Here is a 144179-nt window from a genome sequence, read left to right on the forward strand (position 1 = left end):
AATCGCTGTGTTTGTGAGCCCCCTGTTGCCGTGTGGGGCTGTGGGCAGGGAAGGAGAGAGGCTGTTCAGACTGGTCATAGTCAATACAGTTTGTAAACAGCTGAGTTCTGTTCCCTCACAGCTCAGACACATGCAGGACATGAGGATGCTTAGCTAATGACCAACAGTGTGTAGCAAAGGCCAAGAGTGGGGTGGGGAAGATAGATGGGGCCACCTTCTGGAAGAACCTCTGCCCCAGGGGACCAGGAAGGTAGTGAATGATTGGGGAGGCCCAAAGGGTTTCTATGGCCTCATCATGTAGTTCCTACTTTAAACTGATAGTCTGGACTCTATGGTCAAATACGGTGGAATGACTGCTCTTATTGTAGGTTCTACAAACACTTAAACGGATAGATTTCTATCTCCATTATACAAGCACTCCTGGGTAACCTTTAGAGTCATGTGAGAATCAAAAGAGTGAATTCTTATTAATGCTATTACCATGCTTCTACTAAATTAACACTTCAGCATCAGTATAACTGCCACGCTTCTTAAAAACTTCCCCTGTAATGGTCTTGTTAGTCACAAATAATAATTATAAAGAAAATTTATTAAAATAATAATTACAGTTACAACAAATATGTTCTTCATAACGATGATAGTGTTAGCATCTCCCTCTCATATTAAAAAATACGCAACGCTGGATTCCTAAGGAAGCAACGCCAATGCATTTTTGGACTTTTCTAGGTCTTCACCGCATGAAGCCTTTTTACACACATGTGTCCACCACAGCCAGAATTGCTGTTCCTTGCATGGTGGGCTGCCGCACTGTGATGTCCTGGGCTTTTTCTGGCACCATGCGTCTGTGCTTGGTAGTCAAGTTTCCACGTACCCACTCTGATTTCCAATATACTGTTCTCCAGAGCCAACAGAGGGGCCACTGGAAAGAGGCCACAGATAAGGTGGTGAACCTAAACTGAATACCTGTTGAAGAAATGGACACACAACGTGGAGTGGTGGATGGATGGAAGGACAACATCAATTCCTTTACTCCTGTAAAGAGAGAGGGGCAAATTGTGAACTAAGTCCCAAACAGAAAATACTTTCATGGTAATAATAATGTTCAACAGTGAAAGAATCCAAACAAAAGGCAAATATAAAATCTCTGGGAAGAAGAATAATTACAACCTGTTTCTTTCATGTATATACCCTTAGTAGGAATAACATACTTAAAAATCTTTAACCAACCATAGTTATTTGCTGGTAATAAACTTGGGAATCTTGAAGCATATTATTCACTCTCAGTGTTGAAATAATACAATCTTGGAAGATGATTTGCAATTGGGATTTAAAAAAGAATATTGTGGATGTATCTAACAAGTTAAATAGAAATAAGAAATGTACCTTTGGGAAAGCTATGCATAGAGAATGTTGGAGGCAATACACAGAAAATAGGCAAAAGAGCAAGCTCCTTTGAGTCTGGGAGTGTGAATGCAGCCCATTCAGAGGGTCTATGAAGTTACTACAAGTCACAGAAAGGTATGCAATTAAAGTGTCTTCAGAAGCAAAATATCCATCTTCAGGAATTTTTATCTTGATATTTCTATGGTCTGTGTGGTCGCAGGAAGTCAAAAATATGGTGGTGGCTTAGAAGTTCTTTTCTCTCTGTCTGTAATTTACAGGGCATTGCTACAGATGGGGCAGCAGAGGTCTGTGGTAAGCTGTTCCATGGGGTGAGGGAGTGGTTACAAATGATAAGGCCAGAGATCTAAAAGACTTTTAGACCCACCCCTCCTAACTGGCAGGCTTTTAATGTAAACTAGCACAGGTATGTAACTAAGACAGTGGATAATAGGCAAATTTATAGTCCCTATAGGGTTACTGCTCAGTCAAGGGGTAGGGACCACTCTGGCCAGGAACGGCAAGACCGTGGATGGGGTGGATGGGTAGGAGGAGCTGAAATTTGCTTCTGACTTGAGAGGCAGGGGTGTGTTGCAGAAAAGCTGACAGTGCTGGAAAGATGCAGCATGTCCACAGCCCGGAAGGAGCTGTCATATTCAGGGAGGTCAGAGAGCAAGAACCAGAGTTAGTGACGCCAAAGTGTCAGCAGTGCGGCAGCAGTGATGTCAGTAACTTTGTCCATAACCCACCTAACCCTACATGAACCCACCTGCCTACAAGGGGCAGGGAAGAAGCAGAAATGTGTGGAGTGGGTGCAGCCACTGGCAAATTGGCAAGTGGACATCCTAATGAAACGCAATGCTCACAGTCACCATATTGGAAATAGGGCCTCACACTGTCAGATCTCCTTCTTATTCAAGAGAAGCCAGAAATTAAGACTTTATTAGCTATCAACCCAGTTCAAAACCCAGAAAAGATATCATTTAAAATGACAACAAAGGCCCAGACTATTCGGAAATAAATTAATGAAAAATGTTAAAATGATTCTGATAAATGACTTAAAATAAGAAAGAAAAATGATGATTGAATGAACAGTAGAATGCACCATACTCTTCACTGGGCAGACTCAAGTTTGGGGGACATAGAACATTTTTTCTCCAAAATAAATTTAGAATCTGAGTGCAAATTAAGTTAATAATCCCAAATGGATTTAAGAAAAATATCTGAAAGGTGATCCTAAAGTTCTTCCAGAAATATACACAAGTATACAAATAAAATAATGAGGAGGGATGTTTGAATTTGTAGTATTAGGGACATTCTGGAAAAGGATAATTTAGGACCAACTCTAGGAGGTATTAATCTATGGTCATGGAAACAGTATAGAAATAGTGCACTGAGAGTATGAATGAAATAGTATACATTTCAAGAATAGACGTGGATATTTATGAGATTTTAGTAATATTGTAAAACTGACACTTCAAATCAATGGATTCAAGTACTGCAGTAATTAGCTAAATCATTGGAAGACCTGGTACAGTGTCCTCACTTTTGACATTAAAATAAATTCCAGATACTTTTTTAATTAAAAAATAAAACACCAGAAATAACCCAACATGATTTAATCTGTTCAGATATTCAAGCAAGTAGAACTTTCTAAAAAGCTTTTGGAACAAAGACCGACAACAGCAAAGGCATAGCAACTCAGCAAGGCCAGAAACGCCCACTGTAAAATAAAACTAAACCTCACCCAACCCTCTCTCACAGCCCTGTTTTGTTCTCTGATACTTTCTACACTTTCTTCTTCCCTTTAAAGTCCAGTTTCTTGGAGAAGAACCTGCGCTGAACACTCCTCCAGGGCTCAGAGCCCTGCATCCCCCACGGCCCTCATCACGGCACTGAGACAGGAGTTGCACTGCCGGTGGCTGCGTGTTTCAATCCAGTGGGCATTTTCAGCTCCTGTTTATTTGATTACCAGGTAGCTTTTGCCGTGGACAAATATGTTCCCCTCAGTGGAATGTTTTCCCCACTTAATTTTTGTTTTCCTTAAATAAATTTAAAAAGCCCAGGCAGAAAATCTGTGTGCACATATACACACACACAGATACACACAGATCTGTTTTTTAAAGGTTACCTAAGTATACTCCTCCTCCTCCTTTCTCCCAGGCTTGGCAATTAAAGGTGGGCTTTAGCTCTCGCTTTTTTGCCCCACACAACCCCCTTTCTCACTATGCTGCTTTTAGTCAGTGTTCAAATCCCACTTAAGCCAGGTTACAGCCTTCTCTGTGTTGCCTCAACTAGTTTCTCCCAACTGCTCTGCTGTTCTTCTTTCTCTTGGTGGATTTCTCTTCTCCCATGTGCCATGTACATGGCCCTTTTCCCCAGGGCCTCGTCCTCAATCCTCCACCTGGCAGGACTGAATCGCCCCCACGGCCTCACCCACAGCTCCTCTGAGCTCCTGACTGGTGAATCCAGCTTAACAACGGACATCACCCCTCAGATGTCCCATAGACACTTCGCACTCAAAATGCCACACACAGAACCATCTGGTCCAAACCAGCTCCTCCCCTTACACTCCCCCTGCAGATCCGATCTCCGGATGGGTCACTGGAAAGTCACCTCAGCAGCTCTGTGGCCCGCCACACCGGCCCTGCAGTCCCCTCTGCAGCAGTCACCACTTCTGCCGCCCGTGTCTCTCTCCCTCTGCCCAGGGCCTCTCTGCAGGCGTGTGTCACTTGTTGTCTGGGCTACCTGCAGTGGTCCCCGAAATATCCTTTCCCCCCAAAATATGGGCCTCCCCCCAAAAATAGTATGTTCCATTCTCCTGCCAGAATAACCAGATCTTCTTCAACATAAACATTATGCAATTCTCTTGCTTACAAATATTCCAATATATCCCTGTTTCTTTAAGGATACTTTCAAGACTAAGCACACAAGGCCCATCGTGAAAGAGGCCTTGTGCACCTGATATTCCCACCTATGGATCCTTTGTTCCAGCCCTACTTGTCGTTCTTCAGTCTGGCCAAGCCGCTTCATGCCGTGTACTCTTATATGTCTCTACCTCTCTGCATGAAGTGTCCACTCCCCCTACCACACATTAGAGAGCTAACTTCCTTTCTCCTTTCAAGATTCAGTTCAAATATTTCCAGCTCTAGGAAGTCCAATGTGTGTTCACCTGCTGAGCAATCCATCAACGACTCGCCAAGCCTCGCCTGGCCTGGGGAGTGCAGACACCAAGTCTTACCTGTCTTGGTCTCCCCAGCAGTTGATACAGTGTTTGGCATAGCAGGTGCTCAGTGTTTGTTGGATGGATAAACGAATGAATCAGTAAAGAGATGAGAGGTCTACCATCCCCCCCAGTTACTCAGCTGCCATTTTGGAAAGTTCATCCTGCGGAGATAAGGAAATTCGTGCAGGTGGTGGGCAGACAGAACAGAGGTGAGGGCGTGGGGGAGACAGGCCTGGTCCTGGAGAGCGCAGGAGAGGCGTGGTTGGGAGAGCACTGGAGAGAGAGGGAATGGAGGGGGCGGGTGCAAGGAGATGTTGAATAGTAACTGATATTACATGCAGTAAATTAAATGGAGAACATAATATATGAAGGGAAGATCAAGTTAAAACAGCAAGGGTGGAAAAGGCAGTACCAGAGACAAAAAGCTCTCACTTCATCACTCACTGCATTTCACTTATGGCACCCACCCTCTGGGAAGGCAGCGCCAAATTCTTCAGAGACTGGTGTTCGTGCTGTGGGTGCTCTAAGTACAAAATGGTATCTTATGGCTTCCAGATTTTAAGACTGATAGATTATTTCTCTTATGTCCCATGTCTGAGTTCTCAGACAGCAGGATCATTCGCTGGTGGGAGGAGAGCTATTGTGGTTAACAACTCAGGGTTACTCTAATAATCTCAAAGGACAGTGGGGAATTCACTAAAACAAATAAAAGAGAAATTTCACTCAGAATAAAACATATGCCATATATAGAACCTTGTGGGGGTCTTGGGGGCAATGTTACCGCCAACTCATCTAACAGTTGTATGTGAGTGTGTTGAAAGTCCAAGCTCAAGTCACTTAAACACGTTTGAGAACCAGGGTCCAGGCTGTGGTGCTCCGGACATGGACAGGAAGGTGAAAAGCCTGACTAATGCCTCCGGCAGGATCAGTCCAGCCGGGGAGCACAATGGACACGGACACGATCACGCACCATCAAGACAAGAGTCAACTGCAATTCATGCCTAGAGAGGAGAGCAGAAAATCTCTAAAACTTGGCGGGGTTCCTGCCAAGGCTTGGCAAGAGTCCTTCCAGGCAGGAAAGCAGAGAAAGGTACTTCAGGCGAAGGATACTAGGGTTGGTGGCTGGGTGCGAGGCCTAATGAAGCACGGGTGGAGGGCTCCAGGGTCATCTGTCAGAAGCTGTTCCCCTTCAGCAGCTAAGAGGCATAACTAAAAGGGCAGTTGGGGTGTCATTAATGATCATGGGGAAAACTGGGAGGAGGAAACTGAGGTCAGGAGATCACCACAAAAGGCACTTTATTTTACAGGAACAAAAATAATTCAAAAAGCACTTGGAAATTCTATCTCCCATGAATGAAAAGAACACAAAATAAGTTTCAGTCCAGCATCGAATACAGAATAACAGACTGCCTACTGTCAGAAATGAATTGAATTTTCTAATTCGTTAGGGATTATTCAGATAATAGGAAAACGAATATATCTGAAAAATCTTTCTAGGATAGCTGTTATTCCATCCTGTTTTGCAGGGTAGGGGGAGGCTGAATTATTTAATTGGTATTTTAATGAGACTATAAAGTTCTAAAAGTCCTATCAATTTCTCCCAAAATTGTACAACTTATCCTTTCAATGACCTTTATTTGACTTAACTAGAACAATAACTTTTTTCCAAGGCTTTTTTCATGTGTGATAAAATGCCAAATGATATGCTGCCCCCAGCATGTTGTTGTTATAATTAATGTTGATAATAGACCCAATAAGACATATTTGCAATTATGACTGATTTTGGAATAATAGGTCATTAGCTTATATTCCTTTTGAAAATAAGCAGAATAAATGAACATAACTCCTACACCAGGGACAGCAGCTGCACCCTTAATGGAACCTGCTCACGAAACACAACAAAAGTAAAGGTGAAACTCAAATCAGACATCACGCCACAAAGCACAGCTGACTGAAGATGCCACAAGATGACCTTTCAATCACCGAAGGAACCAGACGCGTTTCCATGTATAATGTATATTCTTAAAAGCAATTATTTTATATATAGAATGTAATTTAGGGAAAAAAAACTCCCTCTATCTGAAGACTTATAAACAGGAAGCACAAAGGGGTGCCTTTGCAGACATGAACCCCCATGCATAAATGCAAAGCCTATTGGCCAAAATCCTTTCCTGTCTCCTTAGCTTAAAAAAAGAAAATGAACTCAATGCAGTGGTGAGCTTAAAGGGCTCAGATACCAAACGTGCACATCATCAGCCTTCTAGTAGATAAAAGTGCGCCGTGCATAATAGAAAAGATGATGTTTCCCATGGAAATCTATTTTGAGATGCAACCATTTAAAGGCAACCGAGAGCTCAAATCCAAGTTCAACCAAAGAGAAACAAAGGCCAAGCAAATATACAGAAATGGACAAAGACATCGGAGAAGGAGGGGATCTGTGTTCTACCAATACTCCAGATCAGCAAATTCATCCTGAATTCAAGCCAGTAATGTGCCAAGAGGTCACTCAAACAACCAGGCAGAAACCATCGGCCAGAAGAAATAGGAACAATGTCAAATGCAGGTGTGAGGTGTGGAAGGGCTGACCCTGTGACCCTTGCTGCCATGAGGCAGGAGGCTCTTGCGGGCTTTCTGCACAGGCTGGCGGGCTCAAATGACTCTGTTTAGAAGGATATCAGCCAACAGCTGTGCCACACGTGCTGCAGCCCGAGCTGAGTCACATCTAGTAACGGTCCTGAGTTCATCCTTAGACGACATGAACAGAAGGATCTGAGAATCAATGGTGGAGATGTACCTGAATGAATATTCCATTTCATTCCTTGGCAGTAAATCTTCAGCTTTGTACATCATAAATATTGACAAAGATACACACAGGCACACTCTTTGAAAGACTGACTGCATAATTGCATCTAATGGAGAAAAGCGGGCTCCGTTTCGGTATGCTGGGTCATTGTTTGGCTCGGTAACCGATGCTTCTGAGACCCAAAACATACTCTAGTATAACTGACAGCACAGAAATCTCCACTGATGACTTGCTCATTTCAAGGTATTCATAAAATGACCCCAGTTTGCCCATGGGATGCAGATGGTTGTCCCGTTCCCATCGTGGCGTGGTCTGTTCTGCTCCTGAAACTGTGGCTCCATTAGATTTATGACCCAGCTGCCAAACAGATCAAATTATAAGGCAGGATATTATCAGACCAAGGTCATAAAAGAATTACTGACATTTCAAGCTGGACACAACATCTTCCCAAGAATTTAATTTCTTGTTTTCAGGATACATTTCTTTTTATTGCTGCCTCCCTACTCCCAAATATTTTGAAAACTAGTCCTGACTACATACCTTGGGTTTACTAACATTGTAACGACTACTACTTTATCCCCTACCTCCTTTTCAGGTGGGCATTTTAGCTTTTAGAAGATACCTTCCCTCATTTGTCTTTTCCCCCCCATTTCTCTGCTATTATCCACCATGGCCTTTCCAGTCTGAAAATCATTAGAGAAAATAAGTAAAAGAAAGAAATACAGGCTCTGTGAGCTGGCGATAAGTGCTGCGGGGAAAATAAAGGAGGGCGAGGAATGTGTGGGAGGGAGGAGTGGGGATGGGGCAGTGACCTTTCAACAAGGCAAAGATGGAGGCAAAGAGGTGGGCAGAGGAGGGGCAGAGGGAACGGTGATCACAGGCCTGGAGGTCCCTCACGCTGGACAGGCAGCATGGAGGCTGGTGTGGGCCAGAGTGAATAGGAAATAAGTGGTGGTTTTGGGGGTGGAGCCTTAGAGGCTGCCGTGAGGATGTGGGCATTTTTCCCTCTGAAGGAATTGCGGAGCCATGGAGGGTCACCGAGCAAAAAAGTGATACTCTAACGTTGGATCGAACAGGTCCAAGACCCTAATTTAAGCTGAACAAATCAAGGGACAAAGAAGTGACATGCCACCTCAAAGTCAGTGCAGAGCTTGAAAGAAACACAGCCTCGACTCGCAGCCCAGTGCTCTGCCCACTCCTGGATGCTGGCCCACAGAGCTGTCTCTAGGTTATCGTTTTTCCTCACTCAGAGGCTTGTGGGCCAACTGAATGCTTCCCCCTTTTTCAAATGGCAATTTGTCCTGAAATGAAATCGGAGTCGGCAGTGAAACATGGCATGGACCTGAAGCCTACAGAGCTGTTGTCCCTGAAAGCAACAGCTGGCGTGTGGTTTACTCGTGGAGCTCAGCAGAAGAGACAGAGCAACAACAGACAACTTAGCATCTGGCTGAGCTTCGGCTGACTGCACTGCACGTGTGGATGGATTTCAAATTTGGACAGTGAGGCGGCTTCACACAAAGGCTGGTGTACACATCATACATGCCCACACGTCTGTATGCACACACACGTGGACACACACAGAGTACATGATGTGACTTGTAAAGAGCTGCCCCTGCGAGGTTTCACACTGCCTCTGATCTCAGCGTTAACGTTTCCCTGGCCATGCTCCCAGGTTTGCTACGAAATTTCTTTGCAATGGAACATGCCTTTCGCTTCACAAACTTTCCCCATTTCTTTCAATAACTTTAGGGGAAGAGCAGGGAGCTCTGGGAAGTGGTGGGGATATGGACTCGAGATACCCCTGAATCTGAATCCATACTTCATGCCTTACTTGTTATTTAAGTTTATGTACATTCAAAATGCAATTTTTGAGGATCTCAGAAGATGATTTACACTCACTGCTGTGGCAGAATGTTGCGGTTAGTAGACCCACCACTGGGTCCTCTTATTCAACACGTTCTTCCAATAATTCAGATATTACTGTATCACAAATGCCCATTTCTATATTTTGATATCTGCTTTTCAGTATAATTATCTTCCTTCTTTATTCTCTAAATCTTATGATTTTTAAACATTTGTCTGAAAAGTGGTCCACAGTCTCTTTACTTATGATAAGTTGATAAAGAGATCCTGGAAATCAAAACCACATTTAAATTCTGAGATAAACTCAACTTTGTCATATACATGGCTAGGTTTAGTCTGCAAATACTTTGTTTAGTAATTTTTGCATCAAACAACAAGGTCCTACTGTATAGCACAGGGAACTACATTCAGTAACTTTTAATAGCCTATAGTGAAAAAGAATATGACAAGGAATATATATATATGTATGTATAACTGAATCACTATGCTGTACACCAAGAATTAGCACAATATTGTAAACCAACTATACTTTCAACAAAAAAAGTTGAAGTAAAATTGGGAGATGAAACTTCCACTGCCCAGGCTGCTGTCAGGATGAAACGATTCAAAGCAGGACAGGTATCAGTAACCCCCTAACACATCAAAACCCCATGTGGGATCTTCCTTTTGAACAGCACAGGCTAACCAGCTGTGGTCACCTGGAAATAGGGTTGAAGTCACTAAGACCCTTGGCTTGGGAATGCCGTGGCCACAGGGGTGGGGGTCACTGCAGCACCTACGAGAATGACGGGGACAGCCTGCTGCTCAAGCCGCTCCCAAGGCCGCAGCCAGGAGCGCTGCAGTCAGGTCTGAGGTCCGGCCGGGAGCGCGCAGCTCCACAGCCACTCGGAGCCCTGGTGTGAGGGTGGCGCTGGGACCGCGCTCGTCCATCACCCTCCCTGGTACCCAGACTCGGGAGTCTCCTGGGGGACTTTTTCTCTGCCTCATACTTCGTGTCTCAGCCTCCTGTGGAATCCGGTCCATGCCCCAGGGAAGCAGGGCTTTTACCCTCCGGGACCCAAATCCAACACAGTTTGGATACAGGATGAAACTTCCATGTTAACTCAACTGGCGCTCCCTTCTTGTGCTGAACTGCCCTCCCCCGTCGATGGCATTAGGTCGTATAAGAAGTCCCGACTTGCTTGTCCTTAGCTAAGACTCTGAGCCTCTTGCTAACTCTTCCTGACTGGAACCACTCTTCTGTGGCAGAAAACCTTGTGCTGTCGTCTACCCATCATTGTCCTCGGTCTTTTGGGTTTTCTGTTGGGATATGGTTCTTGTGCAGGGATATCAATTTGTACATGAGAAGCACCTGTAGACATTTAAAAAAATACAGACACTGGATACGCCCCCCTCTCCAGTCAAGGCTGGAAGCTTTCTCCCTCTAGCAGGGGTTAGACAAACATGTGCTTGGGAATTGACCACACATATTGGCATAATCACAGTAAATTGCCCTTTACTCACTGCTTCCCACGTGGCATTTTCTGCTTCATGTTGTCTTTGTACCCTCATTATCACATTTAATCCCTGCATTATAGATTATCACCGTTTCTGATGAGGACACTCCAAATTGCTTATCTTGAATACAAGTATCTTTGATTCTCTTAATCTATTTCATTCCTGAGTCCTGTTCCTGAAATTAAAGAGTGAATTATGGACACATGTATTTAAGATTCTCTTATTATATGTATCTGACACATCCTCTAACCAAATCATATCTGGAGAAGAGAGAATTTCTCTTTTAAACATTTGCTTTTTCTTACTATATAGTAGTGCATACACATGGTGGAAAATGTAGAAAACATATAAAGTAAGAAAATTATACCCATACATTTTCTAAACACCAAAGGGCAATGCTATGTCCTTTTGGGCATTTAACAATTTTTCTTAATATTTTATCATAAAATTTCCCTAAGGCAAGTTGCTTAACCCTGGAATTGTACTAGCCTTTTGTCAAGTACAGAATAACCTTCCCAGAAATGACCCCAATATCAAAATAGTATGTGAGGCACGGAAGGCCACACGGCTCTCAGCTTATACTCAGTCCTGCAAAGAATGCTGTTAATTCACTGATGTCACGCATTTGATGCCTGTGAGTCACTCACCCACTCAGGTGGCTCGGGCTGAGGCCTACTTTATACCAGCTGCCAATCCAAGTGCTGGGGAGAACCCAGAGGGAGCCTGGATCACGGCATCACTGTCCTTCTTCATTTGCTCCGAGAAACCTACTCGAGAAATCCACATGGAACTTGGGGTGTGGAGGCAGGTGAATTATGGTGAAATTCATTTCATTATGTTCCTTTAGACATATTTACATAGCATGAAAATAGTCGCTACCTTTATAAGTTTTCTTTTCCCTTCCTATGTATTTTTGAGGATGGGTATATTATTGGTGCAGCAAGAGTAATTGATAGATCTCTGGTATGTTAGGAATTTATATGAAAAATTAAGAAGGAAACAGGCACATTATACAAAGTGAAGAGGCAGTGAGGAAAACGCAAGCCACCCTCGAACTTGGCTACCACTTAGCATTCCTGGTTTTCAAACAAGGGAAACATAATTCAAAATATATTCCCTAAATATTTCAGCCCAGAGTAGAAATACATGGAGGCAAAGTTCAGCTCACTGGAACCTACAACAATGTGCTTACTTAAGCAAAGGTATAAACAGACCACAGATACAATAATGCATCCTTTACTTTAAACTAGTTCATGTGAGCAAGGTTCATTTCACATGAATTGCTCAGTACCAATTTAGGAAATATATCCTTCTCCTTGATTGGTAAAAATAGCTCACTGATAACCAGATTCAACAAAATTTACTGTTAAATAATTAACCTATTTCCTTCAGGAAGTGTTTTGAGTACTCTGAGTTAAGTATTTCCTCTATCTGATCTATTTTATTTCACAGAGAAAAATAGTGTTATTTGCACATGAGCTACTTTTACTCCTCTGGAAAAAATCTGACTGTGAGCTCAGGGTAAGAGTTGTCTACTGCACAGTAGGGAAAAAAAAGATTCATTTCATAGCAAAGATCAGAATCTTGTTTTTTTTTTGAGGGGCGTGGTGAGCTGGGGGACAAGGGAAATGCCTTTGTTTAGAGACAGACCCCAGTAATCCATACTGAAGCTTAAAGATGAAGCCCTTGTGAAGAAATGTGGAAGGGCACACTGACACCCAAAAGTGTTCACTCGGCAAAAACAGAAAGAAAGAAAGAAATAATAATTTAATTGCCCTATAAAAAGAATGGACAGAAACTTGGTAATAAGGGAGGGAGAAGGAAGGTTAGGGAAGAGAGCAGAAACAATGAAAGGGAACTTGGATGCAGTGGGCAGAATAGCAGGTTTCTGGAGCCTACAATGTAGGATGATAAGAAAAAAGGTAAAGTTTAAAAAGTAACAAAGTTTAAAATAGTTTAAAAATTTAAAAATGAAGTTAAAAATATAAATTTTTATAGTGGCATGGAAGATTTTAAAATTACAGAGATTTTAAAATTTCAAAATTCAAGTTGTTTGAGTTTCTCCTCCATACTCCAAACAACAGTAAGGCCTGCTTGTGTAAGTGGCTTTGGGGGACACTGCAGAGAGGGGTGAGCTCTGCAGTTAGGTTGGCCAGGAGCAGAATGCTGGTATGGAAGGCAAGACAGAAGAGAGATCAACAGTTTCATGAGAACAGAAACTCAAACCCAGAAATTATCTTAAAAAGGTTAGTGTGGTAGGCAGAAAAATGATTCCCCTCCCAAGATGTCTATGTCCTAATCGCCGGAACATATGAGAGGTCAGTTTTCCTGGCAAAGGGGGCCAATGGTTGCAGATGCGGTTAAGGTTGCTAACCAGCCGACTCTAAGTGAGACGAGCTGAATTATAGAGGTGGGCCCAGTGTAATCACCAGGGTCGTTAAAGGAGGAAGAGGGAGACAGAAGAAGGGAGAGAGGAGAGGAGATGTGACCACAGGATCAGAGTCAGAAACACAAAACCATGCTGACCTTGAGAGAGAGAAAAAAAGTCACAGGCCAAGAAACTTAGGTGCCTCTGGGAGCCAGAAAAGTCAAAGATACAGGTTCCTCTGAGGCCTTCAGAAACAGCCCTGCCAATAATTTGACTTCAGCAGGCTTCTGTGTTCAAGAACGCTACAAGGTTAAATTTGTGTTGTTTAGTGGATACTTTTTCTTTTTTTTTCCTACAACCATGAGGTTTGGGGATACTTGTTACAACAGCAACATAAAGCAAATACTGTAAGCCCCTTGAAATGTTCCGGAATTACAGATAACACTGTACTGTCCACTTTGATATGGGATTGGGCTTATTTGAAAATCAAAAGGACAGTGTGACCTTTGCTAACATCTGCTTTTCTCATTTTTAAGAAGAGAACAGTAAGTCAAAACCTCTGTAGTTATTCTTTTAGACAAGTGTCTCTTAAAACATTATGTAACCCTGTGCCTTAGGACCGCAAAAGAGCCTCTTTTCTTAGAAAAACATGGATTCAGAGAGATAGGGTCTTACATGTGACTCCCACAGTGGTCTCTTATTGGCAATGAGAGCTTTGGCAAATCATTTATCCTCTTTAAGCCACAGGATCTTCATTTGCAAAAGGAAGATAAGAATAAGGATTGTTTGGGTGATTAAATTGTACACACACACACACACACACACACGCACACACACTTATATGTACAACATTTAATACAGTGACTAGCATATACTAGGCACTCAAAAAATTCCTGTTATGGATTTTTAAATGCGTGTGTAAAAGGAGGAGAAAGTCGCGGGAAGTTGTGGGAAAACTTAGTTCACGGCCCTAAAAAGGGCCATCTCTCAAAGGGCTCTGATCAGTCAGTCCCTAATGATGGGCTCATAAGCAGAAACTATAGCACTTGGGGATTTAAGTTAAACATAAAAAGGAAGGTATCTAAGCATAATTATTAAACAGCAGGTACGTTTACACTGTTGGCTGGATCATCTTATCTGGACAGCTTTAATAAGCAGAGAGTCTCCCCTGTTCTAGAGATGGGCACGCAGGAATATGACGTGGATGGGTGGGCCGTTCTCACCCCAAGATCACATGACTTAGTACTCACGGAAGTAACACCTCTTATATGTTATTCCAGATGGACAGTCCTCCCATGATTATTGTCAGCTGCGTCATGAGTTCAAGGAGACAGCCACCTGGGTCACACTGGAATATTAGAAAGAAAATCTCATTTCAATTTTAGGTAGCTCTAAAATGAAATAAAGTCATTATTATATGCCTAAAAAATTCTAAGGAACAGAGAGTAAAGACACTCTTCATTGGGCAACTAAGAGAAAACCTGAAACAGGTTAGACTGTCAGAACACAAAGCTGTATTCAGACGTCTTCATTTCTGTATTTTCACAGCCAATACACCAGATCTCCAGGATAAGTCACAAATCTGCCCTTAAAGAATGTGATGTAGAAACACGAGGAGTAGTAGTTGACAAAATGGAACAAGAACAACTTCATGGCTTGATTGTTCTCGTAGTCAGTCTGGTCCTTGGGAGCTCTGCAGCTAGAATAAAGAAAAGTTAATTCTGTAAAACTGTGAACGGCTTTCAGACGCTCATCAAAGCCACGGACACATGAGTTAACACAGTAAATATGTATATATATATATACACAATTCACACTGTTTTCATTTAAGCTGTTTTGAATTCCTTAACATAGCTACTATGTTAATTCCAAGTCTACACACTGTTGTAAGAGTTTCTCCCACTATGAACGCAATATCCCACAAGGCAAAAAAAAAAAAAAAAAAAGAATCAGCCGTTCCTTAAAATTTATAATCACAACACTATCCACTGGGCAAGAACTTTCCTCTGTCAGGTGTAAGTTGACAGAAAGCTACTTTTAAACATCCTGCTAAATGATATTCTCTTGTCTCCCTGAACAGCAGTAAGTTAGGACTATTTAAGAAAACAAACAAAACACGGGGCATCTTGCTACAAGCATTTGGGGAACATAAAACTGGTCATCCTCCTAGTTCAGAATTTGAATTGGTCTTAGTGTTTTCAGAAGATGACCACTGAGCAGACCACTGGGAGAACAACCCAGCCACATGCAGCGGGTCGGAAGCACTTAACTTGGGCCGCTAAGCCGCTGGCTGGTATACAAGCCAGAGAGAAGAAACATTTATTAAAGAAGCCACAGCTGATGAGAATGGAGCTACACTAACAGGAACAGCATGGGGGGAGGACACATAAAACTGTGATTACTTGTCCTCTCCGTAGCGCACAAGCAAATCTGCCACTGGAACCATGTCCCTCTTCCATTTATTTGCAATACAGAGACTATTTACTTTCAACAATAAGGTTCATGATCTAATGTAATTGAAATTATTATTAAGCACTGACCTGTTTACACAGAGCTTGGACATTCTAATGCTTCCTTTTTCCCTTTTAGTAATGCAAAGCTGGAGCTAATTCACTTCTCACATAGGCGAGAGAAAATACGTTTACACTTGAAGTTTTCTAAAGACTCTAATGTACTGGAATTGAAGTGCCTACAAGATACAGTCTCTGTTTGGACCTGGTTCTAAAACTGGTGTAGAAATTACCTCAGCTGCAGGAGGAGCTTACCAGAGTCAGTCATCATGATTGCCACTTTCTCTTATATGGCGTTCAGGGTCACGATGATGATAAAACTGATGAGGGAAACACTGATGGGCGTGGCCCACCTGCACAGTCAGGTACTTCTGGATTGGGTCTCTTCCATTCAGGTTTTTGGGAAGTTCTGCTGAAAATACAATGAACACTGAAACTCCATAGACAATGATCCCTATAACTGAAGCAATGGTCAACAGGACCTGACAACCCAAAAACCCAGCAGCATAAGGCTCACTAATGATCATATTTTTAAACAGAAAACTTGCCCCCAACCCACGCTTAAACAGACAACATGCATGGCCTGTAAAACTCACATAAACGTGAGAAGTGATGTAAATCGCACATAAATGCCACAAGAGTCGTGAATATCATGCATGTTAAACTTTAGTGGAGGAGGAAAGAAGGATGTCAAAAAGAATGAGTGCATCCACTAATGTAACATGCTGACAGCAGGAGAAGCTGTGTGCAGGGCATAGGGAATATATGGGAACTCCACTTTCTGTGAAGTTTTCTGTAAACCTAAAACTGCACTAAAGAAGGAAGCCTCTAAGTATATCTTTAAATGGCTGAAAATGGAGTAACTGGTGGCATGTTCTTTTGGAGACAAGTCTGTGATAGTAGAAGCAATGAAAATACCCCTTCTACATCTATAGAATTACTTAGGTTATGATCTAGTTGTAACCCATGAAAGGGATATGCTTCATTTCAAGGGAGAACCTATCACTGATTGAGGGGTCAGCAGCTGCTAGCTGTCGTCTTCATTCTGAATAGGACCAGTGAAGCTGTGGATGTGCCATGAGGGAAAAGTGGAAGTGACAGCAGGTCTCTTCTGATGGAAGCTTCACATGATTTTCGTACTCCTTGAGATCTTAAAATCGCAGGTATTCATACTCCCTGCATTTGCACAAGATTCATGTCCCTGATCCATTGTATTTCTGACTGTGTGGACCCAAGGGCAACGGGGGTGTCTGAAGCATAATTTTCACGTGTCTGATAGGGTTTCAGCTCCTCACTAGGCATGTATTTTTCTGGCCACTGAAGAATGCACATTAAAGATCCCATTTTTAAACTGTTTTCCTTTCATCTACCTTCTTGGTCATAGTCCAGAAGCATGTACTCAGTGTCCCTGGCCGCTCCTGATGGCTGCCCCAGAGAGAAAGCTACAAAGAATGTGAATTTCAAGACTAAGTGAACCACATCATGTTATTTACAGTAACAGCGGGAGGCTGGCTTGCACCTGCAGGGGAGAGCAGAGGGAGTGATTACAAGCCCCTCCAGGAGCCACACTCCTGCATCTGGATCCCAGCTCCAATGCTAGCTGTCGGGCCTTGTGCAAATTTCTTAACCTCTAGGGGCTTCCATCTCCTCACCCATATAATGGGAGGATAATAATAGCAATTTATAGGACTATTGTGATGAGTCAATGATTTACTAATTGTGAAAACAATTAGAACATTAACCACAGGCATGTGAAAAACTCTACCTAAGTTTTAGCTATGAATATGGTGACCAAGTTCTTAAAAAGTTGTTTTTCTTACTTTCTAAGCCATCAGTTTGTAGAGAATGCATTTTATTTCCTCCTCTATTCTCTTTCATCATCCTTTTCTTCACAGTTAAGGCTTCATGCTTGTGAAAGGAATAACTTTTTGGTGTGTGTGTGATTAAATGTGAAAATTAGTTAAGGCTGAGAAAAATGTATTCTAGAAGGTATATTAAGCCTTCCTTTCTTGTACAGCACATATAGGCCATTTAAATATTATGCATTTTAAATAAGTCTGCATAATATTTTTTTAATTATGTATTAAGAAAACATTATAGTTAAGATTCTTTAAATGCTTACTATTGCTTCAGTACACATTTATTTTTCTAAATCCTCACAATAACACTGTGGGGAACGTAATATTATGTCTCTTTTACAGATTAGGAAGTAGAGCCACGTGGAGATGATGCAATTTGCCCCAAATGAAGCAACTATTAAGTGAAAGAACTGAAATACTCAAAGAGCCCAAAGACACACTAACTGTATAGCACTGCCTCCTACATGGTCTGTGAAATCAATTCTAATTCATTTCAGAACTTTTACAAACTTGACACATTTCTATTTTTCTTCCAAACACTTATTGCGTTCAATATTTCTTAAGAAACAGGAAAGCTTTCCATTCTCCTTCCTCAAGTTTCTTCTTATTTATCATGTTTTCTGATCATAACTTTAATATTTGCTCATTAAAGAAAATTTGAAAGTAGTCAGTAGTGGACAGAACTGCTGTCCTGGATCTGTCACCAGTCTTAGAAGAGGACCCAGAATTTGCTTTACGGTAAATAACCTCCCTTCTGATTTTAGTCCTGTAATTTAATCTCGATTGACCCAATCTTTCTGAAGCATCAGAGGTAGATCTCAGTTGGTTTAAGACAAATAATACCCCTCATTCTATTGGCTTCGCACATGATTTGAGAATTGGCAACTAACCCAGGAAGAGCCACTATTATGTGAGAAGATACGTGCTGGTGCCCATGTGAATGATAAGCTTCCTCTATCAAGAGAGGAAGCTGCCAAAAGAGACCTCTCTTTGTTTGGATGGATGTGTGATCTGAGATGCTGAGTGCCTAGAAGCAGAAGGCTGAGACATCCTTGGGCACAGAATGAAGACAGGACAAAAGCAGCCCTTGACAACATCTAGGATACAGTATCTCTCCTTGACTGAAGCCAGACCTCAGACCTGAGGATTTCATTTACAGGAACCAATAAATCCCATGCATCCCCATTTTTTGGTTGTTGTTTAAACACATTGGAGACTGATTTTGTCACCTACAATCAAAAGACTCCAACTCTGAGAATGAATAAAAAATAAAATAAGAAAAATGCTTTTACCTATAGACATAATTCCATCAGAACGGTGCATTGTTTGTATATTACAAATCATTTTATATATTAATTTTTTCTCAAGCCTATCATAAGCATAACACTTTGACATGTCATAAAATATTTTCATGGACACACATTTTCATGGCTGCATAATATTCTACTATGTGAAGGTTTGGAAGAATATTTTGGCTGAGATTTTATATATATATACATACAAATGTATGTGTGTGAGTTGCATCCATACTGACTTTTCCCTGCCATTTTGAAATACTTCCTGATTAAAAGTGTTTCAAAACTGAATTATTGGGTTAAAGCATATGAATATTTTTGATTCTTGATATGAACTGCCAGACTGCTTTCTAAGAAGCCTTGAGGAGTACACCAGAAATTAACACAGCATTGTTAATCAACCATACTTCTCAAAAAGTATCCAGTTACCTAGGCATGGGATTGGTGATCACTGGCACTTCATCCTCATAAACAGAGCTGTGTCACTTGAGAGGTGGAAAACTATTTCATTCTGATGTGCACTGAATGAATTACCATTGGAGTGTGACATCTATTTTTTCCTTTGTGAATGTGTGTTCATCTTCTCTGTCTCCTACGCTCCTGAGATTTTTTGATGTTACCTTTGAATTGATCTGAACTCTCTATGTATTGAAGGACTTAGCCCCTTGTCAGATTTGTAAACAAATAACATCCTCTGGTGTTTTGTTTAAAATTAGGATGCTTCTGATGCATGGAAGTCTTTATATATTTTCCTCAGAAACTTACTGTTCATCTAGAGGTTGTATATTCATCCATAATTATTTGTAGATTTTTTCTAATTGTGTTACTTTTTTAAATGTTTCTGGAATGTAACACAATATATGGTTCACTGTATGATTTCAATCTTTTCTTTTCCCCCCAATTAGCTAACAAGTGTTCCATTTACTGAATATCCTTTATCTCCCTGATTTGTAATGTCTTCCATCTCTTATATTAAATTATTATTGATATCAGAGCCCATATCTGGACTTCCTGTCCTATTTTCTAATCTGGCTATTCTTGAGCTAGTAAAACTCTCATTATCTTTATAATTATTATACTACTAATATGATTTTATAAACAATAAAACCCAAATCAATTTTATAACTTCTGATATTTTGGAGATATGATCTTTTAATCTAGAATCATGTGATTAAAGCATCTTTTATATCTTTCCATAGGTTTTTTTTGTTTTTTGATAGTTCCTACTATCCTTTAGTTAGGCTATTCTTAGACATTTTACCTTGGTTGTTATTCTTGGAAAATTTTAGAATTTTTAATGCCTCCATCTGGTCTCTTAATCAGACCCTGGAGAATCCTAAACCAATGATCTGACTTTAACAAATGAGGCGAAAAGAATTGGGGGAAGCACTGTGAGCAGAAGAGATTGTGGAACCTCCAGAGGGGAGCCCTGCGTTGGCTCAGATGTTCTCTGGAAAAAGTATTCTGTATGAGACTACATAGTTCCTAGCTTGACTTTCAGTTTCCTCAGCACTTCACATTAGATTTTAAAAAGTCTGTGGCAGGTTCTTACCCAGAAAAAAGCACTTGCACAAAGAGTTATATGTATACACTTTCCCCAGGTGGTAAATGGAACACGCTCTTCTTCATAATTAAAAAAACAAGTTTAGTCAATCAAGGGATTACACCAATGAAATGATTTTTCTCCTAACTGGTCACTAAATCGTAAATATAATTTAAAAAAATAATAATAATTTTCAGACGTAGCCTCCTTATTTGTAACTGCATGGGTTTTTATTTTCTTTTTTTTTTTCTTCTGTGTTATCGATGTAAAACACACAACAAAATACATACACTGTTCATTTTAATACTATATTTTCAAAATGCACATGTCAAAAGTAAACTGTTTCCCTGCCATGGTCTGAATTTAGGGGTCTGGGTACCTGTTGAGGCCAAGCTTTAAAGCTCTATTCCTTAGCTTGCCTTTGATTTCAGAAGTGACAGTAGTGACAGCTTAGACTCCATGCAAGATAGGAAGTTTCAGAGGTGTCTGCAGATAACTGGTCTCCACTGTGTGTTTCTTGATTGAGCTTTATGTGTTAATTAGCTACAATTATGAAGTTTTAGAGTTTCCATCTTAGAGTTTATATTTAGATTTCATTTTTAGAGATGAAATCAGTAAGACTCAAGATTTACCTGGATTATAAAAGCAGATACAGTATAATAATAGCTGTCCCTAAGTACATGGCCCTTCCTCTGTGCCAGGAAGTTTTCCAAGTAGATTTTGTACATTAATTAGACCTGTCCTTACCGCAGTCATGAGGAAGCAAATGTCTTATTCTTATTTTATAGGAAACTATGGCACAGAGAAGTTAAGTTGTCCAAGATCACTCAGGAAGCAAGGTGTTGTGTTCAAATATGTATTTAGGCCACTTAATTCCCAAAGTCTCACTACCACAACGCTGGCCTCTCTAAACAATGGAGCATGCATTCGCAATTAAAGTAAACAATTAAAATAAATAACTAAAAAAATTAAACAATTTTTTAAATAACGAAGAATGATAAAATGAAATAAGTCTTCATCTTCAATTTTTCAACAAGCATGTTCCAGTGAAAATTTAAACTTATTAGTTGGCAATTTTAAATTTACAATTGGCAGTTTAAATGTCCAAAAATCTTTTCTTCAGTATTTTTTTGTATGCTGCGAATATGATACGTTTTTGTTTTTCAGGACTCAAAAACATTACGCACATCTAATTTTGTCTAAGTTTCAGCTTTCATCTCTGGATGTACAGTCTTTCACCAACATATTCTTTGACACCATCTTCAGTTGTAAACAATGGGAACTATTCATAATGGGGATTATTAGAAGCTTATTACATTGTAAAAGACAGATGTCCCTTTCTATTTTTAGCTGAACCTCATTTTTTCCATTTATAAAAAGAGGAGTTTGACCTGCTCCCTCCAGACATTTTCAGTGCCAACATTCTGTAGATCTGTGATTCAGTTTATTAAATCTATAGTTGGAGACATTTTCAGATATTCCTAGTAAAAGCATTTTCATTCCAAGGGTTATTCATGCTCACAACCTACTGTCCTGCTGCTGCTGAGTACAAGTACCATCAGCTCTAAATTATCTCAGCTGATGGAAAGAAGCAATAATACAGATGTCTCAAAAAATCATCTTTACATAGCTCTGGAATGTTCATACAAAGATATATAGTTTTATATTTTTACTTTTGCAGCATGAGTGGCAGCAATAAATTTTCATTTCCAATTATATACAATGCCTAGCTCAAACACTGCTCAAACAATGATGGCACCTCAACAAAAGTTTCCCTACTTCTTCTGCCCTTTCTCTGACTTTAGGGTGAGAGACACGTTGCTTTGTGCACATCCCAAACGGAAGGGAGAGCAGTGACCTGGACTTAGTTCAAGACAAAGGCGCACCTAGTCTACGATGGAAAGGAGGCCGCAATAATTACGGCACATGTGAAAAAATGGGAGTCAACTATAAAAACCAATGTGTCTTACTTTCTACATCTATGTAATTGCAGCTAATTTATATTTTGCATTTATTTATTGGCGTTATGAAAGGATACAAATCAATGCCCCTTTTCTTATACACTTATAGCAGTCTTTTTCTTTTCCCCCTTTTTACTGTTAGTATGAAGGAAGGACCACACTTCTCTTCTGTGTCCACCATTCCGGGCAGTGCTCCTTCACCTTCGCTGCACATTAGAATAACCAGAGGAGCTTTAAAAACTTCCCTATGCCAGAATGCACCCCAGGCCAAGTACCATCAGAGCTTGCAGTGATGGAATCCAGGCACCAACATTTTTTAAGGCCCCCTGGTGATTCCAACATGCAGCCAAGGCTGACAAGCCCAGAAGTAAACAGACTAAAGTGCATCTAAACAGCGCCCGCTTTTCCTGGGTAATCTCATCTGTCTCCACGTGGGGACACTGCGCCTCCTATTCTCCCGGGCTTGTCCTTCCTGCTCAACCGTGTCCCGTTTGTACTCAAGTTCTGCCTGGCACCGCTTCCAGAGCTCCAGAAGTAAGGTGACCAACAGAGAGAGAGAACAGCAGAACGTGGATCTTCAATGATGACTGATGCTTCTGAAATCTGTACTTAATTTTTATTACACTTAACACTTTGGTAAACGGTTAATAAAATCACATTTTATTTATAGGCGATACTAAAGAGAAACATGAGTTAATGCCTTTTTTTAAAGAAAAAAGAAAATATAGATAATTTATTGAACTTGGGAAAACAGACTAAGTAGCTCTGTAGCTCAGGGGAAAGGTATTAACGTGATGGTCAGGGGCAGGTGACTGTGTCTGATGCTAAAGTACCTGCTACCAGCACATTATGCCCACTAAAAACACAAATATCAGGGGGATGGGTGGGTATATCTCAGTGGTAGAGCACGTGCTTTACATGTACAAGGTCCTGGGTTCAAGCCCCAATACCTCCATTAAAAAGAAAGTTAAAAAAAGCACAAGTAACTGTCATAATTTAAAATCACTGCACGGTCAACCCTCCAAGCCTTCTCCTCACATCCCTCTGTCTCTTCTGTCAGAAGGACCTCATGGCGGGGAAGGGGATGAGAATGCTTTAGTAGCCCCTGCACTTCTATTTTCCACCACCCCAGTCACACAAAATTAAAATAATATTCTTAAATATGGAAAACTGCCATTTTCCTCAATCTTTGGTAAAGTACTTTTTAGAAATCGTCATTCTGTTTTAAGACTCGTAACTTCAGGTTGTAGACAAACACAACATGAAATGTTAATTGAAAATGTGGCTTCAGGGTAAATCCCCTAAGCCCTTCTTCCAACCAGACTGTTAGCCCAAGGCCCCAACTCTAGAGAAATTCCAGAATAACCACTGTTCCCTCCACCATTATACCTGAGTCTCTACCATGCTCTGAGAATAAAGAGAAAAAAGACACAGTCCCTGCTTCCGGGAGCTCCTAGGTGCACAGGACTCATCATGAAATGATGGCTTTGGAGGCGTGTTAAGAGGGCTTGGATAACAGTCAGCAGAGGGTGCTCGGGGCAGAGAGCCGGAACTGTAGCCTAGGCTCTCCCAGAGGAGGGAACCACTGTGGTGAGCTCTCAGGCGCCCTAGAAGTGATCAGGTGAAGGTATAATGTTAAGGCCATTTCTCCCTGGGGAGCTGCACATGCAAAGGAGGGAGGCCAAAGAGAGCCAGGTCACTTCCAGGAACTGCAAATAGTCTAGGAGTGAGCACAGGATGTGGGAGGCAGGTGAGGCAGCCAGGTGGAGAGATCACACAGGACTCTGTGTGCCTCCAAGATAGAGGAGACATGCAAAGAGATCTAGAAAGAGATAAGATAGAGGCAGGGAGACCTATTGGCAGGTTCATGTGAAGGCCTGCTGAGGCCCCGCCAGGAGGAGAGAGAAGAAAACATTTCAGCCGGTGGAAGGATTGGCCACAGGTGTGATGGAAGGGCAGGAAGAGGTCAAAGATGCCGGCCAGCTTTCTGGCTTTGGCAGTGTCTTAAATTATAGTGCCGTTCCCTGAAATAAGAAGGGCAGGAAGAGGGGCAAGTCGTGAGAGGAGACAACTGATTCAGTTCTGGCTGGGTGCCTGTGGGCTTCAGGAGAGATGTCCTGTAGGCAAATAAAAGTCTAGAAATCTGGAGAAATTTCTAGGCTGAGCCAAGTAGTTTTCTTGTTTCAAGAGGCTAATGGGTGTGAGTGGACAAGCTCACGAGAAGAGGTGTAGAGGGGTAGACCTCACCGTCCTGCACATGGGAAGCATTTGGGAGCCTTGAAAAAATAGTGTGCCCCAGCCTGGAGTGGGGACTTTTACTGTTTATTGTTTTTTAATTACTTCTTCCTTTTTTTGCGGGGGCGTTAGTTAGATTTATTTATTTTAATGGAGGTGCTGGGAGTTGAACCCAGGACCTCTTGCATGCTAAGCATGTGCTCTACCACTGAGCCGTACCTTCCCCACTTTTTTTTGTTTTTAGACATTAGCTCTACTGAGCAGTCAGTGTTGAGTATCAACCTGTAGAGAGCAGAGACCCTTGGTTAAAGATCAAGGAGAAGCTGCCCGGAGCCCTGCAGACCCCACCAGGGGCAGCCGGAGACGCAGGGAGCCTCGGACGGGCTGTGAGGAACGTGAATTCAACACTCCCCAATGGCGAAGATGACGAACATGTTTCAAGCACCCACTTCCCAGCAGTGTTTGTTCTGACTTTACTAGATTTTCAGTAATACTGAGTGAGAATAGAAATAATCTGGACACAGGGATCAAATTCAAATGCTGGTTCTGACCATTCTTAGTTGCCTGATTACTGATAAAAAGGTTACCCGTGTGCCACGTGAAAAATGGGGGACCTAGAACCGTGCTCGTGGGCTGCTCTGAGCGTAATGAAATGACACCTATAAAGGCCCTCCTGACTCCCAGAGGTAATTCCTTTATTGTCCCCATTTGGGACACCAAGAAACAGAGGCACAGAAAGCGTCAAACATTTGTCCAAGATGACGGTTGGGGTCAGGATTCAAGCCAATGCCTTCTTGGATCCAGAGCCCAGGATCTTCTTACGAATAACACGGCAACGCCCAGGCTCCCTGCTCCAAATCCCGCCTCCCTTTGCTCATTTCCATGGGGCCTGCGCTGCACAGATGTCATCACTGCCTGCCTGCCCGCCCGGTGTCTGACCCCGGAACTCCTCCCTCCGTCCCACACACCGCTTCCTTGGGCACACCAACCCTCACGAGGCCATTGCTGTGGGTACTCGGATGTTTACACGGAAACGCAGGTGGCAGAACAGCCTTTTGCTATAAATGCTGCTGTGAGTGGAGGCAAATAGCTCACAATTGGTGGCGGAGGCCACTTCTGGTCTCCTTCCTGGCGGAGAGCTGGATGGAATCCAGTTTCCCTCTGCAACTTAGACATCCAGCATGAGGTATATGTAAGGCCATCTGGCCTGTTAACATAGAAATGATGCCCCCGCAGTCTTACTTAACATTGCAACTTCCTGGCTCCACCAGGGAGCAGAGGCCATGGCCTGTTGTCCACCAAGTTTTGTTTCCTTGCACAACAGCTACAATGGGGTGAGTTAACACCGGACCAGAAAATCTACAAAGCCCTCGTGTACTATTTCCTGACACTTGCAGGTCACCCAAATACCCCAGATCCTCCAAGTAAACAACTAGTAAGAGGAACGGAGCTGGCTCGTCTGTCAGATCCCTGATGGCAGGACGGATTTGGCCTCTCCTGCTCTCGGGATGATCCGTTCTCCTTCTGTGTGCCCTTCCCCGATTGAAGGAGACTGTTCTTTGTTTATGGGATATGGAGTATTTGTGGCTGTCTGACGAGAACCTTCAAAACTAGAGCTCTTGGTGAGAATGGAAGCATGGCACCCACGTCTCATGAGCTCAGGTACCGAACAGCCTCATCTAGCCAAGACTGTGGCCAACACCAGGGGTCCACGCTGTTGAGTGTTGGGTCTGGAGAGCAATGCCTCCACCACTGAGAAGCTGCCCCACCACTTCTGCCCTTGTCCCCATCCGGGGGAGGTGACGCATCCATGGGGTGAAAGCCTTGAGGGCACTAGGTGACTGTGGACCAAGCTGTGACTGGCTGGTCCTTGTCCCAATGTGACCCATGTTAGCCTCACATGCAGAAAATCCCCAAAGAGACCCCTGCTTTAGTGAATGGGTCACCTATAAGCCAACTGTCCTCAGGCCGCCTAAGAAGCAACACAGTATACACAGTGAGCCACCCACTCACTACAGTCTCCAAGGCTCACAATTCCCTCATGTGACACCATGTACCCCCAGCAAAAAGAAGACCCTTACTTTGTAATTGACTTGAGAATTCTACTGCCAACACTGCCTTCCACCTTCCACTTATGAAGTTCTTTCCACTGTGTCCCCTGCTCTGCAATTGTGCAATCAGTCCAGAGATCCTTCATGAGACAGGAAGGAAGGGGCCGGGCAAAGCCAATAAAGGAATGGCACAGCCTTTAGCACCAAGACGGTGGAAAAGTCAACTCCCAGTAGACCTTGAGCTTCAATACACACTCACCGAAATACAGCAGGTTGCTAAATGGCACTCCCACAGGTCCCAGGACATGTTCAAGGCTGACCATAAAATGTCAAAGGGTGAGTGGTGGCCCAAATTCTGGGAATCCCAACACCTTTCCCAAAGCAGTTGGAATATTCCTCCCACGTACTAGCATATGAAGCTACTGAGTGCATAAAAACTAACAATCCCACACCTCGTGGTTGCTCTCTCTGCTGAGAGAGACAGCCCACACACTGTCTGTGGAGTGTGTATCTACTTTTACTTTAAACTGGAGCACCCAACCCCCATGCCTCATGGCCTTTCTGTTGCCTTCTGAAACAGCCCACTCTGTCTAAGGTGTATATATCTCTCTGAATAAATCTACCTTTACTGAACTGTGGCTCTCGAATTCGTTCCTGGGCAAACCAAGGACCCACACTTGGTGAGGTGCATCCCAGCGACCCAAACACGACCTGGGATAAGGCCATCCTCTCCCCCACATTTTCCTGTATCATACATTCCTTCCCAAAGGATCTCACCTTGTGCACTCCAAAATAGACAGCACTCATGTGTCCTGACCATGATCTGCTCCTGCGTGTATCATTTCTTATTTCCACTAGAACATCAACTTCAGGAGGACAGGGATTTGGTTCTGTTCACAAAGGAAGCACCAGCACATCACAGGTGCTGGAGAAGTATTAGCTGAATGAATGAGCTGTGGGAAGTCCTGGGATTTCCACCTGGAACTCCTAGCCTCTTGGGTCCCAGCTGACTCCAGGTGCTCCCTGCTACTCATGGCTGACCTCTTGCCACCACTCTCTGCTCTGCCATCACCTGAGCTGGGATGAGCTGAGATGGGCACACACCCTGGAGAGCATGGCGCATGGTTCATGAGGTTGCAACACACTCGCCCCTTGACTGTTAGAGGTTACTTAGGATGGACAAACTGAAGGCAGCACCATGTGCACCGCCCTACCCCACAACTCACTTGAAGCACCAGGAATGCACACAGGGGAAACGCTGGCCCTTTGCAACCTAAGGAGAGGGACTATGGGTGAGAAGAGGGTCTCTGTCAACTAACAGTCTCTTTACAAGCCCAGTCTTAGGAAAGCTCTTTAAAGACACTTTTGGTATATTCCTTGTGTTTCTGTAATCCCTCTAGATTTTGTCATTTTAATTTACACATCAGAAATACAGATATTCTTGAAATTTCTATTGATTTTCAATGAAGAAAATCCTCAATTTCCTATACTGCTAAGAAAATTACTGCACTTTATTTAAAAAAAGCAGCTTCCTTTCATGACTTCCTATCTTCAAAACACCTAATTTCACAAGAATCAGTGAAGCAGGACATGAAAATAATGCTGTGCTTTATCACCTACAGGTGGGCAGGGATGAAATGAATGAGTACTGATCTCATGAGACAGGAAGGCTGGGCCTGTATTATTCCAGCTACAGATGGAAGGGTCCATATCTGTGAGGGTGAGGAAGGACCAAGGATGAGAAACCAACATTTTCAAACCCATTTCTCTTTTTCAGAGTCCCAGACAAAACAGTGTGATTGTATAAATTAAAACAAGAACATCAGCACCCTTCTAAATGCACGCTAAAACTTTACTACTACACACGGCACTCTGTCACTGACCTAAAGGCTGATGACAGCCAAGAAATTTGCAGGGATCTTATTCTGTGCTCATCCCTTTTTGTCTTTGGAACCTCAGGAAAATTGCCTCCTCTCCCTGAGTGTCATTTTCCTCATCCTTCAAATGGGAGTGACACAGTCATTCATTTGCTCAGTGTCTATTCGACAACAGGAGACAGCTTACGAAAACAACAACAAAAAAAAGCAAAACAGCAATTCTGATCTGTGCTGTCTTCCTCCTCCTCCCTGAACATGAACTTACAGGGTAAAATGGCATCTTTCACTAAATCCCGAACTTAAGGAGCAGTTCTGATAAGGAAGTCACAGGACTGCCGTGTAACTGAGAAATGACCTGGTGAAAAAGAATGAGTTATCAGCAAATCCTCAAAACCCGTAAGGGTGAAAACCCTGGGAGCTACAGGCATGGGTGGGAGTTCTTTAGTTCCCCATTTGACAAAGCCGAGAACATTGCAGGGTCCATGAAAAACACAGATAGCCCAGTACAACCACACCATGTTTTGGAGTACACCGGGGCCACATCGCTGCTGACCTGCACCGCTGTGTGTCCCAGAGCAAGAGACCTGGGCGGGGGTGACTGTGATTGATGCTGGACAAGAACTTCATTTTCTGTCTCTTTTGCTCTCTCTCTTCCTGCAATGAAACAACTGGTAGGACTCTGGTGGGGAGCACTGCACCCACATTTTCTGGCAAACCACACACCAGGCAGCTCTAGCTGATCTGAGAGAGGACTCTTCAATGAACATATATACACCAAAGTCAGGCAGAAGGCTGCCTGTGACCTTGGGAATCCAAACCAGTTTGTCCTGTTAATCAGGATATTAGACATCTAAAGAAAGTGTGCACCAGATGAAGATGATGCCTTAGACAGCCTTGGTGGTTATGTCCAGCAGTGTCTAAGGACAAGTCATGCTCTGGCAGATGGGAGCATTTTGGTTGCTTTCAGAGTTTGCTACTGAAGGGCTGGGACATTTTATTGGGCCTTGAATCTCCAGACCTCTTTACTCACAAAGGCAGACAAGGTAGGTGAGCCAGCTCAGCCTTTATTCCAACTTCATAACCAAAAGGCTATGAGGTTGAAAATATATTTCTCAGACTCTTCCGCAGCAAGGGTTCCAGATGTGGCTTTAAAAATGCCCATCAGAGACTGAGATTTGCAAATATTAGCTACTATATATAAAAATAGCTAAAAACACTAAATTTCTTCTGTATAGCACAGGGAACTATAATATCTTGTAAAAGCCTTTAATGAAAAAGAATATGAAAAGGAATTCATACATATATACGTGTACATGAATGACAGGAACATTGTCCTGTACATCAGAAATTGACACATTGTAACTGACTATACTTCAATTAAAATATATATATATAATGCCCATCAGCAGCATCTGAGTGTCACTGAAAGCAGAAACCCAGATGAATGGAGGCAGAGGTGGTTGGAGGAGCTACGTTATTTTGCTGGGGTGGATGCAGCCGGCACAGGAGAGATCTAGAAGGAATGCTCACAACAGCCACTCACTGATCTGCAAGTGAGTTAGGGTAACAGCTTTCTGAAATCCTCCCCGGCCCTCCTGATGAGCCAGATGTCTGGCGTTTCTCTGGAAATCACTAGGCGCAGCCTGGAACTCAAAGGTAAAAATTAAAAACTGCACTCAGGCAGCGAAGAGATTGGCAGGACGCGTTGGACAAAAGTAGGTCAGAAACAACATGGAATGGGGGAGGGGAGAGAACGTGTGCTGAGGACCCTGACTTCAGTGGTGGATTGTCTGTGTTGAGGACTCTGAGTCAGTATGAGTAGATGGATTGGTGTGGACTAAAATGGTAGACAGTGTTCAGATAAGTGTGTGATTTGGACTATATTTATTAGAGGAGGGGTTTTTTTTTCCCTTCAACATTGATCATTTCTAGGGAGCAGAAAAATACTCTGCCACACAACATCTAAGTGCAAAAGAGATGCTACGGGATGATGGTGGTATGAAAAATTTCAGTTCTGCAGTTCCAAGGTTTCCTTAATGAGGTTCACAGCAGTTGGTACTTAAAATAAAATAAGGTACTTAAAATAAAGACATCATCATATGTACATATCCTTAAAGATACACATATAGAGCTATAAGTGGGCCTGAAATGTGTTCTGCATTCTAAAATCCGATGAAATAAAATCAGTAGCTCAATATGCCTGTTGGCTCTATCAACATGATTTAGCTAATGATCACAGAAAGCAAAATCAGCTAGGAAATTTGAGATTTGTCTTTTCCAGTGTCAAAGTTAATATTTTTTTGCTTTACTTAAAAGGATTTTTTTTAATTAGGGCTGCCAGCATCCATTGGTATACGGGGTTCAGTAGATGCGTTCAGATGTTCTAGACAGTGAATCAGAGCAAAGACTGAGGTTTAGAAATTAGTTAAATATCTCACTCGTGTGATCAGCATCCACATATTGCTATACTGAAAATCCTTAAAAGTGAGAACTTCATTAAAGCAACAAAAAGAGAGGGGAAAAAATAGCCACAGGCTTGTGGAAGTTTTGTAATGTGTAAAAATGACAAAGGGTATTCATGAGCATATTTTTAAAAACTCCTACACTTTAATAAGAAAAACAACAAACTGACATCAGGTTGCACACTGCTCCCTGTAGAAGAAGCCATGCAGATGGAATTTTATGTGAATTGGGCTGGAGCTGTAGAATTAGTTAGTCTTGCAAGTAACTCAGTTAAAAACAAATGCAAATAGGGATACACTTCTAGAATATCTGAGTAAAAATCTTGGAAAACTTACTCCTCTATGAAGCAATGACAATGGCAAAATTTGTCAAAATTAACCTCTGCAGAACTCTGGAAATTAAACAAAGGCTTCCAGCAATCCGGGGAGGGTTTATTTGGGAAAAAAAAAATAAACAGCTAAATCTCCATACAGATAGTGAGTTTTGTGGCATTGTAACTTGATCTCCCCTCATCCCCGTATCCTCACCTAAATTGTGGCCTTTAAAAGCAACAGTCTCACAATCAAGGTAGGGGCAGAAGTGATTTGAAGTTACCCAAAAAATCCGCCCCCAGAGAGCTGTCACTATTTGACCTATCTAAAACTCGTGCTGGGCAAACAGCCTGTCCCCAGAGTGTTTGTGGAAAACAATCAGCACTGAGTATTTAACATTACACCTGCCTGAGGCAGTGGTACCAGTAGAGGCTAACTAGATGCTGACTAGGAAACTTAGAAGGCAAAATTGAGTAATGAGACTTTCTGGGGGTGGAGGTAGGGTTAAATAGCTCCAAAAAATTCTGAGAATTGTAGAAGGCCGTACACATGTGTGGCACATGGCAAGGAAAGATCTGAGAAAATCTTAAGCCTTCAATTCTGGCTGAACTTGAGGTTCTGCATAAGCAAGAACTAAAGGCTACGGAAGAGCTGCAGACTGCCTGCCGGTGCTGAGGGCATCCGTCAGCACGCAGACACAGCCACCTGGCAACAGCTCAAACGATTGGCTCCAGGCATTGAAAGAAATCACTGTCGAATCATTATTACAGTGATGACAACTAGGCTTTCTGCACACACACTGATCACATGGCCATGCATGATAAAGAATACGGACTTTACAGAATTTGTTCAGGAAAGTAACTAAATAAATAGCTGCAGCAGCAATGACAATGAAAGCAATGATAAACCCTGGAGATGAGGAAAATATGGCTTTCAGATCTGCCACATTGTAATATTTTAAATGTCCAGTTTTCAACAGAAAATTACAAGATGTACAAAGAAACAGAAATGTTTGGCCATAACACAAGGGAAAAAGTAGTCAATAGAAACTCCCTGAGGAAGCCCAGACACTGGACTTACTAGACAAAGACATAAATAAGCAATTACACATATATTCAAAAAGCTAACAGAAACCATGCCTAAAGAATTAAATTATGTGAACATCTCATTGTACAGAGAATATCAATAGATAAAATTTATATTAAAAACCAACTAGAAATTCTAGAGATACAAATATAATGACTAAAATGAAAAATTCAATAAGAGGTTTCTCTGTAGATATGAACTTGTTGAAGAAATAGTCAGTTAACTTAAAACTATTGAGATTATCCAGTCTGTGGAACAGAAAGAAAAAGGAATGAAAAAAAATGAACACTGTGTCAGAGATAGGTGGGACACCATCAACAATAGCAATACACACATAATGTGAGCGCCAGAAGGAAGGAGAGAAAAAAAGGGGTAGAAAGAATATATAAAGAAATAATGGCTGAAAACTTCCAAAATTTGATGAAAACATTACTTTGTACATCCCAGCAGCTCAACAAACTCCACGTGGTATAAACATAGAGACATCTAAAATAGGCACATCAGACTCAGTGTGTGAAAAGACAAGAACAAATAATCTTGACAGCAGAAAGAGAAAAGTGGCTCAACATATTCAAAGGCTCCTCAGTAAGACAGTTGATTTCACATCAAAAACCATGGAGACCAGAAGGCAGTGGGATGGTATCGTCAAAGTGATAAAAGAAAAAGACTGCCACCAAGTATTATATAGCCAGCAAAATGATTCTTCAAAAAAATTGAAGGAGAAATTAAGACACTCCTACAAAAACAAAATCTGAAAGAATCCATTGCTAGCAGGCCTGCCTACAAGAAATACTAAGGATAGTCCAGCAGCTGTAAATGAAAGGACACTCGCCTGAAAAATAAAGAGCACTACTACATGAGTGAAAAAATAAAACAGTATAAATAGAGTATTACATGTAAATGATTTGTTCTATTTGAGGTAAAGGACAACTGCATAAAACAATACTTATGAAACTGTGTAGATGCACTTATAAATGCATAAAGGTGTAATTTGTATGACAGTGACAGCATGAGGAGGGGGAGGGAAAAGATTGATACCAAAGCAAAGTTTTTGTGTACTATAGAAATTAAGTTGGCATTCATGTGAACTAGATTGCTTTAAAACAAGATGTTAATTATAATCTCCAGGGCAATGGAGGAGAAGGACGAGGAGGAAGAGGAGGAGGAGGAGAAGAGGAAAAAGATAAAATAAACAACAAATTAAAATGGCACACTTGAAAATGCCTACCTTGTACAAAATGTGTAGTAATAGAGGAATGGGGAAAAAAAGACATATAGAAAGCAGATAGCAGATGTAACTTCAACCTGATAAGAAATTACATTAATGTAAATGAATTAAACATTCTAATCAAAATACTAAAGGCAGAAATAACTGGAATAGAGAATAGATGAACAACAGAGAAAACTCAACAAAAAGAAAAGTTGGTTCTTTGAAAAGATCAACAAAATTGACAAATTTTTAGCTAGTACTGAAGAAAAAAGGAGAGAAGATTCAAATTACTAAAATGAGAAATGAAAGGAGGGATGGCACTACTGCCTTTACAAAAATAACAAGGAATATAAGGGAATACCATGAGTACTTATATAGCCAATAAATGAGATAATCTAGATGAAATGGATAAATCCCTACAAGGACATAAATGACTGAAGCTAATTCAAGGAGAAATAGAAAACTCAAATAATCCTACAATAAGTAGTGACGGAAATAGTAATCCGAAACATTCCCAGAAGGAAATGCTAGGCCCGTATGGCTTTGCTGGTGAATTCCATCAACTACTTAAAGAAAAAACAAAAACAAAAACAAACAAAAATAAACAATGCTTCACAAACTCGTCTAAAAGAAAGAGGTGGGCACACTTCCCAATTCATTCAATGAGACTAGTATCACACTGATACCAAAACCAGACAAAGGCATCACAAGAAATCTACAGACTATCTCTTATGAATATAAATGCAAAAGTCCCCAACAGAATACAAGCAAATCCAATCCAGTAACATATAAAATAGACCACAATTAAGTGGGATGTATCCAGGTATGCAAAGGCACTTCAACATACAAAAGTCAATTCATGTAATACACCATATTAATAGAATAATGGATAAAAACTAGGAATAGAAGAGAACTTCCTCAGCTTGACAGACAACATCTATGAAAAACCTGGAGCAAAGATCATACATAATGGTGAAAGACTGAATTATTTCCTCCCAAAATCAACATTGTACTAGAGGTTCTACTCAAAGCAACCAGACAAAGAAAATAAAGCCTCTAGATTAGAAAGAAAGAAAGAAAACTATTTCAATTCCAGATGACATGATATTATATATTGAAATAACAAGGAATCAACAAAAAAAAAAGAGAGAAAAGAAAAAAAAAACTATTAGAATTAATAACCCAGTCTGACCAAAATTGTAAGACACAAATCAATATATAAAAAAGTAATTATATTTCTATACAACAGTAGTGAATAATCTAAAAATAATATGAAGGAACCATTTTCATTTACAATAGCATCAAAAAGAATAAAATACTTAGGAATACTAAGAAAAATATGTGGAATAGTGAGAAAAATGTCTGAAACTTGTATATTGAAAACTAAAATACTACTAGAAGTTAAAAATGACCTAAAATAAATAGAAAACTCTTCTGTGTTCATGGATCAGAAGCCTTATTATTGTTAGGATGGCAACTGTCCTCAAAATGACCTATAGATTCAATGCAACTCTGGCTTTTTGGCAGAAATGAACAAGCTGATCCTAAAACTAATCTGGAAATGCAAGATACCCAGAATAGTCAAAACGATCTTGAAAAAGAACAAAGTTTTGAAGTTTCCAAATTCAAAACTCACTAACAAAACTGTAATCCATACAGTGCGGTACTTGCATAAAGGACAGACAGATTGAGAGAAAAGAACTGAGAGTCCATAAACAAACTCTTACACGTAGCCAGTTAATTTTTGACAAAGATGCCATGACAATCCAATGGGGAAAAATAATCTTTACAAAAATGATGCTGGGACACCTGAACATATACCTGGAAAGAAAGAAAACTGAACTTTTATCTTAAAACCATTTATGAAAATTAACTCATAATAAATCACAGACCTGAAACTATAAAACTTTTAGAAAATGAACAATGAGAAAATCTTCAGGACTTTGGATTACAAATAGTTCTAAGATATGACACCAAAAGCACAAACAACAAAAGAAAAAAAAATCAAGTAAACTGGACTTCAGTAAAATTAAAAACTTCTGTGCTTCAAAGGACTTCATCAAGAAAGTAAGCAGACAATCCACAGGATGGGTGAAAATATTTCCAATATTTTCCCTGATAAGGGACTTTTATCCAGAATAGACAAAGAAGACTTAAAACGTGACAATACAAAGACAAATACAATTAAAATGGTCAAAGAATTTGAATAGATGTTTCTCCAAAGAAGACATACAAATGGGAAATAAGCACATAAAAAGATGTTCAACATCAGTAGGCATTAGGGAAACAGAAATCAAAAGCACAATGACATGCCACTTCATACCAACTAGGATGACAAGTATATATGATATATGATATATAAATATGTATGATATATGATATATAAATATGTATCTATAAACCCAGTAATAAAAAGTGTTGATGAGGATATGGAGAAACTGGACTCCTCATACATTACTACTGGAAATATAAATGGTGCAGTCACTTTAAAAACTACTTTAGTAATTCCTCAAAATGTTAAAAGTAGAATACATCCCAGAAATTCCATTTTTGATATATCCTCAAGAGAACTGAAAATATGTGTTCACACAAAAACTTGTCCATGAGCATTTATAGCAGAATTATTCATCATAAACTGATGGATGGAAAAGCAATGTGGTGTATTTATAACAATGGCATATTATTTGAACACAAAAAGGAATTTGGGTACTGATGTATGCTACACCATGGATGAGCCTTGACAACGTCACACTAAATGAAAGACGACAATCAACAAAGGCAGCATTCTGTATGGTTCTATTTGTATGAAATGCCCAGAACAGGCAAATCTGTAGAGACAGAAAGTAGAGTGGTGGTTGCTGGGGGCTAAGGGAAAGGAAGGTTAAGGAATGACTTACTAAAGGGTACTGGTTCCTTTTGGGGGTGATGGCTACACAACCCTGAAATGTACTTAAAACCCTAATGCACACTTTCAAAGGCTGCATTTTATGATATGTGAATTATATCTCCATAAAGCTGTTATTCTTGAAGCTGAGCCCACTTATGGAGCAACTGGCACAGCACTGACTGCGGCATCTGGAGGGGGAGAGACCCACCTGCCCACCATGAAGGAGAGCAGCACCTGACCCAGTGTTGGAGGGGTGCGTTCTTCCTGCCGACAGACACTGTGAGCAGCACAGACGAGGGGGCCAACAGACCAAGCTGAGTTCGTGAAACAGGGTGAAGACACAAAGACCTCTCAATAAAACCATTAAGAGCACACAGTCTCTAGGAGAACACATCTTTGTTTTTTAAATATTTATATCTGTTTTGTTTTCTATTACCTTTTTAAACAGTTCTATACGTTTACAGTTCTCATTTCATTTTTAATTCTCTTGGTTTTGATCTGTTATTGATTATTCACAGGTTTCAAATATTGTATTTTGATATTTTTCTTCTTTTTATTAAGGTTTTTAAAAGACATCTCAACTCGATTCCTAATCTGCTTCAACTTGCTCTTCTATGATTGATTATACACTGTTTTCAAACATTCTTTTCCTCCTTTCTTTTAAAATTCTTTCTCTCTCTCTTGTTTTTAAACTTTATTCCTGCATAGGCTTTAGATAGTTAAATAAATAAACTCCTTTAAGGACCACAATAGACAACTAATACTCCTTAAGCCACAGTGCCAGAGAGATATGAGCAGAATGAAGAAGCAGAGGATGTATTCCCAATTAAAGGAGCAAGAGAAATCCCCTGAAAGCACAATCAATGAAATAGACATTGATGGCCTACTAGATCAAGATTTCAAAAAAGAAGTGATCAAATTACTGAAGGAACTAAAACAGATAGTGTTTGCAGACATAAAATATGTCAAAAACAAAATAGAAGCTCTAAAGAAGAGCCAAGTAGAATTCGTAAATTCATTGGTTGAAATGAGACCTGACCTAAAGGCTGTACAAAGCAGGCTAGATAATGCAGAGGAATGAATAAGTGACCTAGAAGGCAGGACAACAGAAAGCACCCAATCAGAACAGCTTAGAGAAAAACAAATAAAAAAAATAATGAAAACAATATAAGGAACCTATGGGATAATATAAAGCATGCCAATCTATGCATAATAGGGGTTCCAGAAGGGGAAGAAAGAATAAAGGGGATGGCAAAGGTATTTAAAGAAATCATGACTGAAAACTTCCCAAACCTAAAGAAGGAATCAGACACAAAAGTACAGGAGGCTCAGAGGTTCCCAAACAGGAAGAGCCCAAAGAGACACACACCAAGACATATCATAATCAAGATGGCCAGACTGAAGGATAAAGAAATGATCCTAAAGGCAGCAAGAGAAAAACAAAGAGTGAGTTACAAGAGAAGGCTCTCAGCTGATTTCTGTACAGAAACACTACAGGCCAGAAGGGAGTGGCAAGATAAATTCAAAGTCCTGAATGAAAAAAAAGATGCAGCCTAGGATACTTTCTCCAGCAAGGCTATCCTTCAGCATAGAAGGAGAGATAAAGAATTTCACAGAGAAGCAAAAACTAAAAGACTTTAGCAACATTAAACCCATGCTAAAAGAAATATTGAAAGGTCAACTCTAAATAGAAAAGAAGCAGGATGCTACAGAAATGAGAACTCATAAATGGAAAGGTGATAACTACCATGAATTACAAATAGAATAAACATGAAATTGTAAAAGAAGACATCTAAATCATTGAGTGGGAGAGGGAAGCAAGAAAATATAGAGTAATTTTTTCTTCTTCAATTTTTTAAATGTTTTCATGTCGGTAGGATGGGTTTGAGATTACATTACTATCTGTTTAGTACACACAGTTGCAGTAATTGGTTAACAGACTTACAAAACAGTGTAATCACAAGCCAAAAACTTACAAGTGAGTCACAAATACTAAATACAATCCAAGATAATATAAAGGAAAATAACCATACCACAAAAGGAAGAAGAAAGGAACAAAGAAGAAATACCAAATCAACTGCAAAAATAAGTTCAAAATAGCAATAAACACTCATCTATCATTAATTACTGTAAATGTTAATGGACTAAATGCTCCAGTCACAAGACAGAGTGGCAGACTGGATAATAAAGCAAGAACCTTCAATACACTGCATACAAGAGACACACTTTAGGGAGAAGGACGCATATAGATTGAGAGTGAATGGACAGAAAAGGATAATCCATGCAAATGGAAACACCAAAAAAGCAGGTGTAGCAATACTGATTTCAGACAAAATAGACTTTAAAACAAGGGCCATAAAGAAAGATAAATAAAGACATTTTAAAATGATTAAAGGAGCAATACACGATGAGGATATTACAATCATTAATGTATATGCACCCAACATGAGCACCTAAGTACATAAAACTACTACTAACAGAGATAAAGGGGGAAATTGATGGGAATACAATCATTGTCAGAAATTTTAACACCACATTAACATCACTAGACAGATCTTCCAGACAGAAAATAAATAAGGCATCAGAGAAATTAAATGATACAATAGAAAAATTAGATTTAGTGGATATTTTCAGAGCATTACAAACCCCCAAAATAGGATATACATTCTTTTCAAGTCCGCATGGAACATTTTCTAGGATTGATCAAGTACTTGGTCACAAAAGAAGCCTCAACAATTTTAAGAAGATAGAAATTATCTCAAGCATCTTTACTGACCACAATGCCATTGAAACTAGAAATCAACTACAGAGAAACAAAGGAGAAAATAAAAGGAAAGCATAGAGATTAAACAACATGCTATTAAAAAACCAATGGGTCAGTGATGAAATTAAAGTTGAAATTAAAGAATACCTTGAGACAAATGAAAATGAAAACACAACCACACAAAACTTATGGGACGCAGCAAAAGCAGTGCTAAGAGGAAAGTTTAGGGCGATACAGGCCTTCCTCAAAACAGAAGAACAATATCAAATAAACAATCTAACCCACCAGTTAAAAGAACTAGAAACAGAAGAGCAGAAACACCCAAAATTCAGAAGAAGGAAGGAAATAATAAAGATCAGGGAGGAAATAAATAAAATAGAGATTAAAAAAAATAAAGAAAATAATCAATCAAATCAAAAGCTAGATTTTTGAAAGAGTGAATAAAATCGACAAACTTCTGGCAAAACTCAAAAAGAAGAAAAATGAGGGAGCACAAATTTGCAAAATAAGAAAGGAAAATGGAGAAATTACAACAAATAACATAGAAATACACAATATCATATGAGAATATCATGAAAAACTACATGGAAAAAAATGGATAAGCTAGAGGAGACGGACAAGTTTCTGGAAACATACAGTCCACCAAGACTGAATTAAGAAGAAACTGACCACTTGAACAAACAGATCACTAGAAATGAAATCGAATTAACAATAAAAAAAAACCTCCCTGCAAATAAAAGTCCAGGACTGGACAGCTTCACCAGGGAATTCTACCACACATACAAAGAAGAAATCATACCAGTCCTTCTCAAACTCTTCCAGAAGATTGAAAAGAAGGAATATTCCCACTCATTGTATGAAGCCACCATCGCCCTGATACCAAAACCAGACAAAGACACCACCAAAAAGGAGAATTACAGACCAATATCACTGATGAACACAGATGCAAAAAGTCCTTACCAAAATACTAACAAACAGAATCCAACAGCACATAAAAAAGATTATACATCATGCTCAAATGGGGTTCATCTCAGGGCAAAAGGGTGGTTCAACATATGCAAATCAATCAATATCATACTTCACATCAACAAGAGAAAGGACAATAACCACATGATCATTTCAATAGATGTAGAAAAGCTTTTGATAAAATTCAACACCCATTTAAGATAAAAATTCTCACCCAAGTGGGTATTGCGGGAACATATCTCAACATCATAAAAGCTATATATGACAAACCTACAGCCAGCATAGCACTCAATGGTGAAAAACTCAAAAGCTTCCCACTAAAATCTGGGACAAGACAAGGATGCCCACTATCACCACTCCTATTCAACATAGTCTTGGAAGTCCTGGCCAAAGCAATCAGGCAAGTAAGAGAAGTAAAAGGGGTCTAAATAGGAAAAGAAGAGGTAAAAGTGTCACTATATGCAGATGACACGATACTATATATAGAAAACTCTAAAAGGTCCTCACAAAAACTACTAAAGCTGATGGAAGAATTTAGCAAGGTAGCAGGTTACAAGATTAATGTTCAAAAATCAGTTGCATTTCTTTACACTAATGATGAATCAACAGAAAAAGAAAGTAAAGAAACAATCCCCTTTAAAATAGTACCCAAAATAATAAAATATCTTGGAATAAATCTAACCACAGAGGTGAGAGAATTATACACAGAAAATTATAAACCATTGATGAAGGAAATTAAAGAAGACTTTAAAAAATGGAAAGGTATCCCATGCTCTTGGATTGCGAGAATCAATATTGTTAAAATGTTCACACTGCCCAAGGTAATCTACAGATTTAATGCAATCCCTATCAAATTACCCTGGACATATTTCATAGAACTACAACAAATCACAATAAAATTTATATGGAACCATCAAAGACATAGAATTTCCAGGGCATTACTGAAGAAAAAAAGAAAGAGGCTGGAGGAATAACTCTCCCAGACTTGAGACAATACTATAGAGTTACATTCATCATGACAGCATGGTATTGGTACAAAAACAGACATATAGACCAATGGAACAGAGTAGAGAGCCCAGAAATGAACCCACAAACTTTTGGTCAACTAATCATCGACAAAGGAGGCAAGAATATACAATGGAATAAAGACAGCCTCTTCAGCAATATAAAGATAAGATAAGATACAATAAACCTCTTAGAAGAAAATACAGGCAAAATATCTGACATACATCTCAGAAATGTTCCCCTAGGGCAGTCTACACAAGCAATAGAAATAAAAGCAATAAACAAACGGGACCTAATGAAACTTACAAGCTTCTGCACAGAAAAGGACACCATAAGTAAAACAAAAAGACAACCTACAGAATGGGAGAACATTTTTGCAAATGAAACTGACAAAGGCTTGGTCTCCAGAATATATAAGCAATTCATATGACTTAATAAGAAACAACCAAATAACCCAATCCAAAAATGGGCAGAAGACCTAAACAAGCAATTCCCCAAGGAAGACATACAAATGATCAATGAGCACATGAAAAAGTGCTCAATATCACTAATTATCAGAGAAATGCAAATCAAAACTACAACGAGGTATCACCTCAAACCAGTCAGAATGGCCATCATTCAAAAATCCACAAATAACAAATGCTAGAGAGGCTGTGGAGAAAGGGGAACCTCCTACACTTCTGGTGGGAATGCAGTTTGGTGCAGCCACTGTGGAAAACAGTATTGAGTTTCCTCATAAGACTAGGAATAGACTTGCCATATGACTCAGGAATCCCACTCCTGGGCATATATCCTGAAGGAACCCTACTTCAGGATGACAGCTGCACCCCAATGTTCATAGCAGCACTATTTACAATAGCCAAGATATGGAGACAGCCTAAATGCCCATCAATGGATGACTGGCTAAAGAAGTGGTATACTTATACAATGGACTACTACTCGGCCATAAAAACTGACAATACAGGGACATTTGCAGCAACACGGATGCTCCTGGAGAAAGTCATTCTAAGTTAAGTAAGCACCATAACAAGGAATAAAGAGAAGTTACCTCCATGTACAGTTATTTTGATTAAAATATCCATACAGAAAGCAAGTCACCCCCACGACTCCTGCCAGGAGGAGCATCTGAGTGTAATAGCCCAGCCAAGCAAAGTAGATTCCGACATTCTCTCCATAGAATTTCCTGCAGAAAGACAGAAGGTAGTTTCAGAAGACACACATAATCACTCTGTAGCTTCATCCTCATTTTAATTCCTTTTTTATTTGTTTTTTGGGGGGGCATATTTATTTATTTGTTTTTAAATGGAGGCATTGGGGATTGAACCCAGGACCTCATGCATGCTAGGCATGCAATCTAACACTGAGCTATACCCTCCCTCCATCATATTAATTTCTGATTCTAAATCAAGGGGGCTTTAAGTTTAAACCTCTGACTCAATTCACACTTAAAACATATTTGTTTTCATAGCAGCCCTCAAATTCTACCGTGAAACAAGAAGTATTTTACGTATCATGGAAGTACAGATCACTGGTTCACTTGCTGAAGAGAGATAAATGAGAACAGAGCAAAGGAGGGGACGAGGCTGACTCCGGAGCAGATGCAGGGGATCATCACCACTCACTGGACAGTCTGGCACATTCAAAAAATCCCCCCAAAGATCATTCTTAACAGGCTTGGCACAAGTGGACATCAACAACTGGCTCAGTCATCTGCTCCTGCCTTATCTCAGGAACGTCCCTGGAGCAAATGCATCGTAAACCACAGGTAATAAGGAAATGGCTGATAATGATAACAACTGGGAGTGCAATGTCTCTCTGACAAAATATGTATAAAATTCATTGTGGGAATGGGAGAAGGCAGGAGGGATGTGACTGAGGAAGGTACTGCCCTGTATTCTTTGTACCTAGCACGTCGGCTGTTCCTAGGTTTTAAAAACCCTTCAATGTTACTCAGTTAATCTGGAGTAGATGGAACAGGCCAGGGAGACAAGATTAGAAGGAAGGAGGAAGGGCATGAAGCGGTGCCAGGCTGGTCCTGAAAGGGAGACAGACACAGACAGGCAGACACAGAGGGTTTAGGGATGAGGCGGAACAATGAGGCGGCGGCTCAGGTGTGTCTTGCTGTCGCTGATACTTCCCTCAGCTGACGCACTGCGGACTCGGCAGTGCTGGGTAAAACCAGTGGATTTCCTCAGCTCTGAGTTCTCTCTGAGGCTTCCGGCTCAGTCTGGAGCTGAGATGAGCTCCGTGGGCTTAGCCTAGGGGGGACTCAGCTCTGAGAACAGCCTGCAGTCCTGGGAAACTTCACGCAGGAAACCCCTTGGGCTGGACCAGTGCTCACAGGGCTGCTGTGAGACCAGCTCCATCGTCAGAGACCTGGGCGTGGACCATTCCATGGGGAAAAGGGCTGAGTCCGATGCCAAGTCAGACAGGAGGGACAAAGTGTGTTCATTCTCATGTGACTGGGCTTTGTGGCCTGGTTCAAGGATGGCAGGCTCAGGATGGTGTCTGGCAGAGAAAACCCTGGCAATGGGTTTGAGATGCCTTGGACTCTTTCTTGTTAAGCTTTTTGTAATACATTCTTATCAACTATCCATCCTGAAAATGCCACATTCAAAACTGGATGAATGTTAGAAGTTGCCTGCTCCAACTGGCCAGTGGTAAACACACCCTGTTACAGTTAGAGAGCTGGTCAGGCAGCCTCTGCCTGCATATTTACAGTGACGGGGTGTTCATTACTTCCAAAGTTTACATGTCGGCAAGAAGGTCAGAAAGAATTTTTGAACCTTAAAAAGATGTCTGCCTCCTAGTCCTTGCTGAAAGTCTAGAAATAATGAGGATCCCTTCAAATGTAGTTTAGTCTGATTGTTATCTACCTCTGTCAGAAACACCCCAATTCTTAAAATCAATTTTTCAAAATTCAGCTTTGATTTCTTTTTATCAAAGTTATATCATACATTCATTAAAGAGTCAAACAGTTCTCGAACACCGATTGTAAAAAGGAGCAGTTCCCAAAAACCGCCCAACTTCCTGGCCAGAAGCAACCACGTTCACCTCCTACTGCTGACTCTAATTACTCCCTGTCTCTGATTAATATCCTTGTAACACAGCCTACTGACTTTTTCAGCTTTATGTATCACCTATTTAACTTTCTATTTTGGAAAATGACGATTAAGCCCTCCTTCAAACCCCATCTCATCTACACACCCAAACCTTCATTCTTCCAAACTTTTGATACAATTACATTATAATTTTGATCAGCTCAGTATCCTTGCTTTACATTATTAGGACTCGGTTCAGACTGTTCTCAGCTGTAGCAAGTTGTCTGCTTGGCTTACATTTTTCTTCCCTACTTTGTTTTTCCTGGAGTTAATAATTGTCTTGGTGGTTCATAGCTCAGATTTTTGTGCACTTAACAATTCAACCCCAGGCCTTCTAATGAAAACTTTTCTCAGTACTTTCCAATACATTGTCTACAAATTTCATCTCCTTGAATAAATCTCTCCAGATCTCCTTCAACCAGGATTAACGACATGAGAGTCTTGTCACAGAGCTCAAGGGGCCACTAGTGGGAAGCAACAAAGGGAACACATGGACCAGGAGCAGGGAACAGATCAACATAATTTCCTTAGCAAAACATACTTAAAATAGTGGGAAAATTGTTTTCTTTACAAACACAAACACACACACAAATCCCAAAAGCCCATAAAGAATGATTAAAAAGCCATCAAACCCATTGCCCTGCCATCAAATACTGTATGACATAAAACAAAAATAACAGAAGGAAAACATCATATAAATATGAACCTCAAGGGGGATGGGGTACACTCAGTGGCAGAGTGTGGGCTCAGCATGCATAAGGTCCTAGATTCAATCTTCAGTACCTCCATTAGAAAAAAAATTAAAAAGAAAAGAAAAATGTACCAACTTTAAATATTTACATATGTACAAACATCCTCTTTTAAAACTGTGTTCTACAGGATAACGTGGGTTAATGAGAAAGTGCCTCTTCATGACTGTGATCCTGCTGATAACTGAGGGAGGAAATTAGAGGATGACCACATGAAATAAAATCCTTTATGAAATAATGATCCCAGGTGACAATCATTATTGGCTGCTGTCATCACAAAAAAGAGAGTCAACTGGACATTATATACCTTCTGACAGGAGTACAAAACTTCACATAACAAGTATTCTTGCACAAAGTTGAACCTCAGTCTGATCAAGCTTTTAGGGGAGGATCAAATCACTTAGCTAAAGCCAATACATAGGATGGAGAAATAAGACTAACCACAGGGGAGAATGAAATCAACCAAACAGGAAATAGAGAAACCCCTCAGCAATTTCAAGGAAAATGAGAAACAGGAAAATTATAGATTAGAACCCACTTGAGAGATATGCGAGCTGCAATGTGTGAACTTAGTCTGGATCCTGATTTCAACCCCAAAACTGCTTCAAAGTGTATTTTTGTGACAATCAGGGAATTATTTTGTAACCCTAAAGAAAAAAAGGAATATTCCAATTGTATTTGAAAGAGACCTTGTCATTTCACTATTGAAAGGTTAAGCTATGTAGGATTGTCTTCAAAATGACCCCGTGGTGGGGGAGGGGAGGAGGTGGCGATGAAAGATGCAACAACAGTGACTCTGAGTTGATAATTCTGGAGCTGGGTGACTGATACAGGCAGGCTGGCTGTGCTGTTCTCTCTACTTCTGTACATGTTGAATCTTTCCATAAAATATGAAACAAACAAAAAGACTTCCGTGTTTTAAAACCCTCACTTGGAAGGTTAAGAGTTTTGCCCAAGTAGGTGGGCATCTGAATGGGGCACTGAGATTAGAAACAACAGGCACCTGGCTCCAGGCAGACCTGGGGCTACCTTGACCCTCCTCTTCTCACCATTCACAGCCAGCCCATAACTGCATCCTGTCAGCCCCACTCCCCAAACGCATTCCTCCCTGGCTCCCACCATCTCTCATCTGGCCCATTCCAAGAGCCTCCTACGCGGCCTCCCTGCTTCCTGGGTCCCTGCAATTCATTCTCCACATTATCTTTACAAAATGTGAGTGAGAGAAAATTACTTTAGTGCTTAAACTATCATGAATGCTTCTCACTGCACTTAGAGTCTACACTCCTTTCCGTGCTCCTGATGCCCTTCTAAACCTCGCGTCTCATCACTCACCAGCGCTGGCTCCAGTATCTCCTCAAACCTGCTGAGCACATTTGTGCCTCGGGGCCAATGGACAAGCTGCCTCTATTCCTGGGGTGACTTTTCCCAGATCCTCAAAGTCCAGCCTCCTTATTACCATCTCAGCTCACATGTCACCTACTCAAAGATAGCTTTCTTGACTCACTTCCCCCCAAGTCTCCCATCTCAACACTGTTATTTCCTTCATTTCAATCTGGCATTGTTTCCTTATTTGCCCGATTATTTTTGTTTCCTCGGTTGTCCTTGGCCTCCCTCCCCCCAGCAGCCTTGCCCAAACAGCATAAGCTCCCGGGGAGCAGCCGGCACTGGTGCTCTGAGAAGAAACATGCCGAGAACTACATTACAGTCACGTGGTGTAGTGAAACGGTGTCGAACATCAGATACAGCTAAGCAGTGAGAATTTCTCTCTTATTTTATAATTTAAGTGAAATCTAACATTTACTCCTGTTTGATGAAGAATTTGGTAGGTCTTTGGTCCCAGTTCCTGGACGGCAACCCATAAAGCCTTGAAATTTCCCAAGATGGGAGTGTCTTTGCTATTCATAGTGGACCCTTGGATGGCTTGTGCTCATGAGATGACTCAGGATGGGGACTGGCCAGCCAGAGGCACCAACCATGTGATTGGAGGAGTGGGGCTTTGAGCTTTGTGACAAGTGAGTGACCACCAGGAGAGGAAGGGGCTCAACGGTTAGGGCTAAGGAAAGGTTTGAGTTACAGTTAGGGTTTGGGTTAGCCATGTCGGTAGTGACCCAATAAATCATGTCTTTGTAATAAAGCCTCCAGTAAAAACTTGGGGCAACAAAGCTCAGAGCTCCTGTGAGCTTCCTGGTTGGTAACACTCTTGGAGGACTGTCACACTCAGAAGCCATGAGGGCAACCCTGAGCCATTCCCACTGCAGTGCTCTCCCCAGCAGCTCACCTGAGGAGATCTAAGGGCTGTTTCTTGTCTACGCTTCGAGGAGGAGCCCATTCCCTGTACAGAAGGCCCTGTTCGCTGGGGCAGCTGAGGTCCCCTGATGGAGGCTGAAGTTGCACTGGGAAGCAGAAGCAAACAGGTGAGCGTCACTGTCACAACGTGTTCACATGTTCTATTGATAAATTGTGGTGCTAACACTTCGTGGTCATTTGTAAATAAGGGGCCCTCCCTTGCCAGGAGGAATGGAGGTACCATATAATTTTTCATAATTCTCACCCAGGATTAATACTAACCCCTTGAGGGTCATTTGCAAACGTGGGTGGAAAGGAACGCTTGGATGTTACAGTCCTGGGGCCACCGTGGGTACCTGGTGAGAGCCTTGCAGATGCTTAATGTCCTAGAGCAGGGCCAGTCTTCCACAGCAAAAAAACTAGGCCACCCAAGTGCCCAAACTTCTGCAGTGGAGGGACACCTGACAGTCCAGCACCCTCCTTGGACACCCAGAGGAACCTGGACTCTGGCTGGTTAGGAGCAGGGTCAATTCTAAAACCCACGCTTTTTTTTCCCCACAATTCAGTGATTATTCGGTGACAGCACATGGAATATAAACAACAAAGAAACTTGACATGATGTTATATATTTAGCTTACTCAAGAAACAAAATTTAAATCCAGTCATTCTCCTTCCCACCTGACCTACTTTCCTTTCTCCTGTACTAGAACCAGATTATTACCCACCCAGCCTTAACATGGGTCCTGACTCCACTTACCTCCCTCCCAAACACCACATGAGATGATTGCTCAGCCTGGATGTGGAACCAGCAATTACAACTAGCTTTAATGGAAAAGAACTGGTTGTGCACAGATGCCAAATAACACTGTAGAATCTTGGTGTCCCACATTAGTAATCATGACAGCTGTTTGCCAGTGTCCCCAAAGTTCATTTCAGACTCTCACTGCTAATTTTGCTGGGGCATAAATATAAAACATGTGGACTCCTGGGATGGACTGCTATGCTGGGTCTCTGATCCAGGAAGCTCAGTGTCTGCTCCCTGCACCCAGCTCCCTGTTCTGTTCATGCATGTGCATCAAGCAGCTGTTTAGTGTCCATTTTAATATCTTAAACAGTGCATTTCAGTATTGTCTTCACCCACAAATAGATGTACCACACAGTAGTAACGATCAATCTCAGTCTTTGCTTTCTTTGGTCTTAGAGAGTCAGATAAATGGATAGCGAAGATAACAAAGTCATAGAGCACTATAATATAGTATTTCCTTTATTTCAATGACAGGATTTATTTAAAGAGCTTAGATATAACATCCTTGCACTTATGGCATCATTAAGCATCTGAAGCTGTTACATTTAAAAACTTCACTTCATGCAAGATGTTATCAGTTAGAGAAGTGCTCCTGAATTTGAGGGGTTGCTGTCATCTCAGACGGAGTCCCTAAAAAATCTCAGCACTCTGCAGTATTGCCATCATGACAAGGACCCAGACAGATGAAATCTGGAAAGCCCAGTGGCTTTCTAGTGCACAGACAGAAAATGGTATTTCAGAGGGAAAAAGCCTGAATTACAGAAAATGATAAATGAAATGGTCTAACATGCATTTCCCTTACAAAGAACTAATGCTTCTTTGGTTGATAATAACATCTGTCAGTAATAATGAAGAGAGCTGACAGACGCATAGTACTTACTATTAGCCAGGGCTGTTCTAACATTGACACATATTCATTAATCCCCATAGCAACTCTACGAGGTGGGTATTATTATTTTACCCATTTTATTGATGAGGAACTTGATAAACACAGAGGCTAAATGACTTTTACAAGGTCAACAGTGAGAAACCAGCACAGGTGTTCCAGCCTGAGTCTACACTCTTGGCTTTTTTTTTTTTTTTTTTTTTTTTTTGGTGGCGGGGAGATAATAAGGTAATTCTGGTGGGGTATGGGGAGGTAATTAGGGTTATTTCTCTATTTTAGAGGAGGGGTTGGGGGCTGAACCCAGGACCTTATGCGTGCTAAGCATGCACCACATCACTTGAGCTGTACCCTCCCCTCTAGAGTCTATGCTCTTAGCTGCTAATCCGCACCGCCCCACATGGTAACTCTGGGGGAACTACAGTTCATTCATTCACTCATTAAACTCAGCCTTCCCGGTGCCTGGGATTTAGCAGTGAACAAGACAACATGGATCCTGCCCTAAGTGAGCTTCTCGCCTCCTGATATATTATCTTCATTTTACCCAGGAAGAAACAAGGTCAAGAAGTTTACCCTTTTCCTGTTAACACCGGAGGAGACATGAGGTGCTTTATTTCATTTCTGCCATTTGACTTACACCATGGGGAGGGAAAGCTGCCTTGCAGATCCCGGAGCTCACAAGCATGTTAATCCCGAAATTTTTTTAACACTATCCCTTACTTGATACTGGATCTGAGAAAGGATGAAGTAAACCTAAAACGATTCTAAGAGAGTGTGTGGTTTATACAGGGTAACTAACCAGCCACTGTTTACTATCCTAACAGGAATCTGTAGGCATATTTCTTTTCTTTCTCTTTTTTTCCTTTTTATGGGCAGCTTTTAAAAACCAAACCAAACCAACAAAACCGAATCACTGATAATTGAACAGCAGGTTCTAAATCACCCCCAAGACAGCAGCTAAACTCGGTTTAGACTTACAATGCGGCTTCTGGAGGCTGGATTGAAGAATGTATCTCTATCCTGAATATAAAAGTCATTCACGCAGCTCTTCTCAAATAGGGAAATGAAAAACTCTTGCTCCGGCTTGATGATACTTTCATCCACTTGGAGGACTTTCATAAAACAGCTGAAATTATCAAAGGCTGAGGACCGGGTTTTCAGATCATTAGGCTTCAGAGGCAATTTTATGTGCAGTATCTCAGCGTATGTACAGAGCACCTCCCACAGGGTGTGTACTTTTGCATACAAGCTTGTCATCCAAAACCTATACTGGGAGAATGAAAACACAAATGACGAAACTATTTTCACATTTTTAGTACACAGATTTTTCTTATGTTGCTGGTAGTTAAAGCACTTGTGCAAACACACACACATATGACACTGGTAAAAGTGAAGATATAATAAAAATAGATTTGCAAACCATCATACATTTTTGCCTTAAAGATAATTTTTTTTGAAATTACTGAAAAGTTATTTAAAATCCTTACAGTCCATTCATAAAATAACCAATGTTTTTGGTGAAGAAAAGCAAACTTTTTAATTTTTAGTCCAAATTAGTAACTAAAAATAGAAACACCAAAATATTCCTTGCAGTGGTATTGTAATGACAAATTTTTAAATTTCTGAAACCTAGGACTATTTACATAGCTGTTCAATATAGTGTTAAACAGCCATTAAAAGGGATTTAAAAGAACTATATTTATTGATATGGAATATATAATAAAAGGAAAAAGCAAAAAAAAGTGAAATAATAATTTTCCTTTTTGGAAGGGAAAAATATCTGCATTTGAACAAAAAAAAGTTTAGAAGGATTTTAAGATTCTTTATGTATAATTAAGGTACAGATGATTTTTAATGTCACTGTTCTTTCATTTTCAATATTGGGAGTAGATTTTTATAATAAAAAAATCTTTAAAAAGTTCTTGCATAAATACATTAATAGATATATTTATGAGTACATTCTCTAGCTATTAAAAAAGATCTCCTAGCTTTGGATCTGAAACATACATTCCATAATGCAGATTCTGACTGACTCACCTCCCAGCCCACAGCGAAGACACGGCTAGGGTGACATATTTCAAATATCATTCCAGGGAACATGCAGGCTCCCAACCAATGGCTGCAAAGGGACTGACACTGATCTGGCTGCTCCCAGCTGCAGACCATCACAGATGAGGTTAGATTCCTAGCCTCATGTTTTCTCTATCAAAAGAAATCAGAAAATGTTAGGCTTTTACTTTCACCAAGGGAACAAGAAGTTGTTTGATTTTTTTATGCAAAAAAAGTAACAACAAACCAATTTGAATCTGATGAAAAGAAATTTGCTCAAAACAGCACAGTAGCAATGAAGGTGCTCTGGCTGGCAGGGACTTGTTGGATTCCTGTGAGTGCTGGACTCCTCACATGGAATTACCTTGGCACTCCAGAAGGCCTGTGGTTGTCCCCATGTGTTTGTGGCCATATGTGGTGCCCAAAAGTCTCTGGCTTTGCCACAATTTCAAAGCCTTTTATGGCTTATGAAAAGTTTTGCACTCAAATGGAGTTTTCTTGAGTCCACTTACTGATGTCATTCACCAGAGTTATAGTCCAGATCTGACATTCTAGACTCTTAAAATCTTGCAGACATTCAAATGGTTCAGGTTTGGATGCGTATTCACCTCTGCAGGCCTGGACAAAATTCGATTAAGGCACCCGGACAAGTTCAGCAAAATGCAAAGAAATTTTTCTCTCTGCAAGACTGAAATGTCTGTGAAGCATAAAAACTTCTGCATCTACAAAAAAAGAGAACCAACTCATCAATAACATATCTATCCATAATGCATGGCCATTTAAAAAAAAATAATGTATTAACTGCTATTAAATTCTATCTGGCTTTTGCCAAATTGTGTCCTAAACTGTAAGGAAAGTAAATAAATGTAGAGAATTTTTGACCTTTTAAGAGAAAAAGGAACCCTCCTACTCGGTTGGTGGGAATGTAAATTGGTGCAGCCACTATGGAGGACAGTAGAGAGGCTCCTTAAAAAACTAAAAATAGACTTCCGTGTGATCCAGCCATCCCATTCATGGGTATATGTCTGGAGAAAAATATAATTCAGAAAGACACATGCACAACAATGTTCACAGCAGCACTATTTACAATAGCCAAGACACTGAAACAACCCAAATGTTCACTGACAGATGACTGGATAATGAAGGTGTGGTATATTATAAATATATATGTATATATACATATATATATACACACACATATATACACACGCACACACACACAAAATGGAATACTGCTCATCCATAAAAGATAAAATAATGCCATTTGCAATAACATGGATGGACCTACAGGGTATTATGCTAAGTGAAATAAGTCAGAGAAAGAAAAACAAATATTCTATGTATTATATGTATATCTAAAGAATAAAACAAATAAATGACTATAATAAAACAGAAATATACTCACAGGTACACAGAACACACTGGTGGTTACCAATGGGGAGAAGGAAGAGAGGGGAGGCAGGAAGGGGGTAGGGGATTGAGAGGTAAAAAGTACTACATATAAAATGGATAGATTACAGGGCTGTATCATACAGCACAGAGAAATATACCCATTATTTTCTGGTGACTTTAAATGGAATATAATCTATAAAAATGTTGAGCCTCTGTGTTGTACACCTGAAACTACTATGATGTAAATCAACTACTCAATTACAAAATTTTTAATCAAAGTTTTCTTTTCATATTATTTGCAATAATTTAGAAGCCAGCACTGTCAACAGAAACATAGTGCAAGTCACAATTTTCCAGTAATCCCATTTAGAAAATAAAAAGGAACAAGTGAAATTAATTCCAGTAATAATTATTTTATCCCAAAATATCCAATATACTATCATTTCAAAAGTGTGATTAACACTTTTAAAACTTATTAATAAATATTTTACATTACTTTTGTTGTACAAAGTCTTGAAAATCTATTACATATTTTCCACTTATAAAACATCTCAATTCACAATAACCACATGTGGCTGGTGGCTACCATACTAGACAGAGCAGATTACACCATTCACACTTCTGATAAATTACCTGCTCTTACTTATTTAAAAATCTTGCAGAAAAGGCTTTAGATATTCCCTATATCAAGCAAAGCAACCTTGACCGGTGGGGAGTGTCTTCATTATAAAGTGAAAAATAAAGGTAAGAGAGCCATGGTTACGTGTATGTTAATGTAACAATTTCTTCTTAATTCATTCAGGACTTTACAATATTTCTTCATATGCCAAGGATTCACTGTCACTGTGCAATGCTTTTCACTATTATCTTCTTTGGAATTAGGCTTCTGATGACCCTGCTTTGTGCATCTGTACATAAAAGAAAGTAACAAAACAGAGAAAAAGACATTATTAAAGATAATTTATGGGGGAGGGTATAGCTCAAGTGAAAGATCATATTCTTAGCATGCACAAGGGCCTGGGTTCAATCCCCAGTACTTCTTCTAAAAATAAAATAAATAAATAAAAATTAATTACCACCCCCTGCAAAAAATTAATTACTTTAATTAAAAGTTAAAAAAAGATAATTTAGTGCAGGCTTATCAGGCTACAAGAGCTACAGTGAATGCCCCTCCCCCATTAATTTAGAAGATGTCTCACAGTATTTCCCAACATAAAGGCTAAAATATAATTCAGAACACTTTCTGATGGTCAGCATGATTTTAACAAAAAGTAGATAATTACCTCCCTGGTGTCAAAGATCTCTCAGGAATGGGCACCGAAAATTTAGTAAAAATGATTTTGCAACTACCTTTGAAAGAAATGCTGAGAAAAGATCTTTTCTGCTGGAAATTAGCCTGCTTTTACATTCTGCAGTAGGCATACATGTTTGCAAACCAGGCAGGAACTACATCATATTTTACACATACTTTAGAAACTGATTTGAATTTTGCTCTCTACCTGCAAGACTATTTTTTAGGTAATAACATAAGCTGGCCACTATACTAAATTTTGTTTCCCTTTTTGCTTAATCCTCACAACAACTCTGTAAGCTGCTATTATTACCCCAATATAACAGATAAAGAGCTTGAGGCAGAAAATAATTTTGGTAACTTGGTAAATGGTGGAGCTGGGTAACACCGCAGCCAGTCTGACACTCAAGTCCATTCTTCTCACCAATGTCTAATACTGCTACCTACATTCAGCAATGACCGCTGATTTCATATTTAAGTGTGTTATTTCTAAATGTGCAAAGCTATATTAGTACTGCTGTGTAAATTATCATTTTTGAGATGTGATTGTCAAAAAAACAAAAACAAATAAAATCAAGGTGCCACTGAGGGGAGGGGGAACTGCATATGGATGGACACAAGGGGACTTTTTGAGGACACTGTTGCACAACTCTAGAAATAGCTAAAATGGCTGACTTATACAATTATAATGTGTGAATCTTATGGCCTTTAAATTACACCTTAATACAGCTATTAAATTAAGAACCTGGGATACCAAATTAAGACTAAAACACATATATAATCACAAAAAGTACAACAGGCAAATACCATTATTTACTGCATCATTTTCCTTCATGCAGCTTCCTTTCCTCACCCGTTCCTGAAAGGATGATTCATTTTTAAAATAGCCTTTTAATTTATTCAGCAAATAATTTTTGACTGCCTACTGTGTACCCAGGACTAGTCTAGGCACTTGGAATAGATCAAAAAACAAAACAAAAGTCCTGCCCTCACGGAGCCTGGTTGGAGTCTAGCTGGGGTGGGGGGTGGAGATGACAATTCACACAACAGAGCAGCAGAGGAGGTGGCATGTTAGGAAAGAGGAACCATGGAAAAAAGAAAAAAAGGGCAAGGTAAATAGAGTTGAGGGCATGGGATGAGGGTGATGTTGTATTAAATACCAGAGCAGGCCACACTGAGGACTGAGGTTAGGACTAGGACTAGGAGGTGAGAAGTCCCAGGCGGATGGAATAACCATCACCAAAACCAGCGCGCACCTTGCATGTTCCAGAATGGGGGCACGGCTGGAGCTGCGGAGAAGGGTCACTGCAGATCCTGTACGGCCTTGGAGGACGTTGTAAGGACTGTGGCTTTTACCCGGAGTGAAATGGGGAGGCACTGCAGAAGGACGACACAATCTAACAGGTTTTCAAGGCTCACTTGACTGCCGGGTGAGAATAGTCCAAATGGATCAGAGATGAAAGGAGGGAAGCCACTGAGAAGGGCTGTGCAGGAGGAGAGGACAGTGGCTCAGGGCAGGGAAGAAGCAGTGGAGGCAGGAGCCATGGTGAGAAGTGGCTGGGTTCTGGATATGTTTTAAAGGCAGTGTTAAACCAGATCTATTGACAGAATTCATGGGGTATGTCAGTGAAAGTCAGAATAACTCCAAGATTTTTGACCCAAGCAGCTGGAAGGATTAAGTTGCCACTAACTGAATGGGGGAGGCTGCAGGAAGAACCAGTTTGGGGGGTAGGAGGACCAAGGGCTCAGTTTTTACACATGTTGGTTTTAAGATATCAGAGTTCCAAGTGAAGATGCCAAATCAGCAGAAGATTGTTAAGAGTCCAGAGTTGGAGTGAAAAAGTCTAACGGGAGACAGAAAAGTGGGAACCATAGGCCACACAGGCGGTACAAGAAGCCATGAAACCCAGGTACTCAAACATTAAGATAACCTGGCATTAACCATAGAAGTTGTCCTTGAGGGCCTGCCTATTAGGTGTGGATATCAGTCCTATTTCCCGACCACTCGAGTTTTAAAAAGGAACTTACAAATGAATTCGTGAAAGACACTGTCTCCAGTGGATGGGTCCAGAGCTGGAGTGGGAGAATGGGATGGTGCACGCTACTCTCTACGGCAGAATGTGTGTGTGTGTGTGTGTGTGTGTGTGTGTGTACACATGTGTGTGTGTGCAGGGGGATGAGATAAACCTGGCTTAAGAAAAAGAACTAAAGTCTAGAAGCTGAAAGATGAAAGAACATCCAGATCTGGTAGAGGGAACAGGGGAAACACTGTGTACTGTAAGACATATCCCCATAATGCCATTTCCCACCATCCTTTCATCAGGAACACAGTTGGAAAGGGGGGAATTATGTAGATACGTGTGATGTACACAAACTTTCTGACAATGTAACACTGAATTTCTACATATGTAGCAAGTTAATGATATTTATATCTGCTTCAAGTTTAATAACAAGTTCACAACAGAGGGAAAATAAAATATTGAGGACTGGTAGAAGTATCATTGAAGGCCTTTCAATGCTCAGAATGGAAGCAAAAGCAGCTTCACCCCACAAAGAATGTCATTAAGGGTCAAGAATGTTTAAATTTGCTTAAGAAATTGAGAGTTACAACTTCCTGCTTTAAAGAGTTAACTTTAAGACAGATACCATACTATAAGCAACGTCTATACTGGTGCTTTCTTAAAGCTATTTTTAGTTCCTGCTTGTTCTGATGTACTCCAGAAACTCTGCAAAGAAAAGCTTCTATTCAAAGGCTTAAAGGAATAAAAAAAGAAATAACACTGCATTCTTTTAAGTGTTCTCTGTACCGAAAGTCACTTGCAAACGCAGCACCCGGCCACAGGTCCACATTTTTAACAATAAATTCCTTAGCGCAATTTTTCAATCGCTATGTGAATTTGTGTCAGTCTCTCACTCAGAAGCAGAATGGAGAACCAGAAAATGACACGTCATGTCTAAAACTACAGATGTGGGAGATGAACGGACACCAGGACACAGCGAAGTGGGAGGGTGAGGTTTACCTTCTAAGTTACCGTAAGTGCAGTTACACCTGCTCCCTGCTTCCCTTGTGAAGTGAAGAGCTAGTCTTTTCCAGAAAAGCTCTCATTCTGAGAACTGTCTTCTTTAAAATATTTGGAGATTCTTTTTTAAGTTTCTTTCACATTTAAGTCTTTCCCCAACTCTACATCCCATAACAAGTGTTAAAATTATCCAATAGCCTATTGTTACAGAACATACGCTACAAAAGCTGAGGTTTCCCAGGGTTTGGATCCCAGAAATCTGCTACCAGATAATCCTAAAGCCTTCCTTCCATAACTGACTCTTCTGCCAATTCCCAGCTGCGGGCAAATTCGGCTTCTCAGCCCAGGTAACTTTCTACCTCTGCCTACGAACACTCTACTGCCAGTAAAGGAACTCTCAGGAAGCAAACAAAGCCCCTAGTGAGGGTTTCCTCCTTCAAACAATCAAGATGCCATCACCAAGCAAATATTTAAACCTACTTCAAAACTTCTGAAGACATCTTACAAAAAATATAGTTTCTATAGATGCATACTATTTGCTCTGGAATAGTGATTTCCAATGGAGGGAACAAGGGACCACATGACCCAGGCAATTTTTTAAAACTGCACAAAACCGTCCCTCTTCACGTGAGGATTCAGGCAAGCCAGTATTACAGGTCTAGGTGTAACAGAATGACAGCACCTCTAGGAGTAGGGTGAAAAGCAGCGAGGTAGACTTTTAGTGAAAGGGGTGATGTAATGGGCCCCATTGCCCACGTACCTCCCACCACAGGACAATCATCTCAGATCGAGAACAAGCACTTTGGGAAACAGAGGTTGTAAATGTTTTTATGGATTTCTGGTGGAAATAATGCCCTGAGTCATGTGAAGTTGTGGCTGCAAAATTGAACAGGGGACTAGACATTTTCACATTCAGGACACAAGTAGCCCCCGGGTGGCCACCATATCTGCTCTCCCTTTTTCCTGTTCACCCCAAAAGCTGAAGGACTCTCCTGCTTGCAATGACACCCACCACTTCTAACAACATCCTGCCAAGTCCACGTCAGCAGCTCGTGGTGTCAAAGTCACCATTTGTACTGCTCTGAAGTCCCTCCATTACTTTATATCCCTTCTATTTTCTCTGTTGTCTTCCTAGCTACACTTGCATTCAGAAGCTGGTTACCGCACTGACATTGCCTCTGTAATCAGTCCAGGATATAGGAAGCAGAGAATCAACTGTAACCAGTCCCAGAATACTTGTCATGCCACTCTAGTTTCCCAACAAAATACTCTGGTATCCCTCATCTCACCCAAAGAACCACCGCATTACATAGAGGTTGTAAAAGTGGAGGGATTTCTCTACTGGGAAACACTGTGGCTTGTGGTAGACTTGTGATTTCAGTTTTTACAACTAGTTACAGGCAAAAAGACATGTTCCGCAAATTTTCTTCAAGCGTTTGGAATTTAAAATTTTATTAGATACAGAACCGGCGGACTAACTGTCATCTATGAACATATGGTCATGTTAACAAATAATGTTCATGTCTGCCTAACAGACATGTAAGGACTTGAATTACACCTGCAGCCTGTAGGCCTTTAGACTAGGATGTGAGGCATACTGTGAGATAAAAAAAACCTCCTATCCAGTCACAGAACTCCTTACAGACAACATCACTTTAATGCCACTGAATAAATTAGTATAGTCCATGTATGGTTAAGTTACATCTCCAATTTCTCAGAGCTGGAAAGGAGATGTCTAGAAAAGCTGGAAAAGCACAATTACCAAAATAGCTCAAAAGTTAAAGCAGACTCCTGCACCTCCAAGGGCGGAGGGTGGAGGGGTTATTGCCCACAACCCTGTCCTCCCCCAGGACGTGGCATGTGGGGAAGCAGGCAGGAGGGGGTGGCTGGGACTCGGAGGTGGAGAGGTGATGAAAGCAGGAGTGGAACTGCTCTGGTCCTAGAACAACAGAGCTGTAAAAAGCTCGGCTTCAGTTCAACCTGCTCCCTCTCCCACTTTCCCTCACACCTACGTTACAAACAGAGCACAGTCAGGCACTTTCTGCCCATGACGGTGACTACTAGCAGGAAAGGGAACAGGATAAAAGCATGTCCTATAAAAATCAGTCTGATTTTAAAGACTGTGTTATAATCAATGAACAGCAGTGTCAGAGTGGGACACTTGTGAGGCGCTCAAATAGGGAGGAAGAGGCTTAGGATCCATTTCCAGCACTTCCATGTCTTTTATCACTCCTATTTCTGACCTTTCCTTTGCCACGTTTTGTAGCACTGCCATCACTGGCAGGTAAAGGGGCAGCAATGTGACTTGGCCGTTTGGCTGATGGGGCTACATTCCCCAGCACTGGAATGAAAAGGCACTGGAAGAGGAGAAGCTGGAAGATGTGAACCGTGGTCCTGGTCTGTGCCAAACACTAACCAGGTGACCCTGGGTTAGGCTGTTAGTCTCTCTGGGCTTCCGGCTGTTTACTTATAAAAGAAGGTTTTGTCATTCCACAAATATATCCAATATGAAATATAACGTGAAAGTCAAACATAATGACATCTCACCTGCTTGCCTCAGGGAACGGTACAAGCACTGAACACTATGTGAATGTAAACACAGAGTTAAGAAAACTGTTGAGGTAAAGCGCTACACCGAACATGGAGATAAAGTTTTATGGATTTTCTTGGCTTTCTTTTTTAATTGCAACACTGAATTAATAGTTATTAGCTATACTCCACACCACCACCCCTGCGAATAAATGAAGTAGATAAGCACCGCCTGGATGCCTGCTATTGCCCGATGCTAAGCAGGGTGAGGGGTATAAAGGAGGCTGAACAAGGGAGTCTTCTCCAGTTACGAGCTAAGTGAGGAGACACATTGGAAACCACCCGGGAATGGTACCAAGTCAGCACTCAAAGCCTAGATTACAGGCTACTGATCATGAACAGTGCAGGAATACAAAGAGGAGCTAGAAGTATTTGGAGTTAGTAGGGAAGACTCTATGAAGGGGATGGGGCTCCAACTAGTTCTCAGGGCAATTCTAAGCTGTTTTAACTGAGGACTGGATAGGAAAAGGCTGGTGACTCCTGGTTTTTAATTAGGCACAGGTTACCTTAGGAGGCTAAGTCACATAATGATTGGAACACATAAGGTAAGGCCAAAGTGATGGAGGGTCGAGACTACCTGGCTGAGATCTGGTTGTGGTAAGTCTTTGACTTGACTGCAGATGTTGGAGCGTCAAAACTGTAGGTTGACTGAAAGGGGGGGGAGAGAATATCCAAGAATTCAGCAGAAGGAAAAATTCATGTATCCGGGATGAAAGCTCTTCATCAGAGCATCAGCAATCAGAATAGACATTTGAAACCGAAAACATACAGTTCCAGAAGCTGACAAAATGTGGAGGGTGGTGAGAGAAAGATGAATCAAAGACCATTCCAAGCCTTTGGGTATTCAAGACCGGAAGAATGATTATCCCACTGAATGAGTGGAGACGCTGCAAGAAAAAAGATTATGAAACCAGCTTTAGACATGTTGAATCTGACATATGAGCTAAGAGTAGGTGTTCTCTAAGAAGCTCAGAATTCAAAACTGAAGCACAGATCTAGAGTACAGGCTTAAGATGCAGATGGACAAGACATGATAAATCTCCTAAAAGAAAACATAGGCAAAACATTATCTGACATAAATCTTAGCAACGTTCTCCTAGTGCAATCTACCCAGGCAATGGAAATAGGAGAAAAAAATAAACAAATGGGACGTAATTAAACTCATAAGTTTCTTCACAGCAAAGGCAACCATAAGTAAAACAAAACAACAACCTACGAATGGGAGAAAATATTTGCAAATGATACGACTAACAAAGGCTTAATTTTCAGAATATATAAACAGCTCATACAACTTAATAACAAAAAAACAAACAACTCAATCCAAAAATAGGCAGAAGACCTAAACAAGCATTTCTCCAATGAAGACACAGATGGCCAATAGACACATGAAAAAATGCTCAATATCACTAATAAACAGAGAAATGCAAATCAAAACTACAATGAGGTATCAGCTCACACTAGTCAGAATGGCCATCGCTCAGAAGTTCATGAATGATAAATGCTAGAAAGGCTGTAGAGGGAAGGGAACCCTCTTACACTGCAGGTGGGAATCCAGTTTGGTGTAGTCATTATGGAAAGCATGGAAATCCCTCAAAAAACTAAAAGTAGACTTACCCTATGACCCAACAATCCCACATCTGGGTATATAACTGGAAAGAACTCCAATGTGAAAAGATACCTGCACCCCAGTATTCATAGCACCACTGTATACAATAGCCGAGACATGGAGGCAAGCTAAATGTAGCAACAGGTGACTGGATACAGAAGTTGTGGCATATTTTTACACTGGAATACTACTCTACCATGAAAAGGACAAAATAAAACCATTTGCAGCAACATGGATGGAGCTAGAGATCGTCATTCTAAGTGAAAGCAGCCAGAAACAGAAAAACACACTCATATGTGCAATCTAAAAAAACAGAAAGACACTGTGAACTCATCTACAAAACAGAAACAGACTTGCAGACTTAGTAAACAACCTTAAGGTTATCAGGGAAAGGGGATGGGAAGGGATAAATTTGGCAATTTGAGATTTACAAATGTTAGCCACTATATATAAAAATAGATTTTAAATAAAGTTTCTTCTGTATAGCACAGAAACCTATGTTCATTATCCAGCAATAACCTATAATGAAAAAGCCGATAGAGCCACCAACTGAGGAAGCAAGAGAAGAAAGGAGAGTTAGTTATGCTGGGCATGAGCCCACTTCTAAAATCCTTGTCAGCCACTGAGGCTGCCCCGAGTACACTGAGCCCTCCTCCCAGGGACAGGCTGACATGACATGCGTCCTGCAAACCTGGGGCAGCGGATGCCGTCCCCAGGTCTGGCCCTGGGGCAGATGGGAGCAAGTCCACCTGCTCCCCTTGGGGCAGCACCCCTCCCCGAAGCCCCCTCCTCCTGACTGCACCGCGCCTGCCTCTCAGGAACCCACTGACTTGAAAACAAGTGATCCACGAACCTTGGGCAGCGGCTTGGAGATGGGCAGCGACCTGGCAAGCTGGTCGATTTGCCCCCATCTCCCCCACGGCCTGTCCAGGGCTCGGCCTCTTCTGCCCCAGGCATGGTCCCCAGGTCAGCCTGCTCCCGGGAGGAGGGCGCGGTGTGGTCGAAGGCAGTGGCGGGTTATGGGGTCTGCCCATGGGTGCCTGTGGATTTGCTTCAAACTCCCCAGCGCATGGCCTGAGCTTGGCCTCTGCTGCCCCAGGTTCGTGGAACTCAGGTTACAGCTCAGCCTGCTCCTGGAAGGCGGGTGCTGTGCTGTCAGGGAAAGGCGGCGGCTGCGATGGCGGGATTGGGGCTGCCCTGTGAGAGCGCGGAGGTTGCGGCCATTTCCCGCTGCTGCTGCAGCCATCCCAGCACACTGATCGCACCGCGCCCACCTCCCAGGAGCAGCCTGACCTGTAACCTGAGTCCCGCGAACTGGGGGCTTTAGAGGCCGCCCCCAAGGTCAGGCCACGGGGAAGATGCTGGCAAATCCAGGGGCTCTCATGGGGCAGCCCCCATTACATCCGAGGCCCCGCGCCAGCACCACACCCGCCTCCCGGGAGCAGGCCACGGTCTGAGGGTCAGTCGGAGATGCTCCGGAGCCGTCAGGCGCCCTCCCGCCTCCCGGGGCTGTACCTGCTCTCCTAAACCCGGGTATAAGCGGCGGCAAAAACGCAGGGTTCAGGAACTATTAATAGCGGGGTTACCACGAACCACAGCGGCGGCTGGGACCCGCCTCAGGGTCCTAACAGGACGCGCGGCTGTGACCTCACCTCCGCTCCCCTCCCTGGGCGCCTCCTCAGCCGCACAGCCCAGGCGTCACCCGCCGGCTCCCCGAGCAGCGCGCCCCCACCAGCGCCCCCTTAACTGCCCGGCAGCAGCAGCCGAACCGAGGGGAAGCCGCGGCCCAGACCCCAGGCCGTGTTCCTCTTCCAGGAGCTGGTCCAGGAACAACCGGCTCCCGCCAGCTTCCACGCGTTCTGGGCGGGTTCCGGCGTCCGCGCGTCTGTGCGTCTGCGCGTGCGCGCCCCTCCTCCTCCCGCCCGCAGTGCAAACAGCCCGGGTGGGGCTCCTGCTGTACCGGACCAGGCCACTGGGGCACCTCCTGCTCGTCCCGCCAGGTCTCCATCCCCAGAGCCTTCACCCAGCCACCGACTGGGTCCTGGCACTGAACTAGAACCACAACCGCCCTGGGTCAGGCCACACCCCGCCGCCCCACTTCCCCTGCTCATCTTCCCCTCCCTGTTACTATCCTCCCACCCATGGTCAGGCCCAGTATCCCACCAGACCTTGAAGACAGGGCTTCTTCTCCTCACACTGAGGTCCGTGCCCTGACACTCTGTCCTGCTAAGTCCTAACCTATGGCCCCTACACCCTCATGCCTCACCACAGGACCACCAACATCCAGAAACTGTCCCCCTCACCTCACAGCCAGGTCAGTTCCACTCTGAGCGGGCCCCACACCCCTCAACCTGTACCCCCTCGCCATGGGATCCCCTTCACTCTGAGTGCACCCCTACCCTGAGCTGAATCCCTCACCCCTCACCCTGTGGTTGGGGTGGGGAAATCCGGGCTCCAGTAATGATGACTACTGACACCAGTGGGGGATCCAGCCTAGTGTGCACCTTCATAGTTAATGTCTGAGGCTACAGGGTGAGGCAGGCTTGGCTGAAGACGGTTCCAATTCCCGCCCTGGCACCCTGAACCCCGCACCCTCTGCCTCAACTGACCCGATGGGTCAGGGTGATCCCAGGCTACCTGCCACTGGCCTGTGGGCCTTGGGTGGTTGATGGTCCTGATGGTGATCTGGACCCATAGGGCGGAGGCACTGGGCACGCCGACCTTTGGGGTGGGGGAGTTCAGAGGGTGCACTTGAGTGCAGGGATAGACAGCAGATGGTGGGCTGTGTGCATGGGGCTGTGTGCTTGGCCTGGCCTCAGCTCAGGTGGGTGCAGGGACCTTGTTCATTCACACCAGGCCAGAGGGAAGAGGGATGGGAGCTTTTAAAGCGTCAAAGTTAGGAAGCCAAGGCTAGAGAGCAAAGTAGGCAGGTGCACTGGCCAGGCCACTATGCAGCCCACCGCGACGCTGGTACCTTGCATCAGGGGAGACTGGCAGGTGACTGGCCACTGAGACATCCCCTGCTGTGGTATAGTTTACAGGCAATTGAAGAGATTTTGACAGGTAATTTTAATCCAATAATTGTCACTTTCTCTGCGGGAGATCAGGTCCAAAGTCATGGTGAATCTGGCTATGATCCTGCCTGAACTCCAGCCTGGGATAGTGGAGGACCCACCCAGGAATCATCCTCTTAGCCCTCACCAAAAGTCACTGTAACAGAGAAGAACAAATCTGACTCCATATTGGATCTGCTCCTTTTCCTTTAACCCTCTGCCCTGATTTCTAGGCTTAGTCCTGCTAGCTCTGCACCTTTTGTACAACAATGTTGCCTTTAGCCTGAAATAAAAAGGAGAGCCTATTCTCAAAGCTCTGACCTTTAAGGATATTAACACTTTTGCACTCCTATAAAGAAAACAAGTTGCAGAATAGAAAAAGTTTGTTTTGTTGCAGGTTTTACAGGAACACCATGATCTGACCCACGTGGAGAGCTGCAAAGGATTCCAAGAACAAAGAAATCCTACACCAAGAAGTTTGCAACAACCAACCACAGCCCCTCCTCTTTTTAGTAGAAAAGGAGCCTGAAGTCTGACTTGGGGAAGAATGGTTCTCCAAGATATTAGTCTGCCATTATCTTGGTCTGCAGCTGTCTACGTAGACCAGATCATAGTGCCTCTGTAAAACCTCTAACAAAACAAAAGTTATTCTCTGTTCTGCAACTTGTTGTCTTTATATAAGTGCAAAAGTGTTAATATCATTAAAGATCAGAGCCTTGAAAATAGGCTCTCCTGTATATTTCAGGCTAAAGGCAACATTGTTTTATAAAAGGTGCAGAGCTAATAAGACTAAGCCTAGAAAAGAGGGCACAGGTTTAAAGCCAAAAGAACAGATCTTCTATGGAGTCAGATTTTTTCTTTTCTATTATAGTATATTCTATTCTTGTTTTAAGTTTATAAGAATAAAGTTTAGCCTTTTCTCATTTTAAATTGTGCGATTTTAAGGAGCATTAAGTCCTTTCACAGTGCTGTGAGACCAAAACCACTGGTTTCAGACTATTTCCTTCCTCAAAGTAAAAGTTTGTATACAAAGCGCACCCCACATCCTACCTCCCCCAGCCCATGACAAGCCCTAATGCCCTTTCTCTCTCTATGTCTTTACCTATCCTGGAGATTCCCTATCAATGAAATCATATAAAAGGTGGCTTTTTTTTTTTTTTTTTTTTGTCTGCCCACATATCTTAAGTAGGGACAGGTGAATTTTTTGTTTGTTTGTTTTCACGTGAATTAGCATTTTTGTATTTTGAGAGGGAAAGCCAGATGGATTAAAGATGAGATGTACCAACTGAAGCCTTTTTAGTAACTCTGTGCATAATCTCAGGGTAGGCACTGCTGTTCTAAGTGTGAAACCAGAGCCAGAAGGGAGATGCTTTGCTCTTCTTGTGGCAAAATAAAACCAAACAAAAGCAGAAAACAAAGGCCAAGAAAGACAGCTGGAAAGACAAACCACAGCCTGGAAAAAGCTTTCCTCATGACCCAAGGTCGGAGAAAAGCTACACATCCCCATGTTCCAAAAACCTCTTGAAGCCCAGTGTTCTGAAAAGAAACAAAACACACACAGGCAGTTCCAATGAGAGGCAGTGCAGGTGGCCAGTGTCTGCTAGAGATGCTCGACCTCTCAGGTGAGGACACAGGCAGACGGACAGACTGCAGAGACAGCATTGGCCACCATCACACTGGCAGGTCTTTAGCCCGGTGACAACCAGCCCTGGTGACAACGTGAGCAGGCAGAGGCCCCAGGGGGCAGAAGAGCAAATGGACGCTCCTCTCCGGCAGAACAAGGGGCAGGACACATCAAAGTGCCACAGGAACATCCCTTCCCTAGCAGTGCTGATCCTTAGAGAAGATCCCACCAAAGTGCTTGCACAATTTTCAAAGATAATTTTTCTTCAGTAACATGAATTCAAAATAATCAATATGTCATCAAGGGATTTTCAGAAGTGACCTGCCCTGGGCCCGAACAATACACACACATAAGTACACACATATACACATAAATATATATACACATACATACAGGAAAAGAGACAGACAGACTGAAACACAGAGAAGCAGGGGGAGACATAGAGACAGAGAGAGAGACAAGACAGAGAGAAGGAATACTGGAGCTGGGAATGAGTGGAACTCACGCACATTTTCACAAGTCAGTCTACATGTCAGAACCTGGTCCCAAAGTCCATCCACCTTCCAGGGGAGGGTGTGGGAATCACACAAGGGCGTGGGAACAGAAGGCAAAAACTAGGAAGCCATTGTGGGACAGCCCACCACAGAGGCCGAGGTGGGACACTGGGTCTGTATGTCAACATGACAGAATGACCTAGGAGGTTGTATGCCAGAGCGGACGATGTCAGAGTTGTATTTAATTTCAGTCTCACGACTGGGAGCTGGGAAGCAAGCAGCAAGGAAAGTGACCATCTCCAGACCTCAGGGAAGACCCCGGCCGGTGTGGCATGTGCTCTGCGCTCCGCCAGCCCACTGTGGGGTCCTTCCTTTGCTGAGTCTGTGCACGAGCTCCCTGTGATGCCAGCCCATGGGGGTGACAGATGCAGTAGGTGTTTCTAGGTCTAGAGACAGGATGGTTTCTCTAGGAATCAGGGGCCAGGATGAACCCCACTGTGCTGATGGGGGATTGGGGAGACCCTGAGAGGCACGTGGCTTGTCCAGGGTGACAGCACTGCTAAGTGGGGACATCCAGGTCTGAACCCAGCTGTGTCTTCAGAGCTGCGGCCCTGGCTGCATCCAGGCCTCCCCAGGGCTTTGGGCGGGGGGCTGAGTTGGTGTCACTGTGTGTGGACATGGCATGGAGTGAGAAATGAGAGATCAGCAGCCCAGAAAGGCCCTTGGGGAGCTTTGTGTCAGGAGGAAGCTTGGGTAAGTGGACCCCAGGAAGTGACCTCACTTCCCTGGCAATAGAGCCCAACAGAACTTGGAACCGAAGTCACCAGGCACCCACTCTGTAGAGAAGTCCCTACTCAGCTCACTTGATTGGAGACAGAGGCATGTTCTGCTGCATCCCAATATCCCGAGGCCGCAGCCCCCGGAAAGCCCGCAGCGAGGGGCTGTACCAACGCTGCCGGCGCTGGGTCAGGTCTCACCCAAGGCGCCTCTGGCCTTTTGGCCCGAGAGACCCAAAGGTAACACAGGGAGGCCCAGGGCAGGCCCGCCCAGGCCGGGCCACCACACAGATCCCACCCAGGTAGAACCACGGCCCTTTCCTGGCTGGTGAAGTAGAGCAGTCACGTTGGGGATGGGTTTCTGCCTCAAGCAAGAGCAGGTCAGAGGCCTGGGGGCCCGGTCACACCCACAGCCCAGGTCAAAGCTGGCTGGCCGGGATGTGGAGAGCCGGGGAAGTGTCCTGCTGCCCGAGGTGGGGCCCAAGCACTCTGGGTATGTCTTTTCCCTCCCGGGTGTCTGAGCTGAACAAGGTCCCAGTCTGATGTGGCAGCAGAGGGTCGAGTGGACAGAATCAGGAGTGGTCCTGGCCGGGCAGGGCTCTGAGACTTCCAGGCCGGGTCAGCTGCTGGTCACTGTCTTTGCAGAGCCAGATACCACATACTGAACAGAAGCTGATGAATAAGAACACCCACGCCCCCTCCCCAAGTGAAGGGCTGGTGTGCCACTCTTCTGAGGGCCAGCGCAGGCCCCAGGTGAGTCTGGATATGGAGGGGTCCCCACCACCATGGCCCACAAATCAGCGGGGCACGCTTCCTACCCAGACCTCACCCAGGGCTCCCCCCAGGGACCTGCGCGGGGCTGACGGGTAGCTCAGCACACCCGGCTCTGACCTGGAGCACCGTGCCCACCTCGCTGCAAGTCAGGTGGAGGACCAGGAGCCCCCGAAGCAGAGCCCGAAGGTCAGAAAGGCAGGGCTGGTGCATGTGTGTAGTTGAGGGAGGGGCAAGGGCTCGGCCACACAGGGAGGTGTCCCCAGAGGCTACTGTTGGGATCAGAGCAAAGAATGACCTCAGACCACCTGTCTGGAAGAATTCAGTCACAGAACACATCCTGTGGGCACTTTCTGGGTGGGAGCTGTCTGGAAAGCTCTGGGAAGGTTTCTGTCCTTGAAGAGTCACATGGAAAGGGAGGCAGGTGTGTAAATTTTTCCTCTCTCACAGCATGAGCTCTTCCACAAGACTTAAAACTCTCTCCACATCCAGTAGTTACAGAGGAGGCAGGGGCAGGGGAAGATGTCAGAGAACAAAAAAAGGACGATCTGGATCCAGCAGGAGACCCCAAGATCCCTCCTGCCACTTCTGCAGCTCCTCCTGAACCTGCATCTGCACCTGGACTGCTGGGCAACGGAGAACCAGTTCAGGCATCACCGCCCCCTGGGGAAGAGCCCCCTCTGTGCCCACCCACACCTTCTTCTCCAAAATCTTCTCCAAAATCCCACCGTCAGTCCCCTCCCCCTCCTCCTCCCAAACGACGTCCCTTCCGCTGGAGATATTTTTGTTTGGTTTTCTTTAGTTTCCTTTGTTTCACGTCATTTATGGCATCCTTTATTTTTCTTTTTAGAGTTTCATTAATAAAATATAGACTTTTCCCCTTTTAAATTGTGCAATTCAGGAGCATTAGGGGCATTCACAATGTTGTGCGACCATCACTACCATTTAGTTTCACACTATTTCTTTCCTCAAAGTGAAACCCTGGATCCAGAGCGCGAACTCCCCTCCCTCCTCACCCAGCTCCTGACAACCACAAGTCCTCTTTCTCTCTGGGTGTCTTCACCTCTCCTGGGTGTTCCCTGTCAATGAAACTTTAAAAAAGGTAGGTTTTTTTGTGTGTGTGTCCCTTCCCACATGTTTTAAGCTGGGGCTGGTGATTTTTTTGTTTTGTTTTCACTTGAAACAGCATTTTTATTATTTTAAGGGGATATCCAGGGGGATTAAAGATGTGATGTACAAAATGAAGCCCTTTTAGTAACTCTGTGCATAATCTCAGGATAGACACTGCTGTTCCCCCTGTGACACCACGGCCAGAAGACACACGGGAGATGCTTAGCTCTTCCTCTGGCAAACACAAAACCAAACAAATCCAAAAAATTAGCAAAAGCCCAGAAAAACTGCTTGAAATACACACCACAACCTGGAAAAATTATTCCTCATAACCCAAGGTTGGAGAAAGGTTTCCCATTCCTGTAGTCCAAAATCCTTTTGAAACGCAGCGTTCTAAACAGAAACAGAACAGACATGGGCAGTTCCAATGAGAGGCAATGCAGGTGGCCAGTGTGTGTTAGAGATGCTTGACCTCTCAGGTGAGAACACATACAGAAGGAAAAACTGCAGAGACAGCACCGGTCACCATCACACTGGCGGGTCTTTAGTCAGGTGACAACCAGCCCTGGTGACAATGTAAGCAGGCAGAGGCTCCAGCAGATCCCCTGGAGGGAAGAGTGAAGGGACGCTCCTCTTCAGGAGAACAGGGTGCAGGACGCATCAAAGGGCCACAGATGCATCTCTTCCCCAGTAGTTCTGATCCTTAGAGTTCATCCCACTAAAATCCTTACACACATATTCAAAGATGCCTTTTCAAGGGTGATCGTCACAGCACTGGTTGCAACAGTCGGAATTAAAGCAACACTAACGTTGATGGAGAGGGAATGGGGTCCACTCGTTCTGGTTCATGTGGATGAATGAATTCTGTGCAGTTGGAAAAGTGGGTGCCTGGTCTCAACCCAATGTCAAGGGAGGCCTCAGGGTGGAAGTATGCAGACCCACTGTCTGCATCCAGGGTCCCATCTGCACGACCACATATGTGTGAAATCAATATAGATGTAAATTGATCTGATTGTGAGTGTGTGAGAGACAGAGATGGAGAGAGACAGACTGAGAGACACAGAGACTGAGACATAAGCACCAAATCATTCATGACAGTCACCTCTGTGGGTGGGAATTACAAATCTCTTCTCTTTTAGGCAATATTTCAATTTTTTTATACTGTGTCTGTATTACTCTACTAATTCTAAAAGGATTAAAATCTTATGTTAATGTGACCCATTCTTTACTCATCTATGGAGTAATTAAAGTACATTAATCTTATTTTTAAAAGAATTTAAAGCCTTCTCAGGACTCAGTTCCACGTCAGCTCAGTGGAAGTAGAGGTTCTCCAGGAGGTCGTGTCTCTTCTGAATCAGCATCCAATAGAGGTGAGGAAGAAGTCCCAGACTTGGACACTGAAGACTACAATAGATGAGAGATTCTGTTGAGAGAAATTAAGACCTACATTCACAGAGAATAATCCCATATTCATGGAGCAGAAGGCTTCATTCTACTAAGATGACAATAGTCCACGAATAGATCTAAGGGTTCAAAGTATGCCTACCCAAATCCCAGGTGGTGTTTTGCAGGAATTGACAATCAATCTAAAATTCACGTGGAATATCCAGGGGCTCAGAATACATGAGTGAATCTTGAAAAAGAAGAACAAAGTTCGAGGAATGGAAAGTCAGGTGGAACCCACGGTTAATACCAAAGCACTTTAACCTGAAGATACCTGAGATTCAATAGATGTAGAAGAAAACCTGTCATGGAAGCCAATTCTCTCCTATCCCTTTGCCCTATTAAGTTAGTTTGATAAAAAAGCCTTCAACTTTCACCATTTAACATGGTAGTTACATTTCTGGTTGGCTCTTGCGTGTGTATAAATAAACCGTTTCTCTCGTTCATCTTCTCTTTATTACTGTGGGCTCTTTGGGAGGGACTCTGGATGATGGAGACCTGCTCTTTTCTCATCTTCTTTATTGACATCTTTTGTCCATGGTGAAGTGATTAAAAAAAGAATAAGAAAAGGCTCATTGGTTTTGGGTCAGATTTGGAACATGTATACTTTTGGAGACCCCCTGGAGGAAAAAGGGGGTTCAATACTGCTGGGAGAATTTACTGGTTGTCTTGTCCAAATGCCTAACAAGACACTATTTACAAGGTGTTTTTTTTTTTTTTTTTTGATTCTTACCCTAAAATAAATACCCTATCTAAACCTCTTGGATGATCAAATAGAAAGGAAAAAGGAGAATCATGTCTGGCCTAAGAACACTTCCTTAACAAAACGGAAGGACAGAATCAGATTCAGAGCAAAAATTAAAATCCATTTCTACCATCAACCCTCCCACTCTTTTGTGCACTGTCCTCATGTAATCTGCCAGATGGCGCCCTGGAGAAGGCCCTTTGCCCGGAACTCGTGCTCATTTTGAGAGCTCGGCCAAGCAGGAGGTTGGTCCCCAGGGCCTAAGAGGGGCTATTTGTGAAATCTTCTCCACTGGGACCCACCGGACTGAAGGGAACTGTGTGCTCTGAGGGAGGGAGAGCACACCGAGCCTCTGTGGAGGCATCTCTGAGATCATCCCAAAGGCACACAGCTCTAACTCTGGACACGGGAATTTTTGATTCACATCTTAGTTGGAAATCTCCTCCTGGATAGAAAGAAGCAGATTCAAGATGTTGCAATTGGATGGGCAGGTCGGCCTCTCGAATTTGTCGATGAAGAGGACATGCAATTCTCTGCAGAAGTAGGAACACCCATCCCTGCTCCGCTGACTTCATCTACAGAGAAACAGAGACGCAGCTCTAGGGGGAATTCAACACCCACCAACCCTTCTTACCGACGTCAACGTCCCCACTTTTTTCTCCTGTCAGGTCTCTGCACAAAAACTGTGGCTTAGCCCCAAATATCACATACCCATCACCTTGAACCACTCTGTGTCTGTGTCCAACTCGAGCATTAAGGCCTGTGACCGTTACTGTCAAATCGTGTCCCCCTTTCAGGCCGTGTCCCTCCATCATCCCAGCCCAAACTCGGTGTCTCTCTCCAGGTCAGCAGCACTCTTCCCAGTGCCTTCCCATCAGCTTACCTTGCCCTGCTTCTATTGCTTATTCCCCATATGTTACCCACAGCCGTCTTATTAAAGTATGAATCGGATCAAGTTGTTCCGCTTTGCAAAATACTCTCGTGATTTTCCATTGTATTCAGAAGGATATCCGGAGTCCCTACCAAGGCCCTGTGTGATCCGGTCCCTCACCCGTCTCTGCAGCCTCAGGTCTCACCGTTCTGCTCCAGCCCATCTTCCCCGCCCAGATGGTCCCCACCGGGACAGCGGTGTTTGTAACTCCAAGTCTCGTACCTACACTTCTCCCGGCCTGGGAGGTTTTTCTTGTCTGTTATCTACGTGGCTTACACTTCTGCTTCATTCAGGACTTTGTTCAAATTATTTTACCCTCAGAGAGGACTTATCTGACCACATTATTTAAAATAGCATGCACATATTTCCTGTTCAATCATTTTCTCTCCTAATATGCTTTATGTTTCCTTGTGGCAATTATTAGTACCTGGCAGTACGTCATATATTTATTTGCTTACTGGTTTATTGTCTGTCTTTCTAACTAGACCTATATTCATGGAACCACAAATAACTGTTTTAACCAGTAACTTTCAAACCGCCTTTAAATGAATTCTTTTATAAGATGAGAATTTCAGATGATTCCACGGGTTGCTTAGGGGGAAAAAGAGAAAGGATTCAGGTTGAACTAGGTTATTAAGGACCTGGCAGTTGGTTATTTATTTTATACATAGTAGTGTGTATCTGTTAATCCCAAACTCCTAATCTAGCAAAAGACCGAGCTGACTACTATTTTTAAAAGACATTTTTTCTTTTTAAACTTGGGTTGTTTGAGATCTGTTTTCTTATTTGATATTTTTCTTTTATTTTAAAGACTTTTTCTTATTATATTTTTACATTGAGGTACTGCGAATTGAACCCAGCACGTACTCTACCCCTTGAACTATACCCTCCCCTCCAAAGACAATTATTTTTATACTTTGACAATGCCATATTGAATTAAGATTTTTTGTTCCATTTTCCCTTCGTTGAGTTTATAACTGAGGGAGAGAGTCAGAGGAAGCCCTCGCCATCTCTTCCTTCTCAGCGGTTTACTACACAGCAGAGGAGCTTGGCTGTCACCAGGCCCAGCTCACCTTTCTGCTCTGAGGGCCGACTCAGGCCACTTCTCTAAACAGCAGCGTGTTAGAAGCAGCAGAAAGCCAACTAGAGGGCAGCAATGACAAAACTGACCCACCTGCAGTTGGACATCATCTGCTCTGAAACGAACCTCTTACATCTCTTCCTATTAGTGGGTGAGTTTCAAAAATATTCCCAAGGAGAGGAATCTCACTCTATTTTTCTGAATTTCTTGGGCCTTCTATGACTTTAACTGCAGGGTTGATTTTCTGCAGAACGTCTGCAGGGAAGCCAGGCAGAACACGTGAACAGACCCTGCAGGCCACGGCTGAGGCCTCCGGTCAAAGCATCCTTGTTGTGCAGAGCCTACGTTCATGGGACCATTTTCATGACTGCTGTAATTAGTTCTCGTCCAAGTGTCCCACCGACAATGTTTCTAGGAAGAATGTGGCCTGACGCAGATGAGCAGTGGGGATGTGGGGTGCAGATGCAAGACAGACTGGAAGGAGAGACGGGAAACGTTTCTTCAGGCTTCAGTTTGGAAGATTTCTGATTTTTATATGAACATTAAACTGGGTCAGGCTGAAGCCCCATTTGCTCTAAGACAGGGTGCTGTACACGTATCCCTACAACTTCTACAAAATATGTTGAAGCCGGACGTGACAGCCTAGGGGACAGACAGCTCAGAGTGACACCTCCGTTCCAGAATGCCTATGATCTCGGGCTCACAAAGAGGAAAAGAATACACATATTTTGCCTGTGTAGTTTTATGTGAAATTATTTTGACCCTTGCCGGATGGTGTAAGATCAGAGATCATGTATTCTTTCTTACGTCGCAAAGACGACAATTCTTCTTGATGAGTCAGCAGACTGTTTCCGATGGCCCGGGGTCTGTGCCAGACATTAGATGTCTAGACAAATACCACACAGCCCTCATCCCTCAAGGAGATCACAGTGTGTCGTGGAAGAGACAAATTTAAATAGGTTTTCAAAACAATGTGGTAAGAGTCACTTGGCATCATGTATACTGTATGTTCACAGGGGCCCTTGCACCGCCTGGGGCAGGGTTCTAGAAGGTAGGGAAGGTGTCAGAGAGGAAATGCTTTCTGCACTGACATTTGAAGGATTCCAGCAAATCTCTAGACCAGGAGAGTCCGTGGTGGGGACGGGATTCTCAGCAGCTTGCGTGTCTCGTGCAGACGCCTGGTCGTGTCTAAGAGCACTTGGCACTTAGGGAAGGGAGGTCAGTGAGGCGAGAGGCTGTGGGGAACTAACGGAAACTGAGTCTGAAAAAAAGCAGCAACCAGGTGATTAGAAGGTGTGACGTTAAATCAGGGAGCATGGACTTCCTCACATACGCCGTGGGGAATTCTTTGGGGTTTTAAGGAGGAGAGTGACACAGATTAGCCATTAAAAGTGAGCAAAGTGGATTGTTCACTCTAAAGAACAGCACTGGGGAGACTAGCAAGGGGTAGGAATTAATGCAGTGGGGAGCGAGGGGCGGGGACTTTGTTGGGGGACATTAAGGAATAGAATTGCAGTACTGACGGGGGTGAGGGAGTGGAAAAGTAAAGGAAAACCCCCAGATGTATGGCACGGAATACAGATGGGATAGTGATGCCATTGTTTGAAAAAGTAAACCTAGTTCTGAGCGAGTGTAAATCCAAACACACAGAGCTTGAGATTTTTATGGGCTAATCAAATGGGAATGTCTACTTGTCAGTTAGAAGTATATTTCTGGGACTGAAAGGAGATGTCCATGCTGGAAAAGATTTGACAGTTAATCAGTGGACAGAGAGCAGTTGAAGCCACGGGAATAAATGCCACCCACTGACAGTTTACCAAAGAAAAGGGAAGGAGGGCAATTCTGGTTCAGAAAATATTGCAGACCGGAAACATGAAGACCCACTCACTGAAGACACATAAAAACGTAGGACACAATACCTCCAATGTTCTTTTTTTTTTATATAGACACCTTTATTGTTGTATGATTCCTGTACAGTAAAATACACATATTTCACATGTACTATTTGATGAATTTGATAAATGTCTACACCCAGAAAACCATCACCACGATCAAGATAGCTAACATTTCCATCACTCCCCAACAGGGGCACTTTTCGAATTCCCATATTTATCCCTTCCCATCCCCTTCTCTCCCTGGTAACTGTAAGTTTGTTTCTCTATGTCTGTGGGTCTGTTCCTCTTTTATAGTTTAGTTCATTTGTGTCTTTTTTTAGATTCCACAGATAAGTGATATCATATGGCATTTTTCTCTTTTTCTGGCTTACTTCACTTAGAATGACTATCTCTACGTCCATCCATGTTGCTGCAAATGGCATTATTTTGTTCTTTTTAATGGCTGAGTAGTATTCCTTTGTCTAAATATACTACTACTTCTTTATCCAGTCAGCTGTCGATGGACACTTGGGTTGTTGCCATGTCCTGGCTATTATAAATAGTGCTGCTGTGAGCATTGAGGTGCATGTGACTTTTTGAATTAGAGTTTTCTCCTGACATATGCCTGGGAGTGGAAAGGCTGGATCATGAGTTAAGTCCATTTTCAGTTTTAAAGGAGCCTCCACCCTGTCTTCTCTAGTGACAATGCAGCCCGTTTTACTAAAGCAGAGCCATGCTTAGAAAGTAACGGGTATTTCTAGGGGCCAGACATGAAGTGCAGTGAGTGTGGCCTGTTCAAGAATCAGAGGCCAGTCTGGCAGGGCTGGAGGAGAGTGACTGTGAGAGTGTGGTACAGGCAGCATTCAGACCACGTGGGGACCTGACAGGCTGGGATAAGGAGCCTGCACTTCCAGTCATCCCTTGGTAACCATGGGACACTGGTTCCAGGACTCAACCCTGACGTCAACATCCATGGATGCTGACGCCTCTTGTATAAAATGACATAGGACTTGCATGGAACTCATGTACATCCCCCCATCTACTTTTTTTTTTATATATACAAACATTTTTTATTGAGTTATAGTCATTTTACAAAGTTGTATCAAATTCCAGCATACAGCATAAGTTTTCAGTTATACATGAATATACACATATGTTTGTTGTCACTTTCTCTTTCGCTGTGTCCTCCTGTGTAAAGTATCTCCAGATTAATCATGGTATCTAGTAAAACATGAATGCTATGTAAGCAGTTGCCAGTGTGTGGCAAATTCAAGTGTTGCTTTTTCAAACTTTCTGTTTTCCCGAATATTTTCAATCCACAGTTAGTTGAATCTGCTGGATAGGGAGCCCCTAAATACGGAGAACCCCCAAGCTCCTCCTTCCCACAGCCTAAATTTCCACTGCAAGCACTGAAGGGGTCCAAACATAGAAGAGCACCATCTACCTGCTGGAAACCCTGAGGAATTCCGTCAGCATATTTAGAGCAAGAGAGAAGGCTTAGAGCCAACTAGTGGGAAAGGGGGGCCTGCCTGGAGAGGAAGGAGGAAAGACCGCTGTGGAAGGCATCTCGTACTATTACTGGAGCTAGCTGATAGCGGTGAGGGACGCCGAGGAACTGGGGACGCGTCATGTGGGGGGCGATCCTGGCCGCCAGGTGCAGGGTTCGCATAGCTGGGACCCAGTTTGGAAGATCAAAATAACAAGGAGGGAGAGGGGCTGCCTCAGCCCCGGGATCCTGACAACGGCCACAGCGCCGTGACCCCAGCTAATGCGGCTCCCCTAGTAAGCCAGAAAAAGGAAACTCTGAGCCAAGATATTGCACATTCCACCGCAGCCACAGGGATAACTAGATCTCTAACCTGACAAAATGTAACCACCAGAAACAGGAATCTTTCCTTTTCCCTTCCTTTGGACCTTTGGACAGGGAGCCACACATCTCTGATGGGAACCAACTTTAATCTGATAGAGAGCTCACTTTTTCAGGAGTAAGCATGGAGAAAAAGAGTGGGGTGATGGTTTAAAGTGGAAGTCAAAGTGGAAGCCCATCTGAGAAATGGTAAAAACATGCATCTCAATGAATCCGAGTTATGGCGAAAAGAAGGAGGAAGGTTAAGGAAATCTCTATCCAGCAGACAAGACTAGCCAGTCATAAAAAGACAGCACTTTAAATCAAGAAAACTTTTTTTGTTTTTTGGTGATGAAAAACAATGCCTTATTTTATAACAAGGCTTTGGCCATCAACAACACACTGAGAGCTGTTGATGAGGAGAACATAAATATGCAAATAGATATGTAAGGGTTCCAAGTACACCGCTCGAAAAACATTAGTCAATCATGTGTCCAGTTGATTGGGAAATCCCGATAAGTAAATAACTCAAAAGTGGGAAAGACATGGGATTAAATAGTGGTAGTGAGCAATGAAAACCAAGATGTTTATACCTATGTTTTCTCTGTTAATGTAACAAACTTAAAGCAACTGTCTAAAAAGTAGTAACTGGAGCACACAAACACACAAACACACACATAATTTGGAACAGCAGAGAGGTAAAATATGCTAAATTTATCATTATTGAGGAACAGGAGTTAATAGATTATTTCATTTTTGAGACTCTTATAGGAATACTGGTCCAATTGCATACAAAGTTATGAACTTAGAGATGATTTATAAAAATTTAGAGAGAATTTTCATTAAGAGGCAATATAGCTTCCAAATCACTGAAGAGAAAATTAACAATAAAAAAATTAATCAATCCAGGTAATATGGAGTAACAGAGACCATATTTACCACCCTAAAATAAACCACAAAATGGATAAAATATATGAAGCAATGATTTTTAAGACACGTGAAAACGATCATCCACTAGGACCCTGTCCTGCCACCTCTATACCAAGGCTGCTAGGCCTCCTACAGTCATCACCAAGGATGTCCACCAGGAGGCGACATTTCCTTCCTCTGCTCCTACTGCAGAGCCAGTCCTGAGCAGTCCTTTTCCAGGTTTTGGCAGGCAGCTCCCAGAAGTGCTCTCGTGGGCCTTTGTCCCTTTTAGCCACCAGCAGAGGGATCAAGGATGAGCAGTGAGCCTCCTTCCTCATCCAAGACCTAGGAACCTATCTGACTTCTGAGCAGCCCTTCACTCTTGTCTGCTGTCTGGTACTCTCCGCCCGGCTTCCCGAGTCCCCGGCTTGGGCAGCCTGCATGCTGGCCACAGCCCATCAGAATCTGTTCCCCCTCCAAGAGGCCACGCTTGACCGTGAGCAGGGCTCCAGGCCTCTGGAGCAGCGCGGCTTGGACTGCGTCCTGGTCCTGGGCTCGTGAGCTCCATGCCCTTGGTTGAGTCAGTTAACATCTCTAAGCTACAGTTTCCTCATCAGTAAAATGAAGACATAATCAATATGGAAAAAAACCAGAATCTGAGGGGGACTAAATTTGGTGATTGAACATTATTTTAATTTTGAATTATACAGCAAAGGATATCATAAAAATTTTACTACTTCAGAATTCTAAAGGACAGCTTCTACTGTTAAAACTAATGCATGCACGTACACACAAGCACACGTGCAGACACACTGGCTCTGCTCCACATACATCCCTACACTCACACATACATGGACTCATGTACCACACACACACGTACCATACACACAACCACACACAACCCCAGGCACGGGCGTGCACAGCCACACACACACTCTCAGTCATGTACCACAAACGTCCCCAGGTGCGCGCGTGTGCACACACACGTCATAGACACCTTTGGCGTTATTCTAAATCAATTTACAATTGAGGGTCTCAGTGTCCATTGTTTTATCCACTCAGAAGATCCTGACTTTGGAGCGTGAAGCAGGAGCCCCTCCTCTCTGGAGACGGTCTTTACCACTTACAGTCTCAGTAGAGCCAACATAACTGCTCTGGACCTTTGGAAGTGTGGGGCCAGAGCATACCTGGGAGCTCACATCCTATACATGTAAACATGTGAAATGTAGTAGGTTCTAAACTCCTGCCTTTACAAATATACATTCATTATAATGGGGAAGGCCAGGTTCAAATTTAGAATTCCCAGACTCAGGGGAGTCCTGCAAAGAAAGTGAGTGTGTGGGGAGAGCTGATTCCCAGTCTCTGACCACTAGCCTGACCATTTTCTTCCCAATGCTGGGTCCATCCCTTGCCACAAGGGGCCTTGGATGTGCACAGGGGGACACTCAGAACTCACATCCGGGCTCTGCTCATACCCTCTATGCAAACAGCTGCCCTTTGGCCTCTCTGTGAGTCCTGGGAATCTGAATTCCGGGGAGAGCCGGTGCAGGCACTAGAAATGGGTCAGGGGCTGCTGAGGCAGGGCATTTGGGGTCCTGGGTTTCTAGAGCACGGGATGGAGCCAATGACCGTGTCCCCTTGGCCCTGCTGACTCCACCCCATGGAGGGCGTGGCCACAATAAGTGTCAGGGCCAGAGGGACCCTCTGTAGTGCAGGACCCAGGGCAGTGGGCCCCCTTGCCGGGATCTAAGGGCAGAAGCCCTAAGGAAAGTTCTGAGGAGGCTGTAATGTATCTTCATTCCCACTCATTAAAAAAAAACAAAAGCTTACCACAGGCGTGGGTGGAAAGGGTTATGTTAGAACAAGGGAAGGCACTTGCCAAGGTCTGGCCATAGAGGGCTGGTGGGTTTGCCAGGTTGATGAGGAACCAAGAGGCCGTTAGTCTCCACTGGGTCTAAACACCTCCTGAATTCCTCCGGGTGACACTGAAATGCAGTGAGACACGGAACCCTCTTAAGTTGTTAAAATCTTCATGGTGAGCCATTCAACTCTCTCCTCATTCTTGGCTACGAAAGCACGATAAAAACAGGCCAGAAACACATCAGCCTGTTGGTTGCTTCACTGTCCACCTGGCGCCCCCTCTTGTAGGAGCCTTTATCCCATCACCCAGGGCTGACCCGGCTCAGGATTATAGCTGATTTTCCGCAGGTGGCATCACTTGCTGGTGACCCAAAGGAGGCACGTTAGCCACCTCCCAAACACTGAGGCTCCTCCTGGGAGGAGCCTGCATATCCCCAGCCCAGCCTCTGCGCCACGATGCTCCTTAGTGCCACTCCCATCTTGCTGCCCTGGCCTCTAGCTCTGGCCAGAACCTCGCTGGATTGTTGATAAATGTCACCCATTCACCACGTCTAAGCTTGGGGTCCAGATGTGACCATGGTTCTTATTTTCTTCCCATCGATGGATTGTTCGATCTTCATGTAATCGTGTTGCCAGGAAGGCCAGTACCTCCCTCTTGAGGCCTCCCCGAGCCGCCTGTCTGTAACTGTCCTAGCGACCCAGGGGATTGGATCTGAAGCCTGGCACTCAGACACAATGACAGCTGGAGAGACAAGAATCCACTCCTGCTGTGGCTTCTGCTGAGGCTCGGTGTGGCCATACAAATGGATCCCACAGGCCCTGACTTCACTTGACTCGCTGCAGGGACGCTCCCACACTGCCCCTTTCCCCCCCAGAGACAGAGGGCTTTCTGCTTTTTCCCGAAGGCCCCACCCCCGAGGGGGCACTGGGTCCAGTGGAGCATCCAGCCTGGTTCCTCGCCAGCCCTTAGGGCTTTGGTGGGGCCTGGAACATCAACTACCCTCCCCTTAGGGGCCCGTCTGTCCTTTCCAGCCAACAGACCTAGGTCATCAGCACTTTAACTCACCTGAGGGTGTTTTCCTCACTTCAGGGGCAGTGAGGACTGGGTTTCTTCACACTCCAAGTGCCCCAGGTCTGGATGCAGACAGCCTGGCTCTCCCCCCAGTCCCGCAGTTCCCGGCCACACCTGCTGCTGGTCACAGTCTGTGCTGTGTTCTCTTCCAGGACAAGGGGTGCACTCTGACCCCCGCCATGGCCACTCCAGCGGTGACAGAGGTGGCGGACAGGCAGGTGAGCTGGGGCCTGAGACCATCCCCGGAAACCAGTGCCCCAGAGGCCGCTGGTGACTAGAGGGGCCAAGGGGCGGAAGGCAGCATGGGATCGGAGGAGGAGGAAGGTTCAGGATAAGGAGATGAAAGGGGGAATGGACAGCACTGTGAGGGCCTCGGCCATGAAAGGGAAGAGAAATCACAGTGACAGCTGGAGCGGTGTCGGCGTTAAAAGCTGCGGGCTGTTTTTTTTAATTTTATTAATTACCAATATATATTGACAGATTTCTTATTTTATTAAAGATTAAGTTCCATGTCATATAACAGGATAGAGTATGTTATTATTTATTAAATAATACATAATGGAAGATATACTAGCATATTATCTTCTGTTTATTTATTAGCAGATAGTATATAATACATATGTAGGTGTTTATATACATAATATATAATTCATGCATCTATATAATATATAACACACAACACATAATGTATGATTATGATTAATATATTTTATAACAGGATTACATAACAATAATGATGTAATATTACCCATTGTATGCCTTGGTTCATGACACATTCTCATCTTAGGTGCCTGTCAGAGGTATTTATGTATTAAACTTAATATTATAAGAAACACCTGTGAACGTATCACCCAGCATCATAACAGGACTATTGACAGTGACATACTGTGTCCTCTTTCCCTATCCTGTTCTTGGCCTCTTCTCACAGGAAGTAACCAGCATCCCGAGTCCTGGCTTACCCTTGCCTTGTGTTACTTTCACACACACAACATTTAAGATCAGTTAAAACAAGTGAACTGCAGGTACATGCAGCGAAGTGGATGAATCACACACTCTGTTAAATTGAAAAAGTAAGCCCTAGAAGGTAGACGATAGTGTGCTGTGCTTTTAACTGTGTATATATATGTCAACTAAACTCACTAAATTAAGAACAACTACAGCTAGCGTCCAGGTGGGAGAGGGACAGAGAACAGGTGAGGTGAGCAGATTTGCTGCAGGTGAGCGAGTTCCTTTCCAGTGACATGTCATTCTCTCTGAAGCAGGAGGCAAGGCCACCTGCTGGGAGTCAGGGAAGAGACAGAGGGAAGCTTAGAGGTGTGCAGAGAGCAGAGAATGTTGACACCACTGAGTGATAAGTGGGGAAATGTGCTCACTAGAGAAATCCTGGAGGATTGCCTGGCAGCGGCAACATGGTGGGCATTGATTTGTAGTCTTAGAAACCTGTGCTGGGAGAGCCTGCTGCCTGCAGGCTCAGAACAAGTAGAGCTGGGTGAACCGAAATGGAAGTCGGCCTGGTGAGGAACTGAAAAGGTCAAGGCTCAAGGGGGTTTTGTCTGTCACAAAGAGAGTGCTGACTGTGGGTGCAGAGCCAGAAGGTGGGGAAGTGGAAGTAAGAGGAACGTGGACAGGCAGGAAAGCAGAGGAGTCAGCGCATGATGCCCCAGTGAGGGTGAAGGGGGGCCAGGGAGGCTGGTGGAGAAGCAGCTGGACGGCTAGAGGTGGGCACTTAAAGGAGAGAGGCTGGACCTGGGGTGGAGACACGCCCGGGTATGAGCCCGGGGGTAGGGAGAATGGGGGGTGGCTGGCTCAGGCTGACGGAGAAGAAGACCCTAAAATGACCACACTGGGTGGAGGAGGGAGAATGAACTTTGACGTCTTGATGGTAGGAGGCGAGGCAATACAGAGCTGGTGGTCCAGTGCTCCTGGCTGACGCAGATGAGCAGGGAGGCCAGGGGGGCAGGCACTGCTAGGAAAGGATCCGTGTTTTCCAGGTGCTCCCACGAGGGGAGGAGCAATCATCTGAAGGGGGAAAGTGAGCACAAGGAGGCCAACCCAGGCTCCTGATCAAACGGGGGGTGTGAGGGGGCAAAGCGTCAACTCCAGAGATGGTGACCCAGGAAGCATGGACCACGGGTGAAGTGAGGGGACACTCAGGGAAGAGAGGGAGAAAAGTCTTCTGGGTGTAGGGGGAAGAGAGGCCCCAGGACAAAGGAGCACAGGGGCACAGTGATGAGGATGGCCTGGCTCTATGGTGACACTGCAGGGATGGCTGGATCTTCGTCCTGAGGGCTTAGGTTGGGGGGACTACTGGCCTCATGAGGACCCCCCTCTCAGCAGCCTGGACAGACGCCCCCGCTCCTGAGGGCTGTGCGGCCACCACTGTTCCCGGAGGGGCTCTGCCTCCATCTTCTCTTATCAGACTTTCCTGCCCAGCCCCCGACCGCCAGCGAGGGAGCCTGGGCCTCGCAGCTGCTTCCCGTGGAGGGACACAGGCTCCTCGGAGAAGCAGGTGGATCTTACTTTTCTCCATAACCCAGAGCCTAGCAAAGAACCAGCCTATGGATGGGCCGTGCAGAGGCTCAGATACTTACTAAATTAACTAAAAGCAGTAGAATAGCAGGGCTGGAGGAAGTGACCACTGAGCTCACAGAGTTCACTGCCCACACCCCTATTCTACAGATGAGGAATCGGAGACCAAGCAGTGAAGCAGCCCTGGCCAAGGTCACGCCGCTCCTTAATGCTGGCCTGTGTCGGGCATGCCAAGTGATGAGCTGCAGTGAAGGAGCTGAGGGGGGCTCTGGGGCCAGACAGCTTGGGTTCAAGTCCCAGCTCTGCCACTTACTAGCTGTGTGATTAGTCACTGTCCTTCCTGTAAAGTGTCACCTCATTGGGTTGTCGTGAACACAGCGTTCCTGGAACAGCAGGACAGAGTTCTGTAAGGCTTTGCTTTTGCTTTGGTTACTATTATTATTGCCAAGTGAACCCTGAAATGAAGAACAAAGGCAGCAAGAATTTTTATTTTAAAGGATTTTAAAATCCAATGATGAATGTTTGATTTAATCTATACAAGTTTGAATCTGACCCTTATTAACAGCTACACAATGGGTGACTTTTGAGGCAATCTTGCTTCATGTCTTTAATTCTCACTAACGACACAGGCTATTCAACAGGAAGCAGTTTCTTTTCCAGGAAGAGGGACAAAATGTTAACAATATCTCGGTACCTCTCGGTCCCCAGTGAGTTGGTTGTGACATGTCAACCCAGCTTTGGGGAAGTGCCCGCTCCCCCTGGGCTTGCTGCGCTGCCCCGCGGCCTCCAGGGCACGCTGTTCCCCCACACGAGCCCAGTCTCTTGGTTCCTATCTTTGCTTCAGATCCTCAAGGGCTGCCCATGCCCCAGGGCCCCATCTGCCCCACCAGCCTCGCCTGCTAGACTCCAGGACACCATCCTGGGTCTCAACCATCCTCTGCTCCTACGCCCGCCCCACTACTCTTCCCTTTGTCCTTCAAGTGAGGGCTCCTCTTGCTCGCCACCCAGCAGGGGTCTCTCCGTCCTCCACCTCGGGGAACTGCATCGTCCTGCACGGTGCTTAGCGAACCCGTGTGGAGGCAGGAAGAATACAGAACAACAGGTGCTCAGAGGGGCTGCCTTTCCCACTGCAGGGGCCCTGGAGAGCTTTCTCCCGGCTGGTTATTCACAGGCGCTGAAGCTGTGGAATCTCGATCTCACCAATTTAAAGGGCATCATCATTAATTACAAAAGCAATCATTTCTTCAGTAGCAAAAGGAGAAAAGACTTTGTGTTCCCCACACCTCCAACTTTCTTCCTCCACCTTCAGATGTTTCTCATCTCTGGGCAAGGGTAGAAAGCAACACACAGAATATGATTTTTCAATTTTTTTCCCACTCTGAAGATTGCTTTCCCAGAACCGATGAAGGTTAGGATGGCTTGGCTTTCCTGGACTGAGGATTTAGAGGCGTGGGGGGGAGGGGGAAGGGAGATAACTCAGCAATATTGAACCTAACAGAAACATTTAAAAGTTCTACTCTAAACAGAAAGGAAGCAGGATGCTATAGAAATGGGAAAACCATAGTTGGAAATGCAATAACGAGTTACAAGAGAATAAATATGAAGATGTAAAAAAGAAAAAGAACACCAAAATACAAAAAGGTGGGAATGGGAGATGGGAGCAAGAAAACATAGATACTTTTCTTTGTTTTTTTTTTTTTTTCTTCATTATTCTTAGGATGTGTTGGAGCCTACGTGATTATCAGTCTAAAGGAAATACATATAGTAATGGGTTGATATACTTGAAAAATAAGGTAACCACAAATCAAAACCATACAATAGAGTCGCAAAAAAACCCAAAAAGAAACAAACTCAAAATGGCTTAAAGACTTAAACATTAGACAAGAAGCTATAAACCTCTCAGAAGAAAACATAGGCAAAACATTATTTGACATACATCTCAGCAATGTTCTCCTAGGGCAGTCTACCCAAGCAACAGAAATAAAAGCCAAAATAAACAAATGGGACCTACTTATCAGCTTTTGCACAGCAATACAAACCATAAGCAAAACAAAGACAACCTATGGAATGGGAGAAAATATTTGCAAAATATGAGACTGAACATGGCTTAACTTCTACACTATATAAATAGTTCATACAAATTAATAAGGAAAAAAACCTATCCAAAAATGGGCAGAACAACTAAACAAGCAATTCTCCAATGCAGACATACAAATGGCTAATAGGCATATTTAAAAAAGCTTAATATCGCTAATTATCAGAGAAATGCAAATCAAAACTACAGTAAGTTATCATCTCACTCCAATAAGAATGGCCATCATTCAAATATCCACAAACCATAAATGCTGGAGAGGCTGTGGAGAAAAGGGAACCCTCCTACATTTTTGGTGGGAAAGTAGTTTGGTGCAGCCATTGTGGAAAACAGTATGGAGATTCCTCAAAAGACTAAAAAAAGACTTATCATTTGATCCAGCAATCCCACTGCTGGGCATATATCCAGAGGGAACGTTAATTCCAAAAGACCCCTGCACCCCAATGTTCACAGCAGCACTGTTTACAATGGCCAAGACATAGAAGCAACCTAAACGTCCACTGACAGATGACTGGATACGATGTGCTATTTAGATAGAACAGAATATTAGTCACAACAAAGAATGAAATAATGCCATTTACAGCAAAGGATGGACGTGGAGATTATCACACTAAAGTGAAATAACTCAGACAGAGAAAGACAAGTATCATATGATATCACTTATATGTGGAATTTTTAAAAATGATACAAATGAACTTATTTACAAAACAAAAACAGAGTCACAGACTTAGAAAACAAACTTAGGAGTTGGGGATTAACAATTACAAACTACTGTATGTAAAACAGACAAACAACAAGGATTCACTGTAGAACACAGGGGAAAATATTCTGTATCTTGCAACCTATAATGGAAAAGAACCTGAAAAAGAATAGACTATGTATATGTACAACTGAATCACTATGCTGTATACCTGAAACTACCAAAACATTGTAAATCAACCATATTTCAATTTAAAAAAGATAAGCTCTAAATACCTTTATTCAAAGAAAATCTTTAACTCTTCCCTCTTACAAAACTTAAAATGGGAAGCTTGAGCAGGACCAAATTATACTGGATGGGCAGTTACATATCTTCTCCAGCACATGGCCCATGCTACACACAGACCGTGTTTTCCTTCAGCTAAGAATGGCCCTGGCTGCACAGGGAACGAGTCCTCCTGGGACAAGGCCTCTGTGGCAGTGGCCTCCTTGTCACCGCTCCATCTCACCAGGAGGCCAGGGTTTTCAGAGGGGAGGGAACACAGAGCTCATACACTTCAGATCTATTTCCTGAGAAAAACTATGGAAAGAACAAATTCACCTGCAGTGCGGGAAACATGAGCAAGACCCCTAAGAAGACCAACAAGCCCAAAGCAAGACGGCCCAACGTTCACATCGGAACCAGAACAACAACCGTCTGGCCCCAGTTACATGATCACAATCTCACCTGCAATGAACTGTTCGTACTCAGTGTCAGGGATGTTTCTGTTGAGACTTGAGAGATCAAAAGTCAGACCAGGGAATCCGGACGTGGTGGATGTCCAGGCTCTGCCAATGGTAGAGGCGGCCCCAAGGGGGTATCACCAGCACCGACTCCTCCATTTCCAGCAGGGTCTTCAGGAGGAAGGCGATGTGGATACAGACGCCCCTATGGAGGCTGAAGCCCTCTAGAGGGTTGACGTCACACAGAAGGTACCTGGCAGGGAGCAAAGGAGAGCGGGTCTTCAGGGGCAGGCCTGTGCACAGGAATCCCAGCTTAGATAGAACAGATACAACGGGAATCCCTGCACAGCACATGGCCTAGAATCCAGACACATTCAGCAGCTTCTGGTTTGTATAGTGGAGGCACTGCCCACCCATCTCCATGTGGCCAATTACTTCGAGTCCAGGAGCAGATGCAGAAGACATCTTGGCATCCGTCTAGCACCGCTAAGCACCTGACTAGTACCTGAGCACCCGTTCTCCAGGAGCTCTCAAGTTTCTTGGTCTACAGAACCCTATACACTCAACAATTACTGAGAACTCCAAAAGGCTGCTGTTTATGTGGGTTAAATGTATCAATAATTCCTGTGTTATAAGTTAAATAAGAACTTTAAAAAATGCTTATGAGTTCACTTAAAAAAATAACAACCTACTACATGTTACCATTAATACTCTTACACAAAAAATAAGTCTATTTTTCAAAACAAAAATCATTAATGAGAAGAATAGCAGTGATTTTAATTTCTGCAAATCTCTTTTGAACTGGTGAGAGCTGAATTCTCCTATCTGCCTTTGCATTCCCTCTTTTGTGATATCACAGACCAGGTTTTCCCTGGAAAACCCCACAGGAAACTCGGGAGTGCAAGAGTGTGCAAAAGGCAGGTGACATCCCGGTGTTTCCACAAAAATAGTCTTGCATCTCAGGGGACTCGGACACACTTTGATAACTGCTGCCCTACCCTAGGTGAGACTCTCCTACACAAGAGCCAGGCAAGGGTCCTGGATTCTGTAATGAGTTACCGCCGCCACACCCCTCCCTTCTCTGTGTTTCCCACAACCTCCATTACTGCAGATGAGGATATAATCCTCAACTGGGGCCTCTAATCCCAGAAGACTGCTAACTGTGATCGGGAGGATCCCATCTACCATCCCTACAGCCCGCACAGTCTATTTTGAGTCAAGCCCTAGATAACTGCTAATCGGCACTGACCCTTGTGTCTTATTCCTGAGGTTGACTGAAGGAACCAACATCTGGATGGAACTGAAATTTCCCTGCAGATGAACAACGCTGATAAACCACCCCATTCTAACATCTGATTCTGGGGCTCTTTAAAACCCGGGTAAGGCCCCGTTTCATAAAATAAGGGCCCTCCGCCGCCCGTCACGGGGGTTCTGGGAGGCCGCGGCCACGCAGGGCGACCCGGACTCGCGGCCCCAGCCCCAGCGCTCGAGGGGGAGGAAAGCCCGAGGCTGTGCCCCAGCCCTGTCCCCCCCCCGCCCCAACTCGCTCCCCGGCACCACAGCCCCTCCCCGGCAGCCACACCAACCCGGATCCCACCCCGGTCCATGTCCACTGGCCCCGCCAACGGCGCGGACGTACGTTTACCGTCTATGGGACGCCGCCCCAGACAGGATGTCGGCCGCCGACTGACCAGGCCAGAACTAGTCGCCCGGACGTGCAAGCCGCCATCCCCCGCAGCAAGCACCGCCATGGTCCCGGGCAGCTGCACACTTCCGGAGTCCGCTGCCCGCCCCAGAAGCGCAGGCCGGCCCGCGCGGAGCGCGGCGCCTGTAGCCATGGCAACGCCGCGGGGCCCTCCCCTAGCGCTTGCGTCTGCGCCCTCCCGAGGCTAGACGTGCGAGGGCAGAACTTGCGGAGCCAATGGGAGCCAGGGCGCGGCCAGGACAAGGGTGGGGGGAGGCTTATGGGGCAGCTGGGCGGGGCCGGGGAGGGCAGGGCCACGCGGACGTCCTCACCTGCAGGTGGCGCCGGCCGGAGGCTGGGGCGGTGCTGCCACCAGTGGGCAGGGCAGCGGGGCAGCGGGGCAGCGGGGCGGGGCACCCTCACCTGTCCGTGTGTGGGGCTCAGCCTGGGCTCCGCGGCCTCCGCTTGCACCGGACGTGGACCCAGGCTGCCGGTGGGCAAGATAGAGGACTGAGCCCAGGCACGCACGGCTGGCCAGGTAGGGCACCTGAAGTGCAGGTCCGCCAGGCCCGCTGCAGGCCTTGAATTCGCGCTTCTGGGCAGTTTCCAAGAAGACAGGGCCTGTCCCAAGAGTAGAGGTAGGGCAGGGGTGCCAGATGCCGGGTTGGGTGCGGTCTCACAGGAGAGCCACGGTGAGAGGGTGCAGAGCAGCCCCTGTGTTGGCGGGGCTAGGAATTTGGGGTATGGGGTGGGGATGGTGCGTGCCATTCTCTGTGTTCTCTCCAAGAGCTCTCACCCCCAAGCAAGGGACCGTACTCCCCCCACCCTTCGCTGCATCCCCTGCCTTCCCCAGCACCACCGCCCCTGCCCCCGGAGTGTCCCATGACCTCTCCCCACACCGTGCACTGTCCCTGTTACAGGTACTGAGCTCCTGGTGGTTGCAGCCCGAGGGTGGTGGCTGTATGTGACCAGTTATTATGCCTGGAGCTTTTGTATGAAACCTCAGACCATAATGCAGGCATGCACAGAGGCCCCTCAAGCAGGATTCCCTGCATGGCCCTCCCCACCACGCACCCACAGCGCAGCTGCCACACTGGGCCACGCCTGCTGGAGGACCGCTGGTCCCTCTTCTCCTGTCCCTGATCAAGAATGCACCTCCCACACTGTTGGGAATTTAGGGGGACTTAGAAGAGCAGCTGGTATTTTCATGGGCAAGTATTTGCCCTTTTGGGGAAGATTTGAGTGCAAAGGGATGTAGGGTATGCTTTTTCTGTTACCCTGGAACTGGTAACTGGGATAAAAACGTAAGTCAAAGCAGTTTTTAGAGACAGCCGCCGAACATGTCACAACCAAAGATCACTGTTCCCCAACAAAGGCAACACCACCAGGGGCCTGGCCTCTCTTTCTGGAGGTTGTGGTTTGCACCCTTCAGCTGGGACAGAGCCCGAAACAGCTCTGAACACGCTGGGAGTCGCTCCTCAGAAGACCTGTGTTCTCCAATGCAGGTCTGGCTCCAAGCCCAGGGCCAGCATGGTGACTCTGATCCTGCTTTCCAGTCTGGGAGGTCTAGGTGTCATCCACGGCCCTTCCACCATTGTTTCTTTTGGAAACATCCCCCAGATGAAATGGGGCCTGAGAACAGGAGAGCTGCATGCCAGCAGCCACTGTCCAGTGTGCGGCCCCAGGGAGGGGCATCTCCTCTCCGTGGGATCTGATCTTCATTCTGCTTTCCCCATATCCTCACCCCTCTCCTCATTCATTTCCTGATTGATCCCTGGATAATGGTCCTTACCAGGAATGACCTGGGAGAGGTTTATGAGTCTTTGAGGGGGGGAGAAATCTTTAGACAAATTACTGAAAGTAACTTCCAGCTTTCCCGGGAAAGCCCTCTTTCCAATGTTCAAGGCTAGTTGACAGGGTGTCAAGTTGCCTAACCACTCACATCTGAGCAACTGCTAACTCTCTCTCCAGCTCCCCGCAGCAGCCACCTGTGGCAACTTGACCATGAGAGGGCAAGAAAGCTCTTTCCCCATGCCAGCGCCAGCGTGGCTTTGGAGGCAGTGGAGGCTGAGGTTTGGGGGGCCTCCAGCCAAAGCCAGATGAACTGGGGGTTTTCAGAGTGGCCCAGCAGGGAAACCAGGCAAGGCCGCCTGGCCCAAGTCTTCCCTGCCCAGAGAGGTCCATGAACTGTTTTGGGCCCCACTCTCCAGTCGGGCTCCCTGCAAAAAGGTACCACGGGATCCACACCTGAGAAGGGAGGAGGACGGCCCTTTGGCCTGGGGTCCCAGCAGGTGTGTCCTGTGAGACCTGTGGCCACATATCTTCCTTGTCTCCCCAGGTCTCTGAAGGGTCCGTGCTGGGCACCCTGGTGGTTAGGGACACTGGAAAAACTCTAAACTCTGAAGAAGGACAGAGGGATCCTTCTGGAAGCAAGGATTCCAGGGACATGCCTTGCCCAGAACTGGGGGACTGTGTCCTGAGAAGACCCCTGGAGGCAATGTGGGGCTGTGGGGTCCTCTTCAGAGAAGGGAGCAGGTGTGCTTTCCGGGGGTGGGGCCCTGCTTTGTCCAGTCATGTCCTCGTGTAAGACTCATTTACAAACACCTCCCAGTCCACCTAGGGGTGGCCGCAGGGGTGGGGGCAGAGGAGGAGAGTGAAGGGTGCAGGCTTAGGGTCCCCTGACCCACACAGGGAGCCAAGGGTCAGTGGGGACATCTTGGGGGTCCAGTGCAGGGGTGGAGGACGAGCACTAAAAACATGCCAAGTCATGCAATAAAGTGACCCGTGACCACAAGACATAGGTGGCCATACACCAAAGGAGGGAGACAGAAATTTAGACCCAGGCTCTGAGAACCTTAAGAGGGGCTGGAGGGTCCCAGGAGCCCTCAGGAACAGCTCTTCTAGGGGCACAGATATCCCAATACACACATTTCTCATGGATGCTTTTTGGGGTGCAGAGTGAGTTACCAGGATCCTGAACTTAGTATGGAATCCCACCCCCTTGTTCATCACGGTTCCTGGCAATAAGTTGCTGCCATTTGTCCCTGGACATGCACAGGGGAGCTGACTGCTGTGGGGGTCACTGCAGGACTAGAATCTCCTGGTGTGGGCTCTGTGACCACAGAAACCCAGGGGGATTTCTTAACGGGAGCACCTGGAGACCATGCCTGCAAGGACCACCCTCATGGGATGGCCAAGGAGCCCGTGGTAGCCAGGCCACCAAGTGACCAAGTTGTGAGGCTGCCTGGGGTATCCTGGGGGCATGTAGATTTCTGTGGTCAGCACGTGGGCCCAGCACTGCAGGATGGTCTGCACAAAGAGGGGCCTGCCCTCCTGATGATGGCTCCTAACACCTGTAGGGAAACTGCTCCCAGGGCTCCTGGAGGTCCACAGTGAGAGTGTCCTGCCAGCCATGTGGGGTCACCTCCCCCTTGGGGCCCAGGGGGCACCTGGCTCTGGTCCCACCTGTGTGCCCTGGACACGCAGAGCCCCAGAACTCCATCACAGCCTGGGGTGGGGTGGTATTGGGGCAGGGAAGGCCCAGGGAGGGGGCTCATTCAGGGGCAGGGGCCACTCTGCAGGGATGCTGGACCTGGCAGCGATGCACTGCTTCAGAACTCCCCTGGGCTGGGTTTCCAAGCTGTGGGATGGAAGGGCCCCTCCTTCCTGCGGTGCAGTGGGGGGAACTAGATCCATCGTCAATGTCAGCCCTGGAAATGGAGGCTGCGCTACCTCCATTCCTGGAAAGAAAAATCAGACCCCTCCAGTCCAGGTGACTCAGAAAGTCATTCAGCAAGGTTCAGGGCCCCCAGTTTAGGCATTGAATTAGAGCTGAGCAGCTCAGGAGGCCAGATCCCTGTCCGTCGCTCCAGGAGTAGTCTTTCTGCTGGGGAACAGGATCCTCACAAACATCTGTGTCTTTGTGGGACACTCCCCTCTGACCAGCTGGGAGGCAGGGTGCAGTTGTGGGAAATCGTGTTTCCATGAGCAGAGGGCCACCAAGTGGTGGGGGCACAGGAGACTGTGAGAATGAGTCCCGCAGCCTTTCTGGAATCAAAAAACTGGCAAATGTGAAAAAGTGCATAATTTGTTTTATTGAACAGGCTGCTTATGTACGTTTGGAGGGCCAGGTTCAAGGACTCTGCATCCCTCCAGGACAATAGCCGCAAGAGAAGAACAGACAGAGCAGGAGGAGATCTGGGGTTTCTCCCAGGAATGAGGCGGAACAGGGATTTCTGCAGATTTGCAAGGAGTCGCCGACCGCTGAGCACGGGGTTACAACCCCACGTGACCCCTGTCGTGTTTGGCTTGGGCTCTGGGTCTTGCCTGCTCATGTATTCTTCCAGCTGAGTTCCAGAAACTCAGAGGGTGGACTTAGAGGGGCTGCGTTTGGAACCCGGTGAGGAGGTGGAGGGTCCTTTATCCTGAGTCCTCTCAGCCTAATCACTGTAGCTAATCACCTAATCACCGAGGCCCAACACCCCCCAGGCCCCCAGGGTGGCCGTGGAGGGAGAGCAAGCCTGGCAGGCGACCTAGGATCTCACTGCTGTGTCCCTCCCTTGTCTTCATTCCCTTTCACCACGGAAGGTGTGATTGTCTAATGTCATGGTGGCCACCGCAGTGTCCCTCCCAGCAATCTCTCTTCTCCATCAGGTGGGGTTCCCACCCCTGCTCAGCCTTCTCTCTGCATGGATGCTGAAGGACCAGGCCCATCTGAAGTTCTGAGCTTGAGCAGTAAGGTGGAAACAAAGAAACCAATGGAAACAAAGAAGCAAGTGATTGTGGCAAAGCTCCCCACCACAGAGAAGCTGCCCTGAGTGGAAGGGAGGGTGTGGGCATGCCCATTTTTTTCCTGTCTCCCAGTGCTCTTAGCTTTCTTATTGTAGACATGCATGGTTACAACAAAATGATCTGCAAAACTGAAAATATTTACTCTCTCGCTTTTACAGAAAAGGCTGACCAGCCTCTGGTCCCGGTACCAGGCAAGTGATTGGAGTCCCTTTCCAGTATGGAAACATCTGGGCAGGCCCAGGTTTGCAAAAGTCTTTAAGAGTAGTTACGGAGTTTTGATTCTGAAATTTTTTTATGGCTGTATAGTTCTCAGCTGAGGTTGTGCTGTGTAATTCTGAGCCGGGATTTTCTCAAACTGTTTCTCACAGTTTTATACCAGACATTATTTAGGAATGTCTGTTATACCAGACATTCCTAAATTCCGAGGGGAACTGGATATTAAGGAAGCCATGGAGTTTAGGAAAAGGATACAGATCTCATTTCATTTTAAGCATCAATGTACCTCCATCCTGGCAGTATTGTTTATGTGTTATTGATAGGGGAACTAAATAGTAACCAGATTAATAGAAACTAGGAGATCTTTAGGTACATAAGTTCATCTTTTCAAAATTTTTGTAATGTTTGCAGTTTAAGATGACCATTCCTGAGAAACAGGCAGCTTCTTAGAATGAAAAAGCATTTCCTCTGAACCATACTTAATTTTTATTTCGTAGACAGCAGGAAGGGTAATCACACATCACACATTTGGGGACGTCAAAGAGAAAATGTAACTTTCTGGGCGCACACCCACCCATCTCCCCCTGCCCTTTTCACTGTCCCATTCTCCCTGGAAGGCTCTTTCTTATCTTCTGCTCATGGCTCCAGTAACTCTTTCTTCCTCCTCGTCCCTCAGCTGGTAAGGTTACTTTTCTACTTTGAACAAGCAAACAAGCCAACAGAAGAGAAGTTTCACAAGCAACTCCCAGCACATCCGCTTGCCTTCTGATGTCTGTGACCTCACTCTCGCTGCCCCGCCTCTTATTACAGGTGACATCAAAAACCAGTTCCTCCAAAATTCCCCGGGGCCCCATCCCTCCCATCTTCTCTGGGTTGTCACACCCAAAGCCATCCTCTCTTTCACTACCTCATCTATTTTGTTCTCCTACTAGTTGGCTCCTATCAGTATATAAACTTCCATCCTCTTAAAAGAAACAAACAGCACTCCTTGACCCTAATTCACCCCCACCAATTGTCACCCTGTGTCTTTGCAGCAAATCTTTAAGGAGTTGTTTAAACTCACTGTCTGCATCTTCTCTTGAGCCATCCCCTTTTACACCTAGTCTGGCTTTTCCCCTGATCCCTCGCTCTTTGGAAATTGCTCTGTCAAGGCCATCAGAGACCCCACGTTGCTAAATATAGTGGTCAGTTTTCAGTCCTCATCATGCGTGGCCCCTCGGCAGCATTTGTCCCAGCTCTTCCATCCCTCCTCCCCCATGTTCCTGCTTCACTCAAACTCCAGCCCATCGCTCTGTCTGCTTTCTGCTTTTGGTCTACTGGCTGGTCCTTTGCCAATGGCTCCTCTTTTTTCCAAACATATACTGTGGGTGTGCCCCAGGGTTGGCTCCTGGGCCTATCCTCTCTCTCTCTGCTATTCTTTTGGTGGAAGCAACCAGCCTTGGAAATTGGCATACCATCAATTTCTTGATTTCTCCAAAACTCCCTGATTTGCCCTTTCCATCTGGACCTTTATCCCTGAGACTCACATTCTTTTTCTTTCATTCATCTTGCTTTCACATTCATACATATGTTCTACTATGTAACTACTTTTCCAAATTTTGAATCAGTACATATATATCATGTAAAATGCTCAAATCTGTATTATTTCCACTAAGATGCTTATTCTACCTTAGAACATTTCTGCATTTCTGTATTTATGTCAATAAAGTGAATAGTATTTCTACAAGCTTCATAGTTAAACAGTGTGTTTGTTTGGGGCTATTATGTAACATGAAATAATGATACATCAACATGGTCCTTTTTCATTTATTTTTATGTAACACCGAGATGAGGTTTTTGCACTGAAGACTGGTTTTATTGAAATTTTACCTACATTATGGACAGTCAGTTTATGTGAAGGCCTTCATTTCTCCCCTTTTCTGATATATTTTCCATTTGGCTATATAAAACATGTACCTTGGCATGAAAAAAAATTCCCAAATCATTCACATAATACAATTAATACATTTAAATTATATTTTTTAATGTTAAAAAGAAAAAAACAAACCCAGACTCCTCTACCTATTAGGCATTTCTGTGGCAATATGTAATACACCACTTAACCATGACATTGAAGAACTGAGCTGATTCCAGCCCCTTTCCACCTGCTCAGCCCCACCTTGTCCCATACCCTGTGGATGGGGAGGACATCCCTCCCATTGTCCGGGTCCAGATGTTGGAACCGTGTTTTTCTCTCTCTTCCTCTTACACACAGACAGCAAATCCATCTTGTTAGAAAATTCTGACTACTCTGTCTTCATTAACCACCTGCTCCCAGCTCCCCGCCCTCCTAAGTGCCACCTTCAGCCCTTCCTGGACACCAATAGCCTCCTGTTTCCATCTTTGCTTTTCTACAATCTCTCATCCACACAGAGTCAGAGGGAGCCTGCAAAAGCATACATTGAGGGGGTGGGTGTAGCTCAGTGGTAGGGCGCATGCTTAGCATGCATAAGGTCCTGGGTTCAATCCCCAGCACCTTCATTAAACTAAATAAATTACCTCCCCCCAAAAAACACAAACACAAAAGCATAAGTTGGACTACATCACCCCTCATCTCAAAATTCACTAAACGGGTCACCATTCCATTAGGAGCCAAAGCTGTCACAAAGGCCTCAGGACCCGGCGTGCTCTGCCTCTCCGCCCACACTCTCCCCCTCACTCTGGGGGCCTCTGGCTCCGGCTCTTCCTTCTTCCTCTGGATCTATTCTGCTTCAAGTTCATTACTCCGTGAGATCTGCCAGGATTGCCTTATTCCCTCCTGCTTGCCTCCCACCCCACCCCCATCACCCGAATTTGCTCATATCACTCTTATTTTTTTTAAAATTTTCCAAGCTCTTGCTACCCCCAACATGCTGCCTGTTTCCTCTGCTAAAACTCTGAGCCCCCAGTGATGGGGAGTCATGTCTATTTTGTTGACTGATAAAGCCCGAGAGCCTTGGGAACGGGTGTAGTTAGGAGATTCCCATACGTAGTAGGAGCTTATACACATTTGCTGAATGAATGTAGATGCCCTGGTCCAATCCGATGGAGCACTTCTGTGTCCTGCTCAAACAATAAGTCTCCTTTCCACCTGAGAGGGGGTAACAACTTCCTTGGTGATCAAAGGCAAGATCTTTTTGCTTTATGCTGTTAAGATTAGGCGGGGAGACTAGGGGATCTTCATATATATTTTTAAATTTGGTTCACTCTGCAGATTGTCTTCGGTCTCTGTATAATTTTGAGAAACTCTTTATAAGTGATCATTCTTCCATCAGATTGAACAGGGTTCAGGGGGAATGACAAGCCTGTCCCATCGGCCATCCTGTGTGTCATATCCTGGGACCCAGTGGATGCTCAGCATGTAAGTGAACCGACAGGAGTGAGTGAAGAGATGGGAGCATCTCCTTATTGTGGTGGCTGCTCTCTGTTCGATGCCTTGAGATTTGGGGAAGAGTTTACAAGTGCGGAGGGGTGAAGGCAGGGCCTCTGTGTTCTTCCTGAGTGTGCTGGCCTTACCCATTCCCCCAGCCTCCTCTGGGCAGCCAAGCTGAGGAGCTGGGCCTCCAGGGGTTGTGCTGATCAATAATCCACCTTCACCCCAAGTCCGGGGGTAGGAGTGGCCAGCACACCTGGTTGTATCCCTGGAGTCAGGTCCTTGGAGGAATTCCTCACTGAACTATGTTCTGGATCTTTTATTTTTCTCTATAGCCTCCAGCTGAAGAAGAAGATTGTCTTAGACACATGAAAGGTGAGGATGCCTACTGTCCCCACGGAACCCAGGTGGAGCTGGGAGTCTGCTGTTTGTACAGTCAGTGGGCCCGCGTTGCTTTGGGCATCCCTGTGCCTGAATTCCTGCAGTACACTTGGTGGTAAGAAAGGGGTGCCTGGCAGGGAGGGAAGCGGGTCGGGAGACTGCACAGCTGGGGAGACTTTAACCTAGGATGAGTGGGAGCTGGCTGATGCATGGCATCTCAGTGCAGGGAACTCTCCACACTCAGAGGGGTTCCCACTCCCACAGAGGCCTTTTGATCAGGGTGCTGGGCTGTCAGCACAGCCCGGTCCCCATGAGGATTATGGTACATTCAGACAGTGGGAAGTGAGGGGTCCAGCGGCACTTAAATTAACTGTGCTCCCGAAACCAGCCCCCACCTCTTTCAGCCTGTTTCCTAATCTGCAAAACTGGACTGATGTAAACAATCCCGCGGGGTCATTGATGGGCTGGGACAGACTAGAGGGTCAGGAGCTGGAATTCCTCTGTCCCCTGATTGTTTTCCTTCCTTCCCACTATTTGCTCTCACAAGCTCAGTCTCTCTGTCACTCTCTCATTCACTTGTAACTTTCTCTCCTGCTCTGGTTTCATTTGATTTCCACCCCTGTTCTCCAGATGAGTGAACTTGGTTTCTGTGTGTCAGTCCAAATTCCTCGGAAAGATGCTCTATCTCCCTCTGGACCTGTTGTCCAACCCATCGGTTGTAGCCAGACGAGCGAGTCCCTCTGGGACAAGTGGAGGGGCTCTGCCCAGCCCCCCAGCCACCACTGTGGGAGCATATAGCTCTCCGAGGAGGAGGTACTGGCTGTGACGGTGTCAGTAAGTGTGAATTTAAGTCTCCTCTTGCCCAACTTGATCCTCCTAAACAAAGATGAAAATTAAACACTCCCGGGATTTGTGTCATGGAACACTCAGGGTGGGGGCTAAGGGGGCTACAGTGACTCCCCAACGAGAGCCTGTGAAGGGAACAGCACCGTCCCCACCCGGCACTTAGGGCACTGAGACTGCGTGACATCAAGCCAGTCTTCTGTCGACAGCTCAGGGGTCTGGCCAGGCCGGTTAGCCTTTGAAACCTACCAGCTTTGGATTTCTCAGTCCCTCCCTGAGGTTTTACCTGAACCACCAGCTTCTGTATCTCTGAAGACAGATGATGAGGACCCTTCACGTAAGGCATTTGCACAGCCCTGTGCGGGAATTTGTGCTGCACGGTCTCCCTGGCGAGCTGACCGAGGTTGGTATTTTACTGATCTTAGAAATAGCCTGGTTTCCCTATGCACTGTTTCACTGAACAAGCAACAGAAGCCACCTCTGGCTGATAAAAGCAATAAAGGGACTTAATGAAAATATACTCGGAGGGTGCGTGGAGTGGCCAGGACCAGAGTCAACCCGGGGGCCATAAGAGGTGTTGGGGAGCCCTGGGCATGAAGCCAGGTGGGGTGCTGCCGGGCCCCCTGCCACCCCAGCAGGGACCCCACTCCACCTGACCCTCCACCGCACTCACTGCAGGTTCACATCCCGGCAGGGCCAGGTCACACTGAAGCCACCAGCACACACCTCAATGGGGGAGTTGGCCCCGTCTCAGCTGAGGGCATGTCCGGTGTGGGGAGATGCCCAGTTAGAGGAAGGCGGTTCTCCTACTGTCCCGAGTTAAGCTTCAATTCAGTGCCCAATCCTCAGGGAGCCAGGCTGGTCGGACCTCATTGTGGTGACTAGACCGTCTGAGGTCAGTTATTACTTTTTATGTTGGAAGGCCCAGGAGGGAGAAAAAGTTGAGGTTTTAGTACTTATTTTGTGTTTCCCATGTACCAGGTGCGGTAAGCAAGACACCTCATGTAAATAAGCCACGGAGCAGGTCGTGCAGCCAGGCCTCTGTGGCCCCAAAACCCGTGTCCCCATCGGCTCCGTAGTTACCAGTGGAAGTTGTAGGGATTTATGGGACTGTGTGCTCCAATGGGGGCTGGGACGTGTGTGTTTAAATCCACATCTTCAGAAACTCGGCTAGAACCACAGCCACTGATTGTCTGCATGGAGGGAGAGGAGGGGAGGATTCCAGCCTCTGGTCCAGCTCGTGAGGAGTTCAGAAGTTGCTCCTTCTGTCCTGAAAACAACACCAGAGCTGAGGGAGCTGCAAACCCACCGCTCTTCTTAGATCCACCAGAAAATTGAGGGGAAAAGCTGCTCCCAACCCGCACAGGCAGCCGGGCAGGCTTGGAGAGTCACAGCTCCCAGGGCAGAACCCGCTTTTGTAAGAACCCCGGCAGCAGGCAGATTTAACAGGTCCCTGAGGCCAGCTGGAGGCTCAGCGTGGGGAAGTCCGAGTGTGACAACTCCAGGGGGCCAGTCAGAGGGGCCCCCTGCTCTTTTTCATGCATTTCACCTCCAGGACCATGCCCTGTTCTCAGAATGAAGGTCAGAGAAAAACCCCTCATGCTTCCTGCCTGGAAAGGAGAAAATAACTCTATTGAAATACACCCAGAACATTCTGTTTCACTGGGGATAGTTGTTTTTTGTTTGTTTGTTTTTTTAATGAGAAATTATTTTACCAGAACCTAACCAACCTGTGGGAAGGGAAATCCCTTCTGTGTCACCCAAATTGGCCTGGGGGAAAGAGACAAACTTGTGGAGGTCACAGCTCAGGGCACAGGCTCAATGAGAACTAATCACAGGACTACAGATGCTCCCCTCTGTCCCGCTCCCCCAACGCCTTACCTCCATGTCAGTAGGGCACCTGTGTAATTACAGGAATAAAACTAAAAGAAGTAAATGTCTCAGGAGTGTCTAGGGAAACCCAAAGACAGCAGGGAGATGAAAACAAGGACACACGGGTGGCTTTAGCCTCTCACACCAATAGCTGTAGCAAACTACACACAGCCCAGTCCCAGTAGATAAACAGAAAACCTCACAGAAGAAACTATTTTGCTTCTCTTACCCAGGGCATCCCATGTTGCATCCTCACCTAGTATTGAATGGAAGCAAGTCTATCTCAGAAGGGACATAACTGAAGAGGGATGGCTTTCCAGACTCTGACAGGCAGAGAGAGCAGCAGCCTGGTGAGAGCATGGTGAGGGGTGGGGTAGGGGGTGGGCTGCCTTCTTCCCCAAATAAGGAAACTTCCTGAGGCCAGCACAGTGGGAGGGAGGGCTATGGGGTGGAAGCAGCCAGACTTCTTCCTGAGAACTGATGGGATGCCTCCAAGGGACCATTCAGTTGCCCAAACTGGGCCCTGAGGGTGGGAGCCAGTCTGTCAGCCTCAGAGCCCAGGACTGAGGTGGGCGCACAGCAGGTCTTACTTGGCAGGGTCCATTTCACTTCCGTGAAGCCCTGTGTAAAACATGAAGCGTGGACGGCCTGGTGAGCACAGCTCTGCCCTCAAGAGCGGTTTCAACTCCTCTCTTCCCAGAGAAGAGAATCTCTGATCCCGTCCTGGGTGACGTCACAGAGATCACCCTAGTGGCCCAGCCTCGTGGCAGGGAACATATACTTTCTGGCAGGCAACCCCAGAGGTCCACTGATGCATCATGTACTGGCAAGGATATGAGTCCCTGCACGCTGGTGCAACAGCAGAGGCTCTGCCACAGGCCCAAGAGGTGGCGTGTGGGACATGCAGGGGTGCAGGGGTGTAGGTGGTGCAAGGTGAAAGTTGTGCCAGGGGTGCACGGGCTGTGAAGGGTGCAGGCAGTTCAGGGGCACAGGGAGTGCAGGGGTGCAGGAGTGCAGGGAGTGCAGAGGTTCAAGAGTGCATGCAGTGCAGGGGCTGCAGGGGTTGCAGGGGTGTAGGGGTGCAGGGAGGTGCTCAGGCTCGTGGCCAGAATCAGAAGGCAGGTGCACATGCTCGCAGTCAGCCTGACCCCTGGAGGCAGGTGTGGTGCGTTTGGGGTGGCGGCCGCGGGAGGGGCCTGCCCAGGTAAGCCGGTTGTTTCCTTCTCTTCCCCGCAGCCTGGCCTGGAGGCGGCCTTGGCCACAGGAGATTCCCAGGCACTCGGACCCCAGGTGAGCTTGCTCCTGCGAGGTGGGGCGGCTTGGTCAGGGGCGGCCACAGCGGCAGAGGCAGCGGCAGAGGAGGGGAGTAGCACTGCCCCTGGCGAGTTGGTGGGTTAGTGTTAATATCCTTAAAGGTCAAAGCCTTGAGAATAGGTTCTCCTGTGTATTTCAGGCTCTAGGCAACATTGTTTTATAAAAGGTGCAGAACCAACAAGACTAAGCTTAGGAAACGGAGCACAGGGTTAAAGTCAAAGAAACAGATGCAATATGGAGTCAGATTTGTTCTTTCCTATTTCAGTAGTGCCATGGAGAAACCAATTTGGGCAGCTTTTTGTGGGGCCATGGAGGCTTTCTCTCTCTGCCTCTGGGCATCTCTGTCGAAAACACTTCCTAGCTGTCTGGCCGGCTGGAAACCCATTCCACCTGGTTTTCCCAGAAGATGTGTTCTGTTTATAACTCATTTATACTCCTTGGAAAACAACTCAATAAAATCTCAATTGGTTTTCCACCAGCTCCCCTGGGCAGGGGTCAGGGATGGCATGTTATTATTTTATAAAAAATACACATAATAAATGAAGTCATAAAACAGCCCTGGGCACATAGGAGAGAGTCAATAAATGCTTCCTGGCTTAAAGCAAAAGTGACGGCTCAGTTTTCCGTGGCTGCTGTACTTGCTGAACTAGTTTCTCCTTCCCTCCATTACACTTTTTTTTTTTTAACTGAGAAAGAAACCCATGCATATGGTAAAAAATAAAAATTCAAACAGCTCAAAAATACACAAGGGAAAGGTTTCCCTCATCCTTTGTTCTCTCAGCCCTCCCTGGAGATGTCACTGTTTACAATCCTTTGTGAGCTTTTCCAAGTATTTTATGCACACTTCAACCTATGTATGTAAATTCCTTTAAAGTTTTACTTATTTTTCACCTAAAAGGATTTAAATCCTCAAGTGGCTTCTGCCTCGATAATAGCAAAGAACACATCAGACCCTGTATTAGATCTGTTCCTTGACTTTAACCCTGTGCTCTGTTTCCTAGGCCTAGTCTTGTTGGTTCTGCACCTTCTGTAAAACAATGTTGCCTAGAGCCTGAAATAGACAGGAGAGCCTATTCTTGGGGCTCTGACCTTTAAGGATATTAACATTTTTCAATTCATATAAAGATAACAAGTTGCAGAATAGAAAATAACGTTTGTTTTGTTGGAGGTTTACAGGGATCTGGCCCAGGTGGATAGCTGCAAGAACAAAGAATTCTAACAAAAAAATACCAAGAAGTTTGCAACAACCAAACACGTAGGAAAGGAGCCTGAATTCTGACTTGGGGAGATGGTTTTCCAGGACATTAGTTTGCCATCTAGGTCTACAGAAACTTGCTATTCCATGCCCCAACATCTTGTCTCCTGATTTATTGGCCTGTCCTGCATTGAGGAGAATGAGTTTGGACTCGAGAACACTCCTATCTACATAGCAAGCTGGGCACTGGAACTGAGGACAGCTCTCCCACACCCAGGGACCTAGTGTGAGCCCTTCATTGTTCCACTAGGGTGGAAAGTGGTTTACCCAGGAGAGATGGGGACTATGCACTGACACTCGGGCAGTCTTCACTTTCTGGGCCTCTGAACTTGTACCTCCCACTCCCTGCCAGCCCAACACCTGGGAAAGTGCAGCTAAGGCAAAGATCATGCCTGCCTCAGTTTACCAGCCTGTAAAAGGGGAATATGTACACTTCCCAAGGTAGTTCTGAGAGACAACACCTGCGGGTGCTTGGTTCCCAGAGCAACAGGAAACACAGCTCCTCTTGGGGGTAACAGGTGTGATCCCTGTAGGGGTTCTGCAGGGCCTTGGCTGGAGGGCTTGAACAGGGAGGTGAAATTTGAGCTTCCGGCCTTGAGGGGCTAGAGAAGGGCATGGAGGCAGGACTGGCGCCTCCTTCCGGGTGCCCTTGAAGGTAAAGTTTTTCTCTTCATCTCGGCTACTCCCCTCCCCCTTCTCCCTCTAGATCTCTCGCTTCTCCTTGCTCCTCCATCTCTCTCCCTCCAGTTTTCGCTTCCTCTCCTATTCCTCCCATCTTCTTCCCCTCCCATCTTCTCCCTCCCTCGATTCCCCAGTGTATCTCGCAGAACCCAGAGCGGATCGCTGGCCCTCCCGTGCATGCCCATGGTTGGATGCCAGCTGGACCGCGGGACCGAAGCTCCAGCTCCGAGCCAGGGATCAGCCCCTGTGGCTGCTCGGCTCTGTCGCCTGGTAGGCCTTTGGCTCCTGCCCCGGGTCGGGGCCTCCGGCTGTGTAAGTGGAAGGTTGGGGGCTCTGGGAAAGGGGGTCCCCGTGTCACAGCCTGCGAGGGCTCGAGTCAGCGCGTGTCCAGCTGACTGGCTCGCCCCAGGCCCCTCTGCCTGCGCCACCTGCCCCGGCGCCCAGGCCACACCTGTCCAGGGCCGGGAACGCACCTGCCGGGGACATGGCCACCCCCGTCCATACCGCGGCCCGCACCTGCCACCTCTCGCCCCAGCCGGGCTCCCCTGAGTCCGCGGCTGGCGCCCCCTTCAGCTCTCCCTCCGCGAGTCCCCTCCTCCCGGGCTTCCTCTCCTCGGCCGGCGGCAGATCCCGCCCCGCCCCTGGGCGGGCTGTGTCCCGGGCCTGCGGGGTCTGCGGAACCGGGCGGGGGCGGGGCAGTGGCTGGGACTGGCCTCTGAGCGGGGCTGCAGCCCGCGTCCCCGCCGCTTTAACTGCCCCGCCTCCCCTAGACTGCACTCCTCTCCCTTTCCCTGTCCCTGAGGTCCAGCTCAGGGGCATGGACGCTGTTCCCTAGGGCTGAGATCCTCTGGCTGTAAGGCCCAGCTTCTCCTGGCAGAGACTTGGGAAAAGAGAGCGCTGAGCATGCTTCTGTCTCCTCCCTCAGTGTTTCTGCCCCAGGTAAATAGCCTTAATACTTTTTCTGGTGTTAGGATGGGGGGGGTGCTTGTTGATGTCACGTGTTTTTATGGTGAGCGTGATCACAGTGTTGAAAGCAGGGCTTGATTCACTTAAAAATCAGCTGAGGAGTAGGGGCAGGGCTATACTTAATATGTTTGAGTTGTTCTGCAGGAGCTAAGGCCCCCACCCAGGTGGAGGATGGTAACTTCAGGCTGAGCACGAGATTCCTGGAACACGGCCCTATTACCTACCACCAACTAGTCAGAAGAAAGTCACACACCTGGAAGCCCTCAAGCCTCATTTTGCCTATTAAAAGCTTTACCCTAAAAAAAAAAAAAAAGAAAAAAAAATTCACCTCAAAAACCATCAGAGAGTTCAGGGTTTTTGAGCATGAGCCACTGTTCTTGTTTGGCCCTGCAGTAAAAAACTTTCTCTTCTCAAAATAAAGGGATGAGGGCACGAGGCTGTGACATTCTCCATCCTCCCCTCTCCCAGAGTGAAACATGTGACCGTTGATTTTAAAAACATACAGTCCTTAACTAGTCCAGCCCAACTAGTGTGTGTTAACAGGAGCAGCACCATCAGAGGCATTTTGGAGACCCAGGAACATAGCAGACCTAAAGATCTCCTGGCAAATTTTTGTTTGGTATTTTTGTTTGTTTGTTTTTCTTAAATTGTGGGGCAGAGTAGTAATATAGAGGGGAAAATAGAGGTCCAGAAATATTTTTTCGTAGAACAGCTTTATTGCGATATTGTTCACACACTGTGAAGTCCACCCATTTAAATGGTACAATTCAGCGGCTTTTAGTATATTCACAGTGGTGCAACCATTATTATTCCAGAACGTTTTCATCACTTCAGAAAGAACAGTGGAAATGAATGATCCATCCACCCCTCCCCAGTGGTGGTTCTAAAGAAGTTTCCTGGCTGTTCCTGACCCTAAATTAACTGGTTACATTCCATAAAAAATCTGGTAGGAATTCTAATCAGAATTGCATTGAATCTATATATCAGAACAGGAAGAATTAATGTCTTTATGGCATAAACTTTTTCTACCCATAAATGTATCTGGGACCCTATCTTTTCATCTGTCCAGAGCCTTGCCTATGGAAAGTCTTCATTAATTTGTTCTGTCTGTAAATAATGAGATTACATATATCATTGGTTGCAACTTTTCATGAAAGAGAAAAGTAACCTCAGTGAAGCCAATTGACTCCCTGATGGTCAGTAAGAGTGACAGCCATTGCTGGAGTGATCGAGTGGACTTGGTGCTTGCAACCAGTGTTCTCCACCACCTACAGCTAAGGGGATTACAGTGTTCTTTTATTTATTTATTTATTTTTAAAATTCTTATTTTTTATTAAAGTGTAATCAGTTTACAATGATAGTTTCAGGTGTACAGCAGAGATTCAGTTATATATATGCACATGTACATGTATATTTTTCAGATTGCTTTCAGTACAACTTATTACAAGAAATTGAATATAGTTCCCTGTGCTATAAAGTAGGTCTTTGTCATTTATTTATTTTATATATACTAATGTGTATCTGATCATACTAAACTCCTAAACTGTCCCTCCCCCTTTCCCACCTGCAAACCACAGTTTTCTATGTCCATGAGTATTTCTAGCAACATCCTTTTTCCTAGTAATGTATGCTGGTTAGCTGCCCTCATTTTCAGTATTTCCATCTTATCTGTGGGCGTTTTTCTTCTGGTGGGCCTGCATGTGGTTTGCACACGTGTTCATAGAGATCTGTATTTGGGAGAACTCCAGGCCTCCTGTAGTGCCTGGCACAGAGCTCCCACTGAGCTCATGCTTGAACTGGGAAAAAACATACAAAAAGTTGGAATTTCCACTGTGGTTGAGACTTCCAGGTTTCTATAACCTGTTTAGTCCACCTTAATGTTGGCGGCTCCCATACTGGATAATTTGGTGGAACTGCATGGTACGATGATGTAGAGAGAGGGCTTGTATGTTTCTTCTCTTTCCTTTTTCTAACACTCATTCTCCTGGGCCTCCCACATCCTTCCCCAGCAGTGCCCAGGGCTGGCTTGGTGCTGCGCTGAGGCAAGATTTGTAAATAAGGCCCTTTCCTCATCTCTTCTGAGCCTCCGTTTCCTTCTCTGCACAATGAGGGCTTAGACTAGATAAGGGCTTTTTGGTTTCTTTTAAAACCATGTCTCCTTTTGAGAAACAGAGAACTCAAATCTCTGCTTCAACCTTAATTCTTAAGATTTTGATACATCCTCCAAGGGGTGACACAGCACTTTGTGGAAAGTTAATGTGACTTTGGTTCTTTCCAGGTAGCACAGAAAAGACTTAAGAGATTTATTGCAGGGAGGGGGCAGGTGGGGGGCAGTATTTCACACTTTCTAGTGTGAGAACTGCAGCAGGGGCTTGGATTTAAATACAGCCTCTGACGTGGCCTCTCTCTAATCTTGCACAATGTGATAAACCTCTCTTTTCCTCCGTTTCTTCATGTGTCAAGTTGAAGTGATATTATTTTAGGTTTTTGTGAAACAATATACACATAAGCCATTTGTGTCTCAGTAGAAATCTGACCTGCTAGAGAATCAGGGATTTCTTCAAAAAAAAAAAAATCTTGTCCATAGCAATCTGTCTATGTGTAATTTGAATTTCCTGGAGTGTGTGGGTTGAGACTAAATTCCATCATGGGACAGGTGGCCCCTGGGTCTGGGGACCCCAGTTTCCTCCTCCTCCCCAGTCCTCTTCCTCAGTCCAGGATGCAGTTCCTGCCATTAGAATTACACAGACTTCTTGTGGATATGGCTTTTAATTTTATTGTTTCACTGGGGAGGGCTGCTGTCATGATTTCCGTGGTCAGGTTTTGGTGACCTGAAGGCTATGCAATTGGGTATTCCTATTTAAGTATAAGAAAAGAAAGTTACAAATACAAAATTAGACCTATGGTGGTGGCAGGGGCTCTTGGAAGTGGGGACCATTAGATTTGTTAGCTTCAGGTGCAGTGCCCTCTGGCCATGAGGACCCATCCTTGTGCTCTGGAGTTGGAGGGACCAGTGGGCTTGGTGGGAATATTTACTGAGTGTATCTCATGGACTGTGCATTGTCCTATTTGTACTGTGTGTTCCTTATTTAAGACAGTGAGCTCATTTAATCTCAATAGCCTCTTTAAAAAATTAGACTTTTTATCTTGAGATGTAATGAAGATTCCCATGCAGTTGTAAGAGCCGATACGGAGACAGCCTATGTACTCTTTGCCCAATTTTCCTTAATGTTTCCATCTTGCAAGGTTGGGGTACAATTCATTATTGACTCACTAACCCTTTGAGGTTTGTGTTATTACTCCCATTTCTATTCGTGATTAAAGTGGGGTTTAGAGAAGCACACAGGCCTGCTCAGGTCACCCACATGGTTAGTGTAGAGTCAGGTGGAACGTGGGCTAAGGATTTCCAGGCAGTACCATTGTGATGGTCTGTGGCAGGGGCAGCATTCACTTGCATGTTTATTCATTCATTCAACAAACATTTATTGAGTAACCTCTGTGGGTCAGATGCTATCATAGGGTTATCTGATTCTTCAGCAGTACTGAGAATCAGGTAATGTTTTCTTTTTTTTTAATCTGAGAAATTTAGCTCTGAGAGGTTATAACCCCCCCAAAGGAAATACAGCTCATTAAGGAGGGATAGTACATGTGTACAGTACTATCCAATTTTTATGCAGATTGTACCCTAGGCATTTTACATTTGCAAACTTCCATAATCCGGATATAGTCTTGTAAGGCAAGGATTTATTTTTTAATTGAAGTAGAGTCGTTTAAAATGTTGTGTCAATTGCAAGGTCTTTTTTTCAATTTTGAATTACAAAAATTAATATTTGATGTGGGGTAATTAGGTTTATCTATTTGTTTCACTTTTTTTGATGGTGGTACTGGAGATTGAACCCAGGACCTCATACATGCTAAGCATGGGCTCTGCCACTGAACTGTACCCTCCTCCCCAAGGAAAATTTTCTTACCCATTTTTCTGCAGCTTAGTAGTTCAAGTAAATTGGAGTTAAAATCCAGATCTTTTGATCCCACTGTGGTTCTTTTCTTTATATTCTGCTCAAGGGGGTGAGGAAAGCAGTTCCTTTGTTCATTCTTGTATTCAGCATTTTTGAGCACTGACTTTGCATCAGGGCCTGGCTAGGTGTTGGAAACTGAAAACAAGAAATGACCCTTTACTGCAGGGGCTGGAAGCCTAGACAAAAAGCTGGGTCATGTGATCCGAGCTACGGTAGCCATGTGCAGACGCTGAGGACAAACTGTACGCCTGGCTTTGCTTGGGCTTCCCTGCCTTACGGCTGCTACACACCAGGTCACTTCATCCCAGAAGGGTCTGCAGCCCACAGCAGAGTGTGCACCTCAGTCTCCTCTCCCCTCTCAGCAGGGCCTGCAACATGAGCATCCCTACTATGTGCAGTGTGCTGAGGACAACCAGAACCTCCCCGTGGTGGTCCAACCTGTTGGGGATCGTCTCAGAGGAGAATTTCTTTTGCATCTATAAGTGAATCTCCTTGGTGTGCCAGATCAGCCCGTGCGGCTCCCAGTGGGCACTCTGTATCCACTACAGGCACCACTACGGGCCCAAGAATGGGTGGAGCGACTTCCAAACCCACCACAAGGTCGTGGGCCTTGTCACCATCACCGAATGCCTCTTGGTCAAGACCTTCTAGAAGCTCCACGTGCAGAGGAGCTGTATGGCACCACACTCTACGACCCTCAGCTCTTTGCCTTTGGGCTGCACGGAGAGATGGTCAAGCAGCCGCCCACTGATGTGGCCTTCAACCTACAAGGCCTGCAGATTGGTGGAGAAGAGGGTCGAGGACATCATCGAGTCACTCTTCATCGTGCTCGTGTCCAAGAGCCTGCACGGGGCCCCCGATAATTCTAGGGACAAGATCCCCCTCCCCTGCATCCCTTTTGAGAAGGAGGACTTGGTGCGACTGCACACAGACAGCAGATAAGCCTACCTGGAGGCCCGGCCGCCCTGGCTGTGTGCCGCGTTGCTTCCCTACAACCAGAAAGGGATTGGCAAGGAGGAGGGCTGTCTTGTAGCCAAGGGGGGAGGGAGGTGCAGCCCGCCGGCTTTCAGACGTTTAAAAGTGAATCCGCCTTTGTTTCAGAGAGATCCTTTTAGGGTTAGTGTGGACACTTACTCCCCCTTTTCAGCCAGGACCCCTGGTGGGACCCCTGGAGTCGCTGTCCAATAGAGCAGCCACAGCCCCTGAGGCTAGGAGCGCTGTGGGTTTCTAATTTTTGCTTGTTCCTCTTTTTCTTTCTCCTTTTTCCATTTTCTCTCGGAGCTCCCTGTGAGCGTGTTGTTGCGTCTGAAAATGTGGGCTGTGCACACCCTGCGTTGGAAATAGCGAGATTGCCCTCCGTGCTGCCTCCATCGCTTTAAGAACCAAAAACTTTTGTTTAATAACATTTTTTATTGATTTATAATCATTTTACAATGTTGTGTCAAATTCCAGTGTTCAGCACAATTTTTCAGTCATTCATGGACATATACACACTCATTGTCACATTTTTTTCTGTGAGTTATCATAACATTTTTTGTATATTTCCCTGTGCTATGCAGTGTAATCTTGTTTATCTATTCTACAATTTTGAAATCCCAGTCTATCCCTTCCCACCCTCCACCCCCCTAAAAAGCAAAAACTTAATGGTTGCTTTGATTCATGTATTATCTCAGTTATGTTTTTATTTTCTAATTTTTTGGAATGTTTTTTGTTAGCATGTCACCTGCTGGTGTTTGATACCTGGTAGAATCCTTGCTTTGAGAAACATGTTTGATCCTCCTTACATTTGGTGACAAATGAGCCCTTATTAATTTTGTTTGTTTGTTTTGAGGAGGTGAGATGCGAATTGATTTAGGCGGCTTCTGAGGGATGATTTTCATGGGTATTTTCACTGGAAAGTCAAAGTCTGCAGCACCTTGCTTGATTCTGGATTTTACACAAACGTGCTCAGCAAGCGGTTCCTGGCTGTCTCTGTGTGACGTGCGTGACGGTGCTTCCAGGCCAGCGTCACTGGTGAGGAAGCGGCCGGCTCGGGGGTGAGCAGCTGCAGGGGACGCTGTTGGAGGAAGCAGTCACCGGGTTTTCTTTTGCTTTTGCCTTCCCCATGCCATTTACTTTACTTTGTCCTTGTGAAAGGGCAGAAGTGGGTCTAAAATCCATGTCACTCTATTACTCCCTTTACAAGTCTGGTTTTTCTGATTATCAGGACAACATGGCCTTCTCCTAAGTAGCTGGCTCACCTGGATCTGGTGGACACAGGGACCGCTAAAGGGGACCGTACTTCCTCTCTGCTTCAGCCAGTGGGCATTCAGAGCTGGGTCTGTGCTTTGCCTCAGCAGCCGTGCAGGCCTCCCTGCACCAGCCCTTACTTTTAACTCATTTTGGCAGTAAATAGCTGACTCTGTGTCTGTTGCAGCTGACGTCCACAACTGATGGCCGTGTCATTAGTTTGTGGTAGTGAGACTCCAACACCCAAGTCAGCCGTGAAGGAAGATGCTTGACCGACCTAGGACCTTGAATTCTCACCCCCACCCTGGTTCATCTCACCCGGGGGAAGGGTTTGGCCACTGCTGTCATGCTGGCCATGAGGCCTTGTTTCTCCTTTCATGCCCTGGTCCAAATGTGGACACCTCATCCTTCACTGACTTGGTCTCACTTGAGACAGGCCAGACATTCTGAAATAGTCCATCACATTCTGGGTAGGGAACAGAACAGAAGTTAGTGTGGCAAGTAGGAGGAATTGAGGCTGTCCGGGTTGGCAAATGCAGGCTGGGATCTGTGATGGCTGGGCTGTGTCCCGGACACAGAGCCTTTCCCATGGCTCCTGAGAGCCTGGGGTCAGAGTGAGAACAGCCTTGCCTGGGTTCCTTCATCCTCACCTGCTCACTGGCAGGTGTGCCTGCTATCCAGGGGCTCCCACAGTCCTTGGGCCCTTCAAGTTCAGAGCACAGGAGAACATTGAGTCCTTTCTCCTGGACCTCCTGTGTAAAACACCAGTGCCTTCTGAGGTGACCCGTGCCAGGAGATGTCTCCCCCTCCAGGGAGCACCCTTCGGAGAACTGTGTGACTCAGCACACCTTGCTGTGAGCTTGCGGGGTTCCGGCTGTGATCTCTACAAAACGAGACAAGCGATGGGCTTAGCGACAGAAATGACAGAACTGATTCCAGGGCAGGGCTGGGGGGAGGGAACAGGGGAAATTGAATGTGACCTCAAACAACTAAGTGTGTGCTGGGGCTGTTACTAAAATGGGGAAACCAGGAGTTACCTACCAAGGGTTGAATTCCAGAGTAAATGGTGGACATGAGGCATTTTAAGATGCCATTTGCCATCTGAGTTATGAATTCAAAGAGGCACTCGGGTCTATGAGCCTGGGGCTGAGTTGAAGGAGCCGGACTAGAGATACACGTTGGGAGTCGTCATTCTTAGCTGGTGTTCACAGCCTTGCATGTGGATTAGCTCACCTCCAGAGGTGCAGACTGAGGCTGAGGGAGGAAAGGGCTGTGCTTGTGCTGGAGGAAAGCCCAGATCACGCAGTTTGGTGTGTCAGTCAACATCATTTGGGATTTTCAGAGCAATGCCATTAATCCATAAGGGGCTGGGGGGCCCTGCCTCCCAGGAAGAAATCTGAAGGGAGGGTCATGGCCACGTGTGCATCTCAGGAAGACTCAGAAGCCGCAAGATCTGGGCAGGATGCCACGTCAGAAGCTGGAATTGCAATGGGGAGTGGGGAGAAGGTAGTCACACTCACCTGTGAGGGAGGGAGGGAGGCATGGGGAGCCCCCACCCCAGCTTACTCGCTTTCCCATGGACAAAAGGCGATCAGACAGAGGATCTGAGGTAAGAGGGGCTGGGGGTTGGGAGGGGAGCCAACCTGGAGATGGTGGTTGGACAATTCTGGAATACTCTCCCTGCAAATTAAACTTAAAAAAAAAAAAAAGAAACTCTTAAGAACACGGATAGTGACTAGGAAGGACGCAGGTTTTTGTTTTTGTTTTTGTTTTTGTTTTTGTTTTCTGGCCTCCTAAGGGTAAGGCTTGTACCTGGGGATACACAGAAGAATCGGGCTGTCTCTTTCAGGGGCTTGACCCTTACCGGGGGGAACAGTGCAAGTTTAAAGGGGGAGAAGGGCAGCGGAGGGAAACTAGCCAGGCCCCGTGTCAGGTACCAGTCAGCCTCACTACTTGCGTGTTGCATTCACCCCCATGCCTCCCAGGTGGGCGGTGGCAGCCCCCTTTTGCAGATTGGGAAGCCTTCTCAGAGGGGTTAAGGAATTGGTCCGTTTAGCGGCTAGTCAATGCTGTAGCAGGATTCAAGCAGGGCCTTGTCAGACTTCAAGGGCGAGTTTTCTCTACTAATTCCGGTACCTCCCTGTTGTACCTGGAATGGTGAAGTGGGTCAGTTTTGGAGTCTTTCAGAAAAAGTGCGATTTAAGTGCCTCAGGACTGTTTCACAAAACTCAGTGTTCTTTGATGGTTCGGAATCACCGCAGTGCTTTTCGCCCCACAGAGGTAAGGTCTTACTCCTTGACGATGACGTGGTTGCAAATGACGTACAGGTGCAAAACCAGACTTAGCTTCTGAAGGGAAACTCTCCAGTTCTCCCTTGATCGGCTTTCTTCCGCGGGATGTAACTGTGCTGCAGCGTAGGTCTGAGCTTTCCATATGGAGTGAGGGTTTGGTATCCATGTTAGCATAAAATGATCAGATGGAGAAAATTGAAGTTGACAGTTTATTTCTGGGTTTCACTGGACAAGATCCACTATCGGTTAATGGCCCAAATAGCATATGAAATTGAGTACAGAACTTTGCATTTCTTACTTTCTACTTAGAGCTGTCTTCCAATGTAAGGTTGTCTGCTTTGGAACTTCAGCTCCACCGCCAGGGCGCCTGTCAGTGTGTTGGTGCGATTGCATTTACACAGTGTATGTAATCTGGGCTTCCTCAGTCCCAAATGCTCCAGTGCACAATCATGGGCTGTAGTCATCCAAATACTTCTACAATATATGATGCCAGAAAAAAATGAGACAGACAGAAATTGCCTTTATCAAAGTTCCTTTGGATTCTAACTGCAAACTGTTGTTAAGCAGCTCTGGTTTCCTTTGGATATGAATATATACATTTCTTTGCATGTAACTTGGTTTTTGGAAACACCACACTCTGGCTTTCCACGAGCCACAAAAATAGTAGCCAAATTGCACACGTATGAAACATTTTGTTCTTTTTCCTGAGAAAGACTCCTTGAATTTGGGACTTGGGCTGTGATTTTGCTTTTTGCTCCTCCCACCCCTCTTATCATCCCTCACTCCTTCTTCCCACGTGGCCTTCAAGAGTTCGTGTTCTCCAAGGAGCAGGTGGACAAACACCAGTTGGTCACCATGCAGTGCTGCTATAGAGGGAGCCCAGCCAAGAGCTAAAGGACATCATCAGAGAGGACTTCCTGGAAGAAATGGGCTCTACATTCAGTTGTGAGGACAGAGTAAGAGTCAGCCAGGAGAAGGCATCAAGAGGATGGCTCAGGTGGCAGGAGCAGCCCGGGTAGACGCCTGGAGGCTTGTGGGGTGGGGACTTGGGGAGAGTGCCCTGTGTGGTCCAGGGCGGAGGGTGCCCCTGCTGGGGAGGACAGTGGAGGGGGCCTGGGGTGGAGGGCTTTGGAGGAGCTTGGGTTTTACTAGAACTGACAGAGAAGGTAGTGAAGGGTGTCAGCAGGAAGTGACCCTCAGGAGAGATCCTCCTGGTTTTGCTTCTGATGTTCTACAGAAAGAAGGGGTCGGGACAGGAGAGAGCAGCTCTGTCTGTCTCTTAGAGACCCACTGCTTCATTCACTTATTCATAACATGCACACTTCTGAGTGTCTAGGGGAGAGGGGTCGACCGACAGTAAGCTAAATGTACTTGCTTCTTGCGAGCTTAGCAGTGTCAGAAGTTGACTCAGCGTAGACTGTTCTAGGAACACAGCAGGTGAACCTAACCCAAAGCATGGGGGTTGGAGGCAGGGAAGGCTTCCTTGAGAAACAGAGTCAGAATCAGCACGGAGGCGAGTGGCATGTAGCTAGGCATCAGGTCAGGGGGCCCCTGAGGTCACTGGGGACCTGGGTACTGCGGTGAGGCTGGGCAATGAGGGCCAGGGGCGGGGGTGGGGCTAGAACTGTGCCAGCGATCCTCGGAAGTGTTTGAGTGGAGGAGTGATGTAATCAAATTTGTGCTTTGGGAAGATTGCCAGCGCTAGCTTGCTTGCTCGCTGTAGCTCTCTCTAGCTCTAGCACTCACAGGCTGGGGAGGTGACCAGTAGGAGAGGGCATCGGGGCTGCTTGGGGATGGCCCGGGCAGTGCAGATGCAGTGTCTCCTTATGGGGAGGGCTTGTCAGCGTGGCCGCCCTAGTGGCTCCTTGTGGCTGGAAGAAAGCAGATGGTGGAAGCCAGGATGACTTTCCTCTTCTCTCCTTCCCTGCCGTGTGTGATGATCTTAGCTCAGCCAACATTTGGAACAGAAGAGCTAAGTTCCAGGGTAGCCCAGGACTTCGTTGAGCTCCTTCGAGTGAGATCTGATAGGATTTAGGTCTGTGTTGAGATCTGCATGTTCAGTTAGCCAGAAACGTCCCGCCTTTTGGTTTTCCATAGGGGTTTTTATTCTTGCTAAAGATTGCTTTCTTGGTGAAAAAAAAGTGAATATAGCTGCTGTTTTTCTAAAAAAAATCTTATCTTTAAAGAAATTTAATATTCAAAAGAATAGGACTATTTTGAAATAATAAAGGAAGGCTTCTGTGTAGTTTCTTTGGTTTCAGAGTTGACACGGGGTTAGAGCCTTTGCATTACTTAATAGCACATCCTTGTCACTATTTAAAGAGCAGTTAGTGAGCGCCCCAGGCCCCACCTCTCAAAGCATCATTAAACCTTGCTCTGAAATAGTGAGGTCATAAAGGTCTTGTTTGCCGAAGACAAACGGTTTATAATATGCAGCATAGCTCTTTTTAGAAAATAATAGGTTAAAAGTTAAGAAAGTGCAAGGTTTTTTTTTTTTTTTTTTAAAGCTGAAAGCTAAACATTCTTGTGCTAATGTTGTGACTGGAAATTTTGAAAAGAAAAATCCTACCGTAATATTATCTACATGAAATACATATATGCCTATCACGTTTGAAAAATAACTGCACAGCGGTTTTTGAAATTAGGACCATTCCAGCTCAGATACTGGCAGTGATGCGTAGCTGGTTTTCAATTTTAGAGTCTTAATTTGCCTTCTTAGCCTACTTTTTTTTTTTTTTTTTTGGAGTGAGAAGTTTGAGTAGTGCTTTGCCAGAGTGATTTTGGGGCAGACGTCGTGCACCATCAGTGAGACATTTTTGTGCATTTTACTTTTTGGACATCACCAGGGCGCATGTGGAAACACGAGGGGGTTTGTGCCTGCAGGCCGGGATGCTGCAGGACTCTCTGGTCCATCACGATTTGTCCTGGAGCTGCTCCGGTCAGTGAATGACTTTCTGTGGCTTGGAGGTAAGGTGATCTGAATGCAGATGATCAGATGTGTAGTTAAAGTGCTCTTACTTGAAATAAGAGAAAACCTAGCAACATGGCTCTAAAAATACAGGATGAAGGAGGAGAACTGGCTGAGCTGCTTGCAGTGGGGAGTCTTAGGTGACTCCCTCACCATGATTCCTGCCAATATCCACCCCAGCACTGCACGGCAGTCCTGCCAAAGCAGGCGAGCCCTTTGCTCAGAAACGCACTGAATTTCCTTGTACCTCTGTGTGTTGGGTTTTTTTTAAGCGCATCTTGGCCTTTGCTTCGAATGCAATTTTTTTTAGGCACCTCTTACACCCATTCTTTCAGACCTCGTCCATACGTAGCTGCTGAGTGGATGAACAGAATATAATATCTCCACGTAGTGGAATGTTATTCAGATGTAAGAATGAATGAAAAAGAAAAAAAAAGGGGAAGATGAAACAGCCCACTTGCTCTGGGAAGTCCACCCTGACTACTCAACTCGCACTTTTCCCTTTGATACCCCACCCCTTATACTTCTCTCAATTTGATAGTAGTTACTGCCTTCTAATAAACTATAACCTTTTAAAAAAAAAATGAGACGCTAATACCAATTCGATATGGGCAAGCCTTGATAACAGCATGTTAAGTAAAACGAGCCAGACACAAAAGGCCACATATTGTTGATTTCAGTGATCTGAAATGCCCAGAATAGGCACATTCAGAGGCAGAGGGCAGATGATGCTAGCGAGGGGCTGGCTGGACAGGGGGATGGGGAGTGACTGCTAATGGACAGGGGATTTCTTTTGGGGTGGAGTGTTCTGGAAATAGATGATGGTAAGGGCTGTACAACCGTGAGCATACAGAAAGCTGCAGAATCGTACCTCTTGAAGTGGGCGCGTTTTATCATATGTGAATTATATGTCAATTTAAAAAAAAAAGCTGAAAAAAAAGAAATCCTCAGGCAAAGGGCAGCCTCTCCCGGGCCCGCCCCGCGGTGGGGTCTGTCAGTCTCCCTCTGGGCTGGAGCTGCCTGTGACATGGTTTTCTCCTGCAGGGACTGTCTCCTGGAGGTGGGAGCGGGAGGCAAGGTCCATGTGTCTCCATCATCTAGCATGTGGTAGATGTTCCCTAAATGCTTGTTAATAAATGCTCTGGGAGTAAGGACTAAAATGGGGCACTTTCCTGGAAGAAGCTGACAGCTCAGAGCGCCTGCCAACCACTTAGGATAAATACGGGTCAGAGTGAAGTAATGAAATTCTCTAATAGAAGTTTAACAACGAGCTGTAGTACACACTAAGTAGAAGAGATTCTTGAATGGACTTACATTTCCTAATTTGGCTTCTTAAAGAGGAGAGAGAAATAAAAGTGGGAAAGAGAAGAAATCAATGTAAAAGAAAAGAGAAAACATGTAAAAATAATTAAGCTGAATGAGAAAAGCAAATGATAGGAGCTTGAGTACGTTGTATTGAAAGAGAAGTCTGTAAATCCTCGTGACTGATGGCTGGAGGGTAGCTGTGAGATTGGGCACTTCTCCAGGATGAGAACCCACCTGGGACCCTGACCCACATGGTGGTGAGGGGCTGTCAGCTTCCTGCAGAGAATGGTGTCCTGTGTTCTTGGCCTCTCACCTTCAGTCCATCGGAAAAGGACAGTGGAGCTTCCCGGGGGCTCCATGACGTGCGACACCACAGCAGACGGAGCGCAGAAGTGGATGTGGGGACCAGGCTCACTTGTGTTTAACCAGATGGGAAGGAAATTTTAGAAATGTTAAACTATGCCACTCTTCTGGCGTTTTGTTTCAGAAAGTTGTTATCCTTCATAAAAATTTAACATTTAAAGGGCTTATTATTTTAATAGGAATGAATACATAAAGTTTTAAATCCTTCTCTATTTTTCGTCTTCTTTTTTTAATGGAGGTACTGGGGATTGAACCCAGGACCTCTTGCATGCTAAGCTTGTGCTCTATTACTGAGCAATATCCATCTCTACTAGTTTTATTTTTGAATGTGGTAAGTATCTGTAGGTGTAACCTGCACACAGACAGAAAAGCACTATTTGAGAGCCTCAGTGGTTTTTCAGAGTGTCGGGGGGTTCTAAGACCAAAAAGTTGGAGGTTCGCGGAGCTAATGAATGCAGATGAAGACTGTAGCCCAGCTTGTCAGGCCTGTGGCTGCCTAAGGTTCTCAGGGTGGAAGTGCCAGTGACAGGAGAGCAAACGGTTGTAGCTACTAACAGTGGCCGCCTTTGAGAAGGAGGCAGGCCAGTTAGATATTTATTCCATGTGGGGCAGATGCATTTAGGGTGGAGGAGGTGGAAAGGTATTCTGGTCCTGCTTCAGGTGGTATTATTTTAAAACACTTTCATTTCGGGGCCCTTCCTGCTCCATCCCTCATCTCTCTGCAGTGGCAGCATCTGGCCTAGAGCCTGCTGCACAGAACGCACATTAAACTCTTGGTTAAATGAAGGACTGGACGGCCTGTTTCACGTGTGGGCTCAGCCCTCAGTGGAACCCTGAGCATCGTGAGATTCTTCCGTGTTGCCAGCCTTGACACGGGCGTGCAGAGCAGAAAAGGTGGCAATTCCTGTTTGTAACAAAACCAGAGATCTGTGGGTTTGATCTTTGGGGGAAAAATTGGCATTTCCACGTAATCAGACTGTCCAAATCATTCTTAGTCACTGAAGTCTGAGATGAGGATGGGCCGTAATTTTGTTCATTGTGCTTTCATTTTAACGCCCAGCTGAGCCTGAGGGGCTGTGTTCGGCCTCTGTCATCTGTCACTGTCCTGCTGAGACTGGTTGCCAAGCTGGGGCTCAGAGGTTCCAGGGCAGCTCACTTCCTGCCGAGGCAGCCAACAGACACCGCCCAGGTAAGCTCTGCCCGTGCCTCTGTCCTGGGCTCGCTGGCAGTCCTTCAGCAAGCAGGAGTAATTTGCTACTGTCCCCTCTGAGTTAAGCTTGACTAATGTTTAAATAAATTATAAAATCCGTTGGGTCAAGAATCTTACACATGAGACGTTTTCTTCTGATTTTACTGAATATGCATCGATCTTATTGAGTCTTATTGAATGATAATAATGGATTACAGTCATTGGTTGATCTCTGGAACAGGTACATAACATTTCCTGGTAGATCGACCTTGAACTTCTGGGTCCTTTTCATCCTGTGTATTTGGTGAAGTTAATCCCAGATGTCAGTTTTAACAGCTGATTTAGCAGGCTGTTTCTTTGTTTCCTGGTTGACGAATTTCTCTTACTGAGTGAAGTCAGATTTGATTATATTCATTAGAACCTACAGAGAGTAAAGAATTTTTTTTGGAGGAACTGACCTGCAAATGATCGCTGAATGACTTTGACTCTTTGGGCCCCTAATGAATGAAATTGCCTTCAAAGGTTCAGGACGTAGCTGTCATATTGCACAGGTTGCAAAGTTAATAACAGAATGCGGAGATCCAGGTGGGACACAGAGCTGCCAGGTGTTTTTTAATCCATGAGTTTTTATTTATTTATTTTTTATAGATGATTCCCTCCAAGAAGAAAGCCTCTGATAGTAGGTGTGTATTAGATGAAGAAATGCTTTAAATTTCCTTTTCCCTGATTTATTCCATCCCCCACCACCAAGTGGTGCAGAGAACACTTATAAACCACCACTGAAGCTGCGCGGTGTGAACCTGGGTGCACTCTTTGTAGACCTGCTTAGATGAATCTGATGGTTCTTGAAGATAGTTCATCATTCTTCCTCAGGCCGTTCTAGTGGTCTCAGTGGGGTCTCAGCTACTGGAGAGGGAAGAGGCAGCCTGAGATGTGACAGAGGAGATCAGGTCTAGATGTCTCTGCTCCCCCTTTCCTGGGCTTGATTCTGACCTGAGGTCCCTCCCGTCAGTGTTCCCCCCTCTGTGTTTATCCCTTGCCGTCGTCTCTGCTGTCTTTGGGAGGATGTTCCAGCTTTCTAAGCCCCAGGTCCTCTGCTCCCTCTCTCTGGGAGTGCCTGTTGTGGGTGGTTTTGTTTTGTTGTCACCCTGCAATGTGAAGCGTCCTCATGTGCTGAGGCCGTTCTACTCATGTGAGCGGTGAGGCTCAGGGATTTTGCAGAGTCATGTTTCTTTTTCCCCCAGCTGAGTGTAGGTGAAAAAGGTTTAAGCTAGAGAAAGGGCTCTGTCTGCAGAAATTTCTTTATTTAGTTTTGCATGTTGTAAAAACTTGAGAGCTTTTTAATCATTGAAGACAGTCTGTGGGGGAAACAGTCAGTGAAGCCCAGGTGAGATCTGGAAAATCCGCACTTCCCTCACTGCCACGGGTGGTGACTTCACCCCCCTTCAGGCAGTAAAGGGCCCAGACCTGTGAACGGAGGTGAGATCATGAATACATATGTGTATCCGCTGCTTCACCTTGGGTGTTCATTTCAAGCTGAGGCAGTTTGTGGCTGCAGCCTCATCCTACATCAGGAATTTATGAGGAAGACCAGACAGGCTTGATTAGTGCAGTATGAAGTTTTCATGAAATCAATGTCATTCTAGTAAGATAGGGACTAGTTAAAGTGTCTTAAGCAGACAACCTTGAAGATTATTTACATAGAATGTGTATTTTTACACTCAGAATTCGTATTGCCATGTAACCCTCCACTAGAACTTTTAAACTTGAAGGAATCTGACCAGAACCACTAATTTAGAAAAATCAACATTAAATATTTTCAGGGAATAACCTTATCTCTTTTGTGATTGAAGAAAATTTTGATTTTTTTCTGTACTCTTAATAGGTTTTAAAATATCAAAACATTGATTTGACATGTCACTTTTTAAATGGAGAGAATAAAGTTTAAGCTGTTTTAATATGTAACTAAATATTTTTGTATTTCAGCAAACTGGTGTGATTTCCTGACTCTTTGGGAAGTATTTTGCAAGACACTTAGATTACCTACTGTTGGAAAAATGCAGAAGTGACTTTTATGAATATAGGCCTAGTACAGTTCTGTTGGTCTTTGATATACTGCAAGACATGAGGACTAGGAGAGCTCTGCTGCTGATTGCCAGAAGGACAGATGCCGGGTCTCAGTCTCCCCTCCTGTAAACTGAAGAGGCAATACTGGATTCTTTCCTCTTCTAAAATGAGTTTCCATGAACTTATGCCTTTTGTTTATATTCAGGAGTATTTACAATTTCAGATTAAATGCTGAATACCACTCCCTTCCCCGAAGCAGAAGTCAATATGTGCTAGATAAGTTTTTAGTTATCTGATTCTTCTTTCTTTTTTTTTTTAAATTTATTTTCCTGAGTTATAGTCGTTTATAATGGTGTACCAATTTCCAGTGTAGAACACAATTTTTCAGTTATACATGAACATGCATATATTCGTTGTCACATTCTCTTTCACTGTGAGCTACCGCAAAATCTTGAATATAATTCCCTGTGCGATACAGAATGTTCTTGTTTACCTATTCTATATATACCTGTCAGTATCTACAAATTTCAAACTCTCCGTCTGTCCCTTCCCACACCCCTCCTCCCTGGCAACCACAAGTTTGTATTCTATGTCTATGACTGTTTCTGTTTTGTATTTACATTCATTTGTCCTTTTCTTTTCTTTTTAGATTCCACATATGAGTGATCTCATATGGTATTTTTCTTACTCTTTCTGGCTGACTTCACTTAGAATGGCATTCTCCAGGAACATCCATATTGCTACAAATGGCATTATGTTGTCATATTTATGGCTGAATAGTATTCCATTATATAAATATACCACATATTCTTTATCCAGTCATATGTTGATGGACATTTAGGCTGTTTCCATGATTTGGTTATTGTAAATAGTGCTGCTATGAATATTGGGGTGCAAGTCTCTTTTTGAAGTAGGGTTCATTCTGGAGAAATGCCCAGGAGTGGGATTCCTGGGTCATATGGTAAGTCAATTCCTAGTCTTTTGAGGAATCTTCATACTGTTTTCCACAGTGGCTGCACAAATCTGCATTCCCACCAGCAGTTTAGGAGGATTCCCTTTTCTCCACAGCCTCTCCAGCATTTGTCATTTGTGGACTTTTGAATGATGGCCATTCTGGCTGGTGTGAGGTGATACCTTATTGAAGTTTTGATTTCCTTTTCTCTAATTAGTGATATTGAGAATTATTTTCATGTGTCTATTAATCATTTGTATTTTTTCCTTGGAGAATTAGTTGTTTATGTCTTCTGAGCATTTTTGGATTGTTTCTTTGTTTGTTTGTTTGATTTTTTTTATATTAAGCTGTATGAGCTGCTTATATATTCTGGAGATCAAGCCTTTGTCGGTTTCATCATTGCAAAAAGTTTCTCCCATTCTGTAGGTTTTCATTTTGTTTTCCTTATGCTTTCCTTTGCTGTGCAGAAACTTGTACGTTTAATTCAGTCCCATTTGTTTATTCTTGCTTTTATTCTATTGCTTGGGTAGACTGGTCTAGGAGAACATTTTTGAGATGTATGTCAGACAATGCTTTGCCTAGGTTTTCTTCTAGGAGGTTTATTGTATCTTGCTTTATCTTTAAGTCTTTGATCCATTTTGAGATTATTTTTGTGTATGGTGTAAGGGAGTGTTCTAGCTTCATTGCTTTACATGCTGTTGTCCAGTTTTCCCAACACCATTTGCTGAATTGGCTGTCATTGTTCCATTATACGTTCTTGCCTCCATTGTCAAAGATTAGTTAATGAAAAGTTTCTGGGTTCATTTCTGGGCTCTCTATTCTGTTCCATTGGTCCATATGTCTGTTTTTGTACCAATACCATGCTGTTTTGATTACTGTAGCTTTATAGTATTGTCTGAAGTCTGGGAGGGTTTTTCTTCCCGCTTCTTTCTTTTTCTTCAGTGATGCTTTGGCAATTCTAGGTCTTTTGTGGTTCCTTATAAATTTTATTATGATTTGTTCTAGTTCTGTGAAATATGTCCTGGGTAATTTGATAGGGATTGCATTAAATCTGTAAATTGCCTTGGGCAGTGTGACCATTTTAATATTGATTCTTCCAATCCAGGAACATTGGATATCTTTTGTTTTTATTTATTTCAGGCCCTACTGGGCTTAACATTCCTTCATTGTTTTTCCCCAATACTATAGCAGGCAGGTAGCATTGATGTGCCATCACTGCTTGGCTTATTTGACTAGATTGGGAGAGGAATGTAAATTTTAGTTTTCCATTGTTTTAATAAGTCTTTGACCCATAGATTTATCAGCAAGTCAGCAATATAAAGTTGTATCTTAGCTGTCTGACCATCAGGGCCTCGACAATCAAGGATCAGACTGCTACATTTTAGTCCCTGGGTTCTCCCTAGACCCACAACATCAATATTTGCTGGCTGCGTTGGCCATCGGCTCAGCAGTGAGTAGAATTAATGATAGAAATGTCCGCTCCAGAATCAATTAAGCCTCTGAAAGATTTTTCTTGTATTTTCACCTTATGGACAGGATGTGAATCCAGAATCTTTTTGGTTAAAAACACCCCCACCTTTCCTGTCCTTCCAAACCCTTTGTTTACTCGCACATTGTTGCCGAGACCTGCAGGGTAGTGTGGCAGCAGCGGCAGCTGAGCGGTTTTATTTCCTTTTTCTGCTTTTCATGGCTTTGTAGATGACATCAGAACCTTAATTTCTCCTGTATAATCACTATCTGTCACCCCAGTATGAACCCGGACACCTTGAGAAGTTAAACTCGATTTTCCTAATAACAGGCCCACTCTTCTGGGAGGAAGAGGTCCATACATTTCTGTTTCTATTAATGATGGTTCCTCTCCTGGCATGAGAATTAATGAATTTAAACAGGGGGTATCGACTGAGGCACTCCCTGTGGTTGCTGGGGATAATTCCATGACATTGGGCTGTAATCTTTGTTCACTCTGGCCTGTACAGGGAGCACTCCCTTTTGTCACAGGGCTGGGAGCGAGCCCCTTTTGAAGCTTTCCTGAAGCATTGTCTCACCCTTATGCAACAGAGACCACCTCCATTGATTTGCCCAGTGATTTCTTTTTCACATCTTGGACAGACTCCAGGAGCTTTTTCCTTTTTATTTCTCATAAAATTTCCTGGTGCAGTCTTTTGTTTAGTATTTCTTCATTCCTTTTTTGTATGACCAATTTTTCCACAATTAAAACATTTGCCTTGAAAAATTTTTCCTTATTTCAATCCTGCCATGGCTTGCAACATCATACTGGAATTAAAATTTCTGTTCCCACTCTCTGACACAATTTTATATATTCAGTCAATGAAGCCTTCCCTTTAAAGGGACCGATAGCCTTTTTGCAGTCCTTAGCATTTTCATAAGCAAGAAGTTGAAAAGTTGTGTTAGCAGCCTCCAGGCTAGTCTGCCAGGGAGATGGGAGCAAGATGACTAAAGCAGAGCATCCTGGGCAGGTCCCATACACCTGTCTCTGACACTGCCCCACCCCCAGACCCCTGACCTCACCAGGCAACCCTCCTGACCAGGAGACAAGCTAACCAGGAGACTTCCATCCCTTGAACTTGGGGAAGCAGATGTTGACCCCAAGCCAGGCCTCAGGGGAGATGGAAACCAACCCAGGAGCTCACACCCCACTTCTTATGCACATACTGAGAGTCCCTGCTGTGATAATGATGACAGTGGGGGTTGGAGGTGCCCAAGACCATACTGGGCACAATACTCAGTAATTATTTCATTTACTTTAACCCTCACAAGCCCTTTATGAAGTTGGTGCCTTTACTGTTTCCCTATTGGACAAATGAGGAAGCTGAGGTTGGAAGAGGAGTGACTTTTCTAATACTAATTACCGATGATGGAGGTGGGGCCCAGGTCATCCATCTCCAAAGCACAAAGACCTTAACACACAGAGGATCCAGGAAAATGGGCATAGAATCTGCTGGGAGACCCTTTTCCAGTTGGTTATTTCTTCATCTGGTTTACCAAGGTGTTTTCACGTTCTTACTTGAAATGTTAAGACTATCTTGACCTCCTTGCAAATTGCCAACTGGATAGAAGGTCAGATACCAGATGGTCCCATGGTCCCTCTGACTCAGTGACATTGTGAACTGCTATAAATAACAGCCAGATACCCTTCAATCTTCCACTTCAAGAGGCTAAGCCTGCAGATTATGTTCAGTCATTGAAAGTATAGGCTGTCTTCTCCCAGCTGACCTCCCCTTTGGTGGATATGTACAAAAATGATGCACATCCAAAACCAGGAGCTTGGGCTCCAATAATGACATAACTTATATGAATAGTATTTACATATTTTACATGCATTTCAGTAAACTGGTGAGTTTCCTAAACTCCAGGTGGTAGAAATGAAAACTTGCAACATAATGGAAAACTTTGGCACTGAAAAGTTGACTCACACTCCCTGTCCTACATAAAACTCTGTGCTTCTCAGGACACGATGAGGAAAACTGATGATGCAATAAGTGTAGTTCCTTCCCTAAAATAACTTGTGACTTCATTGATGAGATCATATATAAAGAAGAAAGCAAAACGCCAGCGTTAATACGTGAGTGCTGTGATAAGATCTGTAGGGATTGTCTCAGGCTGAGCTACCCAGGAAGCAGATCCTCAGACAAAAATTTGTGTGCGAGCCTGTTTTGGGTATGTTCTTAGGAAGCTCCCGGGGGGAGGCAAAGTGAAAAGTGGAAAATGCTATTTCAAGTGAAGACAAAAAAATTCACCAGCCCCCACTTAAACCATGTGGGCAGGCAGAAAAAGCCACCTTTCATATGGTTTCACTCATAGGAAACATCCAGGAGACGTAAAGACACCCAGAGAGGAAGAGGACTCGTGGTTGTCAGGGTCTGGGGGAGGGAGGAAGTGGAGTGTGTGCTTTGGATCCAGAATTTTACTTTGAGGAAAGAAATAGTGAGAAACTAGATAGTAGTGATGGTCGCACAGCATTGTGAATTCACCTAACGTTCCTGAACTGCACAATTCAAACGGGAAAAAGTCTATATTTTATTGCAAGGAACTAAAAACATAAAAATAAAGGATATCATAGAGGATGTGAGAGAAACAAATGAAACTAAAGAGAAACCAAATGAAAACAACTCCAGGGGAAGGGAAATCAATTTCAGGTGGGGAGGGGATTGATAGTGGGAATTTGGAGAAGGTGTGGGTGGGCGCAGAGGGGGCTCAGCCCCAGGGGGTGGTGATGCCTGAACTGGTTCTCCATTGCCCAGCGGTCCAGATGTAGGTTCGGGAGGAGCAGGAGGAGCTGCAAGATGGAGCTTGGGGTCTCCTGTTGGGTCCAGATAGTACTTTTTTTGGTCTCTGGCATCTTCCCCTGCCCCGCCTGCCCTCGATCTGTAACTGTTGGACATGGAGAGAGCTTTGAGTCTTGTGGGAGTGCTCATGCTGTGAGAGAGGAACAATTTACCCACGTACCACCCTTTCCATGTGTCTTTTCAGGAACAAAAATCTTCCCAGAGCTTTTCAGACACGTCCCACCCAGGAAGTGCCCACAGGATGTGTTCTATGACTGAATTCTTCCAGACAGGTGGTCTGAGGCCAGTGTTTGCTCTGGTCCCAACAGCAACCTCTGGGGATGCCTCCCTGTGTGGCCCAGCCCTCGGCCCTCCCTCACCTACACACATGCACCCAGCCCTGCCCTTCTCACTTTCGGGCTAGGCCTCTGTGGGCTCCTGGTCCTCCACCTGCCCCATAGGGAGGAGGGCGCGGTGCTCCAGGTTGGAGCCGGGTGTGCTGAGCTGCCCGTCAGCCCCGGGCAGGACCCTGGTGAGAGGCCCGGGTGGTGTCTGGGCAGGAGGCCTGCCCTGTTCACCTATGGGCCGTGGTAGTGGGGACACCTCCATGTCCAGATCCACCCGGAGCCTGTGCTGGCTCTCAGAAGTGTGGCGCACCAGCCCTTCACTCGGGGATGTGGAATGGGTGTCCTTGTCCACCAGCTGCTGTGGTGTCTGGCTCTGCAATGACAGTGACCAGCAGCCACCCTGGCCCAGAGGTCTCAGAGCCCTGCCCGCCCCGCACCACCCTGCTTTTACCCACTCGACCATCTGCTGCCACATCAGACTGGGACCTTGGTCAGCTCAGACAGTCATCTGGGAGGGAAGAGACACACCCAGAGGGCATGGGCTCCACCTCGGGCATCAGGGCCCTGCCCCGGCTCTCCACATCCCAGCCAGCCATCTTGGACCCGGGTTGTGGACGTGACCGGCCTCACAGGCCTCTGACTCATCCTCAGCCTGCTCTTGCTTGAGGCAGGACCCTCCCACCCCAACATGATGGCCCCATCTGCACCAGCCAGGAAAGGGCTGTGGGGCTACCCAGGTGGGATCTGAGTGGTCGCAAAGCCTCGGTAAGCCTGCCCTGGGGCTCCCTGTTTTACCTTTGGGTCCCTCTGGCCAAAAGGCCAGAGGCGCCCGGGGTGAAGATTCACCCAGTGTCAGCACCGATGATACAGTCCCTCGCTGCGGGCTTTCCACTGGCCGCGGCGTTGGGGTGTTGGGATGCAGCAGAATATCTCTGAGTTGCGCTGAGTTGACCAACCAAGTCAGCTGAGTAGGGGGCTCCTCTACAAAGTCGGTGTCTTGGAACTTGGAACTAGGTTCCAAGTTCTGTTGAGCTCTATTGTGAGGTCACTTCCTGGGGTCCCCTTCCCCAAGCTTCCTCCTGACACAAAGCTCCCCAAGGGCATTTCTGGGCTGCCGATGGCTCACTTCCCACCCCATGCCATGTCCACACACAGTGACACCAACTCAGCTCAGCCCATAGCCCTGGGGAGGCCTGGATGCAGCCAGGGCACCAGCTCTGGACACACCTCTGAGGACACAGCTGGGGTCAGACCCGGCTCCCCCCTCAGCAGTGCTGTCACCCTGGACAAGCCATGTGCCTTTCAGTGTCTCCCCAATCCCTCATCAGCATAGAGGGCATCATTCTGGCCCCTGCTTCCTAGGGAAGCCATCCTGTCTATAGACCCATAAATGTCCACTGCATATGTCATCCCAATGGGCTGGCATCACAGGGAGCTCATTCACGGACCTAGCAAAGGAAGGACACCTCACAGGGCTGGCAGAGTGCAGAGCACACCCTACACTGGCTGGGGTCTGCCCTGGGGAATGGGGAAAGTCACCCTTCTTGCCGCCTGCTTCCCAGCTCCCTGTCCCCACGTTGAAATTAAATACAATTCTGAAATTGTCCACTCTGGCATACAACCTAAGTCATTCTGTCATGTTCAGATTCAGACTCAGTGTCTCATCTGGGCCTCTAGGGTGAGCTGCCCCACAGTGTCTTCCTGCTTGTTTGCCTTCTGGTCACACGTCCTTGTGTGATCCCCACACCTTCCACTGCAGGGTGGATGGACATTGGGACCAGGTTCTGACATGTAGACTGACTTGTGAAAACGTGTATGACTTCCACACATTCCCAGCTCCAGTGTTCATTCTTTCTCTGTCTCTCAGTTCTCTGTCTCTTTTGTCTCTCTCTCTCTGTTTCTCTCTCTCCCTCTGCCTCTCTGTGTTTCAGCCTGTCTGTCTCTTTCCTGCATGTATGTGTGCATATGTTTACGTGTATATGTGTGTATTCATGTGTGTGTATTGTTAGGACCCAGGGCAGATCACTTCTGAAAATGCCTTGATGACATATTATGTGGTATTCATGTTACTGAAGAAAAAAAAATCTTTGAAAGTTGTGCAAACACTTTGGTGGGATCAGCTCTAAGGATCAGTACCGCTGGGGAAGGGATGCACCTGTGGCCCTTTGATGCGTCCTGCGCACTGTTCCCCCAAAGAGGAGCGTCTGTTCCCTCTTCCCTCCAGGGGACCTGCTGGGTCCTCTGCCTCCTCACGTTGTCACCAGGCTAAAGGCCTGCCAGTGCGATGGTGACCAGTGCTGCCTCCACAGTGTGTCCGTCTGCCTGTGTCCTCACCTGAGAGGTTGAGCATCTCGAGCACACTGGCCACCTTCACTGCCTCTTATTGGAACTGCCTGTGTGTGTTCTGTTTCTTTTTAGAACACTGGGTTTCATGAGGTTTTTGGTCCACAGGGATATGAAATCTTTCTCTGACCTTGGGTCATGAGGAAAGCTTTTTCCACGTTGTGGTTTGGCTTTCCAGCTGTCTTTCTTGGCCTTTGTTTGTTTTTTTGGTTTTGTTTGATTTGTTTTGCCACAGGAAGACCTAAGCATCTCCCTTTTGGCTCTGGTTTCATAATTAGAACAGCAGTGCCTACCCCCAGATGATGCACAGAGTTGTTAAAAGGGCTTTATTTTGTACATACCATCTTTAATTCATGTGGGTTTCCTTTCAAAATACAAACATGCTAATTCATGTAAACACAGACAAAAAAATCACCAGTCCCCTCTTAAGGTATGTGGGCACACACAAAAAGCCACCTTTTATATGACTTCATTAACAGGGAAACTCTAGGATAGGTAAAGACACAGAAAGAGAAAGGGGATTGGGGTTTTTCATGGGCTGGGGGAGGGAGGATGTGGGCTGTGCTTTGAATACAAGTTTTTACTTTAAGGAAGGAAATAGTCTGAAACCAAACAGTGGTGTTGGTCTCGCAGCATTATGAGTGCACTTAATGCTCCTGAATTGCAGAATTTTAAATGGGAAAAGGCTAAACTTTATTCTTGTAAACTTAAAACATATAACTAGATGTTACTCTAATAGAAAAGAATAAACCTGACTCCATATTAGATCTGTTCTTTTGTCTTTAACCCTGTACCCTGTCTTCTAGGCTCAGTCTTGCTGGCTCTGCACCTTTTGTAAAACATTGTTGCCTTTAGCCTCTCTGGTAAATGAAAGAGATTGTTCTCAAGGCTCTGACCTTTAAGCATATTAACACTTTTGCACTGATATAAAGACAATAAGTTGCCAAATAGAAAATAACTTGTTTTCTTAGATGTTTTGCAGGGGCGGCATGACCTGACCCACGTGGACAGCTATAGACCAAGAAAATGGTAGACTACGTCCTGGAGAACCATCTTCCCCATGTCAGACTTCAGGTTCCTTTTCTATTGAAAAGGGGAGGGGCTGTGGTTCGTTACTGCAAACTTCTTGGCGTAGGATTTCTTTGTTCTTGGAATCCTTTGCAGCTGTCCACGTGGGTCGGATCATGGTATCCCTGTAAAACCTCGAAGAAAGCAAAGGTTATGTTCTATCCTGCAACTTGTTATCTTTATAGGAGAGCAAAAGTTTTAATATCCTTAAAGGTCAGAGCCTTGAGACTAGGCTTTCATGCATATTTCAGGCTAAAGGCAACATTGTTTTACAAAAGGTGCAGAGCAGGCAAGAATAAGCCTAGATAACAGAAGACAGGTTTAAAGGAAAAGGAACAGACCTAATATGGATTCAGATATGTTCTTTTCTATTACAGTGCCTTTTGTTGAGAGGTAAGAGGATGTTTACAGGTGGGTCCTCCTCTGCCCCAGGCTGGGGTTCAGGCAGGAGTCCTTCCAGGTTCACCATGAATGTGGACTTGATCTCCTGCAGAGAAAGTAACAATTATTGGTGATTAAAATTGCAGTGAAAGTCCCTTCAATTGCCTGTAAACCATACCATGGCAAGAGACATCTCATAGGCCAGTCAACGGTCAGTCTCCCCTCATGCAAGGGACCAGCAACATGGCGGGTTCCATGGTGGCCTGGCCATCGAAGCTGCCTGCTTTGTTCTCCAGCCTTGGCTTCCTAACATGAACACTTTAAAAGCTCCCATCCCTCTTCCCTTTGGCCCAGTGTGAATGAACAAGGTCTCTGCAACCACATGGGCTGAGCCCACGCCATGCACACAGCCCTGTGCACACAGCCAACTGCCTGCTCTCCATCTCTGGGCTTAGCTGCACCCTCCAAACTCCCCAATCCCTGCAGGTCCGCATTCCCAGTGTTTCTGCCCTAGGGGTCTGGATCACCATCAGGACCATCAACCACCCCAAGTCCACAGGCGGGTTGCGGGCAGCCAGAGATCACCCTGACACTCAGACTCAGATGAGGCACAGTGCGCAGGGTTCAGGACACCAGGGTGGGAGTTGTATCTGCCTCCAGCTCGGCCCGCCTCACCCTGTGGCCTCAGACACTAGCTATGCAGGTGCACACTAGGCCAGAACCCTCGCTGGTGGCAGTCACCATGGGGACTGGAGTCCGGACTACCAAACCCCAACCACGGGGTGAGTGGTGAGAGATTCATCTCCAGGTAAGGGTGCACTAGGTGTGAGGGGGGAACCCGTGGTGAAGGGGGTACAGGCTGAGAGGTTACGTGCCGCTTAGAAGGAACTGACCCAGTTGAGGGGTTAGGGGGACCACTTCGGGATGTTGGAGGTCCTGTGGTGAGGCATGAGGGATGAAGTTGGGGTATAGGGGCCATAAGTTAGGACCTAGCAGGATGGAGTATGTGGCAGGGACCTCGGTGTGAGGAGAAGGAGCCCCATCTTCGGGGTCTGGTGGGAGACTGGGCCTGTGCAGGATGGGAGGATAGTTTCAGGAAGTGAGAGGCTAGCAAGGGGAGTGGGGCTGGGGCTGTGGCCCGGCCCAAGGCGGTCGTTGCTTTGAGCGCCAGGACCCCATTGGTGGCGGTATGGGGGCACTGGGGATGGAGATCTGGGGAATGGCGGGCAGCGGTGTGGCGGGCAGGAGGGTAGGCCCGCAGGAGAGTGGGCCTGCAGAAGGGTGGGGTCCCAGCCCACCACCCAACCGCAGGGCCCCACCCAGGTCCTCCTGGCCCCAGGCGCCACTTCCGGTACAGCAGGAGCTCCAGGCAAAAGTCCCCGATGCCGGCGGGGCGGGGTGGGGGAGGGCGCGCATGCGCAAACGCACAGACGCGCGGACAGCGGAACCCGCGCAGAGCGTGTGGCAGCCAGGTGGGAGCCGGGTGTTCCTGGAGCAGCTCCCTGAAAAGGAGCGCGGCCTGGAGTCTGGGCCGACGCTTACAGTCTCCTCCGCTGCCGCCACCTGGGAGGTGAAGGGGCGCTGGATGGGGCACGGAGCCGGCGAGTGCGTTCTGAGCTGCGCAGCTGGGGAGGCGCGTGGGTAGGGGTGCTTAGTTGAGTCCCGGGCCACGAGGCCCATTAGGACCCTGAGGAGGGTCTGAGGCCGCCGCCTGGTTCGTGGTGCTGTCCCCTCTCCTTAGTAGCCCCTGAACCCCGCGTCTGCCCTGACTCTTATTCCCGGGTTTGGGAAAGCGGATGTGGCCCCGGAACATCTCCAACTGGCCCTCAGACCGTGGCCTGCTCCCTGGAGGCTGGTGCGGTGCAGTCAGTGGGCGGCGGCTGAGAGGAGGGGTGCGTTTCCCCTAGGGGAGCAGGTGGACTTGCTCCCATCTCCTCCAGGGCCTGTCCTCGGGGCAGCCTGTTCCACGCCAATTTCTCAGGACACATGTCTTCATGTCAGCCCGCTCCTGGGAGGAGGGCTCAGTATGGTCGGGGGCAGTGTCGATGGTGGGCAAAGACTTGTGGAGGACCAGGCTCTAGCCCAGGATAACTCACTCTCCTTTTTTCTCTTGCTTCCTCAGGTGGTGGCTGTAGCGGCTTTTCCAGTATAGCTTATTACCAAGTATGGAACATAAGTTTCTGTGTTATACAGAAGAAACTGTTTTTTAAAAAATCTATTTTCATATAGAGTGGCTAACGCTTATAAGTCTCAAACTCCCAAATTTATCCCTTCCCACCCCCTTTCCCTGGTAACCATAAGATTGTTTAGTATGTGTACGAGTCTGTTTCTGTACTATAGATGAGTTCATCGTGTCCTTATTTCCTTTTCCTTTTTCTTTAAGATTCCACATGATATTATGTTGCATTTTTCTTTCCCTTTTTGGCCTGCTTCACTTAGAATGATGTTCTCTGGCTCCATCCACTGCTATTGCAGCAAATAGCATTATTTCATTCTTTTTAAATGGCCGAGTAGTATTCCAGTGTATAAATATACCATAATTTCTTTATCCTGTCATCTGTTGCTACCTTAAAATTTGCTTCCACGTCTTGGCTGTTGTATATAGCGGTGCTGTGAATATTAGGGTGCAGGTCCCTTTTCTCATTGGAGTTCCCTCCGGATATATATCTGAAGTGGGATTGCTGATTCATAGGGTAAGTCTATTTTTAGTTTTCTGAGGCGTTTCCATACTGTTTTCCACAATTGCTACACCAAACTACATTTCCCAGCAACATTGTAGAAGGCTTCCTTTTTCTCCACAACCTCTCCAGCATTTCACATTCATGATAGCCATTCTGACTGCTGTGAGGTGATACCTCATTGTAGTGTTGATTTGCATTTCTCTGATAATTAGTAGTATTGGGCATTTTTCCTTGTGCCCATCGGCCATATGTTTGTCTTAATTGGAGAAATGCTTGTTTAGGTCTTCTGCCCATTTTTGGATTGGGTTGCTTGTTTTGTGCTATGAAGTTCTGTGAGCTGTGTATATATATACTCAGGAAATTAAGCGTTTGTCGGTCGCATCATTGACAGATATTTTGTCCCATTCCGTAGGTTGTCGTTTTGTTCGCTTGAGGTTTCATTTGCTGTGTCAAAGCCTGTAAGTTCAGTTGGGTTCCGTTTGTTTGTTTATTTTTGATTTTATTTGCATTGCTTGGGTAGACTGCCCTAGGAGAACATTGCTGAGAACTATGCTGAGAAAGAATGGTTTGCTTATGTTTTCTTCAAAGAGGCTTGTAGTGTCTTGTCTTATATTTAAGTCTTTAAGCCATTTTGAATTTGTTTTTGTGTGTGGTGTGGGGGAGTGTCCTTACCTCTTTGATTTGCATGCAGCTGTCCAGTTTTCCCTACACCATTTGCAGAAGAGCCTGTCTTTACTGCAGTGTGTGTGCTTGCCTCCTGTGCTGAAGACTAATTTACTGTAGGTGTGTGTTTATTTCTGGGCTCTGTTCCATTGATCTAAATGTCTGTTTTCATGCCAGTACCACACTGTTTTGATTACTGTATCTCTGTAAAGTAGTCTGAAGTTTTGGAAGGTCATTCCTCCAGCTTTATTCTTTTTCTTCAGTATTGCTTTGGCAATTTTGAATCTTTATGAGTCCATAGGAATTTTAGGATTATTTGTTCTAGTTCTGTGAATAATGTCCTGGGTAACTTGATATGGATCACATTAAATCTGTCCAATGCCTTGAACAGTACAGCCATTTTAACAATATTGATTCTTCCAATCCAAGAGCATAGGATTTTTTCCATTTCTTTAAGTCATCTTTAATTTCTTTAATCAGTGTTTTGTAGTTCTCCATGGATAAGTCTTTCACCTGCTTGGTGAGATTTATTCCTTAGTAATTTTTTGTTTATTGGTTGTGATTTTAAAAGGGATTGTTTCTTTACTTTCTTTTCTTACTACTTCATTGTTAGTGTAAAAAATGCAACTGATCTGTGCATGTTAATGTTGTATCCTGCCACCTTGCTGCATGTTTTTGTAGTTCTTCTCTGTCCATCTTTCATACCCTTCCCTTATGGGTAGTTGATTTTCTTTATTGTTACATTTGTGCTTCTCACTTGTTTTTGCATATCTAATGTAGGTTTTTGATTTATGGTTACCATGAGGTTCATATAAGTTGCTTTGTTACAGTATCTAATTGTTTTAAACTGATTGTCATTTAAGGTTATATAAGTTCTAAAAGATCTACTGCTTTACTCCCTCTCCATCACTCCTTTTTTTATTTTATTTTTTACATCTCCATATGTGTCCTATAGGTGTTTATTGTAAGTATAGCTTTTACAAATTTTGTCTTTTAGTCTTTGTAGTAGCTTCTTTAAGTGTTTGATTCACAGCCATTGCTCCATTTTTGCCTTGAAAGTGGGATTTCCCCCTTCACCTAAGTTCTCATTTCTTGTTCTTTTTCACATGAAGAAAACCTTTTAATACTTCTTGTAAGGTCAGTTTAGGATTGATGAACTACTCTTAGTTTTTGCTCATCTGAGATGATTTTTAATTCTCTTTCAATTTTGATTAATAACTTTGCTGAGTAGGTGGCCTAGATTCTAGGCTTTTTTCCTTTGAGTACTTTAAATATATCACGGCTGTTCCTTCTGGCCTGCAGTGACTCTGCTGAAAACCAGTTCATAGGTTTCCACAATTTGCCTCTCCTCATGACTACAGTGAAACCACAACTGACTGCTAAACAAGCATCAAAAAAAGATTGGATCCTAGCAAAACAAGATCTTCAGTGGAAACATAGAGATGGAGCCACAGCAGGATGGTAGGAGAGGCATTCTCATGATAGAGTTGGGCCCCATACCCTCCACTGTGGGCAACTCACAAGGTGAAGAATAAGTCACAATGAACCTCCCACAGGAGTGGGAATGATAAGGCCAGCATCAGGCTCCCTAGCCAAGGGTTCTGACACTGGGAGGAGGAGGAGACCGCAGGACACTTTTTTCTTTTTTTTCTTTACTATTCTGTTTATTTTATTGTCCTTTACTTCATTTTATTTTATTTTATTGAGTTATAGTGTGTTTACAGTGCTGCATCAATTTCCAGTGTAGAGCACAATTTTTCAGTCATACACATACTCATTGTCACATCCTTTTCTACCATGAGCTACCACAAGATCTTGTATATATTTCCCTGTGACATGCAGTATAAACTTGTTTATCTATTCTACATATATCTGTCAGTATCTACAAATTTTGAACTCCCCAAGTGTCCCTTCCCACTCCCCTCCTCCCTGGCAAACACAAGTTTGTATTCTATGTTTGTAATCTGTATCTGTTTTATATTTAGGTTTATATATACATATGAGCAATATATGCTATCTTTCTTTCTCTTTCTGGCTTACTTCACTTAGAATGACATTCTCCAGGAATATCCATGTTGCTGCAAATGGCATTATGTTGTCACTTTCCATGTCTGAATAGTATTCCGTTGTATAAATATACCACATCTTCTTTGTCCAGTCATCTTTCAATGGACATTTAGGCTGTTTCCATGTCTTAGCTATTATAAAGACTGCTGCCATTAATATTGAGGTGCGAGTGTATTTTTCACATTGGGTTCCTTCTGGATATATGCTCAGCAGCATAATTACTGGGTCATATGTTAAGTCTATACCTTGTCTTTTCAGAAATATCCATATCATTTTCCACAGTACCTTCATCAAATTGTATTCTCACCAGAACTGTAAGAGGGTTCCCTTTTCTCCACAGCATCTCTCGCATTTGTGATTTGTGGACTTTTGAATGATGGCCATACTGACTGGTGTGAGGTGATACCTCATTGTATTTTTGATTTGCATTTCTCTGGTAACTAGTGATTTTCAGCATTTTTTCATGTGCCTATTGATCATTCATATTTCTTCATTGGAGAATTGCTTGTTTAGGTCTTCTGCCCATTTTTAGATTCAGTTGTTTGCTTTTTTCATATTGAGTCATATGTGCTGTTTATATATTCTGGAGATCAAGCCTTTTTCAGTTTCATCTTTTGCAAAAATTTTCTCCATTCCATAGGTGGTTATTTTGTTTTGCTTATGGTTTCCGTTCTGTGCAAAAGCTTGTAAGTTTACCTAGGTCCCATTTGTTTATTCTTGCTTTTATTTCTATTGCTTGGATAGACTGGCCTAGGAGAACAATTTTGAGATGTATTTCAGATAATGCTTTTCCTAGGTTTTCTTCTAGGATGTTTATTACATCTTGTCATGTTTCAGACTTTGATCCATTTTGAGTTTGTATGTTTGTTTGTTTGTTATTTATTTTTATGGTGTAAGGGAGTGTTCTAGCTTCATTGATTTTCATGCTGCTGTCCAATTTCACCAACACCATTTGCTGAAGAAGCTGTCTTTTTTCCATTGTATATTCTTGCCTACTTTGATGAAGATTAGTTGAGCAAAAGTTTGTGGGTTCATTTCTGGGCTCTCTATTCTGTTCCACTGGTCCATATGTTTGTTTTTGTACCAATACCATGCTGTCTTGATAACCCTCCTACACTGCTGGTGGGAATGCAGTTTGGTGCAGCCATTATGAAAACAGTATGGAGATTCCTCAAAAGACTAAAACTAGACTTGCCAAAAATGCAATAATCCCACTCCTGGGCATATATCCAGAGGGAACCTTAATTCAAAAAGACATCTGCACCCTGATGTTCACAGCAGCACCGTTTACAATAGCCAAGACATTGAAACAATCAAAATGTCCATCAACAGATGACTGGATAAAGAAGCAGTGTTATATTTATACAATGGAATACTACTCAGCCATAAAAAAGAATAAAACAACGCCATTTGCAGCAACATGGATGGACTTGGAGAATTTCATTCTAAGTGAAGTAAGCTAGAAAGAGAAAGAAAGAAACCATATGGTATCAGTTATATGTGCAATCTAAAACAAAAAGAAAAAGATAAAGAATAAGACAAATGAACTTATTTACAAACAGAAACAGATTCACAAACATAGAAACAAACTTACGGTTACCAGGGAGGAAGAAGGAAGGGATCAGTTGGGAGTTCGAGATTTGCAAATACTGACTACTGTATATAAAATAGATAAACAACTAGTTTATACTGTATAACACAGGGAGCTATTTTCAACATCTTGTAGTAACTTATGGTGAAATAGAATATGAAAAAGAATATATGTATGTACATGTATGACTGAAACATTGTGCTGTACACAAAAAATCAACACAAAATTGTAAACTGACTCTAACTCATTAAAAGATAAAAATTAAAAAACAAAGATAATTCTCTTTCTTTGGCTTTCAATAATTGAACATGACATGTGCTAGCAGTCTCATTGTTTTTATCCTACCTCTGTCCTTTCAGCTTCTTGGAGGTGTAGATTAATCTTTTTCATCACATTTGGGAAGTTTTCAGTCATTATTTATAAAATGTTTTCTTCCCCCTTTTCTCTCTTCTATCCAGGTGACACCAGTACATGTTTGTCTGTGTGATGACTGTTCCCCACGTTTTGCTAAGTCTCTGTTCCTTCCCCTTTTTCTATCTCTGAGCTTCAGTTCACATTGTCTCTCTCTACCTTCACGTCCTCTGAGCCCTCCACGATCCTGCTTCTACTCTTGGACCCATCTAGTCAATTTTCACTTCAATTTTGTACCTTTTAACTCGACAATTTCTATTTTCATGATTTCTATCTCTTGATTGATATTCTATATTTGATGAGACACTTCCTCTAATCCTTCAGACGTGGCCTCGTTCAGTTCATTGAACACATTTATGGTGGCTTCTTTGAAGTCTTTGTGTGCTAAGGCTGACATCCCAGTCCCTTCCAAAGCCTTTTCTTTGCCTTATTTCTTGTGTGTGGACCACACTTTTCTGCTTCATCACATGTCTTCACATTTTCTTGTTTAAAGCTGGACATTTAAATATCATGTGGTAGCAACTCTCAATTCTTTTTTTTTTTTTCCGGTTTTCAAAAGTTTAATGTAAACTGCGTGCATTTGTAACATCTTTGTTATTTGCATATAGAAATATTTTGATGTAGCAACTGTCAATTCTAATCCCCTGCCCGCCCCCACTCATCCCTGTTTGTCTGTGTGTTTATTAATTTATTTGTCTAGTGAGTTGGCTGAACTAACTCTGTGACTTCTATTTTCCCTGATGTCCCTGCTCAGTCTTCTTTTTCCTGGTTTCACCTTTTAGCCTGGCTACCTAGGGGTCACCTTGGGCCAGCATAAGCCACTTGTCACTCAAAGGTTGTGCTTAAGGCCCAGTGGCCTGTTATACTTTTGCCCTTTACCTCTGGATGTTTGTGCTACTTGGAGGCTGCTGTCCCAGTTTACATGTATTTTGTCCCATGTCAGACAAAGACCACCCGCGCACCCATCTCTCCTGCGAGGCACAGCCTTGGGCGAGCACACAGTCTTCCAGAGTGCCAGGGATGTGTGTGGTTTATTCTTCAGAGCTGTTCCTGGGTCAGGGTGGCCTACTGCCCAGCCTGTTTGGCCAGAAATTGTGCTGAGGTCGCCAGTGCTGGTGGGCCTGTGTCATTGGGGCTGGGTTTGTGGGGCTGCATCAGTGGGGCCCTGTGAGGAAGCCTGGGAGAGTCTCCGAGTCCTCTGATCATCCTTCATGGGGTGCTCCTGAGCAGGGACAACTCCTCACCTCCAGGGCAGCCTCTGATGCAGGGATGGCTCTTCTCCACCGTCTCTCTCCTGGTGGGGATGGGGGTCCCTGACTGTTGCTGCCCCCAACTTTGATGGCCCTGGTTCTCCAGCCCTTCCACACAACCCAGAGAGGCCAAGGCAGAGTCTAGCCTCGGTTCTTCCACACCATCATTCAGCCTGCAAGTGTCTGTCTAGTGCCTGACGTTCCACCACCAATGGCAGGTCCAGGGGACACTGAAAGTCAGCAGTCAGGGATTCTGCCCCATGTGGGAAGCATGCTAGCTGGGGACCAGTACACTGGGTAGTGGGGACGAGGGTGCTTGACAGGGAGGGAAGCGGGTCGGAAGACCGCACAGCTGGGGAGACTTTAACCTAGGGTGAGTGGGAGCTGGCTGATGCATGGCATCTCGGTGCAGGGAACTCTCCACACTCAGAGGGGTTCCCACTCCCGCAGAGGCCCTTTGATCAGGGTGCTGGGCTGTCAGCACAGCAGGGTCCCCGTGAGGATTACGGTGCCTTCAGGCAGTGGGAAGTGAGGGGTCCAGGGGCAGTTAAATTAACTGTGCACCCAAAACCAGTCCCCACCTACTTCAGCCTGTTTCCTAATCTGCAAAACTGGAATGGTGTTCACCATCCCGCATGGGTGTAGATGGGCTGGGACAGACTAGAGATTCAGGAGCTGGAATTCCTCTGTCCCCTGATTGTTTTCCTTCCTTCCCACTATTTGCTCTCACGAGCTCAGTCTCTCTGTCTCTATCTTTCACTTGTAACTTTCTCTCCTGCTCTGGTTTCATTTGATTTTCACCCTAGCCCCCAGATGAGTGAACTTGGTTTCTGTGTGTCAGTTCCAAATTCCCGAGAAAGACCCTCTATTTCCCTCTGGATCTGTTGTCCAACCCATCAGTTGTAGCCAGAGGAGCGACACCCACTGGGACCAGCAGAGGGGGTCTGCACAGCCCCCCACCCACCACTGTGGGAGCACATAGCTCTCCGAGGAGGAGGTACTGGCTGTGACTTGGTGTCAGTAAATGTGAATTTATGTTTCCTCTTGCCCCACCTTCATCCTTCTAAACAAAGATGAAAATTAAACACTCCCAGGATCTGTGTCATGGAATGCTCAGGGTGGGGGCTAAGGGGGCTGGATTCCTTGCTGTGTTTAAAGGGCTACAGTGACTCCCCAATAAGAGTCTGAGAAGGGGACAGCACCGTTCCCACCCGGCACTTAGAGCGCTGAGTCTGCATAACATTAAGCTAGGCTTCTGACCACAGCTCAGGGGTCTGGTCTGACCAGTTAGCCTTTGAAACCATCCAGCTTTGGATTCCTCAATCCCTCCCTGAGGTTTTACCTGAACCACCATCTTCTGTATCTCTGAAGGCAGATGATGAGGACCCTTCACGTAAGGCATTTGCACAGCTCTGTGCAGGCCTTTGTGCTGCGCGGTCTGCCCGGCGAGGTGACCGAGGTTCGTATTTTACCGGCCTTAGAAATAGTCTGGTTTCCCGATGCACTGTTTCACTGAAGAAGCAGCAGAAGCCACTTCTCGCTGATAAAAGCAAAAAAGGGACTTAATGAAAATATACTCGGAGGGTGCGTGGAGTGCCCCGGACCAGAGCCGACCCGGGGGCCGTAGGAGATGTTGGGGAGCCCCAGGCACCAGGCCGGGCTGGGTGCTACCGGGCCCCCTGCAGCCCCAGCAGGGACCCCCCTCCTCCTGACCCTCCACCTCACTCACTGCAGGTTCACGTCCCGGCAGGGCCAGGTCACACTGAAGCCACCAGCACACACCTCAATGGGGGAGTTGGCCCCGTCTCAGCTGAGGGCGTGTCCGGTGTGGGGAGATGCCCAGTTAGAGGAAGGCGGTTCTCCTACTGACCCGAGTTAACGTGCAAGTCAGTGCCCATCACTCAGGAGAGCCGGGCTGGTCGGACCTCATTGTGGTGACTAGGCCGTCTGAGGTCAGTTATCACTTTTTATGTTGGAAGGCCCTGGAGGGAGCAAAAGTGGAGATTGTAGTGCTTATTTTGTGTTTCCCACATACCAGGTATGGTAAGAAAGCCACTTCAGACGAGGCCCAGAAAAACCATGTAGACAGGCCACAGAGCAGGTCGTGCAGCCAGGCCTCTGAAGCCGCGAAGCCCGTGTCCCCATCAGCTCCTTAGTTACCAGTGGAAATTTGGGGGATTTATGGGACTGTGTGCTCATGTGGGGTCTGGGACGTGTGTGTTTAAATCCACATCTTCAGAAACTCGGCTAGAACCACAGCCACTGATTGTCTGCATGGAGGGAGAGGAGGGGAGGATTCCAGCCTCTGGTCCAGCTTGTGAGGAGCTCAGAAGTTGCTCCTTCTGTCCTAAAAACAACACCAGAGCTGAGGGATCTGTAAAACCCACTGCTCTTCTTAGATCCACCAGAAAACTGAAGGGAAAAGCTGCTCCCAACCCAGAGAGGCAGCCGGAAACCTCGGAGATTCTTACAGCAGCTCCCAGGGCAGAGCCCGCTGCTGTAAGAACCGCCAGGGCAGGCAGATTTAAAAGGCCCCTGAGACCAGCGGGAGGTTCAGCATGGGGAAGTTTGAGTGTGACAACTCCAGGGGGCCAGTCAGAGAGGCCCCCTCCTCTTTTTCATGCATTTTACCTTCAGGATCCCGCCCTGTTCTCAGAGTGAAAATCACAGAAAAACCCCTCATGCTTCCTGCCAGGAAAGGAGAAAATAGCTCTATTGAAATACACCCAGAACATTCTGTTCCATTGTGGGGGGGGTTGTTTTGGTTTGTTTTTAATGAGAAATTATTTTACCAGAGCCTAACCAACCTGGGGGAAGGGAAATCCCTTCTGTGTCGCCCAAATTGGGGTGGGGGAAAGAGACACACTTGTGGAGGTCACAGCTCAGGGCACAGGCTCAATGAGAACTAATCACAGGACTACAGATGCTCCCCTCTGTCCCTCTCCCCCAAAGCCTTACCTCCATGTCAGTAGGGCCCCTGTGTAATGACAGGAATAAAATTAAAAGAAGTAAATGTCTCAGGAGTGTCTAGGGAAAACCCAAAGACAGGGGGGAGATGAAAACAAGGACACACGGGTGGCTTTAGCCTCTCACACCAATAGCTGTAGCAAACTACACACAGCCCAGCCCCAGCAGATAAACAGAAAACCTCACAGAAGAAGCTATTTATTTTGGTTCTCTTACCCAGTGCATTCCATGGTGCATCCTCGCCTAGAATTGAGTGGAAGCAAGTCCATCTCAGAAGGGACATAACTGAAGAGGGATGGCTTTCCAGACTCTGAGGGGCAGAGAGAGCACCAGCCTGGGTGCGAGCACAGTGAGGGGTGCGGTAGGGGGTGGGCTGCCTTCTTCCACAAATAAGGAAAATTCCTGAGGCCAGCACAGTGGGAGGGAGGGCTATGGGGTGGAAGCAGCCAGACTTCTTCCTGAGAACTGATGGGATGACTCCAAGGGACCATTCAGTTGTCCAAACTGGGCCCTGAGGGTGGGAGCCAGTCTGTTAGCCTCAGAGCCCAGGACTGAGGTGGGCGCACAGCAGGCCTTACTTGGCAGGGTCCATTTCATTTCCGTGAAGCCCTGTGTAAAACACGAAGCGTGGACGGCCTGGTGAGCACAGCTCTGCCCTCAAGAGCGGTTTCAACTCCTCTCTTCCCAGAGAAGAGAATCTCTGATCCCGTCCTGGGTGACGTCACAGAGATCACCCTAGTGGCCCAGGCTAGTGACCGGGAACATGTACCTTCCTGCAGCCAACCCCAGACGTCCACTGATGCATCATATACTGGCAAAGATATGAGTCCCTGTGCATTGGTCTAACAGCAGAGACTCTGCCACAGGCCCAAGAGGTGGTGTGTGGGACAAGCAGGGGTGCAGGAGTGTACGCAGTGCAAAGGTGTAAGTGGTGGCAGGGGTGCAGGGGCTGTGGAGGGTGCAGGCAGTTCAGGGGATGCGGGGGTGCAGGCAGTGAGGAAGGACAGAGAGTGGCAGGGGTGCAGAGGTGCAGGGAGTGTAGGGGTGCAGGGAGGTGCTCAGGCACTTGGGTAGGATCAGAAGGCAAGTGCACATCCTCGCAGTCAGCCTGACCCTGGGAGGCTAGTGCAATGGTTTGGGGCGGCGGCGTCGGCGGCGGTGGCGGGTGGGAGGCTGCCCGGGCAAGCCGGTCGATTTCTTCTCTTCCCTGCAGCCTGGCTTGGGGGGGCGTTGGCCGCCGGAGATTCGCCAGATGTTGGACTCCAGGTAAGCTTGCTCCTGGGAGGTGGGGCGGTTAGGTCAGGGGGCGGTGGCAGCGGCAGGGGGGCGGGGAGGGGCTGCCCCTGGCGACCTGGTGGAATAGCTGCCTTGTCCCGGCTGCCGGGCCTGGGAGCGGCCTCTGCTGCCCCAGATCCCGGGACACCCCTGTCCCACTTAGCCAACTGGGGGCGGGAGGCAGGGTAGTCAGGGTGCTGGGGTGGCGGAGGTCGGGGGCCTGCAGCGGGGAAGCGGGCCCATTTGCTCCCATCTTCCCCGCGGCTTGTCCTGGGGGTGGTCTCTGTTGCCCTGGGTTACGGGACACGTGTATCCTAGTCGGCCTGACCCGGGAGGCGGGCGTGGTACTTTGGGGGTGGTGGCAGCAGCGGCAGGTTTTCCCATGGAGCCGGTCCACTTGCTCCCATTTTCCCCCATTGTTTACCCTGGGGGCGGTCCCTGTTGTCCCAAGTTCGCTGAACGTCCATCTCCAGGTCAGCCTGCTCCCCAGAGGAGGCCACCGTGAGGTCAGGGGGCAAGAGTGGTGGCTGCTGCGGGGGTAGGAGGCTGCCTTGGGGAGCTGGTGGATTGGCTCCCGTCTCCCCGATGGCCTGGTGTGGGAGCGGCCTCTCCTGCCCCAGATCACCAGACACACCTGTCCCATTCAGCCTGCTGGGGGAGGGGCGCCCTGGGCGGTGCCTTTAATGTGCGGGGGTGGCGACGGCTGGGGTAGAGGACCTGCAGCGCGGAGCCTGTCCATTTGCTCCCCTCTTCCCCGCGGCCAAACCTGGGTGCTGCGTCCTCTGCTGCCCAAGAAGCCGGATGCCCGTCTCCAGGTCAGCTTGCTCCTGGGAGGCGGACGCAATGAGGTCGAGGGGCAGGGGCAGCCGGCCGTCGCAGCTGCCTAATGGGGCCACTTCTCCTCTCCCCTGACCTGGCCTGGGGACGGCCTCTCCCGCCCACGATTCGCCTGACACCCCACACCCGGTCAGGTTGCTCCTGGGAGGTGGGCGCGGTGAGATCAGGGGGTGGAGAGGAGAGGGGGGCTGCCCCTGGCGAGCTGGAGGATAAGCTCCCATCTCTCTGGAGGCCTGACGTGGGGCGGCCTCTGCTGCCACTCGTTCCCATCACACTTCTCAGGGTCATATTGCCCCGGGGGTGCATTAGGGTGCGGGGGCGGCGGGGTGTTGGCGGGGGTGTGGAGCCTGCCGCTTGGGAGCTGGTGGTTTAGCTCCCCTCTCCCCCGCAGCTTGGCCTGGGGACAGCCTCTGTTGCCCCAGGTCGCAAAGCACAGTTTCCCTGACAGCTTAACCACCGGAGGTGGGCAGGATGTGCTGAGGGGGCGGAGGCAGCCACCAAGGCAGCGACGGAGGGGGCTGTCCCTGGCCAGCCGGTCAATTTGTTCCCATCTCAACATTTGCTGCCCCAGTTTCGCAGGACGTCCTTCTCCAGTTTATCCTTCTCCTGGGAGGTGGGCGCAGTGCATGCAGCCCAAGGTCTGGGCTCTCCCCTGGGGAGGGGAAGAACTCT

At 45.3% G+C, this 144179-nt stretch overlaps 4 long non-coding RNA genes and 1 other non-coding gene across 29 annotated transcripts in view; 3 read left to right on the forward strand and 2 right to left on the reverse strand.

Annotated features, from left to right (window-relative positions):
- Window positions 1-568: 568 nt before the first annotated feature.
- Window positions 569-55129, reverse strand: LOC105085193 (uncharacterized). Of its 22 annotated transcripts, none has more exons than XR_010379091.1 (15): window positions 54973-55127; window positions 53059-53333; window positions 51546-51755; window positions 51022-51186; window positions 49963-50248; window positions 47289-47403; window positions 42209-42343; window positions 15903-16059; window positions 14388-14836; window positions 13813-13887; window positions 11417-11536; window positions 10776-10944; window positions 7401-7766; window positions 4622-4767; window positions 569-963 (listed from the first exon to the last, which is right to left on the reverse strand). It is a non-coding gene; the product is annotated as an uncharacterized LOC105085193 (long non-coding RNA). The 22 variants fall into 22 exon arrangements; XR_010379075.1 differs by having other exon boundaries at window positions 569-1032; XR_010379077.1 differs by lacking the exon at window positions 4622-4767 and having other exon boundaries at window positions 569-1032; window positions 54973-55126.
- A 28381-nt stretch (window positions 55130-83510) lies between these two features.
- On the reverse strand, window positions 83511-88341 carry LOC116157887 (uncharacterized). 2 transcript variants are annotated; one of them, XR_010379095.1, is made up of 3 exons: window positions 88209-88341; window positions 86568-86816; window positions 83511-84371 (listed from the first exon to the last, which is right to left on the reverse strand). It is a non-coding gene; the product is annotated as an uncharacterized LOC116157887 (transcript). The 2 variants fall into 2 exon arrangements; XR_010379094.1 differs by having other exon boundaries at window positions 88203-88341.
- Window positions 88342-93517: 5176 nt separating this feature from the next.
- On the forward strand, window positions 93518-97999 carry LOC135319970 (uncharacterized). Its single transcript, XR_010379096.1, has 4 exons — window positions 93518-94064; window positions 96548-96633; window positions 96981-97141; window positions 97657-97999. It is a non-coding gene; the product is annotated as an uncharacterized LOC135319970 (long non-coding RNA).
- A 16639-nt stretch (window positions 98000-114638) lies between these two features.
- Window positions 114639-121317, forward strand: LOC135319972 (uncharacterized). 2 transcript variants are annotated; one of them, XR_010379097.1, is made up of 3 exons: window positions 114639-118026; window positions 118193-118321; window positions 120308-121317. It is a non-coding gene; the product is annotated as an uncharacterized LOC135319972 (long non-coding RNA). The 2 variants fall into 2 exon arrangements; XR_010379098.1 differs by lacking the exon at window positions 120308-121317 and adding an exon at window positions 118970-119809.
- A 21289-nt stretch (window positions 121318-142606) lies between these two features.
- The window catches only part of LOC135319973 (uncharacterized), a 10780-nt gene continuing 9207 nt past the window's right edge, over window positions 142607-144179 (forward strand). Inside the window, exon 1 of one of the 2 annotated variants that reach the window (XR_010379099.1) lies at window positions 142607-142661. This is a non-coding gene — a long non-coding RNA (uncharacterized LOC135319973). Of the gene's footprint in view, window positions 142662-143361; window positions 143486-144179 lie in introns of those variants that run through there. The other variant, XR_010379102.1, reaches the window with a different exon arrangement.

This window comes from Camelus dromedarius, chromosome 35 (genome assembly GCF_036321535.1).
Source record: "Camelus dromedarius isolate mCamDro1 chromosome 35, mCamDro1.pat, whole genome shotgun sequence".
NCBI lineage: Eukaryota > Metazoa > Chordata > Mammalia > Artiodactyla > Camelidae > Camelus > Camelus dromedarius.